Source organism: Scardinius erythrophthalmus, assembly GCF_964197995.2.
Source record: "Scardinius erythrophthalmus genome assembly, chromosome: 2".
Taxonomy (NCBI): domain Eukaryota; kingdom Metazoa; phylum Chordata; class Actinopteri; order Cypriniformes; family Leuciscidae; genus Scardinius; species Scardinius erythrophthalmus.
In genome coordinates this window covers 54,454,999-54,574,998 of record NC_138222.1, presented here as the reverse complement: position 1 = coordinate 54,574,998, position 120,000 = coordinate 54,454,999, and the positions used below count along the sequence as shown (strand labels likewise).

The 120,000-nt window shown below is 37.5% G+C and overlaps 6 protein-coding genes across 6 annotated transcripts in view; 5 read left to right on the top strand and 1 right to left on the bottom strand.

Moving 5' to 3' along the window:
- dtx4a (deltex 4, E3 ubiquitin ligase a) overlaps positions 1-5,322 on the top strand; it is a 29,440-nt gene extending 24,118 nt beyond the window's left edge. Inside the window, exons 6-9 of the mRNA XM_081391467.1 lie at positions 1-36; positions 127-447; positions 609-698; positions 3,414-5,322. The exon at positions 1-36 is cut by the window's left edge and continues 26 nt beyond it. Of these exons, the coding sequence (XP_081247593.1) occupies positions 1-36; positions 127-447; positions 609-698; positions 3,414-3,641 (675 nt within the window). The 3' untranslated portion in view covers positions 3,642-5,322. The remainder of the gene's footprint in view (positions 37-126; positions 448-608; positions 699-3,413) is intronic.
- A 1,997-nt stretch (positions 5,323-7,319) lies between these two features.
- msantd1 (Myb/SANT-like DNA-binding domain containing 1) lies at positions 7,320-11,635 on the top strand. Its single transcript, XM_081391592.1, has 3 exons — positions 7,320-7,921; positions 10,260-10,538; positions 10,611-11,635. The coding sequence occupies exons 1-3, from the start codon at positions 7,665-7,667 to the stop codon at positions 10,897-10,899; spliced, it is 825 nt and encodes a 274-aa protein (XP_081247718.1). The 5' UTR covers positions 7,320-7,664; the 3' UTR covers positions 10,900-11,635.
- Positions 11,636-14,370: 2,735 nt separating this feature from the next.
- On the top strand, positions 14,371-51,096 carry rgs12a (regulator of G protein signaling 12a; the record flags this gene model as incomplete). Its single annotated transcript, XM_081391446.1, has 17 exons — positions 14,371-16,176; positions 18,652-18,753; positions 36,532-36,550; positions 38,425-38,594; positions 38,804-38,896; positions 39,101-39,244; positions 39,341-39,523; positions 40,815-40,959; positions 41,600-41,688; positions 42,067-42,273; positions 42,384-42,457; positions 42,729-42,855; positions 44,742-44,832; positions 45,227-45,285; positions 45,602-45,716; positions 46,375-46,833; positions 49,968-51,096. The coding sequence occupies 17 exons, from the start codon at positions 14,371-14,373 to the stop codon at positions 50,237-50,239; spliced, it is 4,155 nt and encodes a 1,384-aa protein (XP_081247572.1). The 3' UTR covers positions 50,240-51,096.
- On the top strand, positions 50,957-61,748 carry znf16l (zinc finger protein 16 like). The gene is made up of 3 exons (XM_081391502.1): positions 50,957-53,463; positions 55,280-55,462; positions 59,078-61,748. The coding sequence occupies exons 1-3, from the start codon at positions 52,698-52,700 to the stop codon at positions 59,785-59,787; spliced, it is 1,659 nt and encodes a 552-aa protein (XP_081247628.1). The 5' UTR covers positions 50,957-52,697; the 3' UTR covers positions 59,788-61,748.
- Positions 61,749-79,912: 18,164 nt separating this feature from the next.
- Positions 79,913-81,028, top strand: sstr1b (somatostatin receptor 1b; the record flags this gene model as incomplete). Its single annotated transcript, XM_081391538.1, has 1 exon — positions 79,913-81,028. One exon carries the CDS (start codon positions 79,913-79,915, stop codon positions 81,026-81,028), a length of 1,116 nt encoding a protein of 371 aa, XP_081247664.1.
- Positions 81,029-101,406: 20,378 nt separating this feature from the next.
- cd248a (CD248 molecule, endosialin a) lies at positions 101,407-105,433 on the bottom strand. The gene has a single exon (XM_081391457.1). The coding sequence runs from the start codon at positions 105,245-105,247 to the stop codon at positions 103,067-103,069; it is 2,181 nt and encodes a 726-aa protein (XP_081247583.1). The 5' UTR covers positions 105,248-105,433; the 3' UTR covers positions 101,407-103,066.
- Between the last annotated feature and the right edge of the window lie 14,567 nt (positions 105,434-120,000).

Sequence of the window (120,000 nt, the reverse complement as noted above, 5' to 3'; positions counted from 1 at the left end):
AGGTATCTCCAGAAAGTCCGCAACCCACCTGAGGAGGTGAACATACCTATATAACTAAGATATAATATATATCATTAGATATCTTTCATTAGATTAACTAAAGTAATTGTTTTCTTGTTTTCTTAGGACTGCACTATCTGTATGGAGTCTCTCTGTGGTCCATCTGGCTATAAAGGCCCAGGTGTCGGTGGCATTTCTCGGGCAGAGTCTGTTGGTCGTCTGTCTCAGTGTGGACATCAGTACCACCTGCAGTGCCTGGTGGCCATGTACAACAACGGCAACAAAGACGGCAGCCTTCAGTGTCCCACCTGCAAAACCATCTACGGGGTTAAAACCGGCAACCAGCCACCGGGCAAGATGGAGTACCACGTCATTCCTCACTCCCTTCCTGGACACCCTGACTGCAAAACCATCCGGATTATCTACAACATACCCCCTGGCATTCAGGTAAGAGTCACTCACTTACAACAGAGCTTGTTAAAAGCCGCTGCAGTGTCCTGAGCATCCATTCATATTGGCGTTTGTGCCACCTACATGGTATATTGCACTGCTGCAGTGTTATATAACTACAATGTAGGTCTAAACGGCTCTTTCTATGATTGTTTTAGGGTCCAGAGCATCCCAACCCTGGGAAGCCCTTCACAGCTCGTGGATTTCCAAGACACTGCTACCTCCCTGACAGTGAGAAAGGCCGTCTGGTGAGTGTCCAGACATTCAAAAACGAAATCTCATTCATCTACTAAAAAAGAGGACCTATTATGCTTTTTTACATTTTCAACTTTTTTGTGTGTGTAATGTTGATGTTTGAGCATGAAAGGTCACATTTACTGCAGCAGCTGGTGCCACAACAGCCACATCCATGAGATCAATTAAATATAGATGAATTTCATATGATGGGATGTTATTGGTCGCTTTCAAATGAATGTAAAGTTATCATTTACACCTTAAAATTTTGTAAGTCCAGAAGTATTTATCTCAAGGTTTTTTAAAATTTTTTATTAACCTTATTATTAAACTAATTATATAAAACCATGTTATCAATGCACTACAAATAAACTGTTTATATGCCTTTATTTTGTCATTAAAACTAATCCTAAGTCAGGGATAGGCAACGTCGGTCCTGGAGTGCCGCTGTCCTGAAGAGTTTAGCTCCAACCCTAATCAAACACATCTGAACATGCTAATCAATGTCTTCAGGATCACTAAAGCCCTATTCCAATGGTAATTGTTTCTCATGTGGACGTCTGTAAAAAATAAATGTCCATGGCACCTCAGTGATAAAACTCATGCTTTCAGATGGCGATTTATTTACATGGAGGAGCGAGTTCTGTGAACCTGGAAACTCGCTGTTCACGTGGTCGGTCGCATGATGGTCTGCTGTAAATAAAATGTCATATGCTTGGAATAATAAGAATAAATTCACATTTAATTTAATAATAGGAAAATAATGTCCTATTTATTATTTAATTATATACTTAAAGAAGCTAGACACGCTGTGTTTGAAATGGTTTTCTGACTTATTTTAAAATGGAAATTAGCAGAATGGGAAAAAATGGGAAATTAGCAAAAATAATTTAACGCAACCTCTTATTTACACGAGGTAAACATTAAGCTGCTTCATTTATATCTTTAATGTATATAATTGTAGATAATACATATTTTAAAATTGTATTGCATGTATTGCTGCCACAATAACGGCCCATTTCAAATGTTTATGTGCTTTTTTTCTCTTTTTCCTTATTGTTCTTAACAGCTCCCACTCGGCTGAGGTGGAGCGATGATGAAAATTTTTTTTTTTAAATACTTTCCAGCATTTCAGTAATAAAAGTGTACATCTGTAAAATGCATGCAAATTACAGTGAAGCGCAACAGTTATCATACGGTGCTACGCAGTGGTCAAAAAGGATTTAAACAGTGAATTTGAAAGTGATCTCTTCTTGTAAACTCAGAGATGTGGATTCGGAAGGCAATTAAATTACCACACGACCTTGGTGTGTGTCAAAAAGCAAAAAAGTAGGGGTTTTTATGTGGGTGGTTGGAGCAAAACACTGCCATTCTGAATTCAGATGGCAATAAAATCACAGACTAGCCCCTGTAAATGTTGAAAATACATTACGTCCCCATGAGAAACAATTACCGTCCGAATAGGGCTTAAGGCTACAGGCAGGTGAGTTTATTTTTTTCAGGGTTGGAGCTAAACTCTTCAGGACAGCGGCACTCCAGGACCAACGTTTCCGATCCCTGTCCTAAATCCTTAGGGATTTCTTATCCTGTAATCACACAGCAATGAAAGAGTGTAAAATAGATGCGCACACACACACACAGAAGCAGAATAAGATCAATGGATCAGCTGGATACTGATTCCTAGTTAGTTGAGCCAGAAGATTCAACATTTTAAACATAAATAACATAAAAATCTAAACTGTGACAAAGTAGATTTTGATCATATCTAATATATATATATATATCCAAATGCAGTACCTAATAAAATAAGTCATTATGTCTGAAGTCTGAACACACTGTTCTCAGCAACTGGCCAACAGCTGATGTGTGTGTCGAGTTTCATGCAATTTAAAGCATGCTAAGAGTCTCAAAAACACCCAAAAAGAATATTAAAGTTTGACACATCGCCATTACTACTGTATTCAAGATATCAAGAATCCTTTCACAGGTGCACATCTGTGGTGTTTTGACATTATTTTGACAAAGTTTGAAGCAGATTGGTTTGAAGAGCGCGATTTCAAAGCATTTTTGGCACACTTCCTGCTGCCAGTAGGTGGCGCTATGATTTTGACTCACAATAGTCACATCCATGTGATCAGCCTCCTACAAGCTGAAGATTCATCAAAACCAATCAATGTGCAGAAGTTACAACACACTTCCTGTTTCCCTTTTTTCACCATAAATTTCTTGCCTCGCCATGGCCAAACCATTCGTGATAACAAAAATTTGCTCGCAATTTAGCATCCTCAATGTTTTGGCTTCATGCTGACTGAGTCTGGTGGCGATCGGATGAATCGCCTAGGAGGAGTATATCAAATACCAGAGCATGTGTTTTTCAAACAACCCATAATAGCCGACTTCCTGTTGGGTGAAGCTTATGACTTAGAGTGTGAAAGTTATTTGGCCCGATGAGATCTATAAGTGTATGAAAATTGGTTACTGTAGGTGAAAAGGGGTGCACTACAGAGTCCCTCAAATACAACCATATAAAAGGGTGCTTAGGCCCCAAATATATGAAAAATAATGTATTTTGTACATTCAAGCATGAAAACCTATTCTAGTAGAGCCCAAAAACAAAATTAAGACTTTGTAGAAGGGCATAATAGGTCCTCTTTAATGTACATATTCCAATTCAACCTTGAAATGTAAGGTTTTTCAGCTTTTATTCTAAACAACCCCTGCTCTTGTAGGTGCTGAAGCTGCTGCTGGTTGCTTGGGACCGGCGGCTCATCTTTTCGGTGGGCACATCCAGCACCACAGGAGAGACGGATACGGTCATTTGGAACGAGGTGCATCACAAGACCGAGTTCGGCTCCAACCTGACCGGCCACGGCTACCCAGACTCCGGCCACCTTGACAACGTCCTGGAGGAGCTGAGGGCGCAAGGCATCACTGAGGAAGAGTGTCTGAGGGACTGAAAATTCAAGTCGGGACGACAAAGACTGGATGTTTTTTGTGTTAGTGTTGCCAAATCTGAATTCAATTCCCAGCTCTTGTTTCTCAGAACGCCTGAGACACTTTCGAAATCAAAAAACAAAACAAAACGAAGTTAAAGGACTCTGAAAGGTTTATAAGTCATCATCGCTCAACGTTTTTTTTCAGTGATAATAGCCCTCCTACTGCTAAAGAAACTGTGCGAGTCTGTCAGAAGTGGGACGGCCAGCTGCAAGAACTGTAGTTAACAAACAACATTGCACTGTGCGCGCTATTGTGGTGGAGCCGTTATCTTTTCGAAAACTCGAAGGACCCGTTAACGTCCTCCCCACAAAAACTCGATTTGTACAGTGCGATTTTGTCGCTAGTGGGCTGCAGACATAGATGCCGGTGTCTGCTCCACCATATAATGTATTGTAGTTCTGTGAAGGATACGCAAAACAAAGGTACTTCTGTGCATGTAGTTGTATCATTCGGCGCAGAGGCGAATACGTCCTTGGTGCAACCGAACCGAGGCCGCCACTTGTTGCCAACTTTGAAGCTCCAGTTGCAGTTTTAGATGCCGGAACGTGAATGTTTACTGCCCCATAGTGGCACTTGTTAGCATATACATTCCAGTAATTACCATGGTATTTATTTGACAACATAGTTTTCGAGATGTTTGCAGTATTTACATTAACCACTTATATTTGTACTTATTTTATTGTATCTCTTACATTATTTTATATTGTCGAAACGAGAAACCTGTATTGTCATTCATTTTGGGATGGGAACCAATCTCTTTCCAGGGACAGAGAGAGAGAAAGAGTGAGAGAGAGAGAAAGAGAGAGAGACATTCAACTGAAACTGCTTCGTTAATCAGTATTAAAGAAACGTTGAGACTGGCGGCCAATGGACGGACGACGCACAAATTTAGTGAAAATATTAACTCGTTTCTTTGTGATTGGATTTGCTGTCGGAGACTGAAGAGTTCCGAACAGGGACTGTGTGAAACTGAGCCCAGCTCAATTATGGTGTTTTATTGTGACATCATCGGTTTAGGAACCAATAAGATTTAGATTCTCCAAAGCTGAAGGTGTTGGCCTTTTAAATGGCTACTAAGAGCAACTAACCTACCCTCTTAAGTCTGTTGAAGTTCTATCCTGTGGAAAAACTGTCTCCGGTTGCCTTTCTGGTCGGTACTCTGTAGGTCTACGGTGGACCTGTTTACAAAGCTGTTGACGAAACGTCTGCATGTATGTACATGCAAATGTGTAAGCTTACATTTATAGTTGATGTGCTGTATGTATGTGTTTTATGTACACAATTCTTTTCCCCCTGCATCCAAAAGCATGTTGTGGAAGTAAATGAGTAATTATTTTTCTTGTATCATTTTTTTTTTATAATATACTTTAACTTTTTTCTTATAAGCTATTAGGTTTTTTTTCCACTGTGAAGTGTTTAATTTCTTTTATTGCACTTGTATGATTTGATTTATTGTCCAGCCAAGTTCCTCATGATAGTTGCTATGGAGACAGTGAAAATGGCATCGCTGCCAGGACAGAAAACTGTGAAGACAGAGAATGGAGCTAGGAGAACTAATGTTGCTGTATAATATAAAATGTACAAAACAACTCTTGCATATTAAATAGCTGCTGGAATACTGAATAAATATTAAAGGTACTCAAGAAAAGCAAATGCTGGTTTGGATTTCTTTTCTTTTCAGTCTGGCTGCAGTTTTTGTTTTGTTTTTCTCAACCAAAATGTGGCCCTTTTTGCATATTTTACCAATGTCAGTCAGGCATTAAATAGCATACTCAGCAGGGGGCGATGTTTAACTCAAAGTTTTATAAACCAAAATCAAAATAACAGGCATGATCTACACTCCTGGTGCAATTACCTTGTGGCTTATGACCGATCCAGTCCCAATATATGTAACACATTTTAATTATATTAATTTAATATGGACTAATACTAAACAACTGTTTTGCATAATTCTTGAAATGTCCAAAAAAAGTTACATGACAAAACTGTTGGTAGACGGCCATTTTACACCAGTATTCTCAAAAAGGCCCAAAATAAGCAGTAGACAGAACCTATTAATATGGCAAAAAGGGCTTCTCTCTCTGAATTAAAATTTGAACATCACACAAATTAAGACCAGGTCTCTCCTAAGACCAGGTCATTTCCTCTACAGGCAGAAGATCCAGCTTGATAATTAATGCTATTAATGATCTATCTATCTATCTATCTATCTATCTATCTATCTATCTATCTATCTATCTATCTATCTGTCTATCTGTCTATCTATCTATCTATCTATCTATCTATCTATCTATCTATCTATCTATCTATCTATCTATCTATCTATCTATCTATCTATCTATCTATCTATCTCTATCCATCTGTCTGTCTGTTGTTCTATCTGTCTATCTATCTATCTGTCTGTCTGTCTGTATATATCTGTCTGTCTATATCTATCTGTCTGTCTGTTGTTCTATCTATCTATCTCTATCCATCTGTCTGTCTGTTGTTCTATCTGTCTATCTATCTGTCTGTCTGTCTGTATATATCTGTCTGTCTATATCTATCTGTCTGTCTGTCTGTTGTTCTATCTATCTGTCTGTCTGTTGTTCTAACTATCTATCTGTCTATCTATCTATATGTATGCATGTCTGTCATTCTATCTATCATCTGTCTGTCATTCTTTCTATCTATCGTTCTATCTATCTATATGTCGTCTGTCTGTCGTTCTTTCTATCTATTTATCTGTCGTTTGTCTGTCGTTCTATCTATCTATACAAATGTTCAAATATATCAACATTATATCAACTATCGACCACCCCACTTTCTAGTTACTTGTTAACAGTACATAACATCTCTTGCATATTTTCTTAAACTCAGAATACTGAATGATTATGAAGTCGAGCTTGCCTAGGCCTTATTGCAGATTTGTGCTCATCTCGGTCAGGAATGTCTCAAAACAGAGTGAAGTTGAATGTGAAGGTGATGCGTCTAGACAGATGGGTGAAGCACATAATGCGGTTAACACTGAGTTAGCCATAAAGAAGCACATGCACCGTGTGTCATCTCAGCTGTTAATCTGTCAAAGAATGCACAAGATACACCCCCTCCCCCCAAAAGCACTTCCCCCAATGTCCTGTCCGAGACCCCCTGTTGTCAGTGATAGAGGACATAATCTGAAACACTCATGGGGTCGGAGAGGGGGAAGTATTTGGGGGCAAATGTACTGTGGTAAAAAGGGCACAGGGCCAGAGGAGTAATTACTTTAACCTAAACTAGTTTCACGCAGTAACAAGCATGCGATTATTTATGTGCATGTTTCCAAAACCTTTTTGGAGCCCTGCGACTGAGTTTAAAGCCAAATCAGTCTGATCGCTTGCTTTCGTGTCTGACACGTAAACATCATCATTTTTGTTTCAATACATCAATTACCATGTAGTTTTAAAGGCATTATATTAGGTGCAAATGCACTTTCTCTGCAACATTAGTCGAGCTTCTTCTTTATTAAAAGCTTTTAAGCTCATAAACGCTCAGACTAAGTGGTCTGGGGATAGAGCGGTTGCCTTGGCAACAGCACACTCTGCCGTTTTCCAGTCCCCAGAGGAGTCGTATTTCACATGCAGATTTTCTGCCTGCCCGACCCACTTTTGTTGGCTTTCAGCTAAAAGCTTTTTGCTGCAGAGTGACAGAGACAAAAGAGTAGAGGAGAAGGGGAAGGGTTTGGCTAGAAGAGGAGGGCCTTAGCAGACTGTTGCCAGGGTAACTTGACATCATGCTGACGAACTTCCCTCTTTAAAAGCTTTTAAAGCGATTGCTCCAGCCCTCGAGGTGCCATTTTGAGGCCTCTTAACTAAGCATGGGGGGAAGGGCAGCAAAGGCCTGTCTCTAGCACACACAAGCACATGCTTGAGAAAGCAAACTAAGGCCTGGAAAACAGACTGCACTGAGAGAGAACCAAGCTTAAATTCTAAACCTGAACGAAACATATCTAATCTGTTCATAAAATGGCCTCCGAGGACCTCTGCTTTAGTTACACTGTGCCGGGCTCGAGCGAGAAGCACAGGAGGGCTCGTAACTGGACGGATTCTGAGATGAAAGCTCTTGTGTACATTTGGGAAGAGTATGTGGCAGAGCTAAAGAAGGCTAAGCGCAATGCTAAGATCTACGAGACAATGGCTAAGCAACTTTATGAATTAACTGGCGAACAGCGACACAGGGAGGAGATTAAGATGAAGATCACCAACATGACTTTCCAATTCAGGCAAGTAAATACACTCTATATCTATCTATCTTTTATATCCGTCTGTCTGTTAGTCAGTCTGTCCTTAAAAAGACTTTAAAAGACTTTTAAAAAATAATTTTCAATAATCTGTTTACAAGTGTCTACTCTTACAACTTAGTAAGCTGTATTAATTTTAAACTGACTGTAAGATAAATGTCCAGGTAAACTTACTCCTGGTAAACGCTCAGACTTCGCAAGTCTTTCAAAGTGAACGCCACTGGCTGCGAGGTTGGTTGCACGCGTTCGGCGCATGCGCACTACCTAGAGTTCGCTCACTTGTCTCTGCGCGGACTAAAAAATATCGGGTTTCAAACGAACAGAAGAGGACTGTGGTGATGACCAAAATTAGAGTCCGCCACAAGTACTTTCGGTTTCTAGAAACCATGTACAAGTATTGCATGCTCAGTTAGATTAGAGAGATGCAATATATGATGCTGTTAATTTATATTTCATTCAGTTTATTAAGGGTTAGGAATAGTAGGCTAATGACTTTTGACCATTTTGTGAGCTTCATTACTAGCCATTTAATACAGAATTCAACTATTATAGTACAATAAACAACTGGGTAAGTGTTTAAAACTGCATAATAGAGCTTTTAAAATTGTTAAGTTTAACCAATAGCCTCACAAATTCCCACCAAAAGTCACTATCTTGGCCTATATCTTTATCCAAACATCCAAGTTTAGTCCAGAATAGTGTAGTAATAACTGACTTACCATTTCTGATTTATTCTCTTAAGCTAATACACTTTTTAAGACAATATGAAGAAGCTTAAAGGCACAGTATGTAAGTTTCGCCGCTAGAGGTCCCTTATTCAAAATAATAACAAAGCTGTAGCTTGATGACGCTGTGAATGAGTGTGGAGATTGGAGAATAAGTGTGGAGATTGGAGAATGAGTGAATCATGGGAGTTGTTGTCTTCACCTCCACAAAACAATCTGATGGGATTCAGGCAGAAATCATGTTCATGGATGAGCTAATGTATTAAAGTTTTATTAACCTTACTGTGGTATGAAGCAGGGCGAGGAAAAGAGCCTGGTACATTTTGCGTTGCTATTTTTATTATGCTTATATGCTTTTGTTGTTTATGTTTATTTTATGATAAAAGTTACATTTTAACACCTCTTTCTACCCTGAACTTTGTTACATTTGATCACTTAAATTTACATTATTTTATTTCATTCTAATGAAAAAGCCGTAAGTGCTGAATTGCTACTCATACAGTAGAATTTAAATAAAAATAATTAAAATTGAAGGTAACGCAGCGCAAAACAATCTTGGTCAAAACAATCATACGAAAAATACATTTGTGTGTGTTGAAATTTGTTATAACGTTACTGTGTGTTCGCTCGGTGGCTGCTATGAGACACTTGTTGCACACTGCAGTAAGCTCGATCGATATTAGAATATCATATTAATAAAAGCTGGATAACTTGTGTAGCTAAATGGCATGCAATTAATTTTAAAATATATTGTATGGTGAAGAAAATGTGTATTACTATTACTACAAATGTTAGCCACGTGATAAAATAGTGTTGTCTCAGAGGCATGGTACAAACATGTTACTTGCAGTAAGAAAACAAGAGAAAACAAAAGATTTAAAGAAATTAAGAAAACAAGAGATTGAAACAATAAGACTAACTGTTTTGAGCTATAACAAGGATTAGTTTTCTGTCGATAAAGGTCTCCAAACAGTTGCTCGCCTGTAATAAATTAAAGTCTTTGATGTTTCCATGATTTGTAAGGAAGTGAAACCAGATATCGAGGGTAAGGCAGATATGACGACATTGACAGGCGACATATTGACACGGGCCTTTACACTGGTTAAAAAAGCTAATTTCTCTGGATTTAAACATTGTTGGAAACATTTGGGATGATAATAATAAGTATACAAGTCAACAAAACATACAACATTGTTTTAGTGGTTTTTGGATATTTAATAAAAAAAAATCCTACATATTGTCCCTTTAAACTAAAGTCCTATGAAACCAAAATGAACAATTATTTATTTTTATGGAATATTGCAGTATTTATTATTATTATTATTATTATTATAACATCTCTTCTCTGATGGCATTTACTAGAGTGAGATCAGGACAGCCACTCACATGTGATCAAAGCACTAGCAAACCACAACCTTTCAATCATCAAATAAATTCCCGATGGACAAAATCAAGTTCCGTCATACATTTTTTCCTGTTCAAGAAGCCGTTTCACTCAGATATCTATGTCACAATAGGGAAGAAAAGACTATCGCAACTTTTGTTTCGATTTTAAGTACTCTGCAAAACAATGGTTTAACATCCTTTTCTAACAGGAAGCTGAAGTACACAGCGAATGGTGGGAATGCTATACCTGATTGGCCGTACTACAAATCCATTGAGAGGATCTTGTCAAAGGTACCAGAGCATGCCCATATGAGCCCACCGAGCCTCTCGACGTCTGGCCCCTCCACCTCTCAAATCGAGTCTTCTGTGCCCCCATCAGCTCCGCCAAGTGGGTTTCTACCAGAGTACACTGGTTCATCAGAGGAGAGAGACATCAACGATGAGGATGAAGTCCTAACAGACAACTCTGGAAGTTCTTTTGAAACAAGGTAACATGTTTGATCAGATCCATTTCAGATTCATAATCATGGAAGTATAACTGCATGGCTGTCCATCTTCAGGTCACAACCACGTAAGAGGCGGAGGCTGTCAAATGTGTCGCTGCGCCGAAAGAAGCTGCGCGTCATGGATGCAATGCTGCAGGAACAACGCAGGATAAGCCATGCCGTTGAGGAGGCATGTCACGAAGTTCGCCGCGTTATGCATCAGCAAAACTTCCTGCAGGTGCAGAGCCTCCAGCTTCAGGAGCGAATGATGAACCTCTTGGAGAAGATGATTCCTGCTCAGCCTGCCCCTTCCTGGCCCAACCCACCAGTCCCAAAGAGTTTAGGAACACCCACGCCTGAGTGACAGGACCTCAGATACGGATTAAGGACCTTTATTTTTTTGTCTTTGCCGAGGAGGCGTTGCTATGCTAAGTATATAAGCTATAACCAACTAGTTAGCGGTACATCTTAGACCTGTTTAAGCGCTGTTAAGTCTTCTACAATGAATATGTTATTCAGAAATGTTGACAGATGTAACCTACACAAGCACATTTGTGAAGAAATGACTGTTTATCCACACCTTATTCAAACTATCTGACTCAAAATGTTCTCAAAATCTCACAAGATTAAAGTTGATTGTTATGTAATCAGTGCTTGAAGTGGACAGAAAGTGTGGGTACTCTCTTGTGCACTGGCTGGCTGTATGGCGGTTGTGGCTTATTTGGTTCCCTAGGTGAAATCAAAGATCAAACATAGAAACTGCTTTAAATGAAGTACAAAAAAGTGAGAAGAAAGCTGAAAAGCTCTGAAAGCTGCATGCGTGGGTGGTGCCCCATGCCGTCCCTCAGCGCGTTGCTGCCCTATAGGCGGCTGTCTATTGGCTATGCCAGGATCTGCCACTGTGGCTGGCATATGCAAATAATCATCACATTTGCAATTTCTACAGTAATCACCCAGACACTGATGCTTTGACTCTGAGTGGCAAAGTACTGGGAACATGTGAGAAGTTGGCCACATGCCACAACACAACAAAATGAATCCACAACACAACGAAATGAATCCACAACACAACGGAAATGAGCCACAACACAACGGAAAATGTACAACCTCTTTTAAAGGGATAGTTCACCCTCAAATGAAAATTAAGTAATACATTACTCACCCATTACTCACCCTGGTGTTGTTCTAATGCCTTATGCCCTTCTTTCTTTTATGGACCACTAAAAGTAGAATACGGCATTAGAACAACACCAGGGTGAGTAATGTACGACTTAATTTTCATTTTAGGGTGAACTACCTCTTTAATGACACAGCTATCATTTTAATGATCCCTATAAGAGGACACAGTGTTTAAGTAAACTCCATGTCAAATATGGTAGACATATAACACCAAATGGTTGGTGATAATAGAAACTGGATTAAGTTGACAAGGATTCAAAATGGAGGCTTAGTTTGTACTATTAAAGATTGATGTTACCATACACTTTTACAGCTTGGCACAATTTAGCAAAATGTAACATGTTAGTAAATGTTACAGAATGCATTTGTTTTGGTAGCAGTTTATATGCGTATCGGTCAAAAATATGACACTCATGTTTAGCTTAGATCTGTTCAAATATAGCCTACAAAAGTAAAATAAAAATGCAATGAATTTAAAATGACTTAAATACATTTATGTTTTTTGTGACGTGTCAAAAATGTCTAGGTGGTCCAACCATTCAAAGATTGCGAAAAGGAAATCCTTGAAAAATGAATAAATGTTGACTTTAGCAGTTTGGAATAAGCATTCACACTCACACACACACATTTTTATTATCTGCCAAATCAAAGTCCATACACCTACTATTGCATTATCTTTACTTAATATATTTTTTTTTTTTTTACCTTTTTAAGAACCTGGCACATGCATTTTAAACTAGATTTTATTTTTAAACCTACTTTTTTAATCATGTTGGATGTCATTGTTTGTCGCTTTACCTTACACACTCCTAAAAGTGGCCAGATAGATTGAACCTGACTGGCACCCAAACATTATAATGGTTAATGCACCACCACATGCTCTTTAATTCATCTTCTTAATGTGAAGACAAGATAGATAATCCTTTCTGCTGTGCTCCAAATCGAGCATGTAACGTTAGGTTATGCAAACGGAGAACAAAAATACATTTCAACAACACCTCTCTTCTTCGTCTGTGATGAATTGACCTGTCAGGCGTTCATAAAAGGTCCCTGTTGATAAGAGGAAAGGCGTTAGTGCTTAGTGGCCTGGGTGTGGTGCCATGAATAGAAACCAACATTTAAAAAATGCAATGCAGCTGTAAACTTGTATTTTACGCGTCTATATGTCAAATGACTGTAGATCAGGAAGATTTCATCGCCTGCAATGCAATTTTGAGATCGCCATTTGTAACCTTGCCATAGTTTACATGCAATAACGCTGTTTTTAATACTTAATGTCAATGTATGCAGTTTAATACATGTACGTTAATTCATACCGTCAAAATAATCCTATTAAGTGCACTCAGTGACCAGCACCCGTATACACTAGTAGACCGCAAACATTAAAGCATAATCATTAATGCAAATACTGCATGGGTTTTCCAACTGCCAATGAGAGGGCCGTATATATTTGAATATCGAACGTGATTGACGTGTCTGTTGACCAATGAGAGAGCTGATATGATTTTGCAAACGTTACGGTGCCATAGCGACAAGAGAATGACGCTTTGTATTCCCAACAATAGTGAATGGCAGTGGTTTAAGCACGTCGCGCGAACGGAGTTCCGAAATAAACGAAGACAAACATTGGTATTAAAAACAGGTAAGCGCCGGTGTAAACATTTGTTTTTAACAGATATGTGAACGTTAAGTGAAAGAGGTGCGCTTGAAACACAAGTTTGTTTACATGTAACAGTTCCTGTGAATGAAAAGTGTTTGGCATGTTATGTTAAGTTACTAAGTTACATCCGAGAGCTGTTTAGAATTTTGTTAACTTACTCTTGTAACTTTTATCTAACGTTATCTGTTCTTTTATCAAAGCGTCATTCACGTTTATCATTAACATTTTTCCAAATATTTGACTAAATGTTAATGATAAATGTGAATGACACTTTGATAAAAGATCAGACAGATACAATAATATATTACTAGTCATATTTTGAATAACCTTTAAAACTTTTTTGTTTTGTTTTAAGTTACTGAAGTAGTCCTGTGTTGTTACATATAAAGACAAGAAAAACTATTTATTTAATAAACTATTATGTTTTATATAACATTGTTTATATAATCAAATATAATACTACATATTTAAAAAATACTTGTAAATTATTATGAATAAAAACCTTGTATAGGTGCACACACATGCAGTCTCAATTTATACGAGTTGATAAACTCATGATCAAAATGAAGAAACAGTTAATTGTCTTGTAGATTTAAAATAATTGAATAGCAACACATATATATATATATATATATATATATATATGCTGTATGGCAGAAATATCAAAGGTTTTTCACCCTTCATTAACTCTTTACAGTTTACACTCCCAATAATAGAAATACAAGGAGACAGATGTATTAAAAAATAGTCTCCCTTTAGGCCACTCTTTAACGTCTGCTGTATTCTTGTTGTACATATATTGTTGTACATATACAGTATATTGTGTTTCTAGTTCTGTTCATTGACAAGTCTCATGTGTTCTAACCTCAGTCACATTACTCCCCTCAGGTCTGACCCTTAGCAGTGCACCAAGATGATTTTTCATGGTTGGAATTGTATCTGAACGAAACTGATATACCTGTACAAAGTGCTAATATTGTGAATTCCATCACCGAAATGAGAGTTTTGAAGCCAGCTGAGTCGACAATGAGACTTTTGGACCGTCCCACCAGCCCGGCGGTTCGCAGGGTGGAGATGGAGCGTGGCAGAGCTGGCTACGGATTTACAATTGCCGGCCAAGCACCATGTATTCTGCAAGGAATAATAAAAGGAAGTCCGGCGTACAGTGTCGGACTGCGACCTGGGGACCGCATCTTGCGTGTGAATGATACAGATGTGTCTGAGGCATCACATGAAGTTGTGGTGAAGCTAATCGGTACGTCATCACGGTCACTGTGTTTGCTGGTCACATCTGTTGACAGGCCGCCCATGGCCTCCAGCTCCAGTGACGAGGAGCTGGGTTGTCAGAGTAAGAGTAAACTGCCATGGCTCAATCCTGGAAAAAAGGACCCCTTCCCTGCTAATCTCAACAGCATGGACATCAGGGAGCCAATGCTTCAGTCAGTTGGAAGTTTTGACACTGTCTTTGAGATTTCCGATCAGGGCACCGCCAATCAAGACAAGCAGAAAAAACAAAGACCTTTGTCTGAACCAGATATGTCTTATTGGTTGCAGCAGCATAGATCCAAAAGCCACACTGATAGTCTCTCACAGGATGACACATCTCGAGTCGTGAGCGAGGACTCTGTGTTTTCAGACCTTCAGAGTCAGAATGACTTTGTATCTGACTCCAGCATCCTAAACGTTTCAATGATTGTGGGATACATCAACTCCATGGAACTGGAGCTAGAAACGTCACAATCTGAGGAGGAGGCATTGCAAGCCATTCGTGAATGCATCAGTCAGATTGGTATTGAGCAGAAGACCCATTCATTGGTCATGATGAGGGTCAAATGCAACTGCATTCAGCTTTGTGATGACCGAGACGTCGTTCTGGCATCTTACCCAGCGGAGAACCTGGCACTTTGCATCATTTGCACGGAAGACAGCAGGTTCTTTGGCCTTGTTTCGGTTGATTCGACCAAAAATATTGACGTTGTGACACAGATGAGCACCCTGAAGACACTATGCCATGTCTTTTTCATAGATCCAGAGCTTTACAACCACAAGGAGCACCAAAGTATCATGAGGCACTTTGGGATTCCCTGCACTCCTGATCCAGACACTCAAGGCTGTTTGGAGTTTCCTCAAACTCCGCTCTCGATTTCACACTTCGTGTCCGTCCTCTATACTGACATGGGAGACTATATTGAAAAACTGAGAGTGAAACTCGACAGCGAAAATCCAGACGAAGGACAACAAAATCCACGGAACAGCGGCAGCGACAGCGGGATCGGAATTGCTTCTCCAGAGGATAGAGACAGTCTCACTGGCCAGTGGAGCTTCACATCTCCAAACATTCCCAATCCACCACCGTATTATTCCCAGCACAGGAACAGCGCACTCCTCAAACCAGAGTGCAGGTGCCTTTTGTCTGAACCGCTAACAGGAGCTGCTCAACCTGCGACTCAATCAGGTGTCTCAGCCATGGTGGATGGTTCAGCTTTTACTCCTCTTCCTCTCAGTATGCAATCCAACTTGCCACCTAAACAGAGGACCAGTCAACGCAGACCGTCCATTGGCTTAAAAGCTCGCTGGCAGAAGTCTCGTCCTAACAGCGTCGAATGCTTGTTGGAAAGGGACAGCGATGAGCCCAGAAGTAGAGGTAGCACCCTGCCGCCTGCTATGGAACAAATTCCAACTCTCAGATACAAACCACTTGAAGATCTCAAACATCCTCAGAGAATGAACTTCACCTCAGAGCTTGAGCTGACGACCAGGTTCTTCAGTAGCGCAGCCAAGCAGAAGGACGGGGAAAACAAGGTCAGAAAGAAAATCTCTGATGACTTTATCTTTGAATTTGTTTTATTATTACACTGTATATAAAAACTAATGTGTGATTTGCGAAAAAGTTCTAGGTCGTGGATAGGTGGTCGTTTAAAAGTAGCATAAACCTTAAGTATGAATGAATCTTAAAACTAGCATTAACCTTAAAGGGTTAGTTCACCCAAAAAATGAAACTTTTGTTATTGATTACTCACCCTCATGTTGTTACAAACCTTCAGAACACAAATGAAGATCTTTTTAATGAAATCTGAGCCTAAATTCAATCTCTTCATCATATAAAGCGATCGTGTCTCTTCATAAAATTTGGACTAAACCACTCAATTCATATGGATTAGTTTTACAATCTCTTTACGAACTTTTTGAAGAGTCAAAATGGTCGTTGTGAAGCTGTCAATGGAGGGACTGAAAGCTCTCAGATTTCCTCAAAAAGATTTTGTGTTCTGAAGATGATTGAATATCTAGTGTTTGGAACAACATGAGGGTGAGTAAGTAATGATTGGGTGAACTATCCATTTAAGTATTGTAATAGTGATACTTAAGCACTAAAATAACTTTACAATACAACACAACAATGTAATAATCTTTCTACTGATTGCCCACTATTGTTTTTGACTTTTCTACTAGTTTTTCTTCTCTCAAGTAGATCGTAGATCTAATCTTTGCTGTCTGCCCATCGGTCAGTCTTATGGCAGGTTTATTGATACCATGCTAAGTTAGAGGGCTTAATACAATGGTTCAAGGAACAGATGGTGCTGCAAGTAACAGGCACAGCAGATGGAGCTATTGGGTTGATTAGTGCAGTTCAATATGATTACTCCGGATGGATCAGCTTTAGCTTTATGGGAGTCACCTAGCAACAATTTGTCAGCCACGTAAAGGAACATCGGAAAATTATTTCCATCCTTTCACTGAGATGATTTATTGCTGGGTCATCTGTCTCTCTCTGACATGTTTAATCCTTCCGATTTAATTTTAAAGCCTAAATTTTAGTTGGACATTTTTTAGATGGAACACAAGAGTATTAATATTTAAATTAAGTTAAACATTTGATTTAATAATTTACATAATAACTTTTTTAAACCAATTTTAATGTCAGTTGTTGCAGTAATATAATCAATATATTACATTTATTTTGTGAAAGTACATGAAAAATTTGTTTTTATTTAGAATTTTTAGTGGCGTTTACCTAAATGTTGTTTATGATAATAATTTTTTTGGAAAAATTCTTATTAGACTACAAATTAGTTTGAAGTAATATGACTGATAAAAAGAGCATTGTAACTAATTGTAAATTAATATTATTTTATGTCAGTTTATGGTAAGACACACATTAATGTTTATGGCTGGGCATTGACACAAATTTCACGATTCGATTCGATTTACAAGCTTGCAATTCGATTTCAATTTAGTTCAATTGGATTCACTATCAATTAATTGGGGCCTATCAGTTACAGTACATAGCAAATTTCCTCTTGAAAAAAATATCTTCTAGTTTATGCTATAAACTAGCCTATAGAAGGAACACAAGTTGGTACATCACTATAATAGCTATACTTGTAGGCTACTTATGTTTAAATGGTACATAAGAAAATGTTTATAGTAACATTATAATGATACATTTTTAATGACCTAATCATGTTTCCTAATTGTTTTTTTTTTCTAAATCTAAACATTTTAATGGTGGCTTTCTTAATGATGGATTGATGGATTTGAAGAACAGGTTATTTAAAAATACAATGAATATGCAATACAGTGCATACATTTAGTAAAATGCTCCTCTCAAGAGTTCATTCTTGCTAGCGAGTTTTGAATGGCTTTTCTAAGGTAAATGTAATGACTTGTCATGGTTTACAAGCTGTTTTATTGCCGTCTTTCGTCGCTTGAAACACTGATTGAGAGCGATTACACGAGATATAATGCAGATTTCAGTAAGTTGTACTGATCATTCAACATCAATTCTGATGTTCATTCATGTTTAATTTGTGCTGTGACTAGTAATAAAGCAGAAGAGATTATCAGTTAGCGTGTGCTGCCGCTTCGCTTTAACTTGCCAAACGTCAAAATGGTATTTATTGTTTGAATTTCATAATAAAATTGACAGAATTTGACCGCTGACACTTTCATATCCTATCAGTTCCATATCAGAAATAACAAAACACAAAGCTTATAGTGATTAATTGGGTGGGAGGCGCCACAAAGCTTTGTTCATCAATTCATCATTCTTCAAATGAAAACAGCATAGACTGAAAGATCTATTCATGAGACTTAAAATAATCAATATCAGTTCTTCAAAATGAGAATTGAGAATCGATTAAATATATATATATATATATATATATATATATATATATATATATTTAACCCAGCCCTATTAATGTTATTCACATTTGCATTTCACTTTTAATGAAACTCTGAATTGTAATTAACTCTGGTTAATGTTTGTCCACTCAGGGATCTTTATTTTGGGCACTCACAAGGGGACGCTCCTCTGTTCGAAAACCAACAGGTCCAGCTAAACGACTAAGTCTGGCTCATTCACTTAATGACCTTGAGGTAAGATTTAGCAGTTTATGCCTTGCTAAGACACCCACATCATACTGTAAAATCATAGTTTTGTATTTGCTGCAGTGCTGATGCATGAAAACAGAGATACAGGTGTGTCTAATTGTTTTGTTATTAGTACATACGAAGATCAGTCATTCTGTATTATGTTCCAATCCTGTTTTCAATTCCTGCTTAAAAAAATAAATCTCTCTAAATACGCAGAGTAGCCTTTGTAATGCTCCATTATTCTCAAGCACAATCATGTTTTTTCTGTTTTCAATAGACAAGGATAACCATGAAACTGTTATAAACACTAGGCACACTGCATGACAGTGATGGTACCATTAGTATCCTCTCTCAAATGTAAAGAACCCTTTGTATAGCTGGGCAGACTGAAATCACACATTACTTTGAGCTTCAACCCTCACTACATTATTATTATTATTATTATTGTTAACAAATTAAAGATTCTGAAGGCATGCAACAGCTTTGTGTGATGAACAAAGCCTTAATTCTAATTCACTGAAGATCCCCTCTTCCCATCTGTCACTACCTTAATTTTAATATTTAATTTAAAGGCAGTGAAAAGCAAAATTTTTAGGAATAACAAAATTTCAGTCTGTTTGTCAAATAAAGCTATCATATGGCCTTAGAAAATTAGGAAGAAATGCAGTGTGAAGTAATACACTACTGTTCAAAAGTTTGGTGTCGGTAAGATTTTTTAATGTCTTTGAAAGAAGTAAATGCTCATCAATGCTGCATTTACTTGTACAAACATATTTTGAAATATTATTAGAATTTAAAATAACTGGTTTCTGTTTAAATATATTTTAAAATGTAATTCATTCCTGTGATGCAAAGCTGAATTTTCAATATCATTTCTCAGTGTCGCATGATCTTTCAGAAATCATTCTAATATGCTTATTTTCTGCTCAAGAACCATTTCTTATTATTATCAATGTTGAAATCTGCTTAATATGTTTGTATGTAAACTTGGCAAACCATTTTTTTTCCAGAAATCTTTGATGAATAGACAGTTCAAAAGAACGGCATTTATTTGAAATAATTGTTTAACATCAAAAAATATCTTTACTGTCACTTTTGATCAATTTCATGCTTGTTGAATAAAAGCATTAATTTCTTTTCTTTTTTTTATCTTACTAATAACCCCAACGCTTTGAACTTTACTAGGGTATAAGTCAATAATAATTCTGTGGTGCCTTTTTGGTGTTTTTCTCATTTGTTTGTAGAAAACAACAACATACCAGTTTGGAATAACAAAAGGGTGAGCAAATGATGGCCATTTTTGTTTTTTGGGGGAACTGTTGCGAGGTTGAGTGGAGTACTATGTACTCAGTAGACTGAGACTGATGAGTACATTTCGTACCTTTAAATATTATTTTGTGCACACTAATGGACCATTTTAACCAGCAAATTTCTTGAGGTTTGGGGCTGGAATAGGTTTGTCACCTCTCCAAGTGTGGAATCTGAGAGGAGTAGGATTTCCCTTTGGCTTTTCCTGGAACTCGAGGCAGACTTTTTCACGGACCTAATGCCCCTCTGGTGGTCAGGCAGACTGGAAAGTGTGGTTATGAGAACATCAGTCACTCTGGTGCTCACCAGGAGAACAAGAGCGAGAGGGAGGGGATGTGAAATGGAGAGGTTTGTTTGGATGGAAAATGCTTGGTCTAAGCATGTTTTTTTGTTGCTAGATAACATCTTAATGAAGGGCCATTCAGTTCATTTCAGCAATGTACTCAGCAGTTTTGTGCTAAACTAAAGGAGCTGCAACAAACTCCTGTTTTTTTATGTCAGAAAATTTGGCTTTTACATAGTCGAAATATCTCTTAACCATCTGATTGCAGTTTAATTTTTTTTCTCGTTCAATATAATTTCACTCATTGATGGCTTGTAACTTTGCTTCAGCAATCTCTTCTGTACACTTATAGAATGCAAATTCAGTGTTTGATGCAACTCTCAGTCAGATCTGTACCTGATACCAGCAAAGGAGGAAGTACACCACAGTACACTTTAGAACACCATGGAGGTCTGTTTTATGAAGTAAATGGGAGTTTGGACAGCGTCCACCCCTCAGACGGCATTTCTCCTAGCACTAATGCCTAAATTGGATTTTGGTAATCCCATAAGGTCATTACAAATCACACTGTTCGACATGGATCAAATAAACTTCGGTGTGTATGCAGATGGTATGATGATGACACCCATTGAGTCGTAGGCTATGACGCAAGTTATTATAGAAGAATTCAACGTCATCAGCATGCGCTGGTGGTAAACAAATAAAGTAAGATGAATCGCACTTTGGCAATTGTGGTTTTTATGTGCACTGAGAAAAAAAAAGGAGGAAGCAAAAGAGGAGAATATGGACGTGGTCATCATGGCTAGGGAAAAGAGGGCAACTTGGTATGCCAATTTTGCAAATGGAACTTGAGGTAAGTTTTAAGTTTTAGCGGCATGTTGCGTTGATCAGTACGCCATTTCATGTTGCATTTTTATGGGTTAGTCAATTGACGTAGGTCGTAGCAGCAAACACACTGTGAGATGATCATGCTAAGTTTCTGACACTCAGAAAATTATCAGAGGCTATCTTTGGTCGCATGACAACGGCCGTCTCTGAAACTCTCTCACTGTACAACGTAGGACCAACATTTAGGAGCAACGACCACGATTGGTCATCTTTCGTCCTGGACAGCCCAAAAGCGCACAATGTGTACCGGACATAAGACTGAGTCAGGCTCTTGATTAAGCTGTTGAGTATTTTGGCAGCTCTAGTCTTGATGCTGCTTCCAGTACACAACAGTTACTGTTACTGTTACTGCCTCTATTGACTGATAAAGTGTGTTGTAGAGTCTTGCACAAACAAAGCGTTTGTGTTGTAGCCCAGTATGTGAAACTCTATTGCTATATGCTTTCCTGTAGCTCAAACTGTAGAGCATTGGCACTTGCAATGCCAAGGTCATGGGTTCAATTCCCAGGGAAAGCAAACCACTGATAAGAATGTAAAAAAAAAATGTGTACCCTGAAATGCAATGTAAGTCGCTTTGGGTACAAACGTCTGCCAAATGCATAAATGTAAATGTATTGCACACTACTTAGTATAGAGCAGCAGTGGAGGATAGACTTTGAAATGGTACCAGTTAGGACTTTATCATAAAAGCTATTATCAAATGCTACACAATTTTATGTTGTTGCTGTTGATAGTTTTATAGCACATGGTAGATTTATTTCCCAAGGAATTGGGATTTACAGCCGATTTACAACAGCTGAAAGTTTATATCATATCTATGATGGAAAAAAAATTATATTGCAGAAAATCCATCCAGTACTGATTTCTGGCAATTTATCTTCCAAAAAGCTATTAACAGATATAGCTTAAAGAATATAGTTCCACCTATTTGAGTGACTGATTGGAAAATTGTAGTTCCAGTGTTCCAATACTGAACCTTCCTTTCTTAAGTGAGACAGGATCATCTTTGCAGAGTCTTTACAATGTGAGACAGGGGTGTCTGCTCCTGCTCCTGGAGAGCCACTGTCCTGCAGAGTTCAGCTCCAACCCCAATTAAACACACCTGAACCAGCTAATTAATGTTTAACTACTAGGCATACTCCCAGGCAGCTGTTTTGAGGCAAGTTGGAGCTAAACTCTGCTGGACAGTGACCCCACTAGGAAAGAGTTTGGACGCCCCTGATGTGAGACATCCAGGGGGTCAAGGTTTCTTTAGCCCCTGCTAGTAGATGCTGTAACCCCCCCCCCCCCCCCCACACACACACACACACACCTTAAAAAAAGTATTTAAAATAAGCCATTGCAACACAATCTAACTTGTTTTGTTTTTTTCAATCCACTGAAATGTTTATAATGGAAGTTTACTTTACTTATACATTTGTGTTGCATTTAAATGAGCTGTGGATTTCTAGTTCATTGCTCTAGTAGCTTGCTTTGGGTGTGAGTGGATTGGGTGAGTAAATGTTGAAATGACTAATTATGTAATTTTATGTGATTTTGGGAAAAATGTGAAACAGGAAATTTGTGTTCTGTTATGTGAGGATTTAGAAGAGTTTATGTTAGTTTTTGATGTTACCATTGTGCTGAAGATTGAAGCTTGTGCTTAGGTTGAGGATGGGTATGTGAAAACATACTTTGTTGCTCAATTAATGCACTCATTACATTACATATTGTAAAAAGTGTGGTGTGTGCTTTTGTTAGGTATTATATAAGAGTCTATGTCTATGTGGGAATTTATGTTAAGAAAATTTTTTCTTGATTTATAGCTGACGCAACTCTCTAAACAAAAGTTTTTTTTCATGTTGCATGCCAGTTTTAAGGTACGTTTACTTGTGCTGTTGTTCGGTAAATGTTTCAAATCCAGTCATTTCAATAGGAATCCATGCAATTAGGAATTTCGCGTGAGGGTGAAAGATTTCCCCATGCAGATTTCCGTTTGAAAGTGACTTCTGCGTGAGCTGTGCTTCATTCATCGCTACACTTTTGATGATAGAGAGTACTACTTTTTTGCCACATGAAAAAACTTGCACCTTTACTGACAGTTTAGAGAGTTGCGTCAGCGACCGCTGCAGATCCACTGATGGAATCGCAAAGGTTTGCGAAAGTGATGCTCAGTAATGTGACAAAGTTGAGAGTTCAAATTTAGAAACTTTTTCTTCAGCCCACTATTAACTAATGAGAATCTCAGAGAGGAGTGTCTAGTTCTACTCTTAGTAATTCAATTCACTGTATTCCTGCTTGATTTTAAACTGACCACTTTTCACACCCACACAACTCAACTTGAACATTTCTGTCTGTCAAACACTTTATCCGAGCTTTCCCTATAGCTCATAAGAACTCTTAAGAAAACGTTATGCAAGTGAAAAAGACAGCATGCCTCAAATCATAAACTTAAACATTTTGAGTTTCCTCTCAAATCAACATGACATCACAGTTGTTTTCGGTAGGTCTGAGAGAGTGAGGATTTATTGGTAGCGGAGTTAGTGGGAGGAGGAATCTGTCTGAAGCGCAGAGTGAAAGGAGACGGGAGGAGGGAAAAGGGAGAGAGCGCAGAAGGGAAAGTCAGACGGTCTGAATGCAGGGATAGAGCTGGAACTCAGAAGATAGTCACATTCACTTCAGCTTCATCCTGTGAACTCACAGAGCGTGCGGCTGAATGGACATGCTTATTCACACTGGGTGTCTACTGGAGCCCTGAGGACTAATAATACTTACGAATGGAGCCAACACTGACTCTTCACTCTACTGTAAGTTCCCTCCTGAAGTCACTGCATCTGTTTTGGATAAGACTCTATGCATATGGATTGTTCTATATATATTTAGAATAGATATTTGTTTAGAAATTCATTCTCCAAAGTGTTTCATTTGTGCGTGTGGTCTCGCATTGGAATGTTTTGGTCAGTGTGGAGTAAATCTTTATACTTCGTAAACTTTAAGTAAACCATACTTGAAACGGATGACATCAATGCAGGATTTCTCAGCTGGACTCAAACTTTGCTCTTGTTCCTCTGGGTTGGTCTTCTACACTGAAACTGCTATGTCAAATATAGCCTTAAGCGGTCTGTCAACACTTCTCCAAGTGTATTCACTTTCACACTCCTTGCTGTCTTTGCAAAAGACATTGTGTAAAACCTATGTCAAATACCATTGCTTTACTTGTTGTTCTTTCTTTCATTTTTATGTGTTTACTAGATATAACAATTATCCATGAGGTCACCATCATGACTTATCATTCAAAGATGTGCTCCCAGATAAGGCAAAACATGTCTATCTTTTGACACAAGTCTGCACTTGGTATTCATTCTTCTTGGATGATTTGCATATTTGTCCTTATTCCATGTGGTTTGACAGTTGCATTTCTGATTCTCTGAGCAAAGGCCACCTGTTCTGCTAAAGGGCGATGTTTTCTTTCTCTAGATGCGTGGCCTCTCTGTGCTCCCAGGTCTGGTAACCCAAAACCACAGGCGATGTGATTATTCCTCTGTCCAACAGAAATGTTTCCTTTGACCTGATTTCGCTTAAAAGGGCTGTTCACGCCAAGAATGAAAACTATAAAGATAACTATAACTATAAAGTTGAAATAATCATTCTAATCTTATGCGAATAGGGAAATCCATTTTAAATTAAATTAAAATGCATTTTAATTTAGATCAAGTCAAGTGGTTTTTACTGTCATCTCCTTCCTGCGTGGAAGGGCAAGAGATAAAAAGCAGTTGGTCTATATATACAAGACATGACATTACAAGTTGGATTGTGTTTGTTAATATATTAATAATCATTTATTTACTAATTAAAGTCATCCTGTGGACCTTTTGGAAGTTTAATGAGGCCCCCTAGTGGGAACCACTGCTCAGATAGCCTGTGCGATGAATAAATAGTGTTTTTAGGCACGTGCATGGAAAAAATGATTATTTTCTGTGTGAGATGAACGCCAAGGCCAGCACCCTGCTCACCTCCATCTGCATTCACTGTGTCCACCTGCTGCTCTACAGACTTCTCCTTCACCCGTTAGCTGGTGCATCTGACCAATAACACCGTCTACACCGAGAATGTCCATAGTTGCATGTCCGGTGTAGACAGGGTGTAACAATAAATAATCGCATGAAAGCTTTTGAGGAGTGTCTGGCTCAAATGGACATGCACCATTGTTGCTCATTAGTGACTAATTGTTTTAAGACATTGAGTTATTCAGATGAAAGAAGCTCTGCTCTGGTTCTGGTTAAAGGTTTGGTTTTGTTTGATGTGGGTTGAACACAGATTTTCTTATGCTTGCCTTGCATTTCTTTTTTTTTTGTTTTGGACGCAGCCGGGGGCTAATTTTCTCTCTTTAGCTCAGCTCTGTTTTTCCGGTTTGAGCCATTTAGCAGTAATTTACAGCAGATTATTACCCCTCATTATTAACCTTTTCAAATCAGCACTTTATAAAAGTAACCTTACAGCTGCCTCTGCTGACATGGACCAAGGATATAAGTTATTCATATATTGTTTTAATATCCACTCAAAACTAGTAAGCTGCCTTCGTACATAGCTATATAGCTCCCCTGTAAGACAGCAAACAACAAAACAAAACATTTTTTAATGTTTAAAATATTTTATCTTTTATTTGATTGAAATTTCAGTTGGATTGATCTTAGAAGCCAGCATACTTAAAATGTTGTCTAGATAGGCAGTTCACTAGGTTTTGGTCTTGCGCTTGTAGTGCTTTAAAGAACCCAGAGACCAAATGACTTATATATAAAAACCTGTAATGTAAATCAAGAACTTATTCAGTCCCAGTGCAAAAAAAAAAATTTTTAAGTGAAGCACCTCCATATGTTCCTTGAACTCTTTCATTTATTCCCATGCCTACCTCGGTCATATAACAGGTTGTCTCCTTCCAATACTCCACGAGTGCTTTGAAATTGCTTTGATGGGTATACACTTGGTCACAGGGAACTATATTTGTCAGGAAAGAGATCTACCCACATATAATTATGAGTGTTAGGTTTCAGTTTGAAAGACCGCTGGTTCGGTACAAAGAGAGGGAGGAAGGAGAGAACGTTTGAAAGTGTTTTTGGGTGGGGTCATGGGGTTAAGCTTAGATGATGATGGATGCTTTTCCTCCAGGACTTTACCCTTACACAAAGGAGTGGAGAGATGTTTATCTTGTGCAAATCACAGATGCAAATGTGGCACTATGTAAATATTTTCAGATTTGAAAGAAACAACTGTGTCTTACTGATGCGATCTGACCGGGTTTTTCTACAAAAACTGGTTTAGAAACTTTAACACCATTCACACAGCCCATTGTAGTTGACGCATAAAAGCATCAATAAAAAGGAGAAGGATGCTGTAACTATAGATCTCAGCTTAGATATTGTGCTGTATTGTAGTGCTTTGTTTTGTGGATGTTCTGTCCAGAGGCCAAACATTCCTCCGGTTGTGACCTCTTAAGTGAATGTAGTATTATTTACACATGGAGACGATCCAGTCATTGTTCCTCATAAGATCCAGGTCAGTGTGATTTTTTTTTTTGGCATTTTGTCCTGATGATTACAAGGACGGTCTTCCACAGGCAATGTATTCAAAGTCAGTGGTTAAAATATTGCTGTGGTTCGTTTTATGGTTGGGAAGAGAATACATGACCTTGGTAAACGATATTTTGTGGTTTCCATTTTGCGTCTGGTTTTGATTTTCATTCTTCTCTGTAATCATGTTGTTTCATTGAGATGTCACTGCTTCTGATTAGGTGAATGGCAAACCATAGTGTTTTTTCTTTATTTTACATTTTCTGGACTTATAAATCAATGAATACTGGCAGCTTGTATAATGAACACTTGAAGTAGACACATTTTGAGCAAACCATCTTATCAGGCTTTCCCTTCCTCCGTCGGGATCAAAGGAAGTCTCCTCTGAGGTCTCTGATGTTATTTTCAGGCAGTTTATTGTCTGCCAGAGATAAGCGGAAGAGATTTGTTTTTCCTCCTTGAAAATGAGTCTACAATTCAGAATAGAATTTGCTCTGGGCCGCAGCTTAAACTAAACTTAAAAATAATTTCAGCTGAAGTAGGAGTGTGTTCATCTGTCAGTTTATAAAGTCAGATCAAGTCGGCTCATCCAACAGAACGGATACTTCCTTAATCTGGAGCCACTGACTGGAATAAGCGGAAACTAATGCTGTAAATCTACAGCCCTCTTTATCTCTCCCTCATACATACACACCCAACCCGCATACACACATTCATGAGCTCACAGTGTATTCTCACTCAGAAACTTACACACCAGCCCAGCCTATATAGGGCTGGCAAACTCTATTTTTTCCTACCACAGAATCCCCAAATACAGTTGAGAGTTGGTTTGAAACCAAAATGAAAAAGAAAAATAGCATATAATATAATCACCCTTCCCTGGCAGCTTCAGTCTGGGAAAGGCCCACCCATCGTGCCCAGTGCTAAGAAAAATGAAAATGTCTAAATTTATCCATAAGCACTTCTTTAAATAATCTCACATGAAATACAAATTGAATATGCTGTATTTCATCAAAAGGACTGCTGATGAAAATGTTCATTGACCAAGATTTGAACAACGATAATGAAGGCAATAGGGGCTTTCTCACGTGTAGTAAGCCACCAGGGCAGTCCCCTGAGAACTAAATTTTCTCCGTTTTCGTGGTTGAATTCTCACCACTAGTAGGAACTGAGAAGTGACGTAAGCCGTCTGTCAGCGACGTCATGTAAGCGTGGCATTCAACAATGTCAACAACTTCGTAGCGTAAAGGTTGAGAAGTGCTTCGGCTCGTATAAGTATATGTGAACTGTGTGTTTACACGGTGCTGGTGTTTCGTATGGCATGTGTTCCATGCGGCCAATCAACGTACACCTACATCACTGGTAGTTCCTATTGTGCTGGGTTAGACCCACCTCTGAAGTAAGAGCTAATTTAGTCCCCCTAAAAGGAATTTCTATAACTAAAATCTTGCAGTTCTCATAGTTATAGGAACTGTGAAAGCATTCCTCTGGTGTGAAACCCCCTATGGATATATCTCACAAATACATGGTGCATTTGAATTCATTCTTTCTACATTTTTCTTCTTAAACATGCATTGCGTTAATATCTGACATTGTTTTTTTATATATTTGTTTTTCACGTTTTCATCATGTTTGAAAAAAATAGTAGCCTGTTTGCTTTATTTCAGAAACTTACAAGTTAACAATATTTTGTTTATTATTTATAGTGAAACGTTTTTATGTTTGATATATTTCTAAATTGTTAAATACTCATTTTTATCATTTTTTATTTTTCATTATTATTTATTATTTTGATAATTGTTATCACTTAATTTTAATTTCATTAACAAAAACAACAAATTAAAAATGTAACTAATTAAAAACAATATTTTAGTCAATAGTACAATGGACCGAAATGAATGATCAAATAACAAAATATTTACTTACCTTAAGGGACATTCTTTGTTTAAAGGATGAAAATTAACTTAAAAAAAAAAAAAGAAAAAATGAAGACAGGGAATATGTTGATCACAGAGCTGATCAGTTAGAGTTTGAGGAAGTTTCAGTTGTATAAATTGTGTGTGACAGGTTAGTTATGATGCCTACAGTAGAAGAATTCAGTTAGTCTGTAGCGGATTGTCATATGTTGGGGGCCGACTGAACATGTACCGACAAGACTCTTTGTGTCGCTATCTGATCCTGGGTGGAGATTTTCAGGTATTCACACAAACAGTGCACACAATCACCCACACATGCAGTTGCAGTAATGAATCCAAAATCACAGACAAAGAGAAGAAGCCTTCTGACTATGAGTCTCATTAGGAGACTTTCTTTCAGGAAAAAGCGTCCCCCAAGAGTGGTAAGTTTGCGCTACAGTCTTTTTCTCCGGTTTAGATCTTTTTCTTTTTTTTTCAAAGCCAAATGATCGGGTTAGGTTAGACCAGCTGCTTTACTCATTAGCTGTTTTATTTCATTCCTGCACTCCCACACTGAGCAGCTGTGGCAGGGAGTCTCTGGACTTGAGACTCAGTCGTTTCACACTCTGATGTTTCCACAGTTGTGTGTCCGGACGTCTGTCCTCACTTTACTTTAGTTTCAATTCAGTTAAGTTACAACACAGTTGTTGAACATTTTGTCACTACTTAATTTCATTGCGTTAAATTATGTTACACTTGTAAAACAGAAGTTTATTTAATCCATTTGCATCGGTTATATGATGATACTGATGATACAAAGTCCAGCTTTTAAAAATCTGTAAGTAAATAAATATCAATAGGCATTGTTTGGTAAAAAGGCACATATTAGAAAATATATTAAATATATGTAATGGAATTATGTAATAATATTGCTATTTTAAAGGTGTATCGAAGTAGAGTGGTTCCATCAGAGAAGCAAACTGAAAAAACATCAGAAATGTTGCATGGTGGAGCAAGTTAAGTTTGAACCCCTCACTTTCATTTCATAATTTCATCAAGTTGTCATTACTAAATTAAATTAAATTTAAGTGTATTCTCGCCTGTGGTTGTGGGTCTTTGTGATTTGTCAGAATATCACGTCTAACATCAGTTTAAACATGCTATGACAAGCCAAGAAATTTTGTTTAGACCAACTGCTTTTCTTTTGTAATGGTGTTTTTAGCTGTAGCCTAGAGATAGTGTGCTCTGGCTATGGGTTTTGTCTTCCTTTATCAACAAATGTCAACAGAAGAAGCTAGAATATGTTTGTTTGAATTCGCAGAACATCCTGAATGAGAAGAAAAATCTTTCTTGACAGCACAGAGGTGATGTAAACGGTTTCGACTGAGAGAAAAAAAAACTCTCAAACTGAGAGAATCCAGTTTTATTTCTTGGAGGTTAAAAGGGCAAGTCGTCACCTAATGTAGTCTAGAATGTGGAAATATAAACAAAGCAAGTCTCGGCAGCTTTTGCCACACATGTAGTTGCGGCTAAAGTTGCTTTCGTAACATCAATAGAGGTGTGAAGATTCACAAGAAGAAGGGAATATGGCAGGTGTGCAAAGACATCAGAAGAAAGTCATTTGTGATTGTAAGGAAGACTTAGGCTATGCCCACACTAGTGCGTTTTCATTTAACGCGGCTTTTTAAAATAAAAACCCGTCCATACTGGCGTTTCCACTGTGTTTCAGTAAAGATCTCCGTCCACACTACACGACTGAAAACACATGTCACATGACCATTCATGCACACCGGGCATGCGCGTACAAGTGTAAACAGTTGCCGATTGCTCTTATAATAGCTTGCCTCTTGCGCATGTGGACAGAAATGCAGAGTTTAACTGCACAATGGCAAGTCAGCCAAGCTTGCAGTTCCGTCTCCATGTTATTGTTTACACGGTTGTGGACGCTGGTCTGTTATTGTCGTGTTCCGGTGGCATAATGGTCATATGATAGGGGCTTGACGAATCAGGGAGGGATACAGAAGACCCAATCAGGGAGCGAATGTGGGCAGTCATGCCTTTGTTTTTCAAAAGTCTCCGTTTTGGTCCTTCAAACTATCAGCAGCGTTGCCAAAAGTTTCAGTTTTCGAGGGTCGAAGGCTCTGTAGTAGTGTGGACGCCAGACGTATCAGTAGCAAAAGTTATGTAGAAAACGCACTAGTGTAAACAGGGACACTCTGTGTGGCCTGAAAATGCAAAGGTGCCATGTCTATTTAACATCATAAGGCATAACTATTGCTGATACTCATAGGAATTGTTCGACTGAAAATTCTGTCATCTACTCACCTTCATGTTTTTTTGGTCTATACATTGAAAGTCAATGGGGTTCAATGTTGTTTGTGCTATGGACATGAGTTATTATACTATTATTGTTACTTCTGCAATTGTAAGCAATTGTACCATTTATACCAGGTGGATGATAAAACCTAAAAATAAAATTCCATAAACTCAAAGGTGAAATATCTAGGGTAAATTCTACAGAGTGATAAATTATACGGAGTAGGCCTACTGCAAAAACACCCTAGCGACCACAAAAGAACGTGTCACCTACAATAGCTTAGCATCAGGAAACCACTCACATTTTCTTCAGAAAATTTTAAAATACACCTAATACATAGACACAGACTGAAAATGAAAATGAGCTTCATTATAGTTTGATGACATGCATTGAAATTTCCCTGTGCTATTCTAGTGAACAGGCTCAAACCTGGTTTCTTCTAAACACAGAAGTTACCTCATTATTTCCTCTTGGATTCCACTCAGTTCTCTGGTTTTACTTCTCATAAGTTCCAAGGCATCTGATTGCTTCACAAGAATGTCATTCATTCACACAGCTGGTCACAACAGCCAGATGTCTGTAAGGCACCCTTGAACCCTGCCACGCTGCACGCCTACAAGATCCTGCTGCTGCAAACCCCCCGTCTAATAACACGTTTGCTCATGGGACCGTGTGATATATATATATATAGAGCACCTCTGCCTGAGACGTGTGTCATTGCTGGCCTCACAGCCTGTGGTCTGAGATGAATTGTTGCCATAGTGTTTCTGACCAAATACACCAGGGTGGTGGCACAAAACGAATGGTAACCAGGCTCCAGCGTTTCATAGCTTCTTATTTTCTTCCCTTCTCTGTCTTTTCTCCCTCTGTTTCCCATTACTAACTTCATCCCTCACTACAATTAGAAGCATAGAAGGGGCTGCTTCTGGTCTTATAAGGAGTGAGGTTTACATCAGTGGGTTTGGTAGGACTTTGTTAGAGAACGTCTTTATCAGTTGGTCTTGGATTGAGATTGTTACAGTGAAGGATTTGGACTCATGAATCTTATTAGTGAACTCTAGTTTGAGTTGTTCAGAGTGGAGCATAAGCCGGCCAGAGCAACTCACCATTTTAAGACACATTTACGCTTTGAAGTGGCCTGGAGGCTTGTGGTTTTTGAAGGCCATCCCTCTTGCGTCTGTACACTGTGTTAAGAGCATTCTTGGACTGGGATGTGATGGAAAAAAGACCTACTTTGCAGACAAGGCTTAAGCAGTATTTTCATATGTTTATGTTTAGAGAATGCAACACTGTTTGTATATTGTTCGTTGTTCTCACTAAGGAAAGCATCACTATTGCTTTTACTACAGGATTAGGATTTTAAATATACCTCAAACTATAGGTATTTAACTTTGGTGGTGTATAACTTGTCCTGCACTGTTTATGCTATAGAGATGAATGATAGCTCGAATCATGCAGATTGTCGAGGAGAGCTGTGCTATTACTTTTCTAAACATGTGATTTCTGGTGATGGCTGACAGATAATAAAACATTGAATAAGGGAAACAAGCCATCTGGGGAATAGGGATTTCACTTGGAATGTAATGTAGAATGTCATCAGAAAAATCATTAGCTATGTTTCCATCCAAAGTTGCACAAAATTGAAATATCGCAGAAAACATTTGTGAATAAAGCACTGTTTCCATCCAATGAGCCGAAGAGAACATAATCGCCACTTCCTAATAAACTTAATATCACTAAGAAAAATGGAAGTTGCTGCAGTAGGAGAAGCCACTGCATATAATAATAAAAAGTCGGGTTACAAGTCCGACTCTCTAACCATTAGGCCACAATTTTTTGCCTGCAAAAACAATAATTTCGTATAATAAATTACTTGCGCTTCAGAGTGTGCGCAGAGTGTGATGAAACGCAATTTTTTTATTTTTTAAAACTGCGTTTCATCACAAATTATTTTGCTTTCGGGGGCAGATGCCTGTCGTGTAAGACAGTTCGGGACTGAATTATACTGAACCACTTTGACAACAGACTTTGCTTAGGCATTTCAGAACAATCAAAACATTTCAGATGCTGTGCAATGAGATCAGTCCGCTGGTTAGTCCAGTTATACCATCCCATTGCAGCCTTTTTTAATGCGCATCAAGGAATTTATTCGGTTAATGTGTTCCCATTGTAGTTTATGCATGTGTTTTTTATTGGAATAAAAGTTTATCCGACTCATTTGAGTGCATACGTTTTTTTTCATTCGCATTTTTAGCTTGTTTGCATTATCCACTGTTTTTTTATGCGATATCTCAAAATGCACTTAAAAATAGGTGGATGGAAACAGCTATTTAGACTTGGGGGTTGGTTCTCTCTTTTTTTAAACTTACTTTTTACGTAATATTTTGAATGATATCAATCCACAATCTGACTTAATTAAACCACACCATGTTCATTCGTCTGGCCAGCAGCCAGTTCCTCCTGAACCAAAAAAACGAGCTCATGCTGTGTTCACGGTATGTCCTAACTACCGTAATTAAGAGACGGCAACTTGTGACGTTCTACACGGAGCTGTTCACGTCCTCAGTCACCGAATTATGTGTTTCTGTGGCATCAGAGGCGAAAGTTAAGTTGTTTACGTTCATTATTATTGTAATGTTATGTGATTTGAGACAAGGCAATTTAATGCTTTGCAGACTTTGATCTGCCTGTGTGTGTTCATGTGTTTTGGTGGAGGAGGCGTGACTTTGGAGACGCTCTGAAGGGAGGGTGGGATCTCATGCTTTCAAAGCTAACTTACTATTGCGAGCCTCTCCGAAATTGCCTACCCTAGCTTTAATTTTCTGCAATATTATTGACTTGGATGAGAGCTTTATAGATGAACTGAACTCATTCCATAATTGATGAACTTTACACAGTTATTGAACCAAACGGAATCGACACTGAACTGATTTTAAATTAATAATGACCGTTTACTGATGTCTTTTTAGAGCTGCATTACAGCAGAATTGAATTCTGTTTGTATCTTTGAATCATTATTTTCTTGTTTATCACTGTAAAGCTGTTTCGAAACAATCTGTATTGTATTAAGTGCTGTATAAATAAAGGTGGGTTGACTACTTGGGACTGTAAGCTAACAAACATCTAGAGCAACACCATAGCAACATAATATACATCTAATTAATCTAGTGAAAATGAATAAATATGAACCAAATAAAAAAATTTTTATCGCAAATGTTTTGAAAAAAGTGATTGGAAGCACTTCATGTCCTTATTCTTCTCTTTTTTCTTAGATCATCACAAAAGTATTCATGCTTAGCACTTCATGTATCACTGGTCAAAACCATTTGCAAGATAACAGAATGATGCCCTTCACATGAACCCCAATGATTAAAGTGTTGTCTTATGTTTCCGCCTTCAGCCGTTCTCCATTCTCAGAATCCTTGTCTTTTATTAGCATATAAATAGCTCTCCGTTAGTCATGGTGAGCTCAGATTTGATAATAGTGACATACTGGGACTGGAATGTGCCATTTCTGAGTGTTGATGAGCTGCTATTTTAACTCATTGCCATTACAGACAGATATGAATGCTCCTATTCATATTGTGTGACTTTTATGCAGCTAAATGTCAAATATCGTATTTACAAACAATGAAAACCAGAGCTCTTTAAAAAAATGGATTCAATTCAAGTTAAGCTTTTATTTATTTATTTTTATACATGTTAATATTAGACTAGTGTGAGTACATTTGCTTCCTAACATTGTTATTTATGTCAAATATTATGTATCTACTTATTAATAAATAATTTATGTATATGCATAATTTCATCTTCCTAGAAGACTAGTACTTAAAAGTATTAACCTTATGGCTTAAATGAGACAAGTTTTATTATTGACTTGCATTGTAACTGCATTACTGTTCCTTTAAAGGGATACTCCACTTTTTTGGGAAATAGGCTCATTTTACAACTCCCCCAGAGTTAAACAGTTGAGTTTTACCGTTTTCGAATCCATTCAGCTGATCTCCGGTTCTGGCAGTACCACTTTTAGCATAGCTTAGCATACATCATTGAAGTGGACAAGACCATTAGCATTTCTGAAAATAGGCTACCTTCCGTCAACATAACCAACGTGACAACCTGCTTGCACAGGGAGCGTTAGAAGTTACCGAGCTGGGGACTATTTTCAGGCGCTGCGTCATATCATTACGCCTGCTGCACTCATGGTACGGCCGTAAAGTTTCTTGATTATTACGCAGGAATGAGAGTATATAGTTCCTAGCCATATTAGCCTAGAAAATTGCAACTTTATATTTTCCGTTGGTCTTAGTGCACGATGTAACTACAGAAGAGTCAAGTTTTAAATAGGAAAAATATCTAAACTCTTTGGTCATTTTTTTGAGAGAAATGCTAATGGTCTTGTCCACTTCAATGATGTATGCTAAGCTATGCTAAAAGTGGTACCGCCAGAACCGGAGATCGGCTGAATGGATTCAAAAAACGGCAAAACTCAACTGTTTAACTCTGGGGGAGTTGTAAAATGAGCCTATTTCCAAAAAAAGTGGAGTATCCCTTTAATTGCATTGAGAGCATCTGTGTCTAGAAGGAAATATTTTTTGGACGGGTGTGTTAGTTTGGCATTAGTTTAGCAGTGCACACAATGAAAAGTGCCTACGGCTGAAATTAAAGCCCTTGACACAACGAATCCGTCTAGATAAACGGCACCAGATAGAATAGTGCAAGTTCATGCATGATATCACTCAGTAAACATTGTCCAGAGGTTCTGTGACTCATGAATCTGATTCCATCGTTTTATTATGTGCCAACAAAGAACTTCTATCTCCCGCCTTTACATTTGTAAAATCTCATTTGTATTCTCCTCACAAAAGTTTCTGTTCCTTTGTGTGTCCTTCTGCTGTCCCAGTAACTGCCCTCATTCCGTTACACTTCCTCCCACTGAACAAACATGATGTGTGTTTGTCCATGTGCTTTGCTCCCAGCCCACGAACGCACACACACATACACACACACACCTCTGTTAGCCGTGATGTTAATGTAAATGAATAGGCAGAGAAGTTATTATGTGGTTTTACTTTTACCATATAGGTCAGCTTCCATGTACGTGGGACCTGGGTATTGATTTGCATTCTTACTCTCATTCATTCAGTTTTCATTTCATGCTCAGGGAAGCAGGAGCATTTTTATGACCTGAAAAACTTGACTAAAGCTTTGTGTTAAAGTTATGGTCTTTGCAAGTGTCTGGCCAGGCCTGAGTCAGGTCATTTGGTGTGTTTGCGTGTGTGTTTGTGGGCGGTAACCAGAGCAGAGGTGTGAACAGCTGCGTGTTACTACACACAACTACATCTACACCATTTGTCAAAGCCCTCCCCTCTCAACAAACACATATCTCACACACGTTCAGTTAAGATGAGAGAAGCTGCTGAGATGTCTGCAGGCATTTTCTCCAGCTCAGTAACTTTACCTCTCTCCTCTTTTTCTCCTCCTCTGCCCCACCGAAGTCAGGATGGCAATAGCTCATTCATGTCTTTTTTTCTTCTCTTTCAGTCGGCTGCGTCAGATGGAGGTGAGTACTCTGTTTAAACCCTTTCTCAAAAACAATTCAGGAAGTTGTGAATTCCTGTGTCAGTTGGCTTTAAGTGGAGATTGCTATTATAATAAATATTTTAGGCTCAAAGCAGTGTTGTTTAACGTGTGATCCATTACATTGTATTTGTGTGGTATAAGTGTTGATTTGTCTATGAAGAGATACAAGAAAAATGGTACAAGAGAAGTGCAAGATCATAATTTAAGCAAGTGCTCTTAAGTTTTACTCTGAGAATAAAACAAACCTCACTTTTTCCAAAATATATAATATTAAATGTATATTGATGAGTTACATATTTGATTGTGTAATTGAAGTAATCTGTTGCAATTGTATAATATAGTTGAGCTATATATGTTATGAATTTTATAAATTATACACTACTCTTCAAAAGTTTTTTTTTTTTAAATAATACTTTTATTTAGCAAGGATGCATTTAATTCATCACGTGAAGACATACATAATTAAAAAAAAAAAAAAAAAAATCTGTTCTTTTGCACTTTCTATTCATCGAAGAATCCTGAAAGTAGTATCACTGTTTCCACAAAAATATCAAGCAGCACAACTGATTTCAACATTGATAATAATAATAAATGTTTCTTGAGCAGCAAATCATCATATTAGAATGATTTCTGAAGGATCATGTGACACTGAAGACTGGAGTAATGATGCTGAAAATTCAGGACGCTGAAACTTTTGAAGAGTAGTGTATAATTTATAAAATTTATAAAATTCATAGAATTCAGCTTTGATCATAGAAATAAATTACATTTGAAAATGTATTACAATAGAAAACAGTTATTTTTAATTTGAAATAATGTTTCACAATATTAAGGTTTTAATGCATTTTTGATCAAATGAATGCAACCTTGGTAAGCATAAGAGACTTCTTTCAAAAACATAAAAAAAATTGTACAGACCCCAAACTTTTGAACAGTTGTGTGTATTTCATGATCTATTTACTTCCATTATCTTATTGAGTTACTTTTATTATTATCTTAGGTGAGTTATTTATTTTGTCGTCAATATAGAATATTAAATCTTTAATATCCTCTTTATACACCCTTAAAACAGGTCTTGAGTAAAAAGTTACACTTAAAGATTTTGGTTTCGGTGGATTAAGTGCTCAGAGAAAAATTTTGGCCATCTCAGAAGCAAAAGTGTCAATAAAACTGTCAGCAACCCAGTGAGGATGTTTCCTCTGATTTGCCTGAAGGAAGTTATGACAGCGGTATTTACTGAGAAAGTTTTGAGGTTTGTCTGGACTTGTCTAACTGAAAGTAAGGAAAAACAAATATTACACACGATAGACCGCAACTGTTTGTGACAAAGATACAAAACACAATGAATTATATATTTGTGATTTGTAAGCAATTTTTTGATTCGTAAGCAAGTGAAGCACTCACAAATTCACAAATGTGTCATTTTTCTGATGTTAAAATACATTCTAACTAAAAGTAACATTCATTTCCCCCAAAATGTGTAAACACAGGCTCTGTGGTATTTTCAACATTACTCTCGTAACACACTGGCTCAACCAATGGTGTGAATTTTGAATGTTTGGCTAACCAATGTCAGACTGAAGGAAACCTGTTTGAAAACAGTAATTATTTTCAATTCCATTGTTAACGCTAGTGACTGAAATTACGCACTTTGATGATTCCTCATAGTTATCTGTATGCTGTGTGTAGAACATCTTAACATTTAAAACCATTCCCACTCCTTTCCTCATGCCTCAGTGTTAAAGACATCTCAGAACAGAGAAGCGATTTTATTTTTGTGATCCAGACCAGAACAGTTCAAGAATCTCATCCTAAATCAACTCGACTTTTATATTTACTTTTTGCCTGGTCCAGAGCGCAGTGGAATCAAGCGTCACGACTGCGGCAGCGTGAGCAGTCTGGAAAGTAATGGTAGTCTGCCTAGCGTCAACAACCATTGTCGCTTCTCAGAGCGCCGTGTTGCACCATGGGCCATCAGCTTTGAGCGTTTGCTCCAAGATCCTGTGGGTGTCCGCTATTTTTCTGTAAGTACTGCAGTTTGTCTTAGACATGTGCTTATTGTTAACTAAATACATTTTTTATGGCCAGTGAGTTTTTGACAGGCTTGCCTTTGTGTATATCAGATTGATAGTTTGTGTTGATTCATTTGTTGGCATCATATCATAAAGTAGAAATGTATTAATGTCACAGGATAGTAGTGTAGATCCAAATGTACTGTTATATGTTCCTGCAGGAGTTTCTAAAGAAGGAGTTTAGTGAGGAAAACATCTTATTCTGGCAGGCCTGTGAATGCTTTAGCCAAGTTCCAGAACATGACAAAAAGCAGGTAATCATCTGCAACACATACACGGTTCTCTCAGTGATACATATTTAATCATCTTTCTCCTTTAGCCTCTGTTGAAATCCTCACGGACCCTTAAAGTGATATTTCACCCAAAAATGAAAATTCTGTCATCAGTTACTCACATTTATGAGCATACGGGTCAATAGGTTTTTATCTTATTTTAATAATATTTTTGATGTTTTTCAGCTGTCCCAGAAGGCCAGAGAGATCTACAATCGTTTCCTCTCAAGTAAAGCTACTATGCCGGTGAACATTGATAGTCAAGCTCAACTTGCTGACGACGTCCTGACGGCTCCACAGCCTAACATGTTCAAACAGCCACAGCTTCAGGTCGATGTACACACATGATTACACTCTCACATTCACAAAGTTGTCATTGTTTGGCAATCAAGAATAACCTTTTTTAACCTTGACTCATCCCTGCAGATCTTTAACCTGATGAAGATGGACAGTTATGCTCGGTTCCTGAAGTCCACTCTCTATCAGGAGTGTATGATGGCTGAGGTAGAAGGCCGACCTCTCCCTGACCCCTGCCCAATCCCATGTAGTCCCGCCCCCTCTAAGCACAGCTTGAACTCTGACCGTTCCACATTCTCCACACCTAAAAAGGTACTAATCTCACTACAGCAACAATAACTCAAGGAAGGTTTGTGAGTAATGCGAAAAACTATTTTTATTAGTTGTCTACAGATGCCAAGCAACATTACCTTTTGCTGTGTTAATGCATCGCTACATAATTTTTAAAAATACAATAAAATAATATTAAATAATATCGAATTATTAATATTAAAGGTACATTATAAAACTTTTTTTGTCCATAATTAACTAAATTCAAGTCAATTCACCATGAATTCTTCTTCCAAAACGTGTTTTTGTCTAACTGTGATTCACTATGGTAAGTGTTTATATTTTAGACTCTGCAGGATGGTTTTTGTGGAAAATTGTGTAGATATGTCACTCGCCTGTCTCGTAATATACGTACATAGAGAAAAGTTGCTCCGGCTACTTTGACGCATCTGTGGTGTGGGAGTGGCAGAGGTTAGTTGTCACAACGAGTGAGAAAGACTAAACATCTCCAACCTCTGGGGAATCACCTGTTAAAAACAAAGATCAGAAGAGAGTCTGCTGGCAATTAGAGAACTTGACAAAGATGGTAATAAAACAAAAATCAACATTGACTGGAGGGATTTGAAATGTTGTAAAAGCGACATGGAGATAGCATTTTTATTACCCAACAGGTGAGAAAGGTATTTTATTGAACAGATAAACTGCCATATGTAGCTCTAACAGAGTTATTTGTAAAGCATCTTATCTATTGTGAAGGGTCGATTCATTATGGTTGTTGTAGTGCTGTGCTGGAATAAAAAAATGTAAGGAAGTAAAGTACTGTCTTAAGTACCGTGTCCATGGGCAAAGCTACAGTAACGTCTTCAGCTAGTCAGCTTAAGATCCTTTCCATCTAAACTGGTTATATCTCTGAAGTCTAGTAGTGAATGTTTTATGAGCAGTGGATAACCATATTCATCCACACGCAGAGACAAAGCACAACCAAAACAATGTTCTTCTGCAAAATGCATGCAGTTTTTGTAACCTCTAGAGGGCCAAAAGTTACATAGTGTACCTTTTAATATGAAAATATCACTAAATATTAAAACCATTTTTTTTAATTTCCAGGAAAGAAAACGAAATTTTGGTACATACATTTACCTTAATATAAAATAATATAATAATGTAAAATTATAAGATTATATAATATAAAATATTCCATGGTATAACATTTTGTCCATACTGCCCACTGCTTATTTTCATGCTATAAAGCATTTATTGGACGTCAAGTATACTGACATTTCCTGATTCACTGCCATGGTGTTCTGTCTAATTGTGTCATGTTGTTTTACAGGAAAATAAGAAGCCCAAAACAGGCAGGTCAAGTGATGACCTCAGAGAGAAACACTCTGATAAGAAAAATGGCTTCTTCTCCTGGTACAGATATCCAAGTATTGGGAAAGGACAAAAGAAAAGAGAAGCCCCTGATTTACCTTACAGTGAGTTTCAAAACAATGTCTCATGATTTAATTTCTTGTTTTCATAACATCTTACATTTTCGTAGATCTGCTGTTGATGTAGCAATGAGTACTTACATTGATCATGCTTAATAAGACTGCATTTAAGGCATGTAAATGCTTTAAAAAGTGTTCTTTTGAAAGGAAAACATCATAAACAGTTTTACAAAACTTGATAGACGCACGCCTAGCTTTATTTTTTCCCTATTACGTGTTGAATTGGATGTGAATGTATTTAATGATGTCCTGTCAGCTTATTCAATGTGCACACATCTAATTGTGTTTTTTCAACTGGGGTTGATTTTTATGAAAAACATATTTCAGCTTCTTTCTTTTTGTCACTTAAAATGTGCAGGAAAAGCATGTGTTTTGTTTTTTCATGAACTTTCATCTTATCTATACAAAAATATCTTCCTCATTTATTATTTCTAATGCCTTTAATGTATAGAGTTTGTCCCAGACTTTCCTACTTAAGAAAATAGAACACCATTTTTTGAAACAAAGAACATATACGTTTATTTTGGTAATTTTTTTGTACGTTGTAAACACACTCTGAAATCAGTTTAATGTATAATATATGACATTTGCCATGTTGTGATTGATTATCCATATGTGTGGACAGACTGTAATGGGCGGAGAGAGTCTCAGGGTTCACTGTCTTCTGGTGCGAGTCAAGAGCTCAACACTACCTGTTCCGGAGGAAAGAATGAGGTAAGAGGATTGGGAGTTACATTAGGGAGTTTAGGAGTGCACTATTTAAAACACTAGGGAGTTACAAAAATACTTAGCCATTAGACATGCAAGGGGAGGCTTTTTCAGCAAATCAAAGCAAGAATTGTGACCGTACAGTACAGTGATTTTACCACAGGTAACGGGGGTGTTCTTAGTGCAACATAAACCAAACACTATTTTGTGTTCCTTTAATAAAAATGTTAATAGACAAATTTTTCACTACTAATATGACATACGTTTCATTAAACTAACTGTAGGCTGTTTACAGTTGCCAGGCAGCATAGCAATTTGGCACATGAACAAACCAATGTTTTTGCTTCTCTGGGTGTTTTTTACAATTTTTGTGTATCTGAAAAGCAGTGTGAGCTGAGACGTTCAGGTTCTGTTTGGGAAAAGGACAAAGATCGATGCTGCAGGACGTGTACAGTAATCCTGCCCGACGGCTCAAGCTGCTCCATTCCTCTACGACAGGGCGCCTCCATCAGACAGGTGCTGCTAGAGCTCTGTCAAAAACAGCACATTAACCTGGCTGCTGTCGACCTCTTCCTCACTGGAGGAGAGAAGGTAGAGAGACCCTTCACAAGCTTTAGAATGTCTCCTTTAGTTATACTGTGAATGCTAAACTTGAGTTTTGTCTGTGATTTCCTTTCCCCCTCTCATTGTTCCCTTCTTAGCCTTTGGTGTTGGACCAAGATAGTAATACCCTCAGCTCCCGAGAACTTCGTCTTGAGAAACGCACTTTGTTCAGGTACATTTTGTTGTTATCATCTCTCTCTCACACAGATGATCTGGAAATATTCAAATGCTCAGTTGAAAGTTCATGATAATCCCTTAACATTTAATGACCCAAATATTTGCACCCAAATGGAGTTCTGTTATTTTGACTTTTATATTCAGTAGGAAGCACAGTCTGTTTTCTCTAAGAGGACCATATGTCATAAATGTAGAAAGACTATCAAACAAATGTCTTGTGGTTGGCGCTTAACTATAAATAAATCCACCCTGTTTTCTATTTTCAGACTGGACCTGGTACCCATTAACAGATCGGTTGGGTTGAAAGCAAAACCCACAAAGCCTGTGGCTGAGGTTCTGCGTCCTGTGGTTGCCAAGTATGGACTCCACCTTGGCGATTTGGTGGCCAGAATAGTAAGTGATTGGCTGTGACCAATTACACATACAGTATGTGACCCTGGATCACAAAACCAGTCACGAGTCGCACGGGTATATTTGTGGCAATAGCCAACAATACATAGTATGGGTCAAAATGATTGATTTTTCATTTATGCAAAAAATCATTAGGATATTAAGTAAACATCATGTTCCATGAAGATATTTCGTAAATTTCCTACCGTAAATATATAAAACATTTGTGAGTGAATGCAGCACAATCGCCAACATAAATGGACAACTTTAAAGACAATTTTCTCAATGTTTAGATTTTTTGCACCCTCAAATTCCAGATGTTCAAATAGTTGTATCTCGGCCAAGTATTGTCCTATCCTAACAAACCATACACAAATGGAAAGCTTACTTATTCAGCTTTCAGATGGTGTGTAAATCTCAATTTAAAAAAATTGACCCATATGACTGGTTTTGTGGTTCAGGGTCACATATGGTTGGTACGATACGTTGTATATTTTTGTGTTGCACACAGTGCACACTGTTGGTACAGATTTAAATTCCGTCTTAATAATCCAAAAAGGGCAATAATCCAAAAATGTCTCATCTAATTTACATTTTTATAATGTTATAGCAAATTTAAAATAATAGGATTCCTTGGTGTGAAATGTACACGCAACTGGTTCAGTGTCATAGGGTGTGGAGTTATGTGGTATAGCAGGAACGCTGCTTCTCCGCTGCAGTATTTCCCCTCTTAAACAGTTCTCATCTGAGCCATCTTTTAGAAGTTAATGGAAGACAGAACTAAGCAGAGAGAAACGACTGTACTGGCTTGAAAACAAAGCCACTTCCCAGCTCTGCAAAGTATGAAAGTTAGTTTATTTTTAGCCAGTGGTCTATGAAGCTTTTACTTATATCGCTTAGCACAGACGTTCAGCATTAACCTTCAAAAGCAAAGAAGAAGATATATGTGACGCTAGAATGTGGGGCATAGCTAAAACTACAGATATAGTAGCAGATGCTAACATTTCATATAGCAGTGTTTGATACCTCGAAGAATGTTATGGCTTCAAAACTATTAACTAAATGTGCAGCTTGTATTTTTGTTCAAGTGCTTATTTAAATTCTTCCACATAAAATGGTGTGTTATTTGAGCTATAGAATTGTCTAAATATTCCTTTTAGCTATGGGAATACTGTTCAGGGTGTTTAGTCTTGCATTACCATCGTTTTTGAGAATGCAGTTTGCTCGTTTAAACAGTACTTTGTGGATAGTTATATCATATAATCATGACAGGATTAAAAAAATATCAACTCTAATTGTACACAGATGAGGTAATTAAGCAATTTTATCAGTAGTCTCGTGTTAACATGCATTATTGGCAGGAGTATAAAGCAGCGTTTCTCAACTGGTGGGACCCAAAAGTGGGTCGCAAGACTGTTTTGAGTGGGTCACGGAGTGTGTAGTCAAAGAAACAACAACAACAAAACTTTTTTACTTTTATTTTGAAAGACGTGCGTGAATGCTGTTGACTCCTCTGAGGTTTTACTTTTCTGTCAGATAGAGCGCGCTTTTCTATTCCTCTGTGCTACTACTCCATTGTTTTACCATGAAAATGGGATGACGGACGTGTTTGATGTTTTTTCCAGTGTCTTGTGCATGGCATTCTAAAAAATAAAAGTAAAAGTCTATTACTATACACACCATTTTGTTTGACAAACTGAGATATGCATAGAAATCATTTTCTGTGGTAATCACGAGTATTCAACAGTCTTTTAGAGCTTATATTTTCTGAAACTGGAACATTCCCTCTAGAACTTTAACCTGTATGTGTCAAAGAATCAATTACTGCAAGTTTTATTTGTAAAGTTGTCACATTCAGGAGGCTAATGCAAATTTTTTAACATTTTTAGAGTGGCGAGACAGAGATTCTGGATCTTGGAGTGCCCATATCAAACCTTGATGGTCTACGAGTTGTATTGGAGAGGGCTGATCCAGCCACAGGTACACACACACACACACACACACACACACACACACACACACACACACACACACACAGACTGATTTATATTCTATCTCCTAAACCTACCGATTACAGAAAATGTTCTGCATTTTTACATTTTCAAAAAAAAAAACATAATTTAGTATGATTTATGAGCTGTTTTCTCATGGGGATCAAAAATTTTTCCCACAAAGTAACAAATTACTGGTATTGCTATCCCTGTGGGGCCATTTGTTCCTCATAGCGTTGGGAATACCTGAACCACACACACACATACATGGCCTTGTGCACTATTTACTTTCCCACTTCTCCCTGATAATATCAAGTAATTGTGTTCACGGTCATTTCAACATTCCTTTGTGTAATTGTTGTTTTGTTGTATTTCTTCACCAGACAAGTCTAAAACACTCAACTCCAAAACACCAGCTGCCATGAGAGGTCTCCTACGAGAGGTGAGAGTGACTTCAGTAAATGTGATAGTGTGAGATGTCCTGCCTGCTTCGTTCCTCTAAATACCCTCATGTTGATTCATCCAACATACTCTAGTCTAGATACATTTACAACATTCTCTGTTTATTACTAACTCTAAACATGTGTGGATGTGCTGAGCATGAACTTGTGGGTACATGCATGCTAACAGGTTTTTCCAGTGTTCAGACAAAATTCCTATTTTATATAGGGAAATAAAACCTTCATGAACATGTCAGTCTGTAAGACATTCAGCCAAATACTCAAGTCGTCCTACATCTGTCTTTGCTGCATTGCTAGAGAGACGACAGCTCGGCAGGGAAACCGTCGAAAGGAGATGCTGAAGACAAGCATCCCCGGACAGCTGCGTCAGACAGGAAGAAAGGGAAAAAGAATATTATAGATGAAGCAGAAGGTAATTATTTTACACTTTATGCTGACTTTTCAGTGGTATTATGTACATTGTTTTTGTCAAAAGGTATTTGAGAACTTAAGTCACATCTACAAATGTGTTTGCCTCACTGTTTAGCTTGAATAGAGTATTCTTCCTTTAAAATGATTTATTTTCCCATTGTTATTTTTATTAATTTATATATCATTATAATATTTATTAATGTTTTGAATTAGTTTTTTTATATTTTCAGTTTTATTAAAATTGCTTTTGTTTGTTTTTATTTTAAAAAATGTCGGTCTTGTTTTATTTTATTTTTAGTTTGTCATTTTAGTACCTCTGTGTATATATATATATATAAAAAATTTCAGTATTATTTAAATTAACAAAAAAAAAGTTTTAATAGTTTTAGTTTACAATAACAACACACTATATATAGCCTATGTGTATATATATATATATACAGTGAAAATGAATAGATAGTCATTTTTTTATATATATATTTATATAGTGAAAATAAATAAATATATATATATACACTTTTTAAAAAGTGGCTGAAATATCCCAATACTTTTTGGGTCAAGAAACTGTACCATGTTTTGTCTTTCGGCTTAATTATTTCTGGGTTACGTGCTGTAATGGTTACTGTTTACTTATAGTCTAAATCACTCTTCTTTTGTAGCATTTTTCGAGCTGTTGAGTCGTGCCCAGAGCAGTCGCGTCGATGACCAGAGAGGCTTGCTGAGAAAAGAAGATCTCGTGCTTCCCGACTTTCTCCGTGTGAATCCTGATCCCGAACCCCAACCTCCTGCCTGCTCGACCCCCACCTCCCATAAACCCGGCCACACCACCACAAACCCCCAACCCCCTAAACCCAGCTCCTCTAACGGACACCCCCGTGCACCCAGCCCTGACTCGATCCCTTTCATCACTCCACTCTCCCCTATCCTACGCCCCACTGGTCCCCAGGGCCCGGAGGAGGAAGGGCTGGGCGATCTGACTCTGGTGGGGGAGGGGGACATCACCAGCCCGAACTCCACTCTGCTTCCGTCTCCACCGATCTCTCCGCCTCCTTATGAGGGCAGTCTACCTGAGGCCGACTTCACTCCTCCGGCATGCGTTCACAAGCGGCCCAGCCCAGGTATTTCTTCCGCCTGACTAGCCGTGAGTGTCGCTGTGTGTGTGTGCGTGTGGTGGGTAGCGTGTCTGAATGGAGTAGTGTAGTATTAAAAACACGCATCCCAAATTCATCTGACGAGACTGACATACACTTGATAGTGTTGATCTCACTAATATCATATTCACAATTACATATACACTTCTGTTGAAAAGTTTGGGGTGTGTAAGTCATTTTTGTATATAGTAAAAACAGTAATATTGGGAAATATTATTACAATTTAAAGTAGCTATTTTTGTATTTGAATATATTTTAAAATGTAATTTATTCCTGTGATCAAAGCTGAATTTTCAGCTTCATTATTCCAGACTTCATTGTCACATGATCCCTCAGAAATCATTCTGATATGCTGATTTGCTGCCTAATCAACATTTCATATTATCAGCATTGAAAATTGTGCTGCTTAATATTTTTGTAGAAACCAGGATACTTTTTTTGAAAGGAAATCTATTTATTTGAAATAGAAATCCTTTTGTAATGTCTTTACAGTCACTTTTGATCAATTTGATGCTTTTTTTATACAAGAAAAGTTTTGACCCCAAACTTTTGAGTGATAGTGTAGCCGTTATCGAAATGAAATACTAGTGTACTGCATACTGCAGTATTTACTATAAACTGCCTGATGCTTCTTTAAGAATAGCATGTGAAACGATATGGATTATGCACATAACCATCGTTTTAACATGACCTAATTACAAGAAAAAATTATAAACACACAAAAATATGGTTATCTTGCCGTTCTTTCATCAGATAAAGGGTTAGATTGCATTGCATTGTGGGATATAGTGTTCTATGCACTGCAGTGTATTCTGTATTTATCAAATCTAGTAAGGCATCTGGGTATTCTGTGTATAAAATGTGCATGCTATGCACACAGTATACATGTTATTTAATACAGAAATAGTATGAGTATTATGCTGTGCAATTCAGCAATTCAGAGCTCATTTATTTGTAACTGTGGAATATGTGATGTGTTGAAAGCTTTAAATTAACAAGACATTCATTTGTCTTCCCTGTTTTGACGCATCCTTATAAAAATAAGACATCATGCTGTAATGTATATCAAAGACTACAATACAAAGACTGTGCTGCTTACAGTGTTTCTGAGGGTTGTAAATAATCATTTAAAAACTGTCTCATAGTTTTTTTGTTCTGTCTTTTTTTACCTTTCCTTTTGATACAAGCTGTGCAAATGTGTCTCTACCCATCTAATCATCATTGCCTAAAGTGCCAATCAACAAAGCTGGATTTCAGATTCACGCTATAGCCTACATTATCAAACATTGTTGATTTTCCTGCCATCCTGTCTCCTTTGTAGTTGATCATGTTGATTCTGTGTGAATCTGATCATATCTAATAAATGATAGCAAAATCAGACTAGACTTGCCTGTGATCTTGTGTGACATCCCTACACTTCGGTTCAATTTCATCTATCCTGGTGTAATCATGTTTCGTTATGCTCCATTCTTTACTTTTTGGCATCTTAACTTTCTCTATGTCAAATTTTTTTTCCTTTTCTATTTTTCATTCATACTTGCATCGATTGCATTTGAAAATTACACTGGAGCCTTGTTGTTGATTCAGATTACTAATCATGAGCTCCAAGCATTATTGGTAACATTGCATTTATCCTATAATAATCAAAAATCTCTGATATGGTGTACAGCATGTTTTTGCTCAAAAATAATATTTCCAACCTATCAACGCTGCTAAAATAAGATTTCGCTGCATGAAAAGTGACCTAAGATAGCATGAGGTGAAGAAAGCTCTGCCATCTACATCATTTGCCTGTTTCCAATGAACATAAACTAGAAATGCTCCTCTCAACACCCCTCATTCTAACTCCTCTTTAGTTTTTTTGTAGTAATTTAATTTGGCAAAACCGGTCATTCTTCAAGAGTGGTGCAGGGATGACGTATTTTTGTAGGCCAACCCGGAAGTCAGCATCACCCTGGTTCCCTCGACAAAAAACCAATAGGATTTTTCCATTGGCTTTTGGATTGCTGCAGAAAATAAGGTCTGTGACTAGAAAAAGTTAATGATTCTTACACGTTTTGTTCATTGTGATTATCTTAACCAATGAACACAGCTTTTATGAAGTCTGAAGCGTAAATACAATCGGGGCAGAAGTCAAAAAGCTAAACGTAGGCTTTAAACAAACTACACCGCGGTCGCGTGACTTCAATGTCACCATCATGAAGCTTCCGACAACTCTTTCAGTCTTTGATATAACCAGTTAAGATGGAAAAGGTTTTTTTTTTTTTTTTATAATAATAATAATTTCCCCTGAAAGTTCGAGTTATGAAGGCGGAGTTTACATTTACGGCTGATGACGTTTAATATCTGCGACAACCTTTGTACTCCCATTTAGCCATACTGTCTATGCATTTAGCCACTTGTTAGCAACCGCCTTTTTCAAAACAAAATCAAAAGAATAAAACGTGAAAATATCTTGAGCTTGTGTTCACCACAGACCTAATTTTTTTAAGAATAAAAAAAAAAAAAACATTTTAAAGCCCTTTTTGAACTCGCTTCCATGTTTTGGCCTACAAAATGACATCATCCCTGCGTCACTCTATATTTATATAATACACCTAACAATAAAAAATAAATCGTAATAATTTTTTTTATCATTAATAAAGTAATGAAACCATTCTGACATTATTTTTGGGCTGAGTTTTGATTAATTGATTTATTTTAAAACGAATGGGGACATACTGCCACCTTGTGGTTTGGTGTCACTGTCAAATTAGTGTTTCTCACTAATAAGCAATAATAAAAAAGTGAACGATTGGACATTTTTCCTAATTATTGTTATATTATTCATAATAGTGTCCTTGAACATGCTGTCTCATAATTAATTTGAACTTTATTCGGCCTTTATTTATTTATTTATTTATTTATTAATTTTTTATTCCAGAGCATTTTCGTGGTCCGAACGAAATGAGGATGTGATAATCATGCCACTAAAATCCAACCTAAAACTTACTTTCATTTAGCTTGAATACAACAATCAGATTCTTCTGTTTCCCCGTTCCCACATTCTCTATGTTTCTTTTTTCTGTGCTTCGCTGACTTGTTTGCAAACTTTTCTCCAGGTACAGAGGAAGGAAGCTTGTGTACTTCAGCGGTCAGTAACCAGCACCCCTCCTCAACATCCCACGTGGACTCCTCTGTGCGGGACAGGGGGGTCGGTGTGGAGGGGGTCACTCTGGAGGACAGCTTCGAGGGTTACAAAGCCGAGCTTCGCCAGTGCCAGAACAAAATGAGAAATGGCATTCACCCCTCCACAGAAGCGTCCCGTCCCCTCAGCGGGGTGCTGGAAGTCAACGAGAGCGACACAGTGCAATATAAAGCAACGTTTGTCTGAAGGAAGCTGCTTGTTGGACATTTTCAAAGACTGATGTGGAGCCAAAATGGAAAATATTGTGTATGTTAATAATGTAACCTAAGACTGAAGAGGTTATTCATTAATATTTTGTAACTCACGACCATTCTTTATTTAATGATAATTAAAGAAACCTCTGTGTTCAGCGTTAGATTTGGAGTCATAGTGCACATCAGAATATCAACTAGTTGGTGGGAGGTAAATGCAAATGGTTTCAGTAGTTATAGTGGAACGTAATGCAACAATTCCCATAAATTCCTTATTTTTATTTTTCCCACGGCTGTCTTGTATTGTCATTTTGGAATTGCAAACACATCTAGTCTGGTTTAACACGGACTCGGTTATAAAAGCCACAAAAATGAATGATTATTAATTATTAAAAATGCATTTAAAAAAATTATGTATTTTTGTCTGTGTGTGCGCTCACTATGTGTTTGTTGTAACATTCTTTTTTGAATCATTTTTATAAAAAAAATGATGACCCAAGTGCTGCTGTGTACAAATTGTAGTTGGTTACTGATTCCAAATTACATGACAAAAATTGTAGTTAGTAATGTAATCCATTACATTACACATTTAAGGTAATATAATCTGAATATTTTGAGATTATTTTGACCTAACTCGTTTAACACACTGATTTGAATAGGATAATATTGTACCATATTGATATAAAAATACAAAGAGAAAGAAAATGTAGTCCATTTTTTGTTTTTAATAACATGAAGTGCATTAAATATTACATTACGTCAGGGTTTCCCAGACTGGGGCTCATGAGTTTAATAAAAGCTATTGAAGGGATAGTTCACCCAAAAAATAAAATTCATCATTTACTCGCCCTCAAGTTGTTCCGAACCTGTATGGATTTCTTTTTTCCTTTGAACACAGAAGGTATTGTGAAGAATGTCAAAAAGTTGACGGGCCAACATTGACTTCCATAGTATTTTCCATAGATTGTAAGTGTACAAAGTCAAGTGTAAAAAGAGTCTAAAGTGCCCTTTACTTAAAACAGATGTTGTCCTGCTTCAAAACCAGAGATAAAGCAAACAAAAGGGCATTTTTATAGAGTTCTTTTATTCTTGGTCTTAAATAGACCTGACTCATTCCTAGCTTTGATATACTGTGTTTTGCAGCTCACACTATTTTTAACAGCACAGATAGTGTCTTTAATGAGACAAATATATGAAGTGTCATTTTAAATTATGCACTTTATACTTTGTATAAAATATTAAAATAGCCTAGCCTACTTCAAGCACACACCAGTTCATCACTACATGACCTCATAAAAAAACTATTACACTTCATACTTTTTACTGTAACGTCCTGAAAACCAGATTTGTTTTTGTTGTGGATTTTTTTTTTTTAGGTCATTACATTGTTTGGAGCATAAGAAACAAATTGAATAAAGACATTTTTGAAAAAAAAAAAAAAATTATTCCTATGTTATGCTATGCCCTCTGTAGAGGACACCAGGACCCGTTTACTAAGAAAATTAAAAGACATGAATTGACAAAAACAATGGTGTTTTTTAACATTAACATTTTTAGGTTTCAAGCTTTTTTATCCAACTTTTATATAAAGATGATTCTCAACAATGTTATGAAAGATATAACAGAATGATTTGATATAACATTTTACTTCATGCAACATAAATGACATTCTCTTTCTATGCAATGCATATATACACTGTAATGATGTGTTCTTGGGGCAACATGTAGCCTAATAACAAGACGTGTAATAATGGGAGAACTAATTAGGAATATTTTCATTAGAATATCTCATATTTCATAAGAATATTGATATATAATTTATTTCCCTATTCACTTGTTATGTCTCCAAAATGCCTGATAAACATGGTGTAAGTCCTGGTGTCCTCTACAGAGGTCAGGTATGAAATCGATGCCCTGTTTCGTACCAGAAAGTCATATTCTGATTTGAAACCCCATAACGTTTTCCTGAGGTGTTGATTTCTGACAAACAATTAGAAAATGAGTCAGATTTAAATGATAATTACAAAATATTATAATGTTTCCATAAGAGTGCTAAATTCCCAGACAGCAACCTAGTGTCAGCCCAGATCCGGTACATGTGTACATCCCAGATTTGGGTTTGATCATTCAGTAATTTTTAAAGACCAAGAAGAGGGAGTTGTCAAGGGGAAACCTCCAAACATTTGGTATCTCTGCAAAGCCCTGAATGTGCTCTTTACAAACAGGGAAATGTCAGGGAAATTAGCTCAAATGTAATGTTTTCTACAGAGGAAAACCCTCCATTGATGGGTCTCAGAAGGATTATCCGCTATACCCAATCATTTGTAAAAAAAATTAATAAAAATAAAGTATCTAGTCTGCCTGTCTGTTTTTGCAGCTACAGGATGGCTCTATAGAGGGCGCTGTTCATATACTCCACTTCCGAGGTGAGAGGAAGTGCTTCAGGTTGTTCTATGGTGTCTGTGCATTTCGTGTCCATCACGATCAAAACACTGTCCCATCCGCGCTGCGTCCCTGCGCTCTTCAGCATGAGCCGAAAAAGAAACCACTGCTACATGGAAACAGGCCCGTCCTCTGAGTCCCAGGCCGCGTTCATGGACAACACGGGCTCCTTCAGCCGAGACGACGAGGATTTCTCCGAGCTCGAGCCCGACGAGCAGCTGGTGTGCTCGGTAACCGAGATCACGGAGCACCTGGGCAGAAACATCACGGTGGTGCTCGAGTCCGCGCTGTCCGAGATACGCAAACTGGTCGGAGTCCGGATCCGAGTCCTGAAGATGGAGCTCCGCGAGAAAACCGACGAGATCGAGCTCCTGAAGGCCAAGCTGGAGTCGACGGAGAAAGACGGGAGGGTTTCTAACTCCAGCGCCCTGGACGTCAGGAAACCGGAGCACCAACCGGGCCAGAAACACAGCGCCGACCCGAAGAAAAGCAAACCCGGGACGCCCGTGGTGAAGAAGGAGAACATCAACGCCATCTGCGACTATCTGATGAAGGATAAGAACCAGCGGGGCGCTGCTGAAGTGGAGAGCGACCACAGCAGTCAGGCCTTCGGGTCCGACGCGCAGCCGCACGCGTCGCTGAGCCTGTGGACGGACAGCGGGTCCGCGGACACGGACGCGGACGCGGACATCTTCAACATGCTGCCCTCCGCCAGCAAGCGCTTGTATGACTATGAGTGGATGGCTGGGGTCGAGCTCAACTCAGCCGAGTTTAAAGGTACTGCTCAATCCAGTCTTGTGGACACGGACTGTGGTAGCCTGTGTATGTAGTTACATATTAAATGCATCGTATTTTACACATGTGTACATATAGTTTGCATGCATTGCCGTGCTCATGTTATAGTATGCATGCATTATAGTATATAGATGAATATAGGTGTATGAAGTATGCATGCATTGTAGCATTATATGCATGCATTGAAATATACGCGTGTGTGTGAATATATATATATATATATATATATATATATATATATATATATATATATATATATATATATATATATATATTTATATATACATATACATACACACACACACAATACATGAATACTATATTATGCATAGCTTATACAGATTTATATAATATGCAAGCATTGTGTTTTACATATGATTGCATATAGTATACATATAATTTATATTATGCATGCTTTATATATTACATATAGATGCGTATAGTTCGATAAACCATGCATGTATGCATGTTGTACGCATGCATTGCAGTGTGTTTATACGTGCAAATATAGTATTATGTATGGTATGCATATTTGCATCTAGTATGCTTTGTAGTATGTGTACATTTGCATATATTTGCTTATAATCAGGGTTGGGGAGTAACGGAATACATGTAACGGCGTTATAATCAGGATACAAAAATCCAATAACTGTAATCCGTTACAGTTACGTCAAAAAACGTTGTAATCAGATTATAGTTACATTTTGAAAAAAGGGGGAATACTTTCAGGATTACAATGGTGTCATTTGAAACTAAATAAATAAGTATTTTGGCATAATAACACTATATTAAGCGCTGCTTGATTATACAGTAGTTCCTGGTTCTGTTGCCAGTAATGACTCACGTGTGCCACGCGCTGGTGCATGTGCAAATAACAGCCTTCTACAATCTCCTCAGACGCAGATTGAATCACTGCTGCCAGTAGAAACGGGTAAAATCGCTTTTAATTCATGGAAATTCCGCTGCTATTTTTGTAGAAATTAGGAGAGTAGCTTTTTTAGTACCCAAAATGTCCTTTCTTAATCTTTTCTCACGTAACGGGATGTTCGCTGTCTAGGTAACGTAGGGGAACTCCCACTGCCAACGCCCCAAGTTCAGTCAGGCAAATTAAGAAAGATCACGGCTTTAGTCAACATGTAGGCCTATTTTAAAATAAACTGTTTTACACAACTAAATGTTGTGTTTTTATTTTTTAGTTAAAAATTTGTTAAAAATAAAACAAAATAATCTGTAATACCATACATTAGCCACTAGATGTCTGTATAGCCCTTTACATATATTCAGGCCTGTGTGTATATTTTGCAAATATTGTACACTGGACCAAATTCTTAATAAATAAAAGGTTTTTTTATTTATTTTTGTATATTATTCTTGCTTGACTTTATTTATATACGTGACCTTGAAGTAATCCAAAAGTAATCAGTTACATTACTTTCATATTATAGTACTTGGATTACGTTACTGAATACTTTTTTTAGGAAGTAACTGTAACGGAATACATTTTTAAAGTAACCCTCCCAAGCCTGCTTATAATGTAGTACATGTATACAGGTATTCATTTCAAATGCTGTTGTTGCTGTAATATTTTATGCGCAAATGGGTTTTCTGTTTCTTGCTTTATACATTTAATTATACCAGCCTCGCTTCAGTTATTTATTTAATTCATATGTAATGACGGCTGACGTGTCAAAGGTGTTTGAGGGGGCAAAAATACAAATTTAAAGCTGAACATTGACTGAAAAAATTATCAAAACCCAGAGCGTGTTGGATTTATCCCTGTGCTCCTCTGCTTCTTTAGGTGATGCTGAAACCAAATGCGAGGACGTTCCCCCTGTAGATGAGGATGAAGAAAATGAAGACTCTGAAGGAGGAAGAGGAAGCCTGAGGTCGGTGTCTGATCATTTTCCTCTGGACACTCAGGGCTCCCCTCGAGAGGACAGGAGCAGCCCAGCGGAGGACAGTATGGACAGAATGGAGCCAGGTCAGTGTTTTCGAAGAAAGGGAACGTAGCAGTTTCAGGTCAATTCCAGCGGGGGATAATTGTGTTGTGCACTTCTGACTCTTATCTGAACATTTAAGTGATCTTTATGCACTAAAACAACATTTTTCTACCGATAGTTTGATTTTCTTAAGGAAAAAAATCTCCCCAGATTAATGCTGTACACAGGGAACGCTCTCCTCTAGTACATAATATTAGAGATTAAAATTAACAACAGAGCCAAAACTATTTTATTCAACTGCTATTTATTTTCTGATACAATAATAAATGTTTGTCTACAAGTCAGTTGCACATAATGTAGTTTTCAGGAACGCTTGTCTTCATAACAAATGTATTCAAAATATACATATATAATTAACAGTAAATAAGCTCCTCTCTGGTGATAGCTAACTAACAAACTGTGAATATTGAATAACTTTCCTAATGTAGATACAACGTTAAACTAACATATTGTGCACAAGCTGTTTTATTGATGTCTTTCTGCGGTTGAAACACAGATTGAGAGATTACACGAGACATGATTAATTTCAGTAAGTTGTTCTTAATCCTTCCACATACTTTCTGTTGTTCATGCATGTTTTTCGAGCTGTAACTTGTATTAAAGTGGAAGAACAGACTGAACCGAGGCACTACAGCGATCTGTCACGTGACGTCACATTTAAGAGCGTCAAAACGCCATTTATTACTTGAATTTCTTGAGAAAATGGACAGTTTTTAGCACGACCAAAAACCTTGACATTTTTGAAGTAGCCTATTAAAATCACTCCGATATCGCAAGCCATTGTTTGTTTAAATGGTGTAAACTAAATACCTATTTGGTTATTGGTTAACATTATCCAAAATAACAAATTTATTAACAATTTTTCTCTGAAATACAATACATTGGTGAATCATTCATCATATGACCTGGAATGTGCTGATTTACTGCTCAAGAAACATGTCTGATTATTATTATCAGTGTTGAAAACAGTTGTGCTGCGTAATATGTTTCTGAAACCAGTGGTACAAGAAAGAAATATTTTATAAATGTCTTTACTTCTCTTTTGATCAATTCAATGCATCCTTACTGAGTATAATTTATTTTAAAAAATCGTACTGATGCCAAACTTTTCAACTGTAGTCAATATTAGACCTTAAAGGCACACTATGCAGCTTTCCGTTTTTGTCAAACAGCGACCCCTAGAGTCGCTGTGGAGTACTTGTATTTAACGTTACTGTCGTAAATACCACTAGCGCAGAGCCGTCTCTACACTCACGGCCTGATCCCTTCCGCCCTCTATACCGGTACCTGTTCAATAGGATGGAAGCTGTAATGAGTGGAAATAAGGTGTGGCCCCTTTAAGAGCTGCGCGCGCTCTGTTGAACTGTCGTCGGCAGTCTGTGTTGAATGTGCACCTCGAACACCCGTATGCGGGTTATTTCAGTTTGATGCTCATTCTTATCCTACTTTTGTTTATCAAGTAAAGATGTGGATGGTAGAACGGGCGACAGACAGTTACACGAGTTCGACTGGGGAATAAAGTGCAAGTTGTGAGATGCCAATCGCCTCCGTGAGTCTGTCTAGCCTCTGTGATAACTTCATCTGTGAGCTATCCCTATTTCTCCTCCTGACAGAACGCGTTACAAAGCGTCGGACATCGAACAGGCACAGATAACCTCTGAAGATGTCTACTAGTCCATCAACAAGAACGATATTTACTCGAGTCTGACTCCTTGCTCGGTCAGTCTGCCGTTTCCTCTTTCTTTCGTCCTCGACAAAGCTTTCCTAGTTGTGTGCAGTGCCGTCAAGCAATTCGTTACATCGCGAGACCTGATATCACGTGATACTTCCTGACGGCGAGGCCGCCGACCCGCCAGCCCAAAGTTGCAAGTGAGTTTTTTCCGCTCTCGGGCACCAGGGGGGTGCGAAACCACCACCATTCAACCCCGAAATAAGTAATATAACCATTCCACTGACTCCAAGGCTGTTCAGTTAAGGTTAAAAAGTTACCTAGTGTCCCTTTAATTGTATGAAAAAATAGATTGATAGTAGGGGTGTGACGGTTAGTATATAACCGTGAGACCGACGGTTATAGTTGAACACCGCCATTAGAACTCTATAACCGCCAAAACTGTGTTATTAATTTTTTTTTACAATTTTTTTTTTATCATAGAGAATGTTTAAATACTAATTAAAAACAATTGTTAACAGTCTGTGTTATTAATGGTCTACGTCGTTTCCAACTGTATTTGATTCTTTGCGAAGTACCCCTTGACCGACCGCCAATCATTTGAAATAGAAATAAAAGCTGACTATGATATAGTGATGTGCCATCATTATGAGATTTATTTATCAAATGAAAAACATTTGCAATAATAAACATTAGCTATAAACATTTGCAATAATAAACAACGTATCATTACCGATAACTGATCGTGCTTTGAAAATTGGTCAAAAAACTTTGGTGCGGATGATGAGTTTAATTACCCCTTGACTGGCCCCAAACATGTTTGATAAAAGAAACATTTACAGTGTGTATATATATCATGTGTATTACATTTTAGCTCAAAAACAATTGTAATAAAAGATAGGATCATAAGATGCGCAATATATCGGGAGACATGGTTTTTACCACTTAATGAAATTTTGTTTTGTAAATCATCAGACATGATTTTTACCACTTCATTAAGTTTTGCTTTGTAGAAAGCCTTTCTTTAAAGCGAATTTTGTTTTGTACAAATTGTATCTTAATTTTAATAAATGTTTCATCAACCAATTGCATGTATTTAATATAAAATGCAAATATAGCAGACGATATAATAACCGTGACATGGAGGCGTCGGCGCGCCGCGTTCACTTGCATTGCATTGTTAAAAGCCTTTCTTTAAAGCGAATTTAGTTTTGTACAAATTGTATCTTAATTTTAATAAATGTTTCATCAACCGATTGCTTGTATTTATTAAATAAAAAGCAAGTATAGCAGACAATATAATAACCGGCGCCGGCGCGCCGCGTTAACTTGCATTGCATTGTGAACTAGAGCGCATCTCATCGTAAAAGAATGAAACTCAGCATAGGCATATGCCTCATACATTAGCATTAAATATATTTGCTGCATCCTTTCTAGAACAGACAAGGGCTTGGTCAAAAAACGTTGTTGCGGGTGATGAGTTTTGTGATGCGGTTGTGGATGAAACAATACCCCATCCGCGTATCTCTATCGATAACAACATTGAAGACTACACAAATATTAATTTATTTTTTCAATTTAGGCGATCAAGTAGCTAATCAGTGTCTGCTAGTTTATTCAAACTAAGTTGTCCTATAACAGACGCAACACTCTAAATGTTGAAATGAATAGTAACTAAGATTAATAAAGGCTGTAGAAGTATTGTTCATTCTTAGTATATGTTAACTAATGAAACTTATTGTAAAGTGTTACCATAATAATAATACCTAAGAATAATCTTTTGTGTTCTGTGGAAGAAAGTAAGTCGTACAGGTTTTAAACAACTGAGGGTGAGATGAGAGAATTTTCATTTTTGTATGAACTATCTCTTTAAATCCTCTTGAAGTGATTGTGAAACATGATTTGATTTCCCTCCGCTCTCTTCCAGGTCAGCAGTTCTCCTCTCACACCTTCATCTGCCCCTTCTGTGGAACCCTTTGCCCGGACTCGTCTTTCCTGGAGGAACACGTCAAGCTGATGCATCACGAGGAGAGCGCTCTGCAGTCTCCGCCGGGCAGTTCTTCCTCTCGCGGGGAAGGCGACTCGGGCGAGGCGGGGCGAGCTCAGGGCGGCCCGGAAGGACCCGCTGGCAGGGGCGCGCGGGAGAAGAAAGTGGAGGGCGGCTACGAATGCGGCGACTGTGGCCGGCATTTCAACTATCTGGGAAACTTGCGGCAGCACCAGCGCATCCACACCGGCGAGAAGCCCTTCGTTTGTCCCGAGTGCGGAGAGCGTTTCCGTCACGCCGCGCGTCTAAAGAGCCACCGCCTCAGCCACAGCGGAGCCCAGAGCCCTTTCCCATGCCCGCAGTGCGGGAAGGGCTTCCCAGTGCTGTCCGGACTGAAGCGTCACCAGCGCGTGCACACGGGAGAGAGCCCGTACGCCTGTCCCCAGTGCGGACGCAGGTTCAAAGAGCTGGGCAACTTATACACACACATGCGCATTCACAGCGGCGCTACGCCCTACACTTGCTACCAGTGTGGGCGGAGCTTCAGGCATCTGGGCACATATAAGAGTCATCGCTGTATGCCGGCCACCCAGTTACCCAGCGGACACAGTCCAGCGTGGGCCCAGGAAGACAAGGTGCAAACTGGGTGATAGCCAGGTGACAGATTGTTCATAAAGTGGTTCATTACTTCCTTAACTGCTGGTTCAGGATCAATTTCAAACCCGATTGGCCGAAGAAAGACGTGAGATGTCGCTATGACAGGATCAGGTTTCATCATGAACAAGAAGCTGTATGAATTAGCGCATCTTTCTCATTTAAGTCATGTTTAACGGTAAATTGCTGCTCGTTAAATGTTCGTTTTTGAAACATTTCGCAATAATATCTTCCAACTTCAAACATAGAAGGTGTTTGAATGTCCATACATGGTATTTCAAGATGACTTCATCTTTTTATTCAGACTTTTTGTAAACTTTTTTTTTTGTAAAGAATTTTTTGACTTTTAGATAGTAGGTCCACAAGGCCAGATTAACTGCCTTACAAATATAATTTAACAATTGTTTAAGTTCAATTAAATAATGATACATTTACAATGACTCAATATGACATGACCTTTTCCACACTTTACAAAAAAGTACCATGGTAACATACTGTAATACAATGTTACTTAGATATATACACATTGTATTGAATGATTATCATATTTATGTAATACGTACACTGTTGTTCAAAAGTTTGGGGTTGTTAAGATTTTTAAAATGTTTTTGAAAGACATTTGTTTGATCATAAATACAGTAAAAACAGTAATATTGTGAAATATTATTACGAATTAAAATAACTGTTTTCAGGTTTTATTACATTTGAATGTAATTTAGTCCTATGATGATACTTTTTTTAAGTATTCTTTGATGAATAGAAAAATGTATCTCAGCATTTACTTGAAATGGAAATAATGTAATGTTATAAATGCCTTTACTAATATCACTTTTGATCATCTTAAGGGTGCACCGGTTTTTTTTTTGTTGAAATGTACAACATCACGAATCCATCTTCCAAACCGTGTTTTTGTATTATCCTGAATCACTACGGTACGCCTATTATAAGGGTTTATATTCGGACTATTTCAGACCGGGCGATAAGATAACCGTTGCGGAGTAGTCCAGTACCTGCGTGACTCGTCATATAGGTAAACAAAGAGAAGTAGTTCCGGCTACAATGTTTTTCCGCAAAACGCAGTTTTGTTTATTAACCGCTAGGAAAAATGTATTAGTTCCTCAAAAATACTAACAACAACAACAACAACAACTTTTGAACACTAGTGTACAAAGAATACCATGGTATGTATACGAATGCAAATCCAGTCATTAGTAATCCAATAATCAAGTTATCAAAAATGTTAGTGAAAATAGATGATAATCTGTAACGGACTAATTTCGATTAGAGTTGACAAGCATACAACTGATCTAATACCATTTTTAATACAACTGAAGGCTTTTTCAGCAACTCAAAATTATGTTATTGAAAAATCAGGTAGTTTACAGTGTCATTTTGAAAAGATATTATAGTCTCGAGCACTTTAAAGAAGTGCCGTTTTGAGTGCTGCCATCGTGCGGATGGCTCATGTTACTGCATCGGTGTCACCTGGGAGTCAGTGTATCTGTATTTTCAATTTGTTCCAATTGTGATCTCACTATTTACACGTTTTTTATTTATATTAGTGAATTTGTTTATATATGTCTACCTGTATTTTAACAACTTATACGTTTGGGAAAAAAAAATATACAACCTGAATGGAAAAATATGGCTAACCAGGACACACACAATGATGGAAATGACTGAAGTGTACTAAGTGTTCAAAATGCAATCAATGTATCAGATGGATCTTTAAGATTTATTTTTTTCCATAGTGCTAATATCAAGATATCCTGAATGTTACATATTAATAAATAGGACAAAAGGTACTTTTTTTTTTAATTTCTCAATTGAATGATCTGTACAAGGCAACCTAAACTAATAAATAATATTAAGCTACGGTTCTAGTTATTTAGCCTGTAAGCGGTTATTGACATCATGACATTTTATGAAAGCACATTAAAAATAACACTTGTGTATGAAGTTTTTTTTTTTTTACCTGACTAAATTGCTATGGACACAAATAGTTATTGAGTGAATGTCTTTGACAGGTTGAATGCTGTTGCAGTCACTCTTCCTGGAAATATGCCTCTCAGGTTTGCATTAGAAAAAAAAAGCTGAGGTGAACATATATATCACGGGAGACTGAGAGAAAGAACAACATCCAGACATGGGAACTATTTTCTTTATTAGAGGGTGACAAGTCACAGTCAGCAATCTCGACGCCTTAATAACACACTGCCAGCTGAACTCTTGAGATTGCAGGGCTGTGTGTGATTGAAAGGCGAGCACTTTGAGGAGAAGCAGCAAATTCTCACACACAAGTAAGCAATACAAAGTGAACTGTTGATCTTTATACATGAAATATAACTAAATAAGGGCACAATGTGATATAGTTTTAAATTACATTTAGCGATGTATTTTAGAACATTTTTGCTTAATGAATGTCTGAACACACACTAGCTATATCAAAAGAAATAACAGAGCCTCTGCTTAAATATATAGCCGAGATATAGCCTAGCTGATAGGCTATATTACGGATCGGCTTCAGAACGATGATCAAAACATAGTTTGAGTCCATCAGAGCTTCACAGTCCTCTTTCATCCAGTAACATTGAGCAGTTTTGATGCTGTTTAATGTGTACAGTTTTTCTCGATTGCTTAAACACATTTCTTGAAACTGCTTAAACACATTTCTTGAAACTATGCCTCATATTCTCAAAACAGTAAACACAAATTCCCCAAACATCCTATTTTCAGGTCAAAATGAAGCTCTACACTCAAAACCATTCACTCTTGCTGAAAAACCAAACTTTGCCCTCAGACATCACACACAAGCCCTCACAAACACACACACACACACACACACGACTACATAGTCTTACACACTGGTGCAATACATTCAAAACAACATTTCCAAAGACATCGGCAACTAGAGTGGCAATGCTCGTCTCTTTGGCCTTCCCCTTCACCTTCCTCATCCTCTTCCTCCACTCCCATCTTCCTCCTCCTCCTCCTATAATAAACACCATAAGCTGTCCGAAGACACTTCAGGTTATGCACTGGCCCTTGCTTCAACTGGCCGCTCCCCAAACACAAACACCAAAATGGACCAAATAACATCCTAGAGAGACGTATATAATTATGAAATAATAAAATATAGGGCTAAATCGCCATGTATTACATTCAAATGGGCTACATTGCCGTGGTTTATACCAATAAGGGTTTAATTTTTTGAAAAAACGAAGGGTAGGTTTTAGTGCAGATGTGGTGAGGGGCATATAACCCACGTCTATATGGACGTAGGGAGACATTCGACGTCACACTGGACGGAGAAAAAATGATTCAGCTCCTCAACATCATGTCCCAACAATGATGGAGGCCATTTTAACCAACTCAACGCCTGTATGGGCAAAGAGAAAGCTCTGCTACATCACCCACACTCAAAATGATGGCAGCTGTACTCATTTTTACGGTTTTGTGTCATTCAGGCATGCTCTCGCGACGTCCTCAACCTCTTCCTTCATGTCTTTCTGGATCCATCGTTCCAAAACCCAATGAACTGACTCTGGCCCTTTTATCTATCTAATGAAGGTTCTGATTGGTGTGTGATCTTGGGTAATTGTGTGCTAAATGAGCTGAAGCTGTGCTGACACGAGTTAACAATGTTGAATGCTAGTGCTTTCTAAATGACAACATGGTGTAGGCAATTAGAAATGAAGGGATTTGTGTGTGGAGTTTTGCAGTGACAGTTCAACTAATCTGACAGGGGAATAGCGTTTATAGTTTAGGGAAATGGGTGTGCTTTTTGATATATGGCGTTATGGTTTTGAAATTTTTGTTCAAAAGTCTGGTTATAGTGTTTAAGCAATCAAGAAAAACTGTAATGATCGCGTTAGCTTATGTGCGTCAGTGCTTCTATTGCTGCTGCTACTTCGCCTGTGTTTTGATCTGATTCAGTAGGCTACTCTTTAAGATACGTCTTGCTGGCCGCAGACAGATTCTATTGGGATTCCTGGAAAATTACATCAATGGAGGGGAAAGCGATAGGTACCATATTGCTTGTTACCAAGCTTGTTTCTGGCACAAGAATAAAAAATAGGCTTAATTGCATTTTTTAAAGGTAGGCTTAATTGCATTTTTTTTTTTGTCTCACAATTCCGAGTTTACATCTCGCAATTCTGACTTTTTATCTCAGAACTGTGTGGTGTAAAGTTGTAATAAAGTCAGAATTGTGTGATATAAGTCACAATTGCGTGTTTTAAAGTCAGAAGTGTGATATAACTCTTCTGAGGAAAAAGTCAGTATTTTTTTCCATAGAATTGGACTTTATAACTGGCAAATTGCGAGTTTATATCTTACAATTCAAGATCAGAATTGCGAGATATAAACTCGCTATTGTGAGAAAAAAGTCAGAATCGCAAGTTTATTTCTCGCAACTGTGACTTTATATCTCACAATTCTGACTTTATGTCTTGCAATTCAGAGAAATAAACTCGCAATTGTGAGATAAAAAGTCGCAATTATCTTGTTTTATTCTGTGGCGGAAACAAGCTTCCATTGATAGGCCAATCATTTTTTCAGATCATGAGAAACAATTTTAGTCAAGTATGTCCAAACTTTAAGACTGAAAGATAATGCAAGTAGTATTTGTAATAATTTGCTCTAAAAACGAAGCCAAAGGAGATTGTTTTTCATTCTGAAGACTATAGTGGAAAGCATTGAATACCTGCAATGAAACCGCCAACACTTTTCCATTAGTTCAGGTAATGTGCACTTACCGGCCTATAGCTGCATTACACACACAATGTAAACACCTGGACTCTTATTGTTGAATGCTGAGCATTTAGACACCTGATGTGAAGAGGATCACATCTGATCAATCCTGATAAGACCACACATGTGGGCTGTTTGCTGTCGACACAAAGAGTGAACAGACACATTTAACTAATTGTTGCAATGGTAAATAAAACCTCACTTACCTGCTACAGCCACTTTCCATCACAGTATGTGACGGCTAGAACGGAAACAAAACAAATACATAAATCAGGGCTTTTCATACTTAACCAAGATTTTCTCCAATATAGTCCACTTGAAGGAGTGAATGAAAACAACGGACAATGAAGGGCTGCTGCTTTTTCATAGTTTGAGCTTGCCGTTTAATAATCATTTGAAACTTAGCAAAAAGGCAGCTCCAGGACACTTTGGACCAGCGGTTTGTAAAATGGATGGATTGATTCGGTTGGCGAGACACGGGAATTCACTCGGCGTGACCCTCACAGTGTATTATGGGTATTCTCTAACCAGTTGAGTGTACACGCTCGTTATTGCGGTGCATTATGGGATCGAATGAGTGCACTCGGTAACATCCGCTATTTCGGACACCGCTACTAATGGCCGTCCCTTCAAATAGTGCAGAGGCCGTCTGACTCTCAACTTCACATACTTTTGAAAATCCAGTTTAGTTGGTCCCGAGAAGCGCTCATTGTCACAGATATAAACACGATGGCTTTCTTCTTCCACGAGAGGGTTTGGCGTCACAATGGCTTTGTTTCCAGGTGGAGCGTAAAAAAGGCGACCCACACGTCTCCTGGAAATCCTGTAGAATTCAACCGGAATCAGGTGACGACTTCAAAACTCCTGAAGAGTTTCCAATTTTGTGTGCCATATGCATCAGACATTCAGCCAATGGTCCGTCTGAGGCTGAGACTAGACTGAGTACATGGACTGATTGATAAATGGTGTTGACATATGCCTTCAGGTTATTAGTGAACTAAAGGTGAGCTTGTATTTTGCTGTACACATGCCCCAATATTTATTTTTGGTTGATTATCTTAAGCAGGAAAATTGTGAAGAGAAATTAATTGTGAACTAAATAACATTAGCAAGACACAATTACATTTTATAATGGTACTTTTCTTGGTTTTCATAAGCCATATCATATTATGGTGATCATATGATCTTGTGTTGTTATCATGGAATGACCATATGTTATCATAACACCTCCTATGAACATGTTACCGTTACCTGAAAATTAAATGAAAATTAATTTATGTCTTGCCATGCATGGTATTTTTATTTTTTGTTAGACTTTTATGTTACTTCATTCCAAAGCGTAATTTTGCACATCGGAAAAAACACGCCAGCTGTTAACAACTGTATGGAATGAATCAAAATGACCCAAGAACTGGATATTTTTAAAAGTTTGCATTCATGAGGCATCATGCGTAAACATACTTAGACACGCTAATTGTTGTATAACCTTGATGTCAGCACATTTAAAAGGTTCTGTTCTTCAGATAAAGGTGAGGAGATGTTTTGTGCATGTACCGAGCATTTCTTCATACTTTTATAAGGCAGGAACGTCTTACCTGAGTGTACTGAAAGCATGAATTATTGGAATGCATACTTCTATTCAGTATTGAACAGCTCACACACTGACACAACTCACACAAGCATGACACAATGACAGGGTCAAGATCAATTTGAAGCGTGACTGCTTTACGTATTGATGCAGGTATGAATGCTAGCGCATCAGTGCACTTATGGTTCAACTACATGGACATATTCAGCTAAAAATACACCATACCATCAATTCCTTTGCACTCAGTATTAAAGGACATCTGCACGCCTGTTAAAAACCATAATTTTCTGCACCTGACTGCAGTTACACTCCATTAACTGATACAAAATCCTCAGTGGTGCAGAAAACGTGCCACATTGCCAAGGCAATCATTTATGGTTGCTTTCTAGACTTCAAAAATGTTGCATTTATCTGATGAAATCCATTGCAATGTGTTGTATGAATACAATGAACTAACACACTGGGAATGAATGCCTTTTCTTCCCTATAGGACATACAGAGAGGGTGGCTTTCCATCAGGTTTTATATTAAATAATAGCATAGATATGTTCCCGTTGACTAATCAGAATCAATCCAGAGAATCATGAAGTAAAAAAGAAAAATGTTTTAAGTTTTGTCACATTTATGATATGCTTCTCCTTCTCCACTGTGATCCACAACCGCACATTGCAATTCTGCAGCACACATTTCAGGAACTGGTTTTGACTGTTATACTCATTACTACCACATAAAGACTTAATTATTATTATTATTTAGTGAAGGGGAAAAATAGCTTAAACGTTGGATGAAAAGCCAAGATAGTAAAAATGCACATAAAACACATATGCGCTCAACCAGGGGCCGTTCTAGGCCCTTTTTTGTCTGTTGTCTCAGCCCTCCCAAAACTAGAATTGCTTATCTGATGGATCGGCCATCCTGCTTCCTCAAGAAAGTTGATCATTTTCATGTGTTTTTGAGTCTTTTCAGTTTAAACATTCAAGTGATTTTCAGCCATTCAAGCGTAAGACGCTGTTCTTCTTGAGCAAACACACACACAAAATTATATAAAAATTCCCATCTTGACGAGTATCCACGTAAACACAGATGGTTATGTCTTAAGTGACATAAACTTGTCCATGTCTTAAGGAACGTAAACATTTAAGAATCTGGCAATATAACAGATCCGTGCATTTATGTCTTAAAGTGACAGCAGCCTCATTCTTTTACCTTCTGTTTCCTATGTTTATGATGTTAATCAAACAACAACAACAAAAGAGACAATCACTCACTGCTCTTTACTTCTGTAGCTTTAATAAGTATCTGTGTATATTTAATTCATACAGTCATACAGTTTCCACAAGCATGCACTGGAAAGTACTGTTTGTTGATTTTTGTCTCTTTGTTCTCTTGTATTTATTTGTGCTTGTCACTTATTTATTTGTTCTTATTGACCATTTACTTGAACTTTATATTAGTTAGGTTATTGTTTTTTTGCTGTGATCGTAAATTGGAATCAAGAATTTTTTTTAATGTTGGTATGGGAAGGTTAACATAGCTAAAAAAAAAATAGCCGCGTTTCCATAACCGTTCAAATTGCGCAAATTGAAACTGCGAATTGAAATACGACCAATAGAAACACGTAAATTTTGCAAAAACTCCCATGTATCCAAAAAAGTTTACGCTCATATGAGGTGGTTTTTCAGGCAATTCGAAAAAGGAATATTTCACAAAACTGCAATGGAAACAGTTTTTTTTTTTTTTCACATTTACAGGTCACCTGGCGTACGTGAATGTCGATCATTCTTTAAAGATGACTCGGTATGTTTGGACAGAAGACGAGATAGAGTTCTTTATTAAACTCATATAAGACAAATGTATTACGGGAATACTGGATTCAAAGAAATGTCACAATTTACCTTATCAAACAGATGAAACACCCAGAAACACCTCATAATGCTTAGATAACACGCCTACATCTCATCAATTTTAAAATAATGATATTTACGTAGGCTAAACCAAACTCCGTTGCCATGATTTTTTTTAATGACTTATCGCTAGAGGAAAAAAATACGTTTTAGTTGCATAACATCGGTTAATGGAAACGCTGTCATTTCACAATAGTTTTTTATCGACATTTAGAAAAATTCGCAAAAGTTTTACGCAAATCTGTAATGGAAAAGCGGCCAATGAAAGCCATAACATTATATAGGCTATTTAGGCTATTTAGACGGGGCCAGTGAATGTAACTGTCTGATCTAAAAAAAAACAAAAAAAAAAACATATATATATATATATATTGTATTTTTTTTTTTTTTTTTGCTAATAAAAATTAGTAGGCTACTTGTTAATAATAATGATATGATATTTTTCTGTTAGTCAAACAGAATACGTGTACGGACTTGAACTGTACTTCAAAAAGACTGGTATCATTATATCATGTACTAATGTAAGTATCATAGGCTTCTTTTCACTTACTGTAAAAGACTTAGTGGTGACAGTTTAAAGAGGCAGTGGTCTCTTTCTACACAATCTCACTGAGGGCCTGGTTAAAACCAGACCATTCTCAGTAGTAACTGAGTTATGGTCTGGCAAAGCTTAAATAATAACTCATTTCCAAAGGGGCGTCACCAACGGACGTCGCTCAAATGCCTCTGGACACAATTGGATAGACCTAAAACCAATCAGAGCGATCGCCATTGTGTAAAGCCCGCCTCAACGTTTCTGATTGGTGCCACGATTTCGCCGGATTAGAAATGGGCTTGAATGAGCTCTTTGCCAGACTACTTTCAGAGCAAATCTAAATTTGCCGGAAGTTGTCTGGGTTTTATGAGGGCCTATGTGTGGGTCAAATATGGACAAACCAAACTGTAGGTTAAATTTTTTAAACCAACAGTTAGGTTTGTCCATTTTTTTTGTCACTATACATACTGAATGTAAAGCAATACCAATCCTCTCTCACGTTTTCCGCAGACACGCATTTTATTTATTTGGTCATGGCATTTCCAGTATGATACAATTTTTTTTGTTTGTTTACTAAGTTATATGATGAATAGAATACTGAATTTATGACAAGGGTTTATCTGAAATTGGTAACAAAATCCAATCAGCCACAAGAGTATTGGCATCATGAGAAAGACAGAATTCTTGTAGTGAAATGGCATTTTTCAATTATAGCCTATAACAGATTCATTCGATTGAAGGGGATTGATTCATACAAACTGCACAAGAGCAGACTGATGTTAAACACAGTGCTTAAAAAATATAATCTTCAACGGCACAACATGAAAATTCATCTGAGAAAATCTCCTGAATTAGTATTTGTATTTGTACCACTCTGTGTGTCTACTGGTCTAATGCAGCTTTGGTTAAAGTATCTAGGCACAATCATAAATCCTACACATTTTCTAGGAATTCTGAAAGGTTACCGCTGAGCATAATCTAATGTATTTGCTTTTATTATTTCAGTAAGTCCAAACATGCTTCGTGTTCTCTGAGCGCAGCTCTGATAATGCTATAAGCCTGAGGGAGAGCCTCTAAGACATTAACGTGTGTCAAGAAAAACATGTACAAATATGCCAAGAATGATTTTATGAATAAATGATGAAAAACATCATTTCATTAGTTATGACAATATACCCCATTAAACCAGTGCTTTATATCAGCCATTCATTATTAATGCAACATCACATAGCATTAAATGGATCTAAAAGGCTTGAGTTTTTTCTTCTTCTGTAAATTCAGACCTTGAATTGACACACGACACGAAGCAATGCATGCAAAAACATCAGTGCTATAAATGTGGACAAAAAGATCGTTGAAGCACTTTGTGCTTCATAAACAAAAATGGAATAACCTCCATGATTTAATTAAAATTCAGTTTAATGATTTATGAACATTATGAATCAAAGCAAACGAAGCAACCCGACCTGTCAAATTCCAAAAAGGAAAAAGAAAAAAAGTAGATACAGCTTTATTTCAATTATTTTCTTAGTCAAAATATATAAAATAAGATATGATTCACTGAAAATATTCCATCACTGAGCATTGGTTCTCACTTGCATATATGATGCACAAATGGTCTCTTTGTTTCGTTGTCATATGCCCACTTTTTTGTGTTTGTTACCATAAGAGAAAACTTGCAAATTAAAAAAAAAAATTTGACAAGAAAAACTGGCACCTAAGAATATAATTTTGACAGAAAAAACACAATTTTCACAGTTTAATATCCAACTGTCCACAGCCGCCCACTGCCATTATCTTTATCCATTTTCTTACATCCTGAAGACAACCAAAAGAACACCTAACAATCATTCATGAAAGGATAGTTTGAAGCTTTCAAATAAATGGGTTTCAATGCACCTTGGCACAATAGGTTTCAGGTGAAGGTAGACGATCAATACAGATCAGATAGAGCAAAAAGAAAGGAGAGTTTGCTGTGTTTGTCCCGAAAATAGAATAAATGTGTATGTAATGAGACAGAAAGATTAGAGGGAGGATGGAGAGAGAGCGAGAGAGAACACACAGACGGAGAGAGAGAGAGAGAGAGAGAGAGAGTGCACATATGAGAGCACAACCACTGGAATCAAGGAGAATCTGTGATGGCATCGCATGAACGAGGGGGAGAGAGAGAGACAGAAGGAGACGGAGAGAATTAGAGACAGAATGAGTGAGACAGAAAGGCAATAAAGGGTTGGACGGATGAAAGAGCTGGAGACGAGAAGATGCTCAGCTTTATCATGAGGACGATACTGAGCAACCTGCACAAACAGACTGACATATCAGCAGCTGACCAACACAACTCTTCTCATCGCGATCACAACAGGTAAAGAAAACTACAGTATCTCTATACTAAACTCTACACATTATGAGCTATTTTAAACAGAAATGAAGATTGAGTTATTGCCGAGTTAACGATCCATGATTTACACAATTTAGTATTTACATTTATGCATTTTGGCGGATGCTTTTATCCAAAGCGACTTGCACTGCACTTCAAGGTTCACACATTTATTTTCTTATCAATTCTTGCTTTCCCTGGGAATCGAACCCATGACCTTGACGTTGCAAGCGCCAACACTACAGGAAAGCAACTGTATAGTATTGATTTTATCCTTCAACAACTTACATGTGAGGGAAAAAAACACTTATGAACGATGCTGATTTTATGTCTATGGATTGATCTGAGAACACAATGGACAAGAGGACACAATGTTTTAGACCTGTAACTACAGTATGTGTAGAGAGAGCAAGCAGTTTCCTTTATAAGCATCAGAAACAGGTGCATATACACCTGGAAACACAATATATATTTTCTAAAAACACTATGTATATATATGTTTATTTCCATGTTTCTCAACCTTTATTGTCTTCATCTTTAATACCAAATGGGACCAGAAATGTTTCTCTGAACTCATTTACTGGATATCATTTTGCATTATTATTATTAAAGTGTCCATTATTACACTGATTCACTTGTAAACTGACTGTCTCTCGCATGTTTTGACAGTTATGCGGGGAACTGTTTCTGACATTTTGTCATTGTGAAGAAGAGAAAGATATTATTCAAGATTATTTTAATCTGCTTATACGGTCCTACGATTTTATTTGAAGTCATCATTTCCGTCAAACCCCTTTGCACAGCCGTGGCTGTGAGTCACCAAGATCTGCTAAAGTGGACGGCGTCACTCTCATCTACACTCTTAAAAAGAATGGTTCTTTACTGGCATTGATGGTTCCAAAAAGAACCTTTAATATCCCATGGAACCTTTTCATCAGTCCTTTGATTCTTTAGATGTTCTTCACACTAAGAAAAATGGGTTCTTTTAAGGACGGTTTACTGAGAGGTTCTTTGGGGAACCAAATTCAGTTCTTTGATGACTTCACTGCAAAAACCGTCTTTTGGAACCTTTCATTTTAAGAGTGTATTAGCAGTAATAATGTGTTAAAAGCCTGATCAGATGCTCCAGCTGCAGTGAAATTACTGACCTCTTATGTAAATACTTGTCTGGAAGACTTTAAAGGAGATTGAAACGTGTTATATATATCATCTCACTTTAAATATGAAGACTCTTTCAAAGTTTGAATATTCCCAAAGCTATTTGTGTTTGTAAATTCAACCATAAATCAGTATATTTAAATTTAAATTAAATTTTCAAATGAGTTCTTATGTTAATTTAAGTGGTTAATCAGTAGTTCATTTAAAATATTAATGTTGAGTGATTTCGGCATGCTCAAACTTAATTTGAGCTCATTTTGCGCAGTTAGGAACAAGTTTGCAATATAATTGGTGCATATAATTGTTAGTGTGTACTTGAAAGCTGAAAAATGAATATCTGCTGCTGCTGCTTAAAGGAAGCATGAAAGTAGAAATGTGTGTGTCCAATGAATGAACCACAGGAGGTCTGATTAACTGCAAGTCTCATTAGACTGAATAACTGTACAAACTACTGGCTCACATCGACCTCTTCTGCTGTTACGCTAGAACAGATCTTTTAAAACAGACAGGCAAGGACCGATAAGGTGAAAATGGAAATCTATCGTGTCTGTAACATCTCACCACACAGATCAAATCAGACGTTTTAATACAAGCAGTAAAACAAAGCAGTGAAGTTCCTGATCTGGTGTCTCCATGAATCACATTAATCGTCTGTTCCAAGGACAACAACCTGATTAAACGTGCATACACTATCCAGAGCTTGCAGGAAGGACAAGTCATAATGTCTTTTGGACAAATATTTCTATCCGTAGTAATGATTTTTGTAGGCCTACATATGAGACCAAGTATAGGCTATTGTTTAAAGATAAATAGAATTGAAAATAGGATTGTAAAATGATAAATCATGCTCACTAATAATATATATATTCTCAAATATCTATCTATCTATCTATCTATCTATTGTAAATACAAATATTATTATTTTTATTGTTGTGAGGTTACATTTACAATGGTCATATATACATGATAAAACTAAATTTAACAATAATCATTTATATGATTACATTTAATATATATATATATATAATATAAAATATATAAACATAAGCTATATATATATATACATTTTTAATGTTTTTAAAGAAGTCTCTTATGCTCACATAAAAAAACAGTAATATTGTGAAATATTATTAAAATTAAAATGTTCTATTTTAATATATTTTAAAATGTAATTTATTCATGATGATGTAAAAGCTGAATTTTCAGCATCATTACTCCAGTCTTCAGTGTCACATCATTAAAATATGCTGATTTGATGCTCAAGAAACATTTCTGATTATTATCAATGTTGAAAACAGTTTTGTAAAAAAATTGATGAATAGAAAGTTCAAAAGAACAGTACTTATCGTAAAATAGAAAGCTTTTGTAACATTATACACTGTTCAAAAGTTTGGGGTCAGTAAATTTTTTTATAATTTTTTTGGGGGGTCAATACTTTTATTCAGCAAGGAAGCATTAAATTGATCAAAAGTTACAGTAAAGACATTTATAATGTTACAAAAGATTATATTTTAAAAAAAAATTCTATTCATCAAATAATCCTGAAAAACTAATTGTACACAACTGTTTTAAAGATTGATAATAATAATTAATGTTTTTTGAGCATCAAATCAGCATATGATTTCTGAAGGGTCATGTGACACCGAAGTATTGATGCTGAAAATAGGAACAATTCACAGGAATAAATTACATTTTAAAACAGTTATTTTTAATTGTCGTAATATCTGACATTATTATTATTATTATTATTATTATTTTATCAAATAAATGCAGCATTGGTGAGCAGAAGAGACTTATTTTAAAAACATTGAAAATCTTACAGATCCCAAACTTTTGAACGTCTGTATGTGTGTGTGTGTGTGTGTGTGTGTGTGTGTGTGTGTGTGTGTGTGTGTGTGTGTGTATCAATGTACAATGTCAACCAGCAACTAACAGATTTTAAATCACATATACAGTAGTTCAGTGCTCAGCGAAGTAACAAGTATCCTGATCTTCACTGACCCTACATTATTAAAAACAATATATTTCACGTTATGTCGGTAAACAGCAATGTACACACAGCAATTTACTTGTTTTGAATGACCTTTGAGTATAGACTAAAGTCCTCCTGATGTTGCCACAAGGTGGAGACTGTGAGTTTACTTAACAAACGTTTTAAATGCACACATCAGAATGTGGTTTCATCGATCACTTTCATTCTCTCTTGTGACTGTACACTAACTAAATAAAATACACTCCCTCCAAAAGACAGTACAAGAGTTGAGTGCTGTGTTTGCATGAGTGAAACAGACGTGACAGGGGTACAAACACAGAGATGGGCTTTTAATATTCCTCGATGCAGCTCGCGTTTTCAGACTGATTCTATGATCAAATGGTGCAAATAAGCAACACAATAACACGTGACAGCCAATGCTCTCCTTTTGTCCCTCTTTTCCACACTCACTCACTCACTCACTCACTTTAGCAATGTGCGCCACAAATTGCCCAACAATTGTTCCATTATGGTAATAATAATTAGGAGAGTGTGGAAATTGCATTCAAATTTCAAACGACAAAAAGTAATAGCTTAACATCACAACACAAGACCTCAGAGAAGAAAAGACGCAGACCTTTAACAGGGAAAAATAAAACAGTCCTTCAGAAAATCTATAGATTTTATAGGGCATTTCAAGACCAACACACACGCACGTGCACACACACACACACACACACACACACACACACACACACACACGCGAGTTGGATTAACGGGAGTCAATCCTAAAGGTCTGAAGCACTGTCTTTGTTTATGGCCCTTTTAGTATAGCCTACAATGAAACAGACACACCAGAAAAATACACATCACCATCCTTTTACATGTAGGCCTACTTTAAAGGGGTGGTTGATTATGATTTCACTTTTTTAACTTTAGCATAAACAACGTCTGCAAAGTTACGAAGCTCAAAGTTCAAAGCAAAGGGAGATATTTGCTTTTAAAGAAATCGCTTTTTAAGGACTATAACAAACGGCCGGTAGGGACTACACGACATTCCTCCCTGGTTAGTGATGTCACCAACCCTAGAATTTACATAAACCCCGCCCCCTGAACATGATTTATAGATTATCAAGACAGAATATGCTAATCAATGACTAAAAGATAACTACACATACATAAACTCATCAACTAACCATTCAGAAACGTCCTGTTGCTTCTACATGTTGTCACTTCTTCTTGAGTCTCTCCATCATTATCTGAATCTGGTTTGAACATAAAAGGCTAAAAGTTTTTGAAATTATCAGTGCATGTCTTTGTGAGTGCAAGCTGTTGAGGCTCCGCCCTCTGTGCCGGGAGCAGCAGCTCATTTGCATTTAAAGGAACAGACACAAAACAGTGCGTTTTTGCTCACCCTCAAAAAGTGTCAATTTTAACATGCTATATAAAAATATCTGTGGGGTATTTTGAGCTAAAACTTCACATACACACTCCGGGGACATCACAAATTATTTTACATCTTGTGAAAAGGGCAATATACCACCCCAAGAGTGATATAGCCTATTCACATACTACAGCCACTCGCTCTTGTTTTACCCAAATGCTTTGAGTTCAGTAAGAGGTGCTAAAAGCATCATGTCACATTTGTCTAAAAATGACTCCTGTGTTTTGCACTCTCAATTGTATTCAGACCCTTTATTACGTTCATATTAGTGTTTCAACTAATGTCACATTCTTGCAAAACACGGTGCATTTGTGGGAGGGTGACAAAAATAGGATGCATTTGTAAATTAGGCTTTACAAATATTAATTGCAATAACAACCCTTGAAACCAATTTGCTTTGCTTGCCATATAATTTTCACTTTATATTCACAGCGAAATCTAATTTTATACAGACTGGCTTGCAAAATAACATTAGCTGATCTTCAGCGCAGTTTTTTTCAAACTCAGATATTTTTACACTTTTAAAGTGTTTATTTGAGTAGGCACTAATGATTGGTTTTCAAACAACGCCTCTAATATGCACACTCGTTACATCATTTTTTTTTGAGTCATGACAACTTCGAAAGAAATTGTGTTCAACCAACAAACTGCATTGAGTTAGAGGAACTTAATTTATAACATATACACAAATATTTAAATTGATTTCTCAAAAGTTGTAGTTGTGAGTTGTAGGCCTGGAACCAGGTAATCTAATCTGTTTCACGGCTTTAGCACATGCTATGTGTAACTAATTTAGCATGTATTTTAATGAAAAAGATATTGCTTGTTGTCACTGGCATTAACACAGTCATTGCTTATAGAGTCAATGTAGAGTTTACCTTCATGCTGTCAAACTCTTCAGCACAATGATTACTGCAAAATTTTTACAGAACATTACAAAAAAAACATTACAGAAACTCTTTTAAATGCCAAATATAACAGCATTGAACACTAACAAGCCTTTCCCTTCAGTAAAAAAGCAAAAAACAAATAAAGTGACACTTAATTTCAATATTCATTCAAGTCCTATGCAAAGCATGCTACACTAGAATTAGAAAGTAACAAATCATGGTCCATTGCTGTGATTTAATCGAAAGGCTATTGAAAGAGACCAAGAAAAAGAGACCTTCAATATATTTGGACAGTTTTGAAAATTGAAAATGTATAGAAAAATGGTAAATTATGCTCATAATAACTTAGGATGTGTTTAAAAATGAATCAAAGCTGCAGAAAAAAAGTGAAGCTAGGTTGTGCCAAATCTTTTTTGTGCCTGATGGATACATCGCTTGAATTGACATTAAATCAAAAAGCTTGGTGAAAATGGTAAAACCGTTAAAATATATATATATATATATATATATATATATTTCTAAGAACTTTGCACTTTTATACTAGATTTTTCATTACTGTGTTACAAGTCATTACTGTGACCTCAGAGAGAGAGAGAGAGAGAGAGAGAGAGAGACTCTGTAGCTTGAGTAAAATGTCAGAGAACAGTATAATGGAGTTTCCCTCTCCACTGTGAACCCATTCTCACTTATTCTCTTTCCCTCTTTTTCCACTCCCTTGATCTTCCTCTCATATCTTTCATCATGAGCTCCTCCAGCATGTCTTAACTCACACTCGGTTGTATGTGTGAGACGGTCCACCTGTGACCTGCTCCTCTTTCACAATCCTTCTTTTTTATTTCACCATGTTCTCTGCTCCTGCTGCTTCTCACTGTTTGTGTATCTGTATCTGCTCAAGGTCCATTTCCCCATCACAATTTCCTTTTCAACTGTTTTAGTGTCATCCTCATTTCTATTCCATCCCATGCTTCTTTAAGCCTTTACTATATGACCAAAAGAACACATCACATGACAGACATGAAATGTCCATTGCTTCTTGAAAAGGCTTTTGCTTTGGCATGAGCAGTAGGTGCCCTTATGGATATTACCGCAGTAATGCACTACTTACCGGGCAATAGAGCTCTGAAATGGTTTGTAAATAATGTAATTTCTCTTTCTCCTTCATTTGATAAATAACGGTTAAGTATGTATCATTAAAGCACAGAATCTTTTTTTTTTTTGTGCTTATATCTGGTATATTGTATTATATAGTATCTTTGGAGTCCTTTCAATTAAAAAACACATTTGAGTCATGTCACATTTATTAATATACAATAGCACTTACAATACAAAGCAGCTTCACTGTATAAGCAGGAGGAAAAATTCATCAATAGTGAAAAATTCATTTCAGCTCAAATCATTATTCAGCTCAAGTCAGTTCAATGTTGATTCAATTCAGTTCGGTATGTGTAGTTTCTAAGAAAAGTTTCTTTTCTTTTTTTAAGATATTGAAAGCAGCAAAATATTGAAAGCAAAGAATGAGGGTGAGCCTGGGTGGTTATTTTCCTAAAGAAAAAGAAAATGTTCGGGCTAAAAATACAAGTGCAATTTAGACCTATTTTGGCATAGAAATGGCTTAAAATGACTGAAAAATGCCCCCTAGGATAAAAACACACCATGGCATGGATTGTTATAAGCAATAACAGAACTGGGCGCTTGGAATCATCCAGATTTAGCAAAACGTTCCATCTTTCAAAATGGATCTTTATCTCTCAGTTTGAAACTGTAAAACCGAATGGCAGGGGAGAAAACGAGCTTTATTTATCTGTGCTGAAAATTCTGCTCGCATGCAGTTTCGGTTGTTTTCTTCAGCATTAGCTGTTTTTATACATTACAAAGCCATTTGTATTCCAAACCATTCGTATTATTAGCTTGCCAGATTTGTGCTTGACACTGCATTTGCCTTGTGGATGATCAGGGGCACGACGAGCTGCACAGCTTGAGCTGTGAGGAGGGGCAGGGGTTTGTGTTTTCTCTCCTCTCCTTTTCATTACTTTCTCATTTAGTTGGCACCACCATGGCCGAGTCCTACCGCAGGATGTTTGCTCTTTGTGAGCAAACAGACTGATGTCAAAGGTGTCTCGGCATCTTCACGTCTTGTAATTGAACAGGGCTGAGAGAACCTTCACACATACTCATGCATCCACAATCACAAGGATGACAAGAACATCTCACTTCTAATCTCTGAATCCATTTTATAACCAGAGCAAATAAATGTAGACACACACAGTCAGACATGGATGAACTGGTATCTCAAAACCGAATTATATATTTCCATTCAAATGCCTTAAATAAGATAAATTACTAAAATATTTATTTACTATACATTTCATTGCACTTTATTTCGATAGTCCACTTTAGGCATTCAACTAACTGTGAGTAACTTTGCAACTACATCTCAGCTAACTCTCATAAGAGTATTAGTAGACTGTTTGGTTAGGGTTTGGCTTAGTAGACTACATGTAGTTGAAAAGTAACTTATAGTAATGTCTCAAAATAAAGTGTAGACAGTAGCAGATATTAATCAGACAGTCTACTGATACTCTAATGACTGCTGGTTGACATGTAGTTGCAAAGTTACTCATTGCTAACAGAATGTCTAAAGTGGACCATTGAAATCAAGTGTTACATTTCAAATAATTTTGGTGAATATCTGGCAAATAATTATTTTAGTTCTAAGCATAAACCTCACCAAATGTTATTCGATTTATGGTTAAAAAAACTATTAGCAAATGGTGTAAAAATAATCAACATTAGGATTGCCATCAGTGCCTTTAACTAACAAGTTTTTTTTTTTTTTATAGGTCTTAATGACGCCTGGAGCAAGAAACATCAACAGGAGAAAGCAAACTGTGACAGACCTCTAAAACTTCAACTCTAGATGAACTCATTTTGATTCAACAATATGCTGGGGATCAATTCTCCACTGGGAGGTTGTTCTTGAGGCGATAGCACGTGGAGAGTAACATCGTAATACTTTGATTCACAGACTCAATTTCTTTTTAATGAGCTGGAATGCCTTTCCCCTGCCAAGAATGAGAAGTTGAAAGATGCTCAGTGAGCCGTGCCCTTCAACACCTGCACACCCTCATAGATGAGCTCAGGTTTGCTTGGGATTTGAAGAAGAATGCTCCTATTTAGAATTTTGCAGATGCAACAATTTCGCCTTCAGATTTAAATTTTTCTGCGTAGTATCTTCTGAGTTCTGAAGCTGAATCCATTAGAAGCTGGAGATGAGACTGCTGGGTCGACATAAGGACCTGACTATTGGTTTGGCACACAAAAATATTCAAGGACACTTGAAGGTTAAAGAAAAACAATTCATGGAGATATTCCATTTGTTTTATTGGTGACATTTTGAGAATGTCTGACTTTACAACATCATTAAGACATTGACTGGAAATCACAAACTGTGAGAGGCCCAATTTGGGCAAACATATCAAACACAATACAATACAATATAAAATGGCTGAGCTTGCTGGATACAATGGCAGCGAGAGCTTCATGCTCTCAACCGGTCTGCCTTTCAACTCGACTGGTGACTATGACTATTATGAATCTGAACCTGATGCTAGCAAGATCATCATTCCCTCCATCTATGCACTGGTGTGCTGTGTCGGTGTCACAGGGAACGCCATGGTCATCTACGTCATCCTCAAGTACGCCAAGATGAAGACGGCCACCAACATCTACATTCTCAATCTTGCCATCGCGGACGAACTCTTCATGTTGAGCGTCCCGTTCCTGGCGACCTCGGCCGCGGTGCACCACTGGCCGTTTGGCTCGCTCATGTGTCGTTTGGTTCTCAGCGTGGACGGCATCAACATGTTCACGAGCATCTTCTGCCTGACCGTGCTGAGCGTGGACCGCTACATCGCCGTGGTGCACCCCATCAAAGCGGCTCGCTACCGTCGCCCGACCGTCGCAAAAGTGGTCAACCTTTGCGTGTGGGTACTTTCGCTGCTTGTGATTCTGCCAATCATTATATTTGCAGACACGGTCCCGGCGCAGGACGGTGGAGTGGACTGCAACTTTCTATGGCCTGAGGCCTTGTGGTCGGAAGCGTTTGTGGTCTACACATTCCTACTGGGTTTTTTGGTCCCAGTAGCAGCCATTTGCATGTGCTACTGCTTGATCGTGGTGCGCATGCGAGCCGTGGGCCTCAAAGCGGGCTGGCTGCAGCGCCGGCGCTCTGAAAAGAAGATCACACGCATGGTGCTGCTGGTGGTCGCCGTTTTCGTGGTCTGCTGGATGCCGTTTTACATCGTGCAGCTGATCAGTGTTTTTTGCAAGCCGCCGGACCCCATGGTGACTCAGCTATTTGTCATTCTGAGCTACGCTAACAGCGGCGCCAACCCCATTCTCTACGGATTTGTGTCTGACAACTTCCGCCGCTCGTTCCAGCGTATCATCTGCTTCCGCTGGCTGGAGAACGGGCTGGATGCCGAGCAGGTGGACTATTGCGCTGTCGCCCTACGGCGTCAGACCACATGTGGCCCAAAGGACTTTCCAAAGGAGTGCTTAGCCTCCGACATGCTGTTTCGTAATGGAACCTGCACGTCCCGTACAACAACTCTGTGAGAGGCTAATCAGTGAGAGTGGTAGAGTTTAAAGGGATTGTTCACCACACTTACTTTCATGTCGATACAAATCTGTATGACTTTCTTTCTTTTGTGGAACAGAAAAGAAGGTGTTTTGAAGAACCTTTTAGTTACAACTGACTTCCATTGCTTGGACAAAAAAAAAAAAAAAGATGTTCCACAGAGGAAAGTAAGGAATGTTTAAAACGAAATGAGGGTAAGGATGACAGAATTCATTTTTGGGTGAACTATACCTTCATTACTTCATTCATTGAGACATGGAGTGTAGTACCAACTGCCAACTGAATGTTACACTGGCTGAGAGCTCATACCCTCACCCTCAACCCATCCTATATGACTTTCTTTTTTCAGCCGAACACAATCGGAATCATATCAAATAATATCCTTGCTCTTCCCAGCTTTTTAATGGCATTGAATAGAGAGATTTTGAAGCTCCTAAAACCACATCCATCCATCCATCCATCCATCATAAAAGTAACCCATATGACTCCAGTGGGTTAATAAATGGCTTGTGAAGTGCAGCGATGGTTTTTTTGTAAGAAAAATGTCCATATTTAAAACTTTATAAACTATAATCACTGGCTTCCAGCAGTGGCTGTACGGGTGTTCACGAGAGAGTTGAGTTCTGGTGTAGCAAAAAAGTAGACAAGCTTTGGGACAGACTACTTCGTCATCATTATTGGACGGATCTGTCGCGTGCATCCTGTCACGTAAACTGCCCTGTCAATCATCTTGTGACAGTTAAAATCCTCTATTAAATCTAATTTAATTTCCTACCGTTTCGGAGAGAAATGTAGTAGCACGTTCATCTGCCAGTGGGTCTTTCATGGAGACTGTCCTCATGTGTTTGCAATTTGAATATAATAATGCATTTAAAAGTTGGTGGCTTCACCAACGGAGATCGCTCAGATGCCTCTGGGCGCAATTGGATAGACCTAAAACCAATCAGAGCGATCGTCATCGTGTAAAGCCCGCCCCAACGTTTCTGATTGGTGCCGCGATTTCGACGGATTAGAAATGGGCTTGAATGAGCTCTTTGGCAGACTACTTGCAGAGCAAATCTAAATTTGCCGAAAGTTGTCTGGGTTTTCCCATGCTAAGTTCTGGTAGAAGCGTGACCTCTGACCCGACGTGTATTGTAGGATGTGCTCCTCTTCTATTATATCGAAATCCTCCGAAAATGTTCTTTAAAACTTCTTGTTTTAGACTTCTAATTCATGACCAGCGTTTTGTTTTGCTCTAACCTCTGCACTTCCGCGTTTGTCAATTCTCGCCTAACTTTATGCTATGTAATACAACCTACGTCGGGTCAGAGGTCACCCTTCCGCCTGACCTCGACTCGAATGCGCGTACGGCCATTGCCGGATGCCAGTGATTATAGTTTATAAAGTTTTAAATATGGATATTTTTCTTACAAAAACCCATTGCTGAGCTTCAAAAGGCCTTTATTAACCCACTGGATTCGATGGATTAATTTGATGATGGATACGCTTTTTGGAGCTTCAAAAATTCAGACTCTATTCAATGCCATTACAAAGCTGGGAAGAGCCAGGTTGTTATTTGATATAACTCCGATTGTGTTTGGCTGAAAGAAGAAAGTCATATAGGATGGATTGAGGGTGAGTAAATTATAGGATAATTAAAAAATTTTGGTGAACTATTCCTTTAAAGGAAATAAACAAAGATTCTGAGAAAGAACATTCTGAGCAATTGTAAGCACGATTACAAGGTCAAATTAATACAAGAATAATAATTGCATTTACATTGTTAAAATTGCTACTTTATCCCAATATTTCCTTAAGGTTGGAATACATTACACGTAAATCAGGCTTTTTGTAATTGGTAAAACAACTTTGTAAGTGGTTACATAAACTAAACAACTGAGGATCACAGACTTTCAAATTGTTCCGAACACAACCAACTCAAATTGCAAATGAGGTACATGACAAATGAAACCAATTTGTTCTGAAAATGGCTCAAAATATCAAACATGTCTGATATCCTCCGACTGGACCGAATAATAGCCTGAAGCTTAAAAATCAAGATGCCAAATATCTGCAGACTTTCTCTGGCTTTGGGCAACTAGCGCTGACTTCTTGAGGGCAAAAATCTGTAAAAAAAAACGTGTAGTGTATCCCAGCCTTAAGTCTACAATAATCATAAAAATCATCAATAAGAGAAAGTCACAGAAAATGGTAATTCATGCATTGTTCATACATTTCTTCTTCTCTGTTTCTAAAGAGAGGAGACAGTCCAGTGCATCTGTATAGATAACCCAAATATTTGTTGAATCTTTAAATATCGTTCATTTCTAATTGATGTGTAGACAGTTTTAATTCAAATGAACTTAAAGGTCCCATTTTTCGTGTGTTTTTGAAGCTTTGATTGTGTTTACAGTGCGCAATATAACATGTGTTCATGTTTCGCGTTTAAAAAAACACAGTATTTTTCACACAATTTACTTATCTGTATACCGCTGTTTTCACTGTCCTAAGAACGGGCTGATGACTTCCTTGTTCTATGAAGTCCCTCCTTCAGAAATACGTAACGAGTTCTGATTGTGCCAACGGTTCCTGTGCTGTGATTCGACAGCAGCTTAGCGCACGTTGCCCGGAAAGGTCACGCCTCTTACCATAACGTGGAGATGCATGCGCATGCGCATAAATTGTAACCATTGATCTCTAAGTACAGCGTTCCTGGGAAGGCCAAACAAAGGTGATTGGACTCCGGGATGAAAATAACAGCGTCTCGACGACATGGCGACAAAACACACTCTACAAACGCAACTCTTACTCTTCTCCGTCGGAACGCAACAAGACCACCCCCCCTTTTTTTGTGTATTCCTGTGGGCGGAGGTTAGTCAAAAAACTGTTCTACTGACGTCATTAAAGCAGGAAGTAGAGGGATGTAGTCCAAACCGGCCGTTCACTGTAGGCGACTTCTGTTAAATAAAATATCTCGCTTGCCATTGAACTTTGAGCTTTATAATTTTACAGATATTATTTATACTCTAACAACAACATTACACACTAACTAAAGTTTGAAACATGGGATCACGAAGAACGGGACCTTTAAGGGATTAGTTGACAACATAAACATGAGGCTCCATAATTTACCCCTTCTCTAAGTGCGCTCACATTTACCGTTGCTCCGCAAGACTTCACATTCAAAACCCACACACGTTTCCCCATGCAGACTTCACATCAGATTCAAGTTGGTTACACAAATTTGCTGTGTTGACCATCAGAAACTGCTTGGTTTGAAAGTGACCTCTGTGTGAGTGGTGCTTTATGCATTGATTCCCTACACTATTGATTTTTTTTCCTGAGAAATTGTGCAGAAATGCTGCTTATGTGACCGCGGTCACCCAAATGGAGAGCAAGGTCAGAATATTTGGTACTCAAGATGAAGTCATAAAGGAATGTGGACGTGTTATATCTTAGTTTGCCTTAAATATACTACTGAATTTCCATCAAAAACTGGTGAAGATTGCCCCGAAAAGTTTATAATGAACAACAATTATCCCCCATACTCTTACATTTGTGATCTTTATGTAATAATGTTAATTGTTGATTAATTGTAGATCAATGTTATATGAAACATATGTTAAAATGGTTACTTTGTGGATTCTACTATTGAATGCACACCCAAAATAATCCATTAGTTCTTGCTTAAATGGTTTTCTTTGTTATGTTTGTGAGGCGAATGGCCAAAGTTTCTTCAGTTCATCCTGCTTTAAAATTGTGTTGTGGGTCCAAATTGTTGATATTTTAAAGTGAATAAAAAAGAAAATTAAAGTTGGCTGAATCTAGTCAGGCGTCTGCTGATTGTCTAGAGAAGCACTACTGCAACACAGTAGAAGTACGATAAACAAGGTGCTCGCTAGAATCCTACTTTAATTCACTTGAACTCGACACAGACAGATGCTCAAGTTCCAGACAGGAGAAACACAAGTATACTCGCTTTCAAGCCACTGACTAACACAACTGTTATCTTTGCTTCTTGCATCATTTTCAATCATTTTGAGCTCCTCCGTCTGCTCAAGCAATTCATTACCCCTCAAATAAGAAAGATTGGTTTCAATCTAATGGGGTTTGGAAGTTTGTGGAAGTTTGCCCATTCCTTTCCCTTAACCTTATGACATGAGTTTGCTCAATGCATTAACTCTTCTTTTAGAAAGTTGCTGCCTCACACAAAAACAGAAACACTGTAAATCCACCAAAAACAGCTGGTTTTTGTTTAGCGACATGATTCATTTTTATCTCCTGACAGGCAAACTGCCTTTAACTAGGAAGAAATAGACACAGAGGTGTAGTTACGTCAATGTTTCACCATAAGAACATTTCATGGTCAAAGCAAACACATCCTAAAGAGACTCAATGTAGAATATGTAGGTTTATTGGAGACTTTTCCATGTGTTCAGATAATAAATCAGGCCAGCTACAAACAAATGAATAAATCACAGGAAAGTAGAATACACAAATAAAAAACACATGCCAGAACATGCATTGTTCCCATGATGATGATGAGAAGTCGGATGAAGCATCTATGTTTTTTTTTTTTTGTCTGCATATGTTTTTCATCTACAAAGGATGTGTACTTGAATTTTGAGTCCAATCAAGCAGTTACTTAGTGACTAGTTTTTTTCATTAGCATGCTTGGTAATGCAACCAAACAAATGTATTGAGTTCCAGAAGTTTGAATGCTAGCATTTCATAACCGCAAACAAGCTATCTGTGCACTAAAGCATGCATGAAACATTAAAGTACAATTCCTAAAGTAGAAGTCAAACAGACTAACTGTGAGCAGTTCACTATAGCATCAACCAGAAAATCCCTAGTGTCCCCGAATGATCCTCTATGAGCAGAAACACATGCATGCTTTACTGCCTTCCTCTTGTAGCAATTATGTTTCGTAAGCACAATGTCACTCTTTTTAATGCTCTTTGTAAACACTGAGTTGACCTTCACAGTCGCAGGCCCAAATCTTTTATAATCATCCACTGCAGCAGACTCAAATCACAGTGTTAATACTAATGTCAGCATCTGCTAAGCCAGTAATAAGGACACATAAGTGAATAAATGAATAGAGATGAGCGAGAGAGAGAGAGAGAGAGAGAGAGAGAGAGAGAGAGAGAGAGAGAGAGAGAGAGAGAGAGAGAGAGAGAGAGAGAGAGAGAGAGAGAGAGAGAGAGAGAGAGAGAGACAGGGAGAGGGGGAAGAGAGAGAACAGTAAAATGAATATAATAGCAAGTGAATGATAGAACACAGACTTAAATATAACTCTGCATTTATAAATTATTTCATTGTGGATTATGCAGTACTGTCTAGCATTATTCAGAAAAATCAGTTCATTCAAGGTGATGTTACTATCATGACAATAACCAGATGCGAACAGCTCACCATAGCTGAGTTTCTAACCCTCCGTTCAAACATTGTCTACTGGTCATTGGTCAATATTCGCTATAATCTACAAACATAATACTTTACAATAAGTTTCATTTGTTAACCTTAAGGAATAACTGATGACGTTCCATTGAATTATTAGACAAATAATGCTCAGCTTTGCATCGTGGCAGCATTACCACCACGGGTCTGCATTATTTTTTTACAATTCAAGAGTCCAGTCAATTATTCCGCTTATACTACGGTTACCTCACCTCAAGATATTATTTAGATGTTGTATTTCAAGACATTTGTCAGGTTTTTGTCCTCAAAACGCTCTTGTGTAGGACTAATTTCCTATGCCTCCGTTGCTTATTCCAAAACGTAATTTTAAGAGCTAGTAACGGATACTTGAGCCATTGATAGCAAACTAATGCAGTTAATAATGCAGTTACTGTATGAGAAAGAGAGAGAGAGAGAGAGAGTTGCGAAATAGTCGTTTTAATAGCGAAACTGTAAGTTTATCTGCTTCAAGAACAGCGCCGTTATTACATCGCTAACAAATGTCTTGAAGCTTTTAAGTTGTTATATTTTACTGATAAAATCGGCAGAGCAGCACTGACAACACGTTTCTGTGTGGTACTGTATGTGTGTGCGTTTGAGTGGAGAAACTAAAGAGCAGAAAAAAGGAGTATGTGCTGTCCGTACAACATAAAAAAACGTAAAAATTATTAATAAATGTTAAAATGAACAACAACTAAGATGAATAAATGCTGTAGAAGTTTTGTTAATTGTTAGTTCATGTTAACTATAATGTAGTTAACTCATGTTAAAGGTACAATATGTAACTTTTTTTGCTTTAAAAATAGCAATAATCACTATATCTATGTTATATTTTTTTTCTTTTTTTTTTCTAGCCTCTCCAAGTCAAAATTTTCTAGTGACTGATCACATGTACATTTTTTAATTGGCCCAAGTGCAATTCTTGTTGCAATAGTCTGTTAACATTGGCTCAATGAGAAATAATACATCAAACTAATTGAAAAATTTAGATGTAACCAGTCACTAGAAAATTTTGACTAGGGGATGTATTTTTATTTTTTTTTACAGTGTGTCAGCGCGGTGTTTTCGAGATGCCTAGAGCTCCCGTGGACAGTATATAAACGGGAGCTCCACGTCCGAGACTTCGACCGCTCCTACATGTACTTTATTAAACAGGTGAGCACATTTACATAAAACGAATCAATGTTTTATAGTTCAACAATGATAAAATGTCAGAATATGATCTGTATGTTACTCTAATGTTGATCTAGCTTACTGCTAGTCTCAAACAGACAAACTAACACATACTTTTCAACATATTCAAATGCAGTTTAGTGTGCTAGTGTAATGTTAGACCAGGTGAAACAGCGCTGCTTTACCTCACAAGTTTAATTTGTCTAATAAACTGACCTGTGAGTTTTAATTCTGCACTCGCGTGTAGTTTGGTAGAATGAAATGTCCGTATTCCTTTTATATCTGCGGGACTTGCGTCGCGTGTGGAGCTGAGAGCCGTCTCTTAGCAATCCCGAACTGCTTCATTTCACAGTCATGATAAAAGCATCGATGTATTCAGTCATCCATAAACATTATTAGATCGGCCGGCTTGATGTTGACGACAAGATCCATAATTCTTAGCAAAGGTTGCGTCATCAAACTACGCCTTTGTTATTGTAAGAGGTTAGCGACCCCTAGTGGTGAAAAAAATTACATACTGTACGTTTAATAAATAAAACCTTATTGTAAAGTGTTACCAGAATACTGATAGAATAATATGTGAAACTGACAAAACACTACACATTTCAGTAAGTATCTAACATTGTTATATATACACACTACTGTTTTTTAAGAAGTCTCTTATGCTCACAAAGTCTGCATTTTGTTAATCAAAAATACAACAATCCAGTAGTATCGAAATATTATTACATTTTAAAATAACATATTCAACTCTTTTCTATTTTAAAATGTAATTTATTCCTGTGATCAAAGCTGAATTTTCAACATCATTACTCCAGTCTTCAGTGTCACATGATCCTTCAGAAATCATTCTAATATGATGATTTACTCCTCAAGAAACATTTCTTATTATTATCAATGTTGAAAACAGTTGTGCTGCTTCATATTTTTGCGGAAACCGTGAATTGTTTCAGGATTCTTTGATGAAAGTTCAAAAGAACAGTGTTTATTTCAAATAGATTTTTTTTTTTACATGATCACTTTGATGCATCCTTTAGCTGAATAAAAGTACTAATTTATATTTAAAAAAAATGTTATTCTACATAAATAAAACCTTTATACTGTAGTAATATATATATATAATAATACTATATACTGCAGATATAGTAAGAGTAGTATGGCATTCTTAACATAGCCATTAAAATACTCGAAATGTGCATTAAACATCTTTCGGCACAGTGCTCTGATTGTAATTCACTGCCACTGTCGAAGTTTTTCTCATTTAATTTCTATGCCAGTGGAATCGCTGACAGCAACCTCTGAGCAACCTCTATCAAACTTTAACAAGGTGTTCACTTTTACAAAACTTTGCTTCAAATAAAAGTTTCTGGGAAAATCACACCTGAACTACTTTTATTAAGGGGAATTAATAAAATCGACATAAATGATTTATGTAGTGAAACCGCACACTATGATTCATTTTTCAAATGCGCAGCCTTGTTTTCCACATATAAAAGCTGTTATAAAAGACAGAAACTCTCTTACAGAAACTGCAAGACATTTTACGTGAACTATTGATGATGAAACTATTGAACATAGCAGATATTTACATATATTCCATTAGACAAAATTACTGAATATTTACACAAATTATCCTCTTGAAGTGTACACACCCTTAGCTAATATAATGCGCTGCCTCCTTGTGCATCCATGACTGTTTATAGCCTTTTGTGGGCTTGGGAGGGTTACTTTAAAAAAAATTTCCGTTACAGTTACAAATTACTTCCTAAAAAAAGTATTCAGTAACGTAATCCAAGAACTATAATATGAAAGTAATGTAACTGATTACTTTTGGATTACTTCAAGGTCACGTATATAAAGTCAAGCAAGAAGAAATAATATACAAAAATAAATCATTTTTTTTATTTATTAAGAATTTGGTCCAGTGTACAATATTTACAAAATATACACACAGGCCTGTATATTTATGTAAAGGGCTATACAGACATCTAGTGGCTAATGTATGGTATTACAGATTATTTTGTTTTATTTTTAACTAATTTTTAACTAAAAAATAAAAACACAACACTTAGTTGTGTAAAACAGTTTATTTTAAAATAGGCCTACATGTTGACTAAAGCCGTGATCTTTCTTAATTTGCCTGACTGAACTTGGGGCGTTGGCAGTGGGAGTTCCCCTACGTTACCTAGACAGCAAACATCCAGTTACGTGAGAAAAGATTAAGAAAGGACATTTTGGGTACTAAAAAAGCTACTCTCCTAATTTCTACAAAAATAGCAGCGGAATTTCCATGAATTAAAAGCGATTTTACCCGTTTCTACTGGCAGCAGTGATTCAATCTGCGTCTGAGGAGATTGTAGAAGGCTGTTATTTGCACATGCACCAGCGCGTGGCACACGTGAGTCATTACTGGCAACAGAACCAGGAACTACTGTATAATCAAGCAGCACTTAATATAGTGTTATTATGCCAAAATACGTATTTATTTAGTTTCAAATGAAACCATTGTAATCCTGAAAGTATTCCCCCTTTTTTCAAAATGTAACTATAATCTGATTACAACGTTTTTTTACGTAACTGTAACTGATTACAGTTATTGGATTTTTGTATCCTGATTACATAACGCCGTTACATGTATTCCGTTACTCCCCAACCCTATGGGCCCTATCTTGCACCCAGCGCAATTGACTTTGTACACCGACGCATGTATCATTCCTATTTTGCACTCGCGCAAAGCGCGCTTTTCCCTCCACAGAAGCACGTCGGTTAACTAAGAAATACACTTGCGCTCCCCGGGGCGGTTCAGCGCAAAGAGGAGGCGTGTTCCAGCACAAACGTTCCTTCATGCTATTTTGCAGGTTTAGAAACCAATTGCGCCACTAACCAGGAAAAAATAGTTTAAAGTCAGTGGCGCGTTGCGCATGTTATTCATAAGCTATTTTAAGGGCGCATGCTTGGCCATAATCAATGTAGCGTGTGCACAACGCGCATACACTTTGATTCTCTCATCTACACAGAAGCAGCAGTTTTCATTTTTGCAAATCATACATTATTACGATAGATAGATAGATAGATAGATAGATAGATAGATAGATAGATAGATAGATAGATAGATAGATAGATAGATAGATAGATAGATAGATAGATAGACAATTTATTATAAAAGCATACATCTAGCTTACACATTTACCCAAATTATCATACGCCTTTTTAACAGAAGTTAATTTGGGTGTGTTTCTCCATCCCCAACGTCCCTGACTAGAACGTCGGTCTCCTTGGCTGTGAACCGCTCCTGGCAAATCCGCCGTTACAATAGGAATCCGCTTTAGAACAAACGCGTCTGCTCTTAAAGGGAATGTGAGATGACGCTCTGATTGGTTTATTTCACGTTACGCCCAAACCACACCTATGAATAATGAAGCTGCTTCAGACCAACCCATTTTAGATTTGCGCCTGGCGCAAGAGTCATTTATCCCGCCGGGAAAATAGCAACAGCGCCAAGACCCGCCCACAAAGTTACTTGCGCTTTGCGCTTTGACACTTGCGTTTCAGATCGTTAAAATAGGGCCCTATATGTCCGGTTTGCCTTATTGAAGCTGCCTACTCTTTCTTGACTTGAATTGATTTCTTCAGTTTCCTTGCACTGCACATTTGAAAGTTTGTATCACACAATGTTGTACTTTAGTCACTGATGGTTAAAGATTTCATTTTTAAATATTATGTATAGTAAATGAAGTTATTATTTTGGAATAAACGTAAAGGAATAGAGTGCAACAGACCTGAATTTAAAACTCCATTAATTTTCTCTACAGGGAAATTCAAATTTATTTTTAATGATAACTTATGAACCTTTAAAAGGTAGACGTACTGTGAGCTACGAGGTTGGTAATCGATGGTATTTAGGCTACCTCTGTTGAAGCCACATAATTTTAACTTAGTTTTAAAATAATCGTGTTTAATAGCAGAATTTGTGGTGAAAAACTTCATTACTTATGACGCTGTACAGAGAATTCCACCAATCAGAGAGCTGAAACAAGCAAAACACTCCAAAAGATCTCTTTAGCCCCACCCACTTCCATGAAGCACTGCGAATGACATAATCACCTTACACTCTCAAAATATTTAAAGATTTGAACATATATGCATATTTTACAATAAACTTAAAATATGTTGTTTTAATATAAATAATCAACATTTTTAAATAAGTAGTTTGATTTTTCTCCATTGTTTTTAATTAGATTTTGCGGTTCCCAATGCTTCATGGGATATGTAGTCCTTTCCCTCACTAAAGACGTAAAGTACACATTGTACCTTTGTATTTTTGTCCGATTTTTCAAGTTTGTAATGTTATGGTTCACCTCGTAGCAGGTTGGTTTGGTTCATGGCTTATAAAAGTTACGTTTTGAGTTTATTTGTTCATGTTTAGAGTTTGTTTTTGATCTGATCTGTTCTGTTCATGTCTGTGTTTCTAGGTTGGTTTTTCTAGGTTGTTAATTCAGTCTTGCTACGTCCCCAGCCTGTGTGTCTCCATGGTTACAGATTGGTTTAGTTCTGTTCAGGTGCGTTTAGTTAATTAAATTAGCCCCTCTTGTTTGCTGTCTATTTAAGCCCTGTGTTTCTGTGGGAAGATATGAGAAATTAAAATCATTATTTACCGTAATCTTCCACTCCAGTCCTCATTCACTTTATATTGTGAGAATTCTTCAGAAATCCTCCTATTGTGTCCTCCTAACGCAAGTCCTACAGGTTTAGAACGATATTTGCATGCAAAAATATTTGACTGATACGGCAGAAGGTAGGCTACATAAACGAGAAAAGAAATTGGCATACATTAGCACAACTGTATGAGGCTGAACGCAACAAAATGGTGTTAATTATATATTCAGTACTGCTACTGAAACCTTTTACTGTTGATCAAGATGGACAGAACTAATCACACTGAATCCCCTGAAGAACCTACACTGGCGACCGGATTGTCAAAGTAATACCCACAGTGCTGCTGAGCATATATTTTGACCAACAACGCATTGCCCTCAATCACAGAAAGGTCGGGTTGGTAAAACCTTTTAACTTTAGACCAATTATAGAACACCTGGACACATTTTAGTGTATGGATGTGAAAAGCATGCAGTGGAACTAAATAAGGTCTCCACAGTATCTGAGTGAATTTTTGAATCAATGCCAAAGCCCATTACCAAGCCAATCTCATAGCAACACTTAAACTCTTCTGTCTTCGAGGCAAAAAAATGAAGGCAGCTCGAGACAGTGAGTGTATCTGCTAGCATGTAGATGCTCAGTCCCAAGGCTACAGAATCTGTAATTGGAGAAATACAGACTTAATGGAAACAAATGAGCCAGCGGCCTCCTCAACACTATTCGTTCTGAATATTAATTCAACAGACATAAAAATTCATTTTGTAATGCATTAGCGCTTTATAAACGTTCAGCAGCATGCGAAGTTTTCCTGAGCATGATTTGCAATCTTAATGGAAAACATGTATTTATAGACCTCATGCAGCAGAGAAACAAACGCACAGCCGTCTTTAGAGTTTTGTCTTTGAACTTCCGCTTTTGGGGTCGCTCTGTATATTTCTATGTCATTGCTGTCAAAGAGTAATTAGCTGGTGAAGTGGATTTACTTGTAATTGTAGAGTTGAGGAGAGTTATCATGAGCATTGTAATATTTGAAGCGGATATCAGTACAAATGTCAGTAGACCGGGAATATTTTAAAATGAGCGGTTCATTCATAAATCCGTAAGATCTTACCTTCATACTGTGGGAATGCAAACCGGAAGACCAAAGGCGTCCTTTGCAATTCGGAGGCCTGTTTGAGAGAAACAGTTGGAGGTCCAAATGTGAGAAAAAAAGACAGACAAGCATTTCATGCAGTGTGACTGCAAATCCTTTATTATCTCTGTTATATTCAACAAAGTTCTCTCATTTCACTCGTAATGGTCTATTTATAAATGCATTCTATCTATCATACGAATGCTCTTTAACCATAATGAAATTATACTTTCTTAAATATGAAGCTAAACCGGCAGTAGGCGGCGGCAACTCATTGTCTTAAAGGGGTCATCGGATGCCTATCTTCCACAAGTTGGTATGATTCTTTAGGGCCTTCATGTAAGACTTTGGTTAATATTCCTCAATTTGTGTATAGTGTTTAGAGTCCCAGAGTGTTTAGACTTTTTGAGGATTAAAAAAAAAGGCGTGAATGGATGGATTTTTCATTGTATGGTGGTTGTGTCCATACACTGCAAATACACATTTGCAAACACCATATAAAAGTGAATTTAACATCCGTTTAACGAGCGAGTCATTGAATCATTCAGTCAAAGGATTAGTTCAAAACTGCTGATTCATTCAGGTATTATTTGTTCAAAAACGCGGATTCATCCATGTCACAAAACATCGTTGTGTTCCTCGGAGATGCGCAATGGCTCTGCTGTGGATTTGTCTAAAATGTAAGTCACCAAATATTAACTTCTTGTTTATTGAACTGCTGTATAAAATCAATATGACATCTGCAAACGTTCTGATATTCGGGAAAACAGCACGCTTGCTCGTATGATATTGCTTCACTAGCTATATTCTTTAATAAAGATTAAAAACGATCTCGCGCAGAGGGCGTATGCTATGCACGGTGTGATTGCAGGGGACGGGGATATTTTTCGAGCTATATTCTTTATAAATATTAAAAACGAACTCACACGGAGACCCTGGCGTCTGCTCGGCGTGCTGGCAGGGGACTGGGCACATTTTCGAGCTCAAGCCGAGGCCGCTTCTGTTGCGAGGCCTGTTTCAAGTGAATGGGTGAAACATTGCAAAGGCGACTACTGTGGAGCAGGTCTATACAAATTTTATTTACTCTCTTTATATCTATATAGATGACAGCATATGAGTCATCTGATCGCAAAGTATTATTTTCTATAGCAAATATTGTCTCTCAATGTCAAATGAGTTATGTGTTGTGAAAGCAACTAATGGGCCATTTATGCAAGCATTAAATAAAACTGGACAACATTATTTCCTTATATAAAAGAAACTGGACTGCAGAATCATCATCATATGCACTGCAAAAAAACAAGACACAGCGGATGTTAAAATAATTCATATTTTTAGGTGACTGCAAAAAGACCAACCTGCTTTTATGATGCGAGTTCGGAGGTGGCTGGTGTCCATTAGTAGCTAAAAGTCATTGATTTTGCAGAAAGATGAATAATAATAAAAAGTAATGGAGGATATGCCATGTAACCATTAATAAGCAGTGTAATTATTGAGGCAAAACTCATAGTTAACAGTTAGCGAGAATTGGACCCTATCTAAAGTGTGACCAGAAAATCACTTGTTTATACCCACTTTTCATGTTCATGATGTGGAATTGTAATGACAACGGCTCAATAAAAACAACCGATCTGTGATATCACAACTGAGGCAGTCATTTAATTACTGTCCACACTAATCTTCTCCTCCCTTTATAATGGTAATGATTTTTAAATGTGAGGCCAGATTGTTTGTTTTATAATATATTGCTCAAATGTGAGACCATTCTTTTCAGCCAGTTTTTGTTAATTGGCCAAGAATGAAGCAGAAGCGTTGATGAATGCTGACTGAACATGTGCACAACCCCAAGGGGCCACATGGAGGAAACATTGGACTCAATCACAGTGACATTTCCTCAATGGTCTTCAGCACGAGTATAACATTTCCATTAAGCATCTGTCATACTGCTAATGTCTATTGTGCATATTCTAAAAAGACTGTGTCCAAAAAGGCATTGTACATGCTAGCGGCAAGAATTATCATCAGCACAAATGATTAAATACAACAGCAATTTCTAAAACTCTGGGGCGCAATCATATTTTCCCATGGTACATTTTGACCCTTCTTCCAAACTGTCAGCATGACACACACAGTCTAAAACAGAGCGAGAACAAAAGCACCTTGCCCAGTAATATTATTAGAATAAAGGTCAAGTAGGAACTTGTACTGTCTACATGTCCTTATCATTCTGTCAGAGGTATGCGGGCTAAAAAAGCTGCCTGATCTGGCTTCTGTCCATAGGAAAATGCTGCATTGCAGACCTCGCTGAGACCCCTGAGGTGCTCGAGAAATCGATCATAGGGAAAGTGGCAGATTATGACATTGTGATTGATAGAAAAGGCTAAAAATAAAACGGTTCTCAGAAATGAGGGCAACAACCTCAATTTCAGAAAGGCCCCCCAGTACTGTAAACAGGACCAACATTAAAGAGGAGTTCACATCAATTTTCCAATATTTCGTAAATGTTAGGATATAGACAGAGCTCCTGTTTAAAGCATTTTCTTGGAAAGAGAGGTCAAAGAATGGAGTGTGTGATGCCACAGGAGAAATGCTGGTTTTATGACCCTCCCACATCTGGTTTCACCTAAAGCACTAATAACCTTCCATTATGTTCCAGTGAAGTTTCCAGAGAGTCATTTAGCAGGAATTAGTAAGACAAACTGGGGACCTCCACCAAAAGGAGTGAATCCAAATACCTGCCTTAAATATAAAGTAAAGAGAATGATTCCTCATTTTCAGCCTCGGTGGAGCCAATTAGGAGACACGCGGATAACGTATTGTGTTTAAATCTCGGATGATAGAATTGTAGAAGGATGATATGATTTAAACATTCTTTCCTAAGTAAGATAGTCCAGTCAGGCGATCTCTGTTAGATACCACTCGCTTTACCTATAGTCATATTTCCACCAATAAACATTCCAAGCGTAAACGACACAGATAATCAGATGATTCCTTGTGATTGGTTTACTACATAATTCCATAGTTTAGATACTGTTTATTGTTCATAGCTCGTTCACAGCTGAATGAACATTTGTCCTGAGCTATTTATTTAATCAACAGAATCAACCAGAAATTTCTGATGAGACGCATGGAATTTACAAACACACAAAGACACCTGAGGAAATCTTTTGACCCACTACTAGTACTAACAACCGAGCATAATACACTTATTTTTGGCTGCTGACCCAACATTACCATTTTAGCAGCTGACCGTGAATCCATATATCCTCATATATTTATGGAACAGTTGGTTCCAACTTGGACGAGTCACATTCAAAGCTTTAGTGACTGTAAATAAATATAAACGCACACACATGACTGCACATTCGATTTTAACGTGCCAAGTTGTTGCCTGGAAACTGTAAACAGTTGGACAAATGAAGTATTACTTGGAGGAAGAAGTGTTTATTATGACAATTCATTCTAAATTTAACTGATGAATGTTGCTAAATATAATTATATTATACATTCACGTTGATTGGAAATGACTCTTCTGATTATTTTCGGAAGGAAACATATAAAAGGATTTGAACAAAATGGACTGTTTCCATTTGTGTCAGCGCAATTACTGTTTAGTCTCAATTTGAACATCAATTATTTATCACATCTTAATTTTTTCTCTCTTGTGTGCCATCTTTTTTTATTATTATTTAAAGCACAGGCTTCCTTAGGAAATGAATTTTCTAATTCTTTCTAAGAACAGCAGCTTGGGTTAAAAAAAGAAATCGCTGAGGGTATGTTATTCATGATATTCATACATTAGTGTGCTGCATCTTGTATCCTTCCTTATTCATAAGGATATAAATATCGTATTTTCGAAAGGCCTCAAATGAGAATGAAAAAAAAACATCTGGGGTTGTCATTAATAAATAGAACATTTTGGAGCTCAGACAAAAACTCCCAAGGATTCACCTCAGCTACATTTATGTGATTGTCTAGACAGGAATTAAAGGGGGAAAATCTGCACAGGAAATATTAGATTACACCACAGATGTTGCTTCATTTTAACAATCTGCGCTATAAATTATTTAAAAAAATACTATACTTTACTTTACCCCATAAGTAATGTTGCACCTACATGTCAACTAACTCTCATTAGAGTATTAGTAGACTTTTAGATCAGTAGAATAAGTTGACATGTACTGTAGCAGCAAAGTTACTTATAGTCAACAGAATGTCTAAACCATAAAAAAATATCTTAATGAAAAATTGAATAAACTAGACAAAACCATTCAAAAAGCCCCAGACTAGCATGTAATCAGATATCTGGCAAAGCAATGACTATGGATTGATAACGGCAGGATAGAAGAGGATCCCTTGGGTCTCATGCACAAAGAGAAGATTCTAGGATTACAATAGAATCCTTCCTTCACAATTCATTCACAATTGCTCCTAAGCAACTCAAATCACCAAGACTGGGGTTTATAGGAGAAAATGTCATGGTGCAGAATGTTAAATAGGCTACATATTTCTTGCTATTTTTAAACACTTGCACATTCGCATCATCACACATGCGGCCTAGTTTCTAATCTCTTGTTTTCTATTTTCAGACTCATTGATTTTACATTATGCTAAGGGGCTAAGTCTGGTCTAAGATCATGTTAGACTGGCAGTCAGATCCAGAATATATACAGAAACACAAGAGCAGAAGAGCCAATCTTACGATCTCACTATTTCTACTGTGTTTGAGAGGGTCATTTGGTCACTTTACCTTCTGCCTTTGAATCCAAGACTCGAGTTTCTATGAACAACTGTATCAGAAAATCTACTGCCATGGTTCTTAAAGGGCAAGTCCAATAAGAAATGCAATTTTTTTCATATTACTCATCCTTATGTTGTTCCAAACCTGCATTTTTTTGTCTTATGTGAAACACAAAAGAAGATATTTCAAACAACCCATCCGCTGTTTTTACCCATACAATGAAAATGAATTAAACAACATTAGGATGAGATAATGATGACAGAATTTACATTTCTGTGTAAACTACCGCTTTAAGGCTTAGAGGAAAAAATCGGAGCATTTGCAAGTTACTCAACTTTGTAACTACATATGTCAATTCAATTAAGATAACACAGTCTTAAAATGCAATATAGGAAAATGATTGCAGCCTGAATAGTTGGTTGTATAGTATTAATATTTAACAACGATGATATTCATATCCTGAAGCAAAAATACTAAAACCAACTGCACATACTGTAGCTGCTGCTTTATATACACACACAAAATTGGACAATATACAGTCATGTTCTATTTGTTTGTGAAATTGCTGCTACAGCAATACAGTGTGCCATGGAAAATGAATTGATTTTAAGGTTGATTGACAGATCAAAGGCGTCTGCTTGGGAAACCCCATGATCTGCACATCTGCTCAGCAGCTTGTGAAAACAGTTAGACCTTGGCTTGAATGGCAGGAACCATAGCTTCAAAAATCTCTAATTGTAGATCTTTAATCCCTCTGTCCTATAAACACAAGGCATCACGAGGCGTGCTATTAGCACTTTAAGAAACCAGAACAGAACCGAAGTAAAGAATGTGGGATTGGGGTATCGGTTGACTTTCCTGAAAACAAAAAGCTTTGAGAATGGCAGTCCTCGCTGAAGTGACTTGGAAAGAGAAAGTGATGCTCGTGTCGGATCAAAGCAAAGCTACTCAAGAGGAATTTCATGATCTTGGCGAGTAATCCAAGCGCTTTAGAAAAATAGGGCATGACTGCATTTTGTCTGATCTGCTTTATTCTGAAAGGAAAATTGTAAAAGCATGCAATGTTTCAGACAACCTACAACTGACTGATAATGTTTTGGGGCATGGGATATATTCATATAGTTGAACTGCACATGAATAATGTATTTTACACCAGAAACATGGTCTGCCTTTTTGGAAGATTTAGAAAAGATTCACTTAAGAGCAGATTATGAAGCTGACTCTTAAAATTCCACCATAGGGAGGAATTTTTAACTTAATTTTAGAAGTCAGTGATGGATAGTGCACACACACATACCCACACATTTACATTCCAACAGATATTTGCAGACAGACATTCAATATACACTCAGTGTATATTGCCTGCTTGTAAATACAAATCATTTTGATAAATAAATATGTAGATCTTGCAGACATGTCCAATAGGTCTAGTTGTCTTTTATTAACACATAAAACATACCTGAACACCAAAGAGCATCATAGATCAGTTTAGTCTTATCTCACATTTCATGCTATTATGAATGCACAAATCATACACATTCACAGAGAGCTACATCTCTCTCTCTTTTTTTTTTTTTGCATCTCATCTTATTCCTGCAGTCCCTTTAGCTCCATTTACTCACATACATAATGCATGATGTTAAAAGTCCTTTGGTTAAGAAAGTATCTGCCAAAATGTGAATTCTGAATAATTTACTAAAAGCTATAAAACAAACTTTAGAAACTAGTATACGAGAAGCCCAGTTTGGTGTCATGCATAGATATTCAGCCTGGCTCCATATTACAGTAACTAGGATTAGAAGAGCAAAATACACATTTCCCAACACCCATCTCTCATTCCTTCTCTGAATATCTTAGATCTTCCTTTCTTTTTGCAATTTGCCCGCTCAAATTTCTGACACATTGCACTTTCACACATGACTGATCAAGCATTTCAGCAGGCAGCTAAGGGAGTCCATAAGGATACATGCAAAGATTTACTGGCCACATATACAGCATAGCTGAGACCCGCCTGTACGTGATTCGTTCAAATTGCAAGCAAGTTTACAGAAAGTCCTACAACTGGACTGAACATTTGCATATGAACCAATAAGAACTGGAATGATGATAATGAACAGAATGAAGGAAAGCACCTCAACATCAAATACCATATTAAAAGTTATTTCATGGTAATACTGGAATTTAGGTCATTTAGGCAGCAAAGCTAGGTTTCTCTATACTGAGAAAATAAAATAAATCAATTTTTGGTATTCTCCGTCCATCCCAATACACTAAGGCATGCTAAACACATTTGCCAATATTCCATGTCGGATGGGCTATGGAATGTCAGACTGATGTTTTAAAAACACACACTGGTGTTTTTAATGAGCCATATCATCCTCCATAGGTGCTGGAAACGAGGCATAAAATTGACTTGGATTCTATATGTTGCGTGGAATGTAGGAACGGTGCTCCAATAATAATTCTTCCTTAATTAATAAAGCTGACAGGTTGTTTATCAGGAAAGGCAGGAGAGCATTAAACTGGTTATGCATGCAATCAAACACACACAGACACTCAGCTAAGCCAGTAATGCCGAACACACTTTGGAATACATAACAGAAATCGGTCCATTCCCCCTCCTAATGCACTGCTGAATTTAAAAGAGGCATCTGTGGAATGTGGAATGGCCATGAAATACTCAAAAATTTCCTTTGAAGAGTCTGTTGCTGAAATCTTTCCCCAGCTGCTTATCACTGGGCTGAAAGTGAGAATGCCTGCGGGCACGAAGCAAACACAAACAATCAGTAAGCCTTTGAAATAAAACTCATTACTGCAAGCATTTGTTAAACTGACATTAATAATTATTGTGGAAATTTGATTGCAGTATTTAAAGGGATTATTTGAAGAATTAGTTAAATGCCTTTAAGGAAGCATATAATATTTACTATAGCATGTGGCTATAAATGATTTTATATATTTCCTAAGAAATAATATAATTACAAAATCATGCTCTTAATTTGCATAAAGACAATTATATAGGCTATATCAGATATTTAGCCATAATGCATTTTTTTGTTCATTCTTTACAACATCTATTTAAAGGAAGGCTGCATTTATTATTATTACTATTACAATTTAAGAATTACAATTCTTTGATTATAAGTGTTGAAACCAGTTGTGCTACTTAATATTTTTGTGGAAACCATGACACAGTTTTTTTTCTTTGATGAATAGAAAGTTCAAAAGAACAGCATTTATTTGAAATAGATTTTTTAAACAACAATGTTGAACTCTTTACTATCACTTATAATTCACAATATATTGCATCCTTGCTCAATAGTATTAATTTCTTTAAAAATCTTACTGAACTCAGTTTAAGACCAAGATGAATCTAAAGTTATCTCACACAGAACTGTAACCACAACAGTAAAACATGCAGGAAGCTGTTGGTTTTCGAGCGATTACACCGGAGTGCTTTTCCTGTGATGATGTGAAGGCTGAACACGCCAATTATCCACAACACGGCATGACAGCAAGTAGCTCTCTGATGTCTGTCCAGATTTATCTGATTGGATAATCAGCTGGTACGGTTCTGTACCTTAGTACCACTGTCAGTCACTGAAAATCCCTTCAGTATCCAAATGGAACAAGAGAGAAAATAATAGAATGGAGGCATAGTTACTTTTATGTAACGGTGTGAACCCTTATCATGTAGTTTTCCTAACCCTAAAAAAGCCCACACATTAAACAGTAAAACATTGTTGATTAATGTTATAGGCATGTATAAGCCATGTCATCAAAAGCCAAGTATTGCATGTCCCAGAAAATAAAGACACCAACATTTAAGCCTTGTTGAGCACTTTAATAAACAGTAAAAAAGTTGTTAAAGTAGGAAATTTGGTTGTTTATCCATACCTCACTTTCACTTAGCATATCAAAACATAACACTACAAACTGATCAAAGAAAAGTCATTGGTACACCATTGTCTGGCTGCTTGTTCTAACATTTTAAACTGCTTGTGAAGTATGACCAACTTCACTCTCATAATGTGGTATTATGACCAGACTAACCTCTAAAGCGGTGGTTTTCAATCCAGGTCCTGGGGACCCACCACTCTGCACATTTTGTTGGTTACGTGTCTCTTATCTGACACACGCTCCTACCTTATGAGCTGATGATCTGAATCAGGTGTGTTAAATAAGGGAGACAGCAGGTCCCCATGACCAGGATTGAAAACCACTGCTCTAAAGGACTGTTTACTGTTATTAGAAACAGAATGCTTAGAAAGCATTTTTTTGTTAGGCACAGTTTTGTAGCAAAAACATTTAACAAATATGATAGAAAGTCTTTTCTTGGTCTGGATCACCACAGGGAATAACAATCTTAACATTGTCAAAATGGACTGAAGTTATGGCTCTTTACAGAACAAATTTCTTAAGACATGACTCGCTTGAATGTCACAAGCACAGCTATTCAGATGGAAAGTTCTTTCAAATTAAAAATAAATAACCCACATTACTCAAGAAAGTATCCTCATCTATCAAGCATGCTCTCTTATTTGCCATGTGACTGTTAAGCAACTGTTTCGCAAAACAAGAGATCAGTGTGAGCAACAGTAGAACAATTTTTATTGCCTCTTGGAGGACAGCAGAGAATGAGGCTTAGTGGTTTTAGAGTCATTCCTCTTTGCCCCCCACCTCCCTTTTCTCGCATAGCAAACTGTCCAGATAAACATCCACAAATAATTATGGATTAAAAATGTCAAAGGGAATAGATGGGAAGCTTATCCTCAATCCATCGAATTCCTCTTGGAACTCCCATGACTGTGAAGTTACAAAACCAAGTTTATTTACATTTTCACACTGTCCAGTCACAGTCCTACTTGCTTAAACATGGGACTTAGTTCCGCTACCAGAAATGTCAGCAGCCGCTTTATCACCAGCACCGGCAATCCAGTGATAGCAATCGCTTGTGTTCTTGTTCTGTGGTTTAACTGTGTAGCGAGTACAATAGATAATGCCAAGGACCACCATCACCACGATGAAGATGCAAAGCGGCACTAGCAATCCAATTAGCAACCAGCTGGTTCCTTGGTTCTTCTCACTGTTGTTGTCATCATCAAGGATGACCTCCTCTATTCCTCGTGACTGCATTGGCAACAGGGTGGAAGTTTGCTGCCCTGGACCAAAGGTGGTTGAATCATAATCATACCTGTCATCATCATCATCATGGTTTTGGTTATAAGACTCATAATCTTCATAGAAGTGTAAAGGGTTCTTAGCAGTTTCCTGTGTCTCAGGCTTTGTTTGGGTTGAGCTAAACCAGAGCCAATTCCAGGCCCCGCCTAAAGCTGTGGTGGAAGGGTGGTCTGTGGGAACTGTTGTGCTCTCATCCTCATAATAGTCTGGTGTGGGCGTCGGAATGGTTGGTGGAAAAAAGGCATTATGAACCGGTTGTTCTGGATGATGGTCACCATCAACTTTAATGACCTCAGGTGAGTTTTCAGTCGGTGTAGTTGTTTCAGGTTCCACTTCAGTTGTCCAAATCAGGTCTGTCGGAACAGTCTCCACATTGGGCAGCTCAGTCTGCCAGTTCAGAGGTATTCCCCAATCAGACTCAGATGGAGGGCGCCATGGGTAGACAGGATCCTCTGGTTCCCAAATGGGGTTAAGAGTAATCAATGGGTTGGAGACAGTGGTTGTGGAAGTCTCCAGGTCCTGCCCGATGAGTCTGCAGGAATATTGGTCAGGTTGAAGAATATAACCTTCTTCACAGTAGCACTCAAAGCCTCCTTCATAATTGATACACATCTGTTCGCATGTTCCCTCAATTTGGCATTCGTCAACATCATGACAGCGACTCTGGTCCTCTTGCAATGGGGCAAAACCAAGATGGCAGTGGCAAATATGGGAACCAAATGTGTTTTCACAAGCATGCTCACACGGGTCATCCACACACTCATCCACATCTTCACAGGCACCTTCTTCATCTTGTCGGTATCCATCCCGGCAGCGACATTCGAAGGTACCAGGTGCATTTACACAGATATGCTCGCAGGGACTCTGTAGGCATTCATCAACATCTACACAGCCCCGTTCATCAGGTGCCAGCATGTAGCCATCAGGACAAGCACAGCGGTAGCCGTCCATTACAGGCAAGCACTCAAACTCACATGGAGCCCCATTGCAAGGGTCAGACGGAAAGCAGCTTACCCCATCCTCAGCCAGGAGAAAACCATCATTGCAATCGCAGTAGTAGTGCGAGTCACTCTCAATGCACAAGTGATGGCAACCTCCTTTGTCCTTACCACACCAGCTTGTCTTAGTCACATCAGAGCAAAAAGGTGGATCCCTGTTCCAACCTACAGTTCCATCATCCTTTAATGTGCACAGAACTGACTGGTCATCCATAGTAGGACATGGTACAGCTGCCACTGATCCAAATGGGATATGCGTTAAGAGGGAACTCAGCAGGTTAAAATGGGTACTATAAAGTGTATTCCCACCTCCCTCACTAGCAATAGCTGTACACATGCCTTGGAAGTTATACCTGCACAGGTAGCCATCCACTGAAATCGAACAAGGTCCGTCCTTCCATTTTAGATTATCCCCTTGTTCATTGGCTTCAGTGCTGTAGGACATCCCCACACATCGTGGGGACGAGCAGGTACTAACCGAATCCTCTTTTAGCCAGTTTGTGTACTGGGTGTCCTGATCTCCAGTGATCCACGAGAAGCCACGCAGAGGCCGGGTTGGAGAACATTGTCGGGGTTGTCTCTGAAGGCCAATCCAGATATTTGCCTTGCCTCTGTGGTGTGGTCTCAGTTCCACATTGGTGAAGAGCTCCTTCACCATTTCTGCTTCCTTTGGGTGCCTGATGGTGGCCAGGTTCCCATCTAGTTCCTTGCAGCTCCGCCAGGCGTCCAGGAAGATCTTGCGCTGAAAGTAGAGCACATAGCACCCATCCTCGCTGCAGAGTGCATCCCGTTCTCTCAAGTCCAGAGTCTGCACACCGTAGAGGCAAAGTAGTGAGGACAGCAGAATAACACACAGAACCGGACAGCCCATACCTCACACCTACTCTATTTTCCTTTGTATTTTTTTTCCCTTTTTTAGGTGGCTTTCAATATGCTAAAATACTCTTCAGTGCTCTAGATGGCCATTTTTCTTATACTTGTACCTGTATTAAACTTTTCCCTTCTTTCATTTCCTCTCTCACCACCCTCCTTTCTCTCTCCTGTCCAGTGGAGATCTGTGCCTAAGCTGAGAACTTACAATCTCACCCTTGACGTTCCAGCATGAGAGAGAGAGAGAGAGAGAGAGAGAGAGAGAGAGAGGGAGGGTTGGAGAGATGGAAGAAGGGTAGGAGTGACTGGAGAAAAGGGGGGAGACGAAATAGATGTTTTTGGCACAGGCAGGACCAATGTGTGTGTGTATTTTGGGGGGATTGGGGGGGAAGTGCAGCAGTCTCTGTGCTTTTTCACCAGAACGTAACGTATGTTTCTCATAACCGCGTGTATGGAAATGGTTTGGGACTCTGCCCCTGCTGCACCACCCCCCGCAACTCCTTGTGACTCTCCACCCCCACCAAACTCTGAATGCAGGATAAGTTAGAACAAACTGTAATGCTTATATTTTACCCACATAAAAAGCAAACAAAAACTAGAGAATTTTTTAACAAAGACCAAGTCTGCTCTAACAGTCCCTCTCGCATCTCTCAGGACTTTCTTATTCCAGCTTTTCTCTGATCTTTCCAGTTTTTCATATTTTTTTCTTTCTGGGTCTCTCCTTGGTTCTACTGGAGCTGTGGTGCTGTGGGTAATGTGTTATCATGCCATGTAAAAGCTATTGTGCTCTTAAGCATTTTTTTCTTTTTCCCCCGTATGTCCCCCTCCTCTCTAAAACCAGGCCTATAAAAAATGAAAGACAAAACATAAAGACAAATATTAATATCCAAATAAAGTAGGTAACTTTATTGTACTAATATTAAATGAATGAATTATTCAAGAAATTATTATAGCAACTAAATATTTTATGTTGGACTGAAAAATAAGCAAATATACAATCGTCAATTAATGTAAATGTGCAAATGTACAGTTTTCAGAAACCTTGATGAATGAAACAAGTATTGTTCATACCTCACTGAGCGTAGAAAAACTCAAATGACCTGAAGTCTGCCAGGTCTGCCTGTGAAAACTCTGCAACATCAACAATCACTGTGCACCGGAATGATAACAGACCTAGTTATACTAGAGGTTAAAGTATCCACAATCGTAAGGAACAAAAGCAGATCTAGTTTTGTAAAGAAAACAGAAGGGGGAAAACTGAGGTGGGTCTCGGCCTGTATATGGTCGTAATGGGGATACAGTTCTGTGGGGGGTTACATTAAAAAATCATTCTTGTGAATGAAATACAGATGAATCACACGTCTAACACAACCGATAATTTCAGATAACTACTTCATGCACTGAAGTGGTTGGTGTATTAGTGTTTATTTTATTGTGTATTACTATGGACAAGGACTCCTAAAACTTGACAATCGTAAACCAAGCAATTTGTCTCCTGTTGTGGTGATCATTAAAAGCAAATATTTCACATCATAACTTTTTGGAGAGGTCTCAAAAGGTTAAATGATCTGTAATCTGTGGATTTGTTTTTCAGTGCACATGCACAATGATACATCTACAATGCAAAATTCACTGTTAGTAAACAGAGAAAAGATACTTGTGACAATCCTAAGAGCTTGGACAAATCTGTTCATACACTGCAAATGTTCTACAAGAACATATCAATCATTACCATGGAAACACTCAATGTGAAAAATACAACCCTGGATCTGTGTAATAGCTACACCTAAGTAAGAGCCAGACAGTCTTTAGCTAAATGAAACATGACTTAAAATCCAAGAATCGAGGGAAGAAAACAGTTCCAAGAAGCTTTTGTTACAAGATTTCAAGAACGCAACAGCCTTGAAAGTCCTGATCATAGTGAGAAAATTTCATAATTTAAAAAAAAAAAACCAACAACCTTGAAACCAACCTGAAGTGGGGCACATGTGTTTCAAACTATTTATTTGACTCGTACTTTCTTTGGCATCCTCTAAATCAGTCTATTTTCTTTTTATCTCACCATCAGTATTGATGAACAAATCCCTGATCTCACAACTCAGCATTTCTCAGGTACACTGAAGCAAGGTCAAATCTGCAGGACAGCACAGAAGATCCTCAGGGAATTTTTCTCTCTCTAATTTATTTGCCTTTTTTTTTTTTTCTGGAACAGTCCACCCAGCACCACCTGTAAACCACATTTGCTCTATTCCGCCCTCAAGATCCCAATATCTTAATATTGTTCTCAGGTCTCGAGCTGCTCCCCGTCATACTGTATCATGCAGAACTGAGTCTGTTCACCCACTAGCTGCTCTGTAAACAGTCTCTTATTCTTGCATGTGATAATTATATGAATAAGAGCTGTGATTAGGACCGAGAAGAGAATAATGAACTGTTAAATATGTAACAGACATTCATGTCTTCAAGCATTAAGCTTGCTATTATGCTCTCATGCTGTTTGTAACTTGGCAGGAGTCAGTATTGTTCGTCTCGGTTTAGGACCTCTGGAAAGTAAAAGCAGATTTAGGGTGTGTTCACACTTAGTAGGTTTGGTTCGATTAAAACAAACTCTGGTGCGATTGTGCGTTTCATTTGAATAAGTGTGAATGTTACCATCTGAACCCTGGTGCCACCAAACAAGAGGACTGAGACGCTGAAAAGATGAGTCTCGGTCCGCTTCCAAACAAACTCTGGTGTGGTTCGACTGAAATATGACCATAACACGGACCAAAGTCACAAATGAACCAAAAACAGGACACAATGTCACAAGATGCGACCATAATTTATAATATGTTTTCCATAACATTTTTGGTCCGGACCGAAAGAACTGAACTACAAGTGTGAACACACCCTTAATGCTATTGGTTCTGATATACTGATGCGAATGGAAGCCCCATACAGAGAGCACTACAAACTCTAAACACACATCATGCCATAGTCTTGAAAAAAAAAGAAGAGAGAAAAATTATTGTTATATATGTTACCGGTCAACATTCCCAGCTGTGTTTGGAAACAAGGATCTTGGTGCAGGATGTATAGCCTTAAGCGGCTGTGTTTGACATATTTAAAATTCATAATTCAGTCTTTGAGAGCACTTATGGAAAGTACTCTCCCTGAACCATAAGTCTCAAATCCAATTCAGCTGAAGCGGTCATCCCAAAGATACATTTCTGGGTCAGGAACTACTTGACTGTACACAAGCATACAGACACTGCACGGATCACACACATATCATGTTCAGACACTGTGCATTACATCTGCTTAAATACAACAGCATCTGGAGATCTTTTAAATTCAGACAAAAGGCTGACTCAATCTGAATGCTAGAAAGATTCACACAGATATAAACACTGTCCTCCATATTGATATCAACTTGTATCTAAGATTGGGATCATGACACCTGAATCCTTTTTTCTTAATGTACTATTCAAGCCATTTTCAAGTCTTACAGTGAATTCTCATCAAATACAACCCACTTGAAGTAATAATCTCCGCCAAACAATTTTACTTTGTCCAAAATGCTTGTATGAAGTAAACTCTAGAGCAGAACACCCTTTGTCTGGGAAACCAGTCCTTAGAGGTTAAGGCACAAAACAGGCTCTTTTTCGTAGTAAAAACAACAACTATGAGTCTATATGAGCCCTAGTTCTAACAGAACACACACGAAGAAGCAGAGTGGCTTTGAAGCAAGATGCCGTAGTAAGTCTGGCCCCGGTTAAGAGAGTGAGGGGAAAGTCTGATTAACACTGGGGTGAGTGAAATGCCAGAGTATTTGTGTACCCTCCCCTATACACCCCTCAGGGCCGGACCAGGAAAGTAGTCTTAAAAACAACCCCCTCTACTCCACAAGTCCCACTGTGTAAAATAAGGGCTGTATTGACTCAGGAGTCAAGAGCGATATTCAGGTTGGCAAGCTATTTTGAATTGTGTAAGAAGAAAACTATACATACGTTATATAATACATAACATATTTTGGATTTTTGTGTTTGTGTGCTGTTCATTCAGTCTGATCTCATTGGCATTCATAGGAATTCATATGTAATGTTTGCACATACATTTGGATATACAGTACACTGAAACATACCATATGGATGTACTGACTGCATCTAAAACATAAAGGTATTTACTTATGCACAGCTTGAGAAATGTAAAAATCTTTATGAATACTTTATATTTGTATTACAATTGTATATTTTACTATTATTTGAGCCCCTAACGTCACCTATACTCTAAACCTACCCGCTTCTCAACAATTAAACATATTCAAAAAAAAGATTTGGTGACAATAATTTTTGTTACAATATAGAGTGATATTAAAGACATAAAAAAAATTGGTTTAAGTGATGGAATCCATCAAAACATATTTGAAACGAAAATCACAGAACAGAATGACACCGCTATCATGTTAAATTAGGTAAATATGTTAAATAAATATGATGGCATTAAACATCTTTATTTAATGCCACTGATTAAATACAATAAAATCAACCTATTAAACCAATGAATTCAATATTCTATGAACCTAGAAAGTATTCATAGGCATTTGTACTTCTCTTAAGTTGTTAATAGTGCTATAGTTTTAGTTGATGCTGTCAATACTTTAATGTGGAACCTATCATTACAAATGAGATTGTGCAGATTTATTTTTGGCTATTGCTGTTGTCAGGAGAAACCTTTTGAGCCCTATCATACACCCGACGGAATGCATCGCCAAGAGCGACGCAAGTGTTTTTTGCTAGTTTCAGCCCAACGCAGTTATCATTTTCACATTCTGCACCACGTTGTTTAAATAGCAAATGCATTTGCGCCAATTTGTGCGTCCATGGGCGTGCTGGTCAAAAAAAGAGGTGTGATGTTGGCGCGTTGCTATTTTTAAGCAACAGAAATAGACTGCGTCATTGACCAACGAAACCTGGTCTAAAGTCAATGGAGCAATATTTTTTTTAAAGAGCGCAATGGTACTATGCGCCTATAGGCGGGTCCACAACGCACTCTGCTTATTGCACAGACAGGGACGCACAGCAGCACACAAACATGCCAAATAAATATAAAAGGATTAAAAAAATATTAAATATTACATAAAAATATGTAAAATATTAATATTGTGAACATAACGATAAGGTGGAATGCGGCTTGTCCCGTAGATGGTCTGCTTGCGTGCTTTAACTTCGCGCTCGAGGAGATCCATTTGCACTCTGGAGAAGCGTTCAGTCTTTCCGCTAGCAAATTGCGCCATGTAAATAGCGAATCTGCCAGTTTATTGCATGTTACGCCCAAAACACACCCTTTACTCATTAAGAGAATAGGGACGATCCACTTAGACCACCATTTTTCCCGTTGTTAAACTAGCAAAAGTGGATTCGGACACGCCCTAAGTGCATTTGCGCCCTGCGCTTTAGACCATGCGCTTGGATCGTTAAAATAGGGCCCTTTACATTTAATCTTGTTCCAGATTCCTTTCATGTTCTTCCGATTAGTAAACGTCTGTTTACTAAGTGAAAGAAGAAATGACAAAAACAAAATAGCAGAATCAAAATGAAGAACAGCAGAATTAAAATAAATCATTAAAATCATTAAAACTGACATACAGCTGTAAAAAAGAGAAGAGTTTTAAACTCCTAAAACATTTTAATCAATGCCATTTTTATATAATTTACTCAGCTACTCTAAATGCTTTTAAATGGGTTTCTCGTGCATTTCTGTTCTTGAGGTCAGTGTTTAGTCACCAAGAGAGTGGGAAAATGGATTTTCCCATGCCATCATTTCTATACATCATTACTTTTAATGAAGCTAATAGCAACGACCCTCACTAACGACTTGCTATATGTGATTGCACAAACACTTACGCCATTAATCCCAGAGAGGGGGTTTCCATCGCTGCATTCGAGAGCACAGCCAAAACTCTGAATCTTAATTCAAAGCAGGATGAAAACTATTTCTATAATGTGGAACCATGCCAAAGCATATTTTCAAAACTATCTATATCTCTGTCTTGCTCTCTCTCTCTTGATTAATCCCTTCAGAAAGAGCTAAGATTGCAAATCCTTCAACAACCTCTTCAAAACCCTTCAGGCTTCACAACACACATCGATCATTCAGCTTCATCTTATTCAAGGCACATTACACTTTACACACGCACGTCTGGTTCACTATCTTTGTGGCGACTCTCCACAGATGAAATGATCTTCATACGGTACAAACTGTATATTCTATCCCCTTACGCTAACCCTACCCATCACAGAAATGTTCAGCATTTTCAACAAAAAAAAAAGTTTGTAAAAGCTCATAAGCTTGTTTCCTCATGGGACCTCAACACACACACACACACACACACACACACACACACACACACACACACACACACACACACACACACACACACACACACACACTCACTCACACTCACACTCACTCACTCAGCAGATCATGTACTTACTGTATATGGTCTGTTCAGTGTAGCAAATTCACTAAGTGTCCTGCTGACGTGTTTTGCATATTTTGGTTAAGAGACTGTCACCCTAAATGTACTTAAACATTAATCATTCACTCAATATATCAGATAAAACAATAAATATACGTGGGATCTGGTACATAAGGCCACATTTATAAAGGGCTATAATTTATGTTTTTACGTACTTCATTCATGGAGAGAAATGGAATAAATTTAAACAACATTTCAAAGCGATGGATTTCCAGCTTACGCAAATAACTTTAAAAGCTGGACACAGGAGATTTTCTGCTCCTGAAAGAGCTTTTAAGATCCAGATAGAAGAGAGGGACTATAAAATAAATATCAGACACTAAGAAGAGCGAGAGAGAGAACTTGAAAGAATGAGGAGCACGTCAAAAAGAGATCAGAGATTTAAGCTTTTTCTCTTTCCTGCAGACCTTTCGCCACAGACTGACATTTTCTCTTACTCACAGAGTTCCATGATGCACAATTGAGCAGGTTTCTGATTTGGACTTTAGGCACTAGATGAATTCATTTTCTGGGGCACAGCCGGCTGGTGGAACATGTAATTCATACAGAATGCAGTTTCATTCACTGAACAGAAAGCATTGAATCTGTGCTGTGCAGTAGTAGTTTGTGTTTGAGGCAAAGTGGACAATGAAACGATTTGGATGCATGGAGACAAATGCTATGATAACAAAAGCCAACATACAGTACACTATACAGTTCAAAAGTTTGGGGTCGGTAAGATTACATGGAACAAACCTCACCCTATAAGTACATGTTGTTAATTCATTTTACTGAAGTGTAGCCTATTTTTTTTCTTTTTGAAAAAATTAATAAAGATATTAAGCAAGGATGCTTTATATTGCCCAGCACAACAGTTTTCAAAATAGATAATAATGAGAAATGTTTCTTGAGCAGAAAATCATCATATTAGAATGATTTCTTAAGGATCATGTGACACTGAAGATGATGCTGAAAATTCAACTTTGCCATCACAGGAATAAAAAATATATTAAATAGAAAACAGTTATTTCAAATTGTAATAATATTTGACAACCTTTTTACTGTAGTCCTCATAATCAGTCATATTTGAAAAAAAAATGGCCAAAAAGTGTAATACTTTTTTTAAAGTGCTATACATGCACACAGCGGCCCACAAGCATTATTATTCATCTGGGGTTTTAAACCTCATGTTTTAAAAATGACCAAAGCAATATTGTTTCATTTATGTGTTTGCTGTCCCTCTCTCTCTCTCTCTCTCTCTCACACACACACTCATATTCTTCTTCTTCTCTAAACCTAGGTCTGGCTTTCAGATCAGCAGGCTGTGTGTCTACAGCAGTTAACCCCTCCTTATCTACAGCCCAGAAGAGAGAGAAAGCGAGTAAGAGACAGAGACAGAAAAGATATCCTTCTTTGTGACCTCTCTTCCACTGTCCTCCCTTACAGGTTCTGATGGAGAAAGCGTATGTGTCTGCAATTCCCAAAAGACAGCAGATCCAGAAACACTTATGACCATCATAACCTGCTCATGGAATAACAATAGATCTGTTTCTGGCTCTTGTTCAAGCCACGCATACCTTTGCTTCTCACTCTCTCGAAGGAGAAAAAGAAGGAGAAGGAAAGGTGATGGAGTTCTTCCCTGGAATGAGACTGTTTTAATGTATTTCTATAACACGATATGTTACCGTTTGGAGACAATGGGTGGAGGCTTTGAAAAGCAGCCACCATAAACATATGCTTTCCTGACTTTTGTTCATTATTTAGACGGATACAGCACGTATATGGGTTAAACCTGGTAATTTATGGATATCCTGTGCCAGATTACAGTTTATCCAATGTCAGATTGGTCTGATCGCTTTCATATTGTCTCATTGTTTCTTTTTGAACTTCATGGTAACTACAGTAACATCTAGATTTACCTCACAACATGGCCAAAAGGGTTTCGTATTCCTAGTGCACATAAAATGATCAAAGATAAAATAACCAGCCCTGACACACTTTATAAGAGTCATGCTTGCTGTGCTTACATTCAAATCCCAATTCAAATGTTTTTTTTTTTTGTTTTTTGTTTTTATCTGACTGTCAAGCCAAACAGCTGAGGCAGAGCTCTGGGAAACAGGGACACGCTCCTTATTTTTCCGTCAAAAAATATCTACCTTTGTGAAAATGAAGTACACTTTAGCATACTTTTATTACAGACAATATACTTTAAAAGAATATTCTTATGGGAAATCAAATTTGCCTTGATCTTTTAATAGGTCTTTGTACCATTAATTCTACCATTATTGTAAATTTCATAGCTTAAAATGTCCTCTTCATTATAAACAAATCATTTATTTAATTAAGCTCCAAAATGTACTTTTTTACATAAATTTACACGGGCAAATATATTTGCATATGACTGCCTCCAGAGTAAGATATTGACAAAATGTTCTACATCACACCGTAGGCCCCGCCCACTGGCATTCAGTTGCGTATCGGCGGACATTTGCCTACACTGGATGTGAGAGTAACTTCAATAGCAAATAGAACCCATTATAATCACTGATGCTGTCTACACTGGATACAGCATACAGATTCAGCTCAGTATTTTACATACTCCACACGCTTGAGTCTTTGACTGTAAATGACGGTTTTCTATGGATAATGTTTTCAAAACACAAACTCGCGTGCAATAGCAAGTGGGCATTGATACTGTTTCCTATGCAGTGACGTTAGACAATCATAACAGTGCAGCGTTTACTGACAAGCCTTAAAGGAGCCGCCCCTTAAAAATAGATAATTACAGACAGAGGCTCAGATTGAGGGGTAAAAATAATTGTTTTTCCTCATATATATGTTTTTTTGTGTGTGTGTGTGTGTGTGTGTGTGTGTGTGTGTGTGTGTGTGCAAATTTATTAACATTAATGAACCTCAAGGAACATATTCAAATAATTAAAAAAACATCCCATGACCCCTTTAATTGCATGTTCATTTGAATTAAATGAAAATATATTAGATTAAATTGATATTAAATGCAGTTAGCTGAACTTTAGTGTACATTTTTGACCCACTGAAATAGGACATAAGTACAGTACATCTCTATATGTAATTTCATAATCACATATATTTACTGTACTAATTACTTCATTGTCTTTAAAAAAAAAAGTGTACTGCCGAATGCAAGCATTTATGGTAAACTAAAAAATACTTGTCCTTTCTATTGAAACTTTTTTATCTGTTTAAATATTTGTAAATACACATTTGTAATGATGAAGTTGCAATTTAGTGCATTTAAAATGTATTAACTTTAAATGTAATATTGAATAACTAGAGTGAAAAACACACACAGTGCACTTTTTAAGTGTTAAGAAACAGTCATACTTTAAGTACACTTAAATGTGTAGCAGTGTGTAATATAGCTGTTTGTGAATGTAAACATTCTGCAAAGTTGAAAGTGCACGAATAAAGTTGTGTCCCAAAAGAAACTGACTCTGAACCGCCTAAACGAGTCGTTTGTCGAATGCGCGGCTATGTTGTACGTTGTCCGCCCGCGAACAAATTGACCAGCCCACAACACGCCCTTTTACTGACGACTGCCTCTCAAATCTCGGAGTTCAACGCGGGATTCACAAAACACTTGCTTGTGAAAGATGGGTCAGTACTCAGTCTATTTGGACCAGCTTGCTCCTCAGAATCACAGCCTGTATGAATAATAGTTGATGTATATATTTTCAACCGAGTGTTCAAAATACGTAGTTTTGTGTTTTTATATTGTGTAAGTTTCCGGCTATAGCTCACATTATCACTGTCTTGCTGAAATACTTCTGCTAAGCAGCTGTGGGCCACTATTACCTAAAATTGTGTCTATTAATGCACCAAACTATCGTTCTTACTACTTTGAGTAAAGATAAAGGATGGAGCATAATCATAAAGATAATTGAATGTTTCATCATCGGACTCGCGCTCGGATTGATAGGGTAACTTCGACGCCATCGCGACTGTCTTTACAGTGTGTACAATCGCTGAGGATTTAGAAAGTCTCCGGAGCTGAAGTTCAGTGATGGTAGTGGGCGTTTTGTTTCCGACACACGCTGTAAGCAGTAGACCAATCACAACAGACTGGACCGTCTGACCAATCAGAGCAGAGTAGCTCGTGGAAAGAAGGGATTTAGAGAGACTGAATCATCCGTCGAGTCATTTGAGAATCATTGAAAAATGTGGTGATGTGCAATGTATATTATGAGAAACCTTTGCTTTGATGCATGTAAACCTGTTGTAGGAGATCTCCAAAACAAATTTAGGAGCCTTTAAAATAGCATTTAATTAATATATGTAAATCTGCAAGTATATTTATTTAAATATATATATATATATATATATATATATATATATATATATATATATATATACATACATAAGATTTGAAGTATAATACAAGTGCACAGTAAAAAGTGCACAGTAAGCGCACTTTTACACAAAAAGGTAAAGTGATTCAAAATATATTGCGAGAACTTGCAATAACTTTTGCATTTTGAGCTTAATTTCCATAACAGCATACAAACAGAGAGACTCCTGCCTCCCGTTTTTCCCACAGCCGTGGTGACCTCTTAAACCTCTTTGCTTTTAGCATTCATACCAAAGACCCATTTTTATCAGGCACACCCATTAGAAGTGTAGGAGCACCTCTGAAAATATGGCAGACCACACAACAGCATTACTTAAAGACAGTACAAACACTAAGCAAACAGGGAGAGTATGAAAGACATAAACATCTTTCAATGCTCTTCACAGACGAGTGGATGAGAACTGTAAAGCCGTTACAGCTGAACTGACACTGACCAGTCCACTTTACCAGAGTGTGGGAACCAAACAGCAGAGCCGAGACCAGTTAAACCGCTGTCACGTGTCAAAGCCACAATGGCCTCCCAGGGTACTGTTATGATTGCCTTTCTGTAATTTGCTGAAGGCTTTTAGTCAGCCACTGAGAAAGTGTTGTTGCTTGAGTTGAAACGTGACTTGTGTATGGGAGTGTATGTTCATTTTTAGCTTTTTGCTGTTGTTGAAACATTTTAGATTTAATTTCGTTTCAGATTTTATTCAAGCCCTTGAAATGACAGACAAAAGCTTAGCTCTTCATTTAGACAATGTGACCTGCTCCATCAGTTTGAGTCACCTTGACCCATGAAACAGAGTTTGAGCTGTATACACTAAAGTCTCGGCCAAAATTATATGATTATATTTCGGCAACATTTTGGAGTAGAAACATAATTATAAAAAGATGATATTTTGTGCACAAAATGGATACAACTAAGACCTCTAGGTCAAAATGATTTAAAATGATGGAATGTCACATATTGTTTTAAGCCAGATCAAGGATAAATCTATGTCAATCAAAAAAAAAAAAAAAAACAGCATCAGAAAATAAGAGGAAACCTGTCATACAAGGTCATCCTTAATTCTTAATTCTTAAATCTTTAAACATCTGTCTGGGTCAAAATGACTGAAAATGATTTATGTCCATTCACAGCAATCAAAAGATACTTACTAACTAACTAACTAAATATATACACACAGTCTTTGAGATTTGCAATTTCGAAATTGCTAATCTAAAAATGCTAATTTATAAATTGTTCTATTCTATTCTATTCTATTCTATTCTATTCTATTCTATTCTATTCTTAAGATGTACTAAGATCCTGAATAAATGATAAAGTAAGGAAATTAAAATATTCATTTGGTTGTGCAATCTAACAGATAGAGGGTACGATTACATGACAACAATGAACTAAAAACGAAAAAGTTTCGCATTTTTCTTGCGTACAGACGACAACTTTGTCAAAACGATACCCGTTCACACTGATCCGCCTATAGACTGAAAACAAATTATACGCATATAGGCTACGCATGACGCCACCGTTTAAACAAATTCACGTTTGTGAGAATTTCGGACTCGGTGTGCAAAGACCTTAAACAGGGCCTAAGACAGCACTCAAATACATGACACAGAGTTTGCTAATTATGGGGTTCTACACTCTAAAAAAAGATGGTTCTTTAAAGGTTCTTTACATGTGGTAACAGTTATATTTAGTACCGTATCGTCCTGAAGAACCCTTTATGCTGAAATGGTTTAGGGTTCTTTATTCCTGCCTTTTTGTTTTTCAAATCTGAAACTGTCAAAGCCTCCTCATTACTGATGTTCTGGAGCTCAGCTGTACAACTATACACAGACTGTCAACATACTCTCAACAGGTAAATTATTTATTTCTTAAAATGTCTATAAATTGTAACTTATTAACTGTAATAAAAGTACCTAACTGACACAACATGCTGTTTTTTATTTTAATGTAAAACCCAAATAGAGGCAACAAGATAGGCTAAGACCAGGCAGATAGAGGGCAAAAAAAAAAAAAAAAACTATATTAATAAATAATTAATCAATAATAAATAAATGTAATGTGGTCCTTCTTTACGTTCATGAATATGCAGTTCATCTCAAGGAAGATCAAAGCTAAAGTCACCATCATTATCTCTTCTGAGGCTGGTATTTCAAAGCCTCATTGAAGCTCCATTGATCCCACCATATTACTCGTATAGCCTAGTGTGGTCCCTCGAGGTTCAAAGTCAACTTTTTGTCAACATCTGAGAACACAGAGATGTTTTATACTTCACATGAGCACTAATGGATTCTTGGTGGAGGACAAACAAAAAGAAAACACTACAGATTAAAAGTGTTTGGGGTGTTAGCCTGCTATCCGGCTGCTACTCATTTCCAATTAATTCTTTGCTAGTGTGGTACGTTTTGTAACATTAAAAATGCACCACACTGTAAAATTATCCACATCTATGGGGAGAACTTGTGTGAATGTATAAACACCAAATCAGTGAATGTTTACTATCCTTTTCAACATTTAAAACCAGCAGCAGGGGCATACATACCATTAAATTTAGCTTAAAAACAAAACGAAAATAAGCAGTGTGAAGTTGTGGAAGTTTAAATAGGTGTTGACTGTCTGAACATCTGAACATGAAGCATTCAAACTCCCAGAACATTCTCCCAGTTTATCAAAACTGTTCAAACAAAGCACTGAGTTTCAAGGGAAACAAACTGGGCTAAAGAACTTAGGACTTAAATCTAATTAGGACTCACAGCAGCACACTTATTCTTCTCCACTATATGTCTAGACTAAAACATGCCTGATATTTCCAAGCAAACTGTGGGTTCACTGTTCAACATTCCTCCAGGAATGACCCATGATGCTCATACATCTAGCCTCAGATAGCCCTTTTCTCTAGACATTTGATTTTTGTGGAACAGAGAGGTCCTGGGATGAGACAAACATGTCATCTTGTCACATGGATGATGTTCTCCGGAGCAGCTGGATGTTCCTGTAGGTCAGTAGTTTAAATCTCACACAGAGCGAGCGAATGATCTCAGCTCCCACTGCGGGTGAATGGTGCTATTGTTTCAGCTGAGGTGAAACCCAATCTCAGTGCACTACAAAATATGCCGTTCCCTTCCTTCCTTTCTTCCACCTCCACTTGGTCTTCCTCCTCTATCCCTTTATTTCCTCTTGTACTCCAAGGCCCTGTTTACATCAGATATCAAGATACGTTTGGTCGATGGGATCACAAGTAGACGAGGGAGACACATTCCTGTTTACACCTGGTGTTTTAATCCGTCTCTTTTGTCCACTTTCAAACACTTCTGCCCTGATTTCTTCGAGGGGAGGGTCTATGGGTGGGAAATATAAGTGCTTTTTCAGATCTTTCAATCTAATGGACAAAATAAGCTCATGCAATTTACATATGCATGCACCGAAGATGATGGGAAAACACACAGAGAGCTGCAGCTTTCGTTTCTGATAGCCGCAAGAGTGTTCGAAATCAGGAGGCGTGAGTATTAGAAATCAGGAATGGTTAGAGAATACTGTGCTTGCTAAGTCTTCAAACCAAACTTGGGTCTTCAGCCGTCTACACTACGAAATCAATCTGTGCGAATGCATTTTCAAATACCTCTGTAAGTGGTCAAAAGTGGACAAGCTCAAAACATTTTAGACCCCGTTTACACCTGTATTTATCGTCGTTCACTTGTGATCCGATCGAACGAAACACATCTTAATACCAGGTGTAAACAGGGCCAAAATGATGCTTATATTAGACAAAGATAGATTTACAGACAGACAGACAGACAGACAGACAGACAGACAGACAGACAGACAGACAGACAGACAGACAGACAGACAGACAGACAGATAGATAGATAGATAGATAGA

Bases quoted from the DNA above. Each gene is read 5' to 3' on its own strand.
- msantd1 (XM_081391592.1), top strand. From the start codon at position 7,665: ATGGCCTCCGAGGACCTCTGCTTTAGTTACACTGTGCCGGGCTCGAGC. The intron at 7,922-10,259 runs GCAAGTAAATAC...CTTTTCTAACAG, and splicing joins AACATGACTTTCCAATTCAG to GAAGCTGAAGTACACAGCGA. The intron at 10,539-10,610 runs GTAACATGTTTG...GTCCATCTTCAG, and splicing joins GGAAGTTCTTTTGAAACAAG to GTCACAACCACGTAAGAGGC.
- znf16l (XM_081391502.1), top strand. From the start codon at position 52,698: ATGGTGTCTGTGCATTTCGTGTCCATCACGATCAAAACACTGTCCCAT. The intron at 53,464-55,279 runs GTACTGCTCAAT...CTGCTTCTTTAG, and splicing joins CAACTCAGCCGAGTTTAAAG to GTGATGCTGAAACCAAATGC. The intron at 55,463-59,077 runs GTCAGTGTTTTC...GCTCTCTTCCAG, and splicing joins TATGGACAGAATGGAGCCAG to GTCAGCAGTTCTCCTCTCAC.
- cd248a (XM_081391457.1), bottom strand. From the start codon at position 105,247: ATGGGCTGTCCGGTTCTGTGTGTTATTCTGCTGTCCTCACTACTTTGC.